The sequence below is a fragment of the Onychostruthus taczanowskii genome, unplaced genomic scaffold (assembly GCF_017590055.1).
Source record: "Onychostruthus taczanowskii isolate IOZ18803 unplaced genomic scaffold, ASM1759005v1 scaffold83, whole genome shotgun sequence".
In the NCBI taxonomy this organism is placed as follows: Eukaryota; Metazoa; Chordata; class Aves; order Passeriformes; family Passeridae; genus Onychostruthus; species Onychostruthus taczanowskii.
The window spans coordinates 2,783,678-2,927,856 of record NW_024506221.1 but is presented as its reverse complement, the minus strand read 5'-3'; the positions used below and the strand labels follow the sequence as shown (position 1 = coordinate 2,927,856).

Here is a 144,179-nt window from a genome sequence, read left to right as displayed (position 1 = left end):
AGTGATAGAAGAAATTACTTAATCAGACATTAAAGCTAATGATGTTTTCAGTACAAGACAAAGAGTCATGGAAATCATAAGCTTATCTTTTCATATACTGTAAAGTTAGTAATTTCTTATTATCTAAACCATTAAATATTGTGTGTTGATTCTTAGGAAACTGCAATAAATTTATTCCTTTAATGTGAAAGTTCTATGCAAGTGAAGACCCATTAAAGTCACTTAATGATATTTAGCTTTTAATTTATCCAAACCTGAGGGATTAAATTATTCCATGTGATGTAAGACCAGCAGTGAGTTATTCAGCAATTTAACTTAGGCAAAAATCTGCCCTGCCATTCCAAAAGCTATTGCTTTATACTGTGCTTTGCTTCTGCAGCTTTAGTCTCAGGTAGACATTTTTTAGACCATCTGCTGTGCAGTTTTTGGTGGATCAACACTATTGCAGACTATAAAGCTTTTCTCCTCACAATTTAGCATATAGTCTCTGGAGATGCATGGTAACTGAATTTGGCAAAGAAATCTTACAAGAAGAGGAAGCAAGTCAAAAAGAAAATATGTTAAAATTTTAATGTGATGAGTTACAGTATGTATTTACATATATTGTGTTAAATATGTTTTCACAGTTTACCATGTTTTGAAAATTAAAAGGTATACTGAATTCTTATTAAAAATATTATGCTTTAAGTTTTAATAATCCTGTGCAGAGGACCTCAAGTATATTGTAAACTGTGATGGGACTAGATGGAAACTTTGGTAAGAGCTGCTGAACTCAGTATAAAAGGGAATAGTATTCGCTTTTATTGAGTTGTTCCCCGTTATTCAGTGGTATGGCTGGTTAGCTTTAGGTAATGGATCACAGTATATGTGCTCACCCAAGCCTGGAAATGCTCCATAAGAAAGGATTGAGCAGTCATTGTTAAATAGTTTTACTTATAAGAGAATGCAGAAATAAAAGAATTTGTTCTCTACAAATGTGTAAGATATTGAAATAAAAAAAACCAAAAAACAAAAACCAACTCTTTTCTTAAATTCATGTGTTTGTGCAACAAGAAAAAGAAATCCTGCAGTCTATAAGGATGGATAAATTCTAGAGCAGATTTTTTTTTTTTAGTTTTACCCTGAGGTCTCCATTACTCAATGTCTTAAAAGGTATGTCCAAATGCATCATCCAGAAATGATAAAGGGAAAACCTTGTTCAGCAGTGGCACGGACTAGAAGTCTCCACCAGGACTTTCAGACTGTATCTGAAGACTTCTATAACAAAGCTGGGAGTTGTGCCCCAGGGTTTGTATCTCAAATCATAAATACTTAATGGAAATATAATTTCATACACAGGTGTAAACACTGCTTATTTCCTACCATTTTCTGAATATTTTTCTCTTTTAAGCTGTGCCATTTCAGGAAATTTATTAGGATGTTTTTCAGTGCATGTTGTAATCTGATTTAAAGTTACATCTTGTCTGGTTTGAACAATGTTCAATGGCAGATTCATGCCTGCCTATAGTATTGACCTAATTTTTAAGATGACAGGCAGATTTTGTAATTCTAATAGATTAGAATTATATTGAAGTATTTTCGTGCCTTATTTAAAACAATGAACCAAGAATTTTTAATTCTAAAAGTAAGAGAATTTTCTATTCCTATAGTTTTTGCTTCAATTTTGAGGCAAATTAAGTGCAACTTCAAATAATTTCCTCAGAAATTTGTTGTTACAATGCTTTTTTATTGCACAAAAATCAACTATGTTTGGTTTTTTTTTTTTCCCATTTCTATGTGGACAGGCCAAATCCTGCAGAAACTCCAACATACACTGAATTGAGTGGTGCCATGGAATGAGGAATAGCCAGAAATATATGGACTCCAATCTTCATTCATGTACATCTCTTTTAGATCAGCTCTGATGGGAGATGATATGCAGACCATGTCTAGGTAGTAGGGGGAAAAAAGCTACTTCATTTTTAAAGCAAAGTATAGGCTGATAATGGGTTGTCTCAGTACACATGCTTTCTTTTTTTGTGGCAAACAATTGCCACAATGGCCTGGTGTAATCTTGATCCACAGTAGTTCAGGAAAGATCTCATCTGATAAGACTGGAGCTTCACTGAGGTGGCTGTGAGGCCACTGCATCTGACAGTGCAGCCACTGCTGTGCAAGAGACTCTGCAAAGGGGAGTAGGTGAGGAGGCAAGCAGTCCAGATTTAATGTGATCGTGGTAAGGACTGAGAGTAAGGTCAAAAAGAAGGAAATGTTTGTGTTTTGTTTTTTTTTTTTTTGTTTTTTTTTGTTTTTTTTTTTGTGGTTTTTGTGTATGTGTAGTTTTGTCTTTTTTGTTGTTTGTTTTTTGTTTTGATTTGTTGTGTTTTGTTGGTTTTTGTGGGTTTTTTTGTTTTGTTTTGTTTTGGTTTTTTTTTGTTTTGTTTTTTTTTGTGTTAGTTTTTTTTTTTTTTTTTTTTTTACATGAAAGTAAAGAAACAAATAATAAGAATAATAATTGGCTGTAATTAAACTCCTGAAATGAAGAAGCAGTAAAGTAGAAAGAGAATAAGGATTGAAGTGAGAGGTTTTATAGGGGTTATTATTGTCAGTCAGTTAGTTCTGCTTGATTCCTGATAGAAGGAGAACCTTCCAACAGGAGCAGGCTAAATCAAAAATGGAAAAGGTACAAAAAGAAAAGAAGAACATGACAAACAGAGTATGACAGAAAAAAATATGACAAACAGAACATTCCATTCTCAAAATGCTGAACAAAACTGCCTTAAAATATGAGAGAAGTACTGAAGGAAATTGCCCCAAAGTGAATGACTCTTTTCAATTCAGATCACAAGAGTTCTCCAAGCAATAATGACATTTTAATATATTTGCCCTCTTGCACACTCAAAGTGCAGAAGCTCTAGGCATGAATGCAACAATGCAAAGCAGAATAGAACTGCTATAAAACCTGAGTAATTGCCTACTCAGTCATAAGACATAAGATATTTGATATCTTTCAGAGAATTATAATGTAGTTGTAAAAATATTTTCCCAGACTGACACTTATGTATTCAATCCAGCGGCACATTTGTTTTCATAAAATTTGAAAAACCTGTTTGGTTCTTTTTCAAATTACAGTAGTGCAAATGAATAAATAGGAATAAAAGTAAAAAGAAAGAAAAAGGGAGTTACTGCTTTCATATGTTCTTCCACACTTCTCTTAACTCAAGCATTACATTGTTTTTTTTAATGTAATTTTGGAAGCCCTTCCAATCCACTCTGTAGTGGTTGTGGATTGGTACTTTTGGCTACTCAGAGAAATAAACATTTTAAAATAACTAAATGCATAATTTTGAAAAAACTGCTCCTGCACATGTTTAGCCACAACATATTCAGTGACAAATGTCAGAAGGTTTAAAAGTGGAACACGTGGATATTGCACTGAGACATATAATAATATGCCACAAGAGGGGTGCACATTAGCAGATTGCTGGTATATTTTTGGATGTCATGTTAGTCTGGAGACCAACATCTGAGAGACTTCATTGTCTTCAGAAGTGAGTTAATAGCCTTCATGATTTAACTCCAGCTGGCAAATAAGCCCCACACAGCCACTCACTGCCCCTACAGGGGAATAGGTGAGAGCACTGGAAAAGTAAAAGTGAGAAAAGTTGTGGGATGAGACAGAGACAGTTTAATAGGGAAAACAAAAGCTGCACACACAAGCAAAACAAAACAAAGAATTCATTCACCACTTCCCATGGGTGGGCAGGTGTTCAGCCATCCCCTGGAAAGCAGCATTCCTCACAAATAACAGTGACTTGAGGAGACAAATGCCATCACTCCCTCCTTTGTCCTTCCACCAGCTTTACATGTTGAGCATGATGCCCTGTGGGATAGAATATCCCTGTAGTCAGCTGGGGTCAGCTGCCCTGGATGTGTCTGCTCCCAGCTTCTGGTGCACACCCAGCCTCCTCACTGGCAGACTGGGGTGAGAAGCAAAAAACACACCTTGACACTGTGTGACTAAAACATGTCTGTTTATTCAACGCTGTTCTCAGCACAAATACAAAACACAGCCCTATACTGGCTACTCTGAAGAAAATTATTCTAGATAAAATCACATTAGAACATTCCTGTACATCATTACTAACTTTTCTTACATGTAGTTTGTAAGTGAACATATTTTATTGTACTCTTTAGAGTTTCACATATTGTATCTTTTCACTTTGAACAATAAAGATCAGGAAAAGACTAATTGAAAATTTATATAATATATAGTGTATAAATGTATATAGGTTTTATAGTGGTTTAAGTAGTTTAAGATGCAACAGCTATTATAAAAAGAACATTTTAAAAGCAGCAACTAATATGGAATATTGAAGGGACCTGCTTTAGCTTTTGCTTATATAAATTTAACTACCTGTTAGTGCTCCCTCCTATTATGGACTTCAAGTTGAATGTCAATAGATGACAGGGATTTAAAATGTCTTAACATACAAAATCTTGTAAGGGGTTTCAAAGGTTTCTGTCTATTTAACTCACTGAAAATGTGCAGTTTGTTCAAATGTGGTGTACCTTTTCATGGACAGAAGAGAACTCCTCTCAAGATCTCCAGTTCTTCATACACTATGTAAGCAGTTTTATGAGCAAGATTTTAGTTTTCAGAATAGATATATGCTTAGAAATGACTTTCACAGGGGTAGCCATAGTGTAATCATATCAAAGGTATTTTGTAATCTCCCTTATCCATTCTGTTTAGTCATGCTCATTCAAAAAACCCATAAATTTCGTGGATGTGTATATTGTTCCTGCAAACTGCTTCGCAAGAGACTGCAGAGTAGTGGTAGTACACATCACTTGATTTTAGTCTTATGTCTGTTTTGGCTTTTTTTTTTCACGGCTACAAAGTGTCATATGTCCAAAGTATGCCTATTGGTACATCTGAAAGTATGTATTTCATTCTTTTGAAAAATAAGGGTGAGCTTTTTCTCACCTATTATCTTAGCCAGAGTGACTATCCCAGATGATCAATGGCAGCAAGTTGTTACCTTTGGAGGTGACTTATACCATCCTAAAATGCCACTGAATAAAGAGTAGTCCCTGTTGCCATTTAGATGGCTGGACACAAATCAGATAAACGTATATTTATAACAGTACCTATAACATCTGAACCAGCAAGTTTGAAAATGTTCTTCAGGAAGGAGTTTTCTATCTAGCACATTTTTTGTTTAAGTAAAATATATGGAAAACAAAGATATATTATCTCTGAAAAAGCAGTGGAAACTGCAAATGTGTCTGCTTAATGAGGTAGAATGATGTTAAAGGAACAAAGTCAGGTTTAATTATTTACATCTTTGTGGTTTCACTGTCCATTGTAATTAAAGTAAGATAAACCCACAGGATTGCAGTATCATTCATACAAAGAATGATAACAGTCTTCCAGATGTCATGAGCAAATCGTAGTCAGTCTAATATCAATTTATATGGTAAGGTGCAACATTTGCATTCTGCTTTTCCAGTGGTGTGAAATTGCACTAAATTATTGCATTGTAACAATACTCCTAACTGTCTGAAAAAATGTATGTTTGTATTCTCAAAGTGCAATTAATTTTTAAGAAGTATAAAAAAATAAAGAATTCAATGACAATTGATGTGTCATAGTCTAGTAAATTAATAAATGGAAAACAGGGATTAATCTTCTGGGCTGTCACCCTAATTGCAAGTTCTTTGTAAAATACCTGTAACTGTGCGTACTATTTACTTAATGAGTACTGGGAATGCCACTTTTTTTTTTTTTTTTTAATATGAGGGAGATTGAAAATGCAAAAAAGTTAATTTTCTTTGAGCCATAGAGATCTCTGAGTACAGGTACACATTGAGAGGTTCCAAGAAGGCTGATACAGGGCAGAATTCCTTTATCTTCCAATTTTTTAGTGCAAGCTTGTCAGACAGGAATTCTCAGTATTTTTCTGGATGACAAATCTAAATATTATAAAAATTGTTTGGTTTATGTGACTTTAAATCTCTTCTGTTTTCCTTCTCTGTGAATTACATTTTGAACTTTGAAAACACCTTCAGGTTTTCAGAGACAGCAGCCATTTCTCCTTGAGTAAAGCTTGGAGGGAAAACACATACCAATTTCTCATATTGCCATGTCTTTTTTGTTTAGTTCATTTTGCAGCTTTCATTTTGGAGAAGAGCTCAACAAAGATTCAGGTTCTACCTTGGAGTTAACACAGACACACTGAAACAGATCCTGAACACGTGTAAGGCAGCAGAGATGCCACAGAAGTGAGTGGAACAGTCTCATGTCAGAGGGGTCTGGTGAAAGGTTTCTCTCTGGTTTCCTGTAGAACTGAGACCAAATGTAAATGTTTTTAAAAATCCAAGCACAACAATAATCTCATAATTTTTTATTTTGCTAGTCAGAATGGATTCAACAGGATTTAAGAGAATGTAGATCCTTGGACATGGCCTTGTGTCATGCACACTCCACATCTCCACATGTACTTACAAATTGCTGACAGCAATTTTGTGGCTATGTGCAGTCCTGGTGGTAATAAGAAAATTTAAAAAATAATGGCAGGAATGGCTGTTTTTCTGAAGATTTTGCAATGAGACAATTGTCAGTATTTTAAAATCAAGGTGACAAAAGTAGAATGTTGTTGATAAAGTCAAAACATGGTAAGAAAAGTGTGTGACTCAAAGTTAACACAATTGAATCCAATAATAATTCAATAGCACTTCTGCCAGAGTAGCAACATTTTTTTTTTTAATGGAGGGAAGTTGTGCTGTATGTTGCACTAAGTGAAAGTAAAAGCAGTATTTCTTAAGATAAGTTCACAGTATTGATAGTACAGCATTGTCAAGTTCTGTGGAATTCACATATTACAGATTTACTTTCCTAATAAAATCCAGTCAAAAAACTAAGTAAATGTCAGTCCACTGTCTACGAAAAAATAAATACTTGTGGATATTTTTTTGTATGTGATAGGCATTTTTAATAAGTATTTCCCAACTATCCCTTTTTACCATTAAGACTTTAAACTGAAAATTTCTCATAAAATATTTTCAGAATTTCCTTCAGAATACTTTGAATCAGATTCTGAACTAGGTTTGTTTTTGTTTTGTTTTGTTTTTTGTGGTGTTTTTTTTTTGTTTTGTTTTGTTTGTGGTTTTTTTTTTTCAGACAGGAGAGATTGCACAGTGTATGTAGTAGTTATATTTTTCAGATAGTGTTTATTGCCCTGAGTATTTTTCAGATATATCTGAATATATTCAGGTGTATCTTTATATTAACATATAAAATTATTCTTGCACAAGCTACTAAATTAGACATTTACTGTCAGGTGTTAAGTTTTGCTGTTTGTTACATTAAGTTAGGAATATGACTGTGCTAAGCCAGCTTAATTTCTTGTTAGAAAATTTTATCAAGATATAAAATAGATGGTTTCTGCATACAAGTTTGGTCAGTATTACCTAGATAAAATAAATCATTGGAATCTGGGTGTATCACTAGGTAGAAAATATGAAGGTTTTATATCAGATAATTTCTTCAATTTTTTTTCACTGTCAACCTCCAACTCAGCATTCCAGCAATTTCATGTTAGGTTGTAGTCTTAGGAGACCACAAACTAAAATATCTTGCTGGTGATATATCTGTAGTCTATCTTTTGTTTTATATGGTTCTTTTCATCTCTGATACTATTTCCAGATCTAGGTATTGTGCAGTGGGGCAGAAAATCCTTTGCACTCCTCTACCTCCAGATCCAGAGTCAACATGGTAAAAATATTAGCATTAAATGTCTGAAATAATTTCTCAGATGTCTCAAATGAAACCACTTTTTATGGAATTATTAATTGGAGATTATTTAAGAGTAAACAAAGAGCAAAAGCAAGACAGTATGATCATATTAGCAAAATTAGAACACGTTGAAATTGTATTCTTATATCTAAAGACTGTATGTCTGTAAAACGTTCCTAAACCCAGCTACAGTAATTAAGTGCTTTGTGCCTTTGTGCTCTTTGTGATACGTTTTAAGAATCCAGGGGTAACATAATTAAGTGCCACTTGCCAATATTTTCCAGTGCTGTGTAAAGTTAACTGCACATATAAAACATATTGTCTCCTGCTGCTGACTTTTTATTGTCCTGTATCTGTATTAAATGCTGGACTGGTATGCTTAAGGATATAATTCTGTGCAGGAAACCACAATAAGGTCTGGGAGTAATTGCAACACAAGACCAAGATCAAAAGATAAAATTTTTCAAAAATCACTTGACATTTTTATCTAAAGGGTTTCTCTATATTCAGTAATTGTGATGATCAGTTCATGGATAGAGGTAAATGTGAGTGAGAGCAACTGATAGTTAATGATAGTTTCCACATACCTAAACCGTTATATAAGGCTTGATCAAGCCATGACACTGCCTTGTCGTCTGGCTCAACACTCAGTTTGAAAACCATTTTGTTATAATGTTTTACAATTCTTCCAGTCATGAACGTTTTGGCTTTAAGACCAGGAGTTTGGCTCAGTTTTCCACTGATGGAAAAGTTGTTCATGAGAACAATTGCCAGCTCTGGAAGTCTATACAAGACATGGTTGAACATGGTCTGCCTTCCATTATAGTTTGTTCCAATGAAGATTTTCTTTCTGATGTATGAGGTCAGGAGAAAAAAAAATGTTAAATAAAAGAGGCCACTTCCTCTTTGTTTCATTCAGCAGGCCCCTTGTCCTTGATACAAAGTGAAAGGTTACCCTAGACCCCTGACTCTTGCCATTTTGCACAAAATCCCCTTTGAAATACTTTTTTATTTCAATTTGAGAGGGAGAAGAATTGATTTATAGTTCAAATGTTTCAGAGACAATTCAAACTGAGTCCACAGCAACAGAACAAGCAACATTGTAATCCATACAGCATGTGCCATCTGTAGAGGATGTAATTGCAATAGCGTTATAAGCTGCTCTCTGTTGGCCAAACATGTGGAACATTTTCTAGATGTTCTATTTGCTGAAAATGTTTAATGCCATGGTATTTTGATTTGGGATGAACATCCAGGAACAATGTTCTGATCCTAAACATTGAATAACAGCATCAAAGAGAGCATTTAAAGATGGGCTTGTAAAACACAAGAACTTATAAAACCGATACAGACCTCCTTGGTGTCAGAATGGAGGAGCTACTTTAGAGCTTCAGTAGTAGATTAACGAAATATGCTTAACTGCCTGTAGACAGATTAATCTCATCTTGGTCTGAGATCTTAATTCATACCAGTGAGTCCAGTTCGACAAAGAAATAACAAGCAACTACTTTCTTTCTGTAGAGGGTAAAGAGAGAAGGTAAACAGAGGGTAAACTGATATAATATATCAGTTATTGTTTTTTGGTCTTAAAACAGATTGCTTAAAATTATGCCTAAACTTGGAGAAGTCATAATTTTTAACGACAACACCTTACTGTCATTATGTCATTACTGTCATAACTGTTGCCTCAGTTATGTGTGCTTCCACAACATAACGACTGGCAGAGTTGTTTTCCTTATCTATCACTCAGAAGTGTGTTCTCAGAACTCTGGCAAGCATGAACCTTTCAGGGATTCATCCACCCCTGTGGGTCCACACTCTGTGTCACATCAAAACTAACATATATATTTTGTTAGTTTTTTTTTGCTGAGGTAAGATTAGCTGTGCAAATCCTCAGCTCCCATGAGCACATCACACAGAAGAAAAGCATCCTTTGGAGGCAGCTTGGAGCTTAGATGGTGGATCACAGTAAGGTGTACAACACATCAAGTATTGTGAATCCTGACCAAAAAGAAAGAAGTGCCTATGGAATTTGGTAGTAACTGAATAAATTGGCAGATTAAAAGTATGGAAGTGTGTGGTGTGTGACCTTAAAGATAAGAAGGCTGAGTAATAAATTTCTTATAAAACCTACCTACTAACTACATGGTGTTTCTGAAAGACAGGTAAATAAAATTAAAATTTTTGTTGCAGTCACCATATCTGCCAAAGACACAATTTTGAATCTTTTTCACAGGCATTTTTATTTATATTTTTCTCTACACATCTTGCCAAGGTCCTATACAGCCACTCTGGCAGCTGAGATTTGAGGTCAGAATTTCAGTCCAGTGCCTTACCCACAAGATTACCTTTATGCTTACACACTAGAGACATCCTTTAAAATGTTTGGTCTGTGTTTAATATTGCAAACAGATTTGCTGTCTTTTACAGTAAACATTTCAAAGAGGGATAGCTTTTGGTTTGAGGTGACAGAGTATCTAGCACTCAAAAGTTGCCCTTCAGAAGTGGAGTGTAAGGCTGCAATAATGCATTTAACATGGGCTTTCCCCCTTTTACCTAGCTTCAGCTACAGAGTTATATTCTGTAAAAGCCAAATAAAATAGCACTTTTATATTTTTTGACCTGCTTTCGTCATTTGAGGTTCCTCAATATTTCAGTGCTCATATCACTCAAAGACAATGCTGAAATGCAGTTTATAAAAGCAATCTTTTTTTGAGGCTCTTAGTTCAGAACAGGTAATTTTGTAATTAAAGGCATAGATTTAAATCGCATCAGGGCACCAGTCTTGACCTCTTAGTTTCAGCATCAAGCAGGTTTCAGTAAGACACTGTTTATATTCAGCAGCTTACTCTCAGCACGTACCATAACATCAGTACCTCTGCAGATTTTTGGTCTAAAGATAAGCTAACCTTCATACTGCTCATTTATCACCTAAACACAACCCAATGTGTTTTATAGATCTTTCTCACTTCCACTCCCTTCTGACCTGTATAAAGAATATTTTTACCTTTTGTTTTACTGGACCAGTGGCATACAGAACATCCCTGACTGCACATAGCAGAAGTGTTGGCAAGTGTATTTACAATGTTTTCTGAAACATGTCGCAAAATTGAATTTTGCAGACCTTGCAGCTGAAGACTTGCTGCTTTTTTTTCCAGTAGGTTAATGGAATCTCCTGAGTACTTTTTAGAGTAAAAAAGGATAGTCTATCACTAAACAGAACAAGTGAAGAAGAAAATTAACACTGCAGGGTGTAGGTGTAGAAGTGCATGGTATGTGATCTTAAAGAAAAGAAAGCCAAATAAAACATTATTTATAAAACCTACCCACTAAATGCACTGCGACAGTTAAGTAAGTGACAGGTAATTAAAGCAATTTCTTGGTACTTGGTCTTGCAAGTACAGTTAAAAACCTGATTAAAGAATATGTGTTCCCTCAAAATTAGGGGGAAGAATTGAAGCGTGCTGGTATTCTTGATGATCTGCACATCAGTGTGATGGGGTTGTAGTCAGGGACAGAGTTCTAGGCTCTGTGCATTGGATTCAGGCATTCTCTACATTAAAAAGCAGTTTGATGTAGCCATTAGAATCACATTATGTGTCTCAAGTTGGACATATCATCACAACAAGAATAAAATAATGAAATTCAAACTTCTTGTCAACCTTCACATCCCTTTTTCAAAGCATATTGATTCTAGTGTTGTTCAGAGTAAGCCGCTATAATATAATTCAACAATAGCGTGTTTGTAATGATGGCTATTGTTTGAACAATATTATTTTCACTTCTGAAATTTGGCTCTTTTGTTTATTAAGTCCAGTAAAAGTTAATCTGCAATTTGAAAAATAATTAGCAGAAAACTTCTGGGTGGCATACAATTATGAAAAATTCTTTCAATGTTTCTCATTTGTTTAGTTCAAGATAAGTATCCTAAAATGTGACATTGATTTTCCTTAAAATATTCCAGACTTGTATAATCGTTTAGCTTAGAAAGTACCTTTTAGGTCATGTAGTCCAACCATAAGCCAAACACTGCCATATCTATCACTAAATCATGTCCCTTGTGCAAGGTGGGGACTCAACCAGTTCCCTGCACATCCTGGTCGAATTTTGAAAACCCTTTCAGTGAAGAATTTGTCCCTATTATCCAATTGGATACGGAGCATTTCAGAGGTGTACTCCATCACTCCTATCATAAGGCAGAGAAATAAAAATCTTAAAGTCTCTCTAAAGCTGAATGCAATTAACTATCTGCTCGTAATGATAAACAATATTCCCGGGTGTTTTTATTATATAGCATTAGAAGTAATGTTCAGAAAATGGCCTGTTACAGCAGACAGGCTAACTGCTTATTGAGATATTGAAAACAATATCTGGGATTTTTAAGATAGCTCTAGATTATTATAGATGCCGTTAGCTGTCTGTTAGACACTGAGGCTTGGCAAGTGTTAGAGTAACATAAACATGTTACATGTGTTACATGTTAGAGTAAACTAACTAAATTAAACAGTTGTCTATATGAGGTTTATATGAAAAGTGAGCCAATTTAGCTTGACTTACTTTCTGGCTCTCAAGAAACAAATGTATTAACTAAATTGTTAGAGCAGGAAAAGGATAGGGCATAGCTACAAGGCTGTAGTGAGTAATGTTGGAGGGCAGAGAGAGGAAATTCTTAGTTCATACAAATTTTGGCACTGCCTCTGGTTTAATATTTATCTGTTCTGGTTATATGCTTTCCCTGAAGTCCTCTGGTCCATGGTCAAGCAAGTTAAGGACTTACGGCTGTCAGTGAAAATGAGTAAGGTCACTGATGGTTGAAAATTCTCTGACCTATTGTTCACTGACTACATGAATAGGAAATGTGCAAGGACTGGCTTGCAAAATGTGGAAAAGAACCTGGGGACACATATGCAACTGAATGTCACTTACAAAAGAGGCAAATGCCATTTCAGAAAGTTATTAAAAGCATGTCTCTCATTACAGTTAAGATGTGTTTATTTTGTGCTACCTTATACCACAAGCACTTTTAGGGGAGGGGACACTTTTGCTGAAAGACACAGAAATTGGAGATAACTTGTCATAAGTAATACAGATGATAAGCAGTTTAGAAAACATGACTTCCAAAGCAGGTATGAAAGAATTTCATTTGTTTAGTCTGGCAAAGAGAAAAATGAAGACGGGCTATGATAACAAGCTTCAAATGCATAAAAGGTTATTGCAAAGAGGATGGTGATCAAGTGTTTTCATCTCTGTAATAGACAGAATGTGAACTGGTTAGATTAATTGGTAGAAGGGACCATCTATATTGGATTTTAAGAAAAACTTTCACATCAAAAGGCCAGTTCAACACACAAGCAAGCTACTTGAAAAAGCAGCAGAATTTCCATAAGTAGATATGTTAAACTGTTGGATGAACTTGTGTCAGACATTACATATAGATTATACCTTGGACAAATTTTCTGGAATAGAAAATTATCAGGTTTATATCTTCAGCTTGCTGATAAAATAACAGCGGTAGTAATAAGTACTAGGCAAATAGAAGATTAACTGTAAATTTCCAAAGAGATTCGGTAGTTGTTTGTTTTACTGGATATTGTCTAATTTCATGTGTGACTCATTAGTAAGGGATTCATAAGAAACAAAACTAGTATAAATTTTCTTGTTTGCTATGTTTCTGCAGCAAACAATTGTCTCAATGGTTAGATGAATAATTTAAATTCATTTGTTTAAATTAAATTAAATAGAAATAAAATAGATTAAATAGAAAGGAGGATGTGAACTAATATTTAATAAATTAGGCATATTGATGCTAGTTTTTTTTTTTCTTATTCCTTTGGACTCTTTGGGAACTATCTACAAAGAGTATATTCAAAATTATTGATTTAAATATTATCCCTAATAAAAAGCATACAAAATTGCAATTATCATCTGAAAGACATGTGGGACAACTCCGTGGTATATAAACCAGCCAGTATTATACAATTTCTGCAACAAGATTTGTGAACCAGAGAATGAAATTATTGTAATAGCTAATAGACCTCAAAGGAAATTTAGACCTTATGAAGTAAATTAGATTTTCTTTAATAAGATAACAAGTTTGACAGATAAAAGTAGTGTGTAGATATACTACATTTAATAAACTTTCCATTAGTCATTGTATCTTATTTCAGTTAAAAAAAAAAATCCAAATTATGAAACAGCAGTAAAACACATTGGCAAAAAGTAGTATTCAGAAAAAAAACCAACTGAACATACAGGAGTTCCATATTAGGCCTGATGTTATTTAGGGTTTTAATCACTGCCCTGGACCCAAATATCAGTTTCTTACTTATCTTTACAAACTAACTTCATGAAAAAAATTCTGTGGAAAAAGCTGAATTAATGTCATGCTCTGATTATAAGTAGGGGTAAAAAACCCAGACATTGTTTATTTTTATCTTTCTGGTAGGATACTGTAGATGCTAGAGATGCTGTAAGAAGAAAAAAAAATAAGAACGAAAGTGAGAATTAAGAGAAATAAACTTTATCAGAAGAGGAAACACATGCCTTAGGAGATGAAAGAAGTTTTACTATTTAGAAATATAAGAAGTGACTTGATTTTGGTCCTTCACAGAGTAAAACACTAGCGATCTCTGCCTTTTAGCTACAGAAAAAAAAAAAAAAGCTGAAGCCAAGATTTGCAATAAACCAGAAAAACACAATTTCAATAAAGCATGTGACTGGGACAAAACTGAACTTTGTCTCTCTTTAAATACTCTTGTCAAGATAAGATCATTTTCAAGTGGATATACTTCAGTCAAGCACAAATTAGGCCATAGTCTCTTACAATCTAGTTGAGAAAATACAGCCATGATAGAGAAATTTGTAAAGACAAAGCAATATTCCATTCTAGTTTCATGTTTTGTGGATGTGTGAAGAAAGATAAGATCTTGTTTGCAAGTGTAATTACTGAAAAGTTCTATAACTGAATATGTATAAAAAACTATTGTTCAAATACTCATGATCAAAGGCGTGACACTTGTAGTAGTGTGGAAGCACTGGTTCATTCAAGCAATGGAAGCAGCATGAAGTGTGTCCAAGGGAGTGATGATCGCTGCAGACAGTAAGTTAAAATACAGATAATTGCACAAGACCAGGTCTGCCAGCCCACTGTGCAGCCAGCTTCTTGTATTTTCTGATTCAACTCTTCTTTTTTGTCTTGACCTCACTCCTTGTTTCTGATTTTTACGCTTCTTTTGCTGCTATTGGTCTTTCTAGGAAGCAATATTTAAAGCAGATCGAGGGCCTTACCTGAACACGTCATACAAAACACTGACTACATCAGATCTATTTGGTCTGTTTGCACCTCATTAATTACTTCCACTATTGGTTAAAGCTGATGTTCTTCCAAAAACTGAAGTCTGATGTTGTGCGGCAACAGCTGCCAAAGTGAAGTACCCCTTCCCTCAGAAAGTCCCTGGATTTTCTAACCACGTTCAGTGGCAGAGCTCTTGTTCAAGTTGCATGCTAAACTGTCTGGTTGCTCCCTGTAGGAGCTCTCAGGTTGTGGTGATAGGCTCTGCCACGTGCCCAGGTAAGCTCAGATTGCTGCAGAGACCCAGTGCTGTGACTTTGCACAGTACTGGCTTGTGTATTTGCAGGGCAGAGTAAGAGTGAGAGTGTGTCTTGTTCAGTTCTACCTAGGTGGCAGGAAATCTGTTGTGGATTTCATGCTCAATAAAAAAAAGACAGGAAATGGCACAAGATTTCTATGTATTGCAATAGTACTCCCAGCAGTTCTCTGTTTAATTAGGGCCATCCTTGTTACATGGTGCTTGTTTAAAATGTAATCTGGCTCAAGTTAAGAAAATTCTCCTTATTTACATAAAACACAATAATGTTACCAGGAAAATGTTTACAATGTGGACAGTCTGTGAGGGCTTGAAACAAACAAAATCACATTTGATGTAATATTTAGATGCCAATAGCAGCTTACTTCTAGGATTGATTTTGAAGAAAATTTCAACTTCTCCCTAAGGCTCAGACATTTCTCAAAACTTAAATTGAAACTTTGCTGTGAGATTCTGCATGTTAATTTAACTCATTCTTCCCAATACTCCTCTCTTCCTGTTGTGTTCCTCATCTAGTCACATTTAAATTTTTATGTTGCTTTCCTGATATGATGCATGTCCTGGCCTAGCTGTTTTTTTTGCAGCGATCTTCTATTCATCAAACTCTATATATCATCTTGCTGCACTCAGTGCATACCTTCTAAGTTAAGAAACACTACAATGTTGTTACAATCCCTTTTATTCTCATATATTATAGTTCTGGGTAAAAATTTGCTTCAATAAGAAGTAACTTGAGGTAAAATATTTTCAGCCAAAGTTTTTTGTGTCTCTAGATGCATCCACTCCCCCCTTTCTGCAACTCTTTGTTGACATAGGTGGTCTTGCCACTTCTCAAAAACACTGAGCATTTATGTTGGTCATTATAGTGCATTGCCAGCGTTCATGTTATGCTTCTCTGGAATACATGTAGTATTTCCTTCCAAAGCACAGCAGACAATTATTATGTTTTTCTCACTAAATTTGTTTACTAAATGAAAACAATGAAGTCTTGTTTGGATACTGTATTCCAAATGGGTAAATATCAACCCTTCTAATTCTTTCCTTAACCTTTTCAGTAAAAAGTGCAGTATTCTGAAATACCATCATGTTGACATACTTCAAGGATTATGCCCTATTGTTATTTGGCTCAGATGCCAGCTGCACTGAGTCCCTTTATTATGAGTATTAAGAACACAGCTGCTCAAATCTTTCTTCTGTCACAGGGCTTGGCACTCAGTAATTGTCTTTCTATCTTCGCCCACCCATAAAGAAGAAGATTCCACCAAGACTTATAGGTTTTGAGATATTAGCTGTGATTGTTGCTTCTGCCTCAGTATGTCTGCAGGGGTTTTGTTCATGTTCCTTCCTTTGGACTGAATAAAATAAAATCCTCTGAATGGAAACCTGTATAATGTTTTTTTAAAAAATAAATCACTCCTTGAATTCTATCTCTTCAGTAAAAAAAACCTTAACATCCTTAAGATGCATCTTAGAAGTATGCATAATAATACTTCAATGATGACACTCATTTATTTATTGTTCACTGTCGTATTCCACCATATCAAAACAGAGATGGATCATTATTGTGTATTAACTTTTGGTTTTGGCATCGAAACAATGGAGTTTTGAAAACAGGAGTAGCTGTAGCTAACATCTGTACTTTCACTATGAACAGCAAACTGCTAGATGCCAAATATACAGAGAAATTGTAAGATGTGCTTTAATGGTTTTGAGGTCCAAGACTTTGTCGGATGGAGTTGTAAGACTTGTGGAGTTTAGAGCTGGACATTATCTTTGAAGGTTGCTGATTAAGCAAACTTCCTACCTGAGTTGTAGAAGCAACAGCAGGGAATAACATGGGTGCTTCTCCAGAGCTAAAGAACGGAAAATAGAATGAGATTAGCAGGAAACCGCCAATGGTGCAAGCCTCTGTGCTTGTGTGTGTTATTTATAGCTGTTGGATGTAAATACTATTACATGTTATATACATAAACATAGAACTAATTTAAGAATATGACATTTAGAATGTGCAGCATACTATATATTTCATGATATATCCATATCTGTTAGTGCTACAATTAACTGGAAGAATAAGTTTTCCCTCTTCTTTCTGTATTTTAATTATGGTGAATCTTTGCCATGCTTGCAGGGTTCAAGTAGTAACACAATAGTCATGAACATTGTGTATTTTCCCTTTTTCACTGTGTATATTAAAATTGTGATACAGACTGTCAAAAGAAGAAACTATAAGTGGCTGAGCTATCCCTAGTATTAATAGAGGGCTCTATGTAATGAAGGGTCAGTCTGCTATTTGATCAATTACCACACTGTGTTTAAAATTAACAGAAGGAGAAAAACATGAAATAAACACTACAAATTATTAAGTTGCAATCAGATAAAAAACTTAATGAAAAATTTGTGGAAGAAATTCCTCATTGTGAGTGTGGTGAGGCACAAACAGGTTACCCAGAGAAGTTGTGGATGACCCATCTCTGGAAGTGATGAGGCCAAGCTGAACAGGGCATTGAGCAATCTGGTTTAGTGGGAGGTATTCACTTTCATTTCTCATTACAGGGAGGATGGGAACTAGCTGATCTTTAAGATCCCTTCCAACTCAAACCATTTTATGATTCTGTGATTCTATTTACAGGTTAATTTATAGTGGTGTTAGTTAAAGCTGAAATAAGTAAATTTTCTTGAATAATATGCAATTCAGACTAGGAGGACATGCATTTTGAGGAGTGGGTTAATGAATGATTTTATTAATTGTGACATCATTCTTGCAAGAACCACTGATAAATATAGTAATTATCTACGAAAATCATCTTTTGCTTTTCATGCAAGTTACAGAGTGCTGGAAGGAGGTGGGTACTGACCTTTTAATTTTGTAGCTGCTTGTGTCAATATTTCCCCCCGCAATCAGTGTGCAATGGAAGCTTGAGTCAGACCCAGATTGCATCTCTCTACAAAGTAAGATGGGACCAAAAATCTTGCCGACGTTTTCCCGTAAGTGTATGCTCTGTCGAAAAAAACTTGTTCTTTGGCTGCTTTTAGTTACTCTGATTTCTTCTTAGAAAGATTTTAAAAACTGATGATTCTCTCCTGTTGCAACACACTTGCATGAAGTAATTGGGTAACTGTATGGCTCTGGGTAATTTTAAGAGGATCTCTACATGTTACTGGCTTAAGTTTGAACTTGTTGGTAGCAACTGAAAGTTATGCCTGCAGCTAATTGTCTTGTGTTTTATAGAGATTCAGTAGATGCTTAGTTGGATCATACAAAATATTGCTATAAATTACTTTGGAAGAGGTCTGCTTCATGCTCGTGTCTATGGCAGAATCAGCAATGTAAACCATTCCTGATAGCTCTTACATGCCTAAAACTCAGTGAGTTGTACAATTAGCCAAATCAGCTTACTTCAGAGCTCTTAGTATTAAGGAGGTTTTTCCAAATAACTTAACTTGAATTTCCCTTAGTTCAGTTTCATAATTTTATTCTTAAATTACCTGTAGCTAAAATAGAGATATTTTACTTATCAACCTACCAAAACTACCAGCTCAACTTGTATCAAAAATGAATGTAACCAGCTATGACTGACTTCATATTTGGAGAAGTAATTTAATCTAATGTTGTTTCTTCAGTAGTTTTGAGGTTCTACTTCAAAATCAGATGATGCTCTATGTGCACAGTGATATGGAAATGCTATTGTATGATGATCATAAGATTGGTGATTTTTGAGATTACCTTATTCTTTAGGATTATACATTTCTTTCTAATATCTTATCTAAACTTATCCTCCTTCAACTTAATTCAACTTTTCACAATTCCTCGTTGTGAAAAATTTCTCTCCAGCCTTTTTGCAAGCCCCTTTCAGGGACTGGAAGGCAGCAATGAGGTCTCCCTGGAGCTTCTTTTTCTCCAGGCTGAACAACCCCAGCTCTCTCATCCTGTCACAAAGATGAATTTCATCTTTGTGGTCAGTTTCGTGGCTATCCTCTGGATTTGTTCCGACACAACCATGTATTTCTTGTGCTGTATACTCCAGATCTGGACAGAGTACTCCAGATCTGGACAGAGTACTCCAGGTGGGGTCTCATGAGATTAATGTAAATGGGGAGAATCACTGTCCTTGAACTGCTGGTTAGGCTTTATGAAACCTTTAGGCATGAAAGATGTGGCTGGCTTTCTGGGCTGCAAGCAGGTGTCCTGTCATGTTAAGCTTTTTGACCACAAACATGCTCAAGTATTTTTCTCCTCGACAAGTCTTGACACATCCTTTGCCCTGTCTGTACTTGTGCTTGGAATTGCCCTGGCCCATGTGAAGAACCTTGCACTTGGCCCTGCTGAACTCCCTGAGGTTTGCTTGCTCCCACCTCTCAAGCCTGTCCAGGTCCCTGTGGATGCCATCCCTTCCCTCCCCTGTGCCCACTGCCCCACCCAGCTCAGTGTCATCAGCAAACTGCTGAGACTGCCCTCGGTCCCACTGTCCATGTCACTGACAAAGGTGTTAAAATGTGGTGGTCCTGATACGGACAACTTCATTCCACAACACTATTAGTGCAACCATGCCACAATTTCTTTTTTTTTTTTTTTTATGCTGAGGAGGCCAGCTCTCAAATCCATGTCTCATCAGTTTACAGACAAAAAAATTTCTTCTAAAATGTTTTGGCTCCAACAGTGAACACAGAATTATAGCCAGAGGAATTAGCAGAAAAATTGAGAAATTTTATAGTATTTCCTTAAAGTACTCTTCCAAAGTCCAGCACTAAGAAGATCAAGTGCTTCTTGGGTCAAAACTGTGTGTCTAGTATTAAACACCATCAGTGGACAAGCTCATATGACTGTCTGAATGTTACTGACATTCTTTATAACAAAATAGATGACAAGTTTGAGGAAAATCTAATACAAGTAAGTCTTAAAACTAAGCATAATGCCTGTCACATTAGTGCTGAGAACTAGTCTGCTGTTATATCCAGTCATGCATGTCACAGGCTGGTTTTCAGCAATGGCTGTGTTTGCAAGGTTCTACCTGAGGGTTTTAATTGGATTTTCTTCACAAATGAATTTTTATTTTTAGTTGGTATAGGTAGGATGTGTTGCTAGAAACCTCATGCAGTATTGCATTTCATCTGCAATGAGGAAAAACTGTGTCAGGCCTCTGACAAAAGTCCAAGGAAAATGTTAAATGTTACAGAGTGGAGAGGAAGAAACAAAAGATTGCTGCAGGTGACTTAAACTCAGTCGCTGTCACTTTCTGACTGTCAGTGGAATTGGCTTCACATTCTACACCTGTACATGTAATCAGATTCAAGTTTGTTATGACTTTGATGTGAAGAACGGTTGAGACACTACACCAGTAAGGGGAGCAAAGGGCCATCCAGAGCTTCTGTATAAATGACTTCCTCAGTCTTGAGGCCCAGGCATTCATCTTCAACTCGATAGTGGCTTTCAGTGTGAACATATACATATGCTGAACCTTGCTGCAGGATTTTGTATTAAAGCGCATTAACAGTTCCGGCACTGTACCTTCCTACTGCATCTCCGAATTACCATAGAAATGTAATAATTATGACTATCAGCAAGACTTTTCTCTCACACTATATCGTTCACTTAATAACATTTAAGAAGCAATCAGTTAAATAAATAAATGGATTAAATCTTATCTGTCTCTGTCAGGCAAAGGATACAGTACTCATTTAACATGATAAACAGAGCCATATCTCTTCTTCCAAAGCTGGAATCTTATAGCTTGAGTTATATTTAAGTGAGCACAAACTGCATGCTAAATCAGTAGCACTCAGTAAGTTGAATTGCCTGACCATAAGGAAGAGAAAGAGACGGATCTTTTTTTTGACAAGATTGCTGATATCTCCATCCTATTTCATCACTGAAGCAAGATTCAGTCGCAGACCAGGAGAGGTCATGTATTGGCTACTAATTAATAGGAGCAATGAAGATTGTTGTAGTAGTAGTAGTAATAGTAGTAATAGTAGCAATAAAAATAACAACAGCAGCAATAGTAGTACTAATGGCATAATATCCTTTCCTCGAGTGCACCATGGAAGGAAAGTGGCAAATATGTTTTCATTTGCAACATATCTTGTGCATAGTTGTTGTTAAAGTCACCAAGTTATCCTCAACATATACTTATATTTTGTGCCTAATTAGTACGTTTACTGGTAAGTGTTTGTGCAGTTTCAGGGGAGACAAGGGTTATCATAACACTACAGGATCACAGGCTCTCTGTGTCATGTCCTACATGGAACAGAAATTAGAGTGGTCTGTTTGTGATTTTGATGACAACATGCTGCAGATGTCAGTACTGTAATTTCCCCCAGTGAACTATTTAGGAATCTTGCTGTTACATGTAAAAGAAGCAAAAAGGAAATTTCCACAACTGGACAAGAAATATACTACACATAGCAGTACAAGAGTGATGCACATTTTTGAAAACATATGAACACAAGAAACTTCAAGAGTATTTCTAATGCAGGAAAATATAAAAATTATCTGGGCATCATGTAAGCAGTGGAAAAAATATATCAATTTTTCATTACACTCACTGACTCACCCACAGCCCACTGCACTCACAGCCCACAAAACCAACAGAACTGGGCTGTATCCAGGGCAGTGTGGCCAGCAGGTTGAGGGAATGGATTCTGCCCCTCTGCTCTGCTCTGAAGTGCTCTGAGGTTGAAACCTCACCTGGAGCACTGTGTCCAGCTGTAGGGATCCCAACATAAGAAGGACACGGAATTGTTGGGGCAAGTCCAGAGGCAGCCACAAAGCTGATAAGAGGACTGGAGCACCTCCCCTACAAACACAGGCTGAGAAAGTCGGGGCTGTTCAGCCTGGAGAAGAGAAGGCTGTGTGGAGACCTCAGGGCAACCTGCCAACATCTGAAGGGGAAATACAGGGAAGATGGAGAGGGACTCTTTGACATGAGCTACAGTGATAGGTCAAGGAACAATGGGTACAAACTGAAAGACGATAAATTTAGGTTAGATGTATGGAAGAAATTCTTTACCATGAGTGTGGTGGAACAAGTTGCCCAGGGAGGCTGTGGACTGCCCCAGTAGTGGAAGAGTTCAAAGCCAGACTGGGTAAAGCCTTGAGCAGCTTGGTCTAGTGGGATGTGTCCCTGCCCATGGCAGAGGTGCTTGGGACTAGATGATTTTTACAGTCCATTGTAAACCTTAACATTCTGTGATTCTATTCTGCATTAATGAAATAGCATACAGTGATGTCACTAAAGGTCCTGGTGAAGAATTTCAGGAGTGGAAATTATTTTCATTTGTACTGCAGTAACTCAGAAATCACTACTCCCTTATCAATTACTTGAGGTTTAGTCATGGTTTGTTTATTTTGCCTTTCACAGGAGCATGTTTTTATAAACTGTTGCAGTACACAAAGGACACAAAACTTTTGTTTTCTGGGATTAAGAAGTGAAAATACATAAATTAGGTGTGACATGCACTATGCTTCATTTGAAAAAATCCTAAACTTATTCCAAGAAATCTTCCATATGGTTAAATGTGGGATTCAAAAAGTTTGGAAGGTAAGGGTAAATATGAATCATAATTTATAGGTTGAAAGCCAATTAATTTTTCATATTCTATTTTTTGCTAACAATGCCATGGGAAACAACTTTGCTTCTGTTACTTGAAGTTGCATTGGAATTGTTTCAGTCAAGGATCTTTTTCTGAAAAATACCATCAGTATCCAGACACTGACTAGCTGGAGCAGAAAGTGTTTGTTGCATGTTACACTTTTCTTTCTCCAATTTATTAGGAAATTAGGAAGATGAATTTGGACCCACAGTCTAACCTAATGATACTTGATACTTCAAAAGAAGGGTTGTTTTCATACATTAGTTTCAAGATCACTCCTTGAAACAGTTATTGTTTGTCTGAATAGAGACAGCCAGTTACAGGAGGGGCATGAACTACAAAGTTGTGCTCCTACTTCTAAAGCTTGCCAACCTTTGGTAAACTTCATAAACTGAAATGTCTTGAATAAAGTCTTATAAAAAATGTCACTGTTTTTCCAAAATTATTAGTACACGCTCTTTTTCCTAAACCTCTTCTATCTTTCATCAATCATACTTCCTCTAAATCCATTGCTTTTTTCCACTGTATAAAACTAGGTGGATTCAAGTACAGGAAGAATCTGGAGCATTTGGTTGTTATTAGTGTGGAGATAATGGTCTCACACATACAAAATATTAAAAATACTGAGAAATGTTAAAATTATTTTTGTTTGGGGAGTATGCACCACAAAATCACAGCCCATAATACAACAGATCTTTTCTTTTTTATTTTTATTGTGCAGTACAATTTTAGGTTAATAAAACAAACAAAGACAATACTTTTATTCTCTAATCCCCACTTTTTATTATTTTTATTTAAATATAACATACTATACATTGTTGCTCAGTGATTTTGGTATCCCTTTTATTTTCTAAACCCCTCCCCCTGTTTTCCTTTTACTCAGGAGACTGTTATGCTCAGGGTGACAGAAAACAGAGCTTATGGTTGAGGACCTGGGATACTCTAATATCTGCAGTTTGCTCCCACTATAGTGGGTGTTACAGTATACCAAACACACAGGAATCATTGATTCCTTCAAGGGTTTTTATTTTGGTTAACTTTCAGAAACCACTCTTCATGTCACAAATGGCTCCTGGCTCACTTTGGAAAAGTGATATTTCCTGATCTTGTCATTTGAGCAGCATGGTGTTTTGAGTACTATGATAATATTTATGCATAATCCTCCCCTGACCAAGTCATCTAGGTAAGTCTGTAAGAAGAGAATTTCATTTGTACCCTAAATGTTCTTAAGTCGTCTTTCAATACTGCATTCATCCAACTCATACTGAAGGTTCAGTATGGGTGGTCCATTATGTCTTGTCAGTTTTAATTAGTGATCACAAATTTAAACAATAGAGACTTGCTTTTATCATGGTAGTTAAATTTTGCTGTGAGCTACAATTACATTTAAAATCTGAAATTCTTATTTCTCTTTCTAGAAAAATGTCATTTGTGAAGAAGACAACTGGAGATAAAGTACCATGAAATACAACATCAGCTATCAACTAAAAATATGTTGTCTCTCAATGAATTCCTAGTTTTAAAACAGCTGACTTTATTTAAGGACAGGAAATATAATCTGACCATTTTGTATTTTATGGGAAAGCTTTTTTTTTTGCTTTTTTTTTTTTTTTTTTTTTTTTTTTTTAAACAGCTAATACTTAAATAACAGATTAAGATTGAAGTGCTGGTTAAACATTGACTTAAATAAGTTATAGAAGATTCCAACAACACCAGCCTTTATAGAGGTTAAACATTCTCAAAAAGACACATTAAGCAAGGCTCTCCTTTGTACCAAAATACAGTCTCCAAACAATAAAAATAAAACCAACTTTTTCACAACGAGAAATATTGAAGATAAACTGCAGCATCAATATAATCTTATAGTTATCAGTTAAAGTATTTAAAACAAAATAATATTATACTACTTTTGTTTCTTACTAAAGACACTGCAAAGGCTTATTTATTTATTTAGTGGAATACAATGTGAAGACAGTGGTACAAATTGTTTGATGCACTGTTTTCTATTTATCTGCTCTAACAAAATGAATCTCAATATGGTTACACTGGTGAGCTATCCAGAGCTCTCTAAAATTACTGAGTAAAGCAAAATATAAAACAAACCTTATGTACCTTTAATTGAACAGACTTCATATTATGCTCAACTTTGTTACACTGCAGTTGCTCAAGTTAAGCCACGGGACGAGTAACACTTCATAAAAATGTGCTGGATATTATGTATTTTGAGCCTTCAGTTACTGTGATGGTTATGAAAGGCATGCTAAAGCTGGAAACCAGCACAGCTTTTCAGTTTGCTCTCGTATATAGTATACACGTGAGTAATAATCTCTGAAAAACGCATGAGCAGGATTTTGGATCACATGAGGATGATTTTGGTCTTGCCCTTAGCTACATACCACTCCCACTATATGCCTGTGGTTCTTCAAGTGGTTACCAAAGGCAAATATGTTGAATAAGAGTATCAATTGAATAAGGTGTGCAGGACCGTGTTGCCTTCTTGCTTACCTTTCAGCAGCCAAATGTTACACTTAGGAATTACACACCACTGTTTTATTTTAACGCTTGCAGTCTCAGTGATTTTAACAGGGCTGACTACATCAGGGCTCCAGCCCAATGTGTGCTGCAGAATAACACACTGATAGCAGTGTGTTAGATCCTAGCTCCAAGCTGAAATCAAAGTCAGGTGAACATACACACAGATGCATTGACACCCAAGTACAGATGTGGCTCCTTCTCTCAATTTTAAAATAGCAGAAAGACCCTTTGAACAAAGTATTTCTTGAAGGTTTTTCTTGAGTGCTGATAAGTACAAAAATTTCTCCAATACAAAGACACTCAATACCATAAATCCAAGCACTGCTTGTTTGGTCTTATGCTTAAGTGCAAGACAGTTTAGGAAAAAATGGAGTATACACTCTAAATTCTGCCTTTAAAGCCTTGTCTAATTCTCTGAGTACTTCTGAGGTTCTGACATTTTAATCTATCAACCTCTCTGTGAAGTACTAAGAAAAAGGGAAAATAAGAAACAAGCAAATGAGGAAACATTTAAAATAAAAAAGATATTTAACATCCTATTAAATAAATAACTTAGAGAGAAATAAAGAGAAATGAATTTAGGACACAAAAGCAAACCATACTATTCATTTTGTTAGAACAGTTATACACTACTTTGCTTATCCTATCCATTCGTCCACAAGGCTTCTCCAGAAATGTCATTATTTGTGCATATGACCCAAGTGCTTCCAGTAAATGCTTGTGTGTCTAACTGTTCATTGTATCATTAGGCTTGAATGAGCAATTAAGGACTTTGATAAGAGTTAGTATTCCATAAATAGCATTCCCCATGAAGATCACGCAACAGATTGTCTTATGTCCATCAAGGTCTGTTGCAGTGATTAAAAAAAAAAAAGTTCACACTGGCAATAAATTCCATCCCCTTTGATCCAGCTTCATTTTGATTATAAGATATGACAACAAACTAAATAAAGGTATTTCATGTGCCAGCAATAAGTACAAAACTTTCAAAGGCTTCCCCTGCTCTCATGTCAAACATGCAGATGTCTGTGCTACTTCTCCGCATCTACCTTTTAAGAGAATTACCAAATATTCTTGACATAACAGCCTTTGGTTCAACTGCATCACAAAAAGTTTGTTCATCTATGACATGACTACCATAGGGAGAAAGTGAGCTGAAGTGTTTTTCCTTCTTGTTTTCTGTCCTCTCTTTGTGGTTCCCCTCCCATTCAGGGCCACAAACATTTGCCTTCCATTGTGCTTCCAATTTAAGGACGCGTATGTGTTATATCCATTTTCTTCTATTCTTTCCTTCAATTTGCAATCGCTATTAAACTCCTTCTGTTAAAAGAAGAAAAAACCCACAGATTCAGAACAAACACAATATTTCAGCATACTGAAGGCAAATACTTTTAAAAAATGTTTCAAAAGATTGTAGTCTTTCATATGTGACACTCTTTTAGGATTCCACAGTGTGCTTAAATAAAAGCCTCACTGTGCTCACAGCATATAAAGCATCATAGGTTAGACTGGAAAAAGTGAAATTAAAAAAAAGATATAATTAATAATTTAATGCATAGATATAGCAGTTAAATTATATAATTCACTAAGAACTGAAAATCAGCTTCTCTGTGTTGGAATATGGCAAGAATATGAAATCAAGTTCTCAGTCATAAACTCAAAAGCATAAGGAAGAAATCTTGGAATCATAAATCACATTTCATTTCTAACAAATATAACTTAAATATCTTGAATGAGATTATTGATACCATACATTAAACAAATATTGATGGAATAGGACTATTTTTTATTTAAAGTAAGAATCTTTAGACCACACTGGTAAAGAAAAAGGGGTTTTTAGGGATAGGTACAAATAATTGTTATGCTGCTATCACAATTGATGTGAGGCCTGTTCACTTGGCTGACCTGAAAAGACGCTTAGCCTAAAAAGGAATAATGTATGATCCCATATCTTATTGACTAAACAAGGTTGGAAGTAATTTTATGTATGGGACCACGGATTAAGATTTTCTATTTTTAATGGAGAATCAGTAGTCAGGCTGTTAGAATGAGTCAAAAATACAAGCCTGTGGAATCATGTAGGGCAGCCTACTTATTTTTTCTACTATTAAATGTAATTTTTTGTAGATGAACTTTTCTATATAGAAGCCAAGAATAGTTCTTTTCATGAACAAATAATTTGTATATATTAAGGCATCCAATTTTCACAAACTGCTTATATTGCATTTAGAAGACTTCTTAAAGTGGGGTATTTGAAACATAATTAAATTAAAATGAAAAATCAGAATTTTGTTGTTCCTGCATTTCAGAAAATAAGATGCTGTTACACAGCGCAGGGAGAAGAAGGTTGGAATCTCAGAGTATGACATGCTAACTGCATGCACTATTTTTAATGTGATCGTGAACAAGACAAGAAATAAGTCTTTCTTGAATAATAAAGCAAGTTTCATGTTAATGGAATCAAGTTAAATATATTTTCCATACCTATTAATTTAAATTAGAATTTTTAAACTAGTTAATGTTAAGGACTTTGATCCAGTGAGAATTTTATGTGAACAGTTTATGTTTCCCTTAGTTGCTTCAAGAACCATTGAAGACCTGCTTGATGGAATTGCATGCAGTCAAATTAAATTTGACTCCCAAAGTGCTCCTTAATTTCAGGATTAGTAGTTATTTGAACAATGATCAGTGGGGAAGACACTACCAAGGCAAGACTCTTTACAAGACCACTATTGTCACTGCCTTCACCACAAAGTCACCACACAGATAATTTACCAGTTATTTTCTGTAATATGTCACCTCTGGCATCAAGGTACTAAAAAGGGAGGTGCTCATCAATCACAGTAAATTCTCCTGTCTTAAAGAAGCTAGTTTTGTTAAAGAAACCTAAGAATGAGTCTTTTCCCCCTCATTTTAACCAAAATTGGTCAAATGGAAAAGTATTTGATTAATGTAGAAAGAGCTTTGCTTGTTTTCCTAGATGCAGAATTGTACTCAAATCCAACTTGTGCTTCTATTCTTAGATAACAGAACAGATGATTTTTTGATGTGCTTAAGAAGTCTTACTGGCAGGGGTCTGAGTGCTACGCAGAACTGCTTTGCTCATTTCAAACAAATTTCAGCATAAGTCTGCACCAATGTCTATTGTGCATGTGCTCAAGGGTGTTTTTACAATTTTTATTGGTTCTGTTTTTGGTATTCATATCCATCTGCAAGCTGCCACACTATAGTAATATGAGGCTAACTGCAAGTTCTGGGATTACGGGAAAAATAGTAACAGAAGCATTCTTGAAATTGCTAAAGTATTATGGAATAGCTTCTGATAAATCATTATGTTGTGATTTTATGATGTGAATATTGAAACATTATCTCAGCTGGAATTAAAAAAAAAGGCTTCCCACATTCGTATCTTCCTGTCAACACTATTTCTAATACACTATGAATTACCGAATCTGATGGCAGCAATTTCCATCTATGGTACATGAAAGCTGCTTCAGTGTCTTTTGTACATATACAGTGTTGGGACAGACTCTAAACAGACACTCACCACACCAGGCAAGGCTGACAACTGGGGTAAGAGAATCTCTCTTGGGCTTTGGGATGGATCATCACAAATGACTGAAGTGCACAACTAAGATGTGTGAACTGAAGGTGGTGATTGATGCTAAAGCCTTCACCTACATATAGAAGCATACCCATGATCCATGACTGTACTGAGTAACTCAGTACACAGTTTTGTCTCTCAATAAGCACTGATCATCCTGTATTTCTGACTATTATAAATCTAGAAATTAAATCTACATTTACAGGAACATAAGAAAAAGTCTTTGTTCTTGTCGCTCCTTAATGTGGTTCTTTGACACTGTCACAGAGAACCAGAAGTATGTTGTTGAACCAGCGACTAGCCACAGTGCAGGTGGGGGAGGACAGTTTTTATAGTTTGTATGAACCAAACACACTCTGTAGAAATGTTTCCTTAAGAAAGAAGGTCCAATGACTAGAGGCCCCTGGAATCTCACTTAAGATTACCATTACTTCATTGCTTTCAGCAAAAATAGGAGGACTAGCTACATTGCTCAACCATAAACTCAGTCCCTATGTGTGACATCCTTTCTGTAAAGCATATGGATGATCTGAACATTAAGCAACCTGCAGAATGGCTCATAACCTTTCCAGGAACTGGAACAACATTGCAAAACTGCAAGCCAAACCAAATGTAATACCAGAACAATCTGGTGTTTGTGTAATCATGGGGATGTGTGAGGATATATTTGAATTTAGTTGTTAGATTTATAGATCGTATTGCTTTCTATTAAAAAATATTTGGATAGTTTCTGAGTTTCCTTGTGTTGGTTTGTTTTTGTTTGGTTGATTACTTTTGGGTTTTGGTGTTTGGATTTTTTTTCCCCTGCAAGTATTGGTAACCCCGAACTTACACTAATACAAATTAAGTATATATGGACAACTTTCAAGTGTTACCTGAATTCTGTTCAGATAAATCTTAGCTGCTGATATTTCAGTTCATGTCTCTCTGTAGTGTCCATAATCTTAATCATTAGTCAGTATAGTCAATTTAAAGCTACTCTAGGTATCTTCTTCAAAGTTTTAATTTAATGATTTGGTGTGTTTGCTCCATCAGCTCAAGTTTCCATGATTTCAGGAACCTTTGTTCCTTCCTCCCCCACCCTCAAATTTCTGATAAGTCTGATTGCACTGTAGGAAAAAACAGGAAAAAAAAAAGCCTTAAATATTACATTTTGTGAGACCCTTACTACTGAACATTCCTTAATAAGCAGTGTGACTGAGGCAGTAAGCATGATAAATCCCAGCAGCTATATTGGTATGACATGAGCTTAGCAAACAGCAGGAAGCTTGTGGAGAGGGGTGAGTCTGGTTTATCAGAGGATGAAATTTTGATGAACAGCTCATTTCAGCTCTAATTAGTAACAATACACAGACAAGCAGTGTTTCAATAGGCAAGACAGGGAACTGTGCTGAGTCCTGAAATCCATTTGGAATGTGAAAAGGTACTTACAGAGCCGTAGACTTTTCCTTTTTTGTTCATGGCTAAATAGTAGTTGCTCTTAATAGACTTAACCGCCACAACTCCAATTTCTACAGATGTTATCTCCAATATGCCTAAAAAATATAAATTGAGCTATTTAATCACTTTGTTACAGGATTTTCTCACTATAGAAAGGACAATAAACCTGAAAAATACAAAACTTATAATATTTAGGACCAACTGACCAAAAAATGCAGCAGAAGTATTCTTTGAACCACTGCAAGAATATACACAAACATTTTTGCAATTAGCATGTTTCCTAACCCTGCATTTTACACCCCAGAGATACCGAAACAACTTCATTCTTCCTAGCATAGATTTTACTACAGTTTATCAGAAGAGACCACAGCATCAGATTAAATATATAGCATATGTCAATAGAATATAGATTTCCCCCAATCTTTAAAACCCTTGGTAAACAATTTATTCATTTAGATAAACTAAATCTCTTGGTTGCACTGAGCTGATAAATTCACTTTTGGCAAGTGTCTTGACAATGTGGGAAATAGTAAGACCGGCACTAATGCCCACACTGTCTTTGTCTTCCAGATATCAGAAATATTTGGTCTGTTTGTAATAAATATTATCCTCCCCTGCTTTAAAACAGTCTCTTTCTGGGTCACTGGATAGTTCAAAGGATCTGTAGTGGGAGATACACATTTTCATCTCTGTTTTCTGCCCAGGAACATACTGATTTGGGAGTAGGAGACTGCATGCTTGGCTCCAACATTTCTCCTGTTCTCCTGACATTTATGTAGCAAGAGCTAGATCAATACCCTGGCTAACTCAGTGTGGTACACTGAGGATGTACTAACAGAGAAATGACAGGAGGGGAAAAACTGTCCTCCTTGATGAGTTGTGTGATCAGGGCCATGCTGTGGATAGAGGCAGATCAGAACCCTGTATTTGCAGGGTTCTAATCTGTATTATTCTTAAAATGTTGCTCATTTTCACAGCAAAGAAAAGCCGAAGTTGCTTTCTTGATCTTCTGAAAGAGCATTGTTATAGAGGACTAAGCTGCTCTCCCGCAGGACATCTGCTAAAGTAATTGTGCTTAAAATCAGAGTAAAGTGGACTGTGGATAGCAAACTAATAGAGGGCAAGAATGTGATGGAAACACTACTGCAACACCACGACTGATGCACTTTTTTTTTTTCTTTTTCTTTTTTTTTTTTTTTTTTTTTTTAATCCCAAAAAGTAATGAGAAGAATTCAGTTAATTCTTTCTACAGAATTGTGTTCTGAACGGTGACTGGGTCCATTTCTAACACCAGTAACAAGATAAATAACCAAACCAAACCAAAACACAAACGTGCAAGAAAAATACCGGCATAACATGTGCCATTACAAATTTTTATGTTGAAAGAAATTAAACAGATTTAGATTTTGCCATACTATCATTGTAACAATAACATCATATCAGGATATTTCCATTAACTATTTCACTAACAGCTGAAGGAGAGCAGTGCCTAAATAAGAAACTTGTACAGAATTAACCCATTTTAAGTGTCTTGCACTTGAATGATGGACATCACTGCTTTTCAGTAAAATGCTTAAATAAAAACAACACAGGTATAATTAATGAAAATATAGTCTGGTTTTTCTGGTAAATTTGTTTGCAATTTCATACCCCATTATATTCCTGGTGGAGCAACTGTAATGACTTCATGAGGAGAAATGTTAAAACATTTATTATATCCACAACAACTAGCTTGCTTTTAGCTAGTTAAGCTATTTAGTTGCAGCCAAATATAGAAGAATTGTTCCAAATTATTGTCAGTTTGATAATATCATCACTAGTCATCCTCTATTTATTCTCACTGTGTGTGTTCTGTGTACTTGAAAGTTGAAAAAGGTATAATTTTTGTTGACAATTTTGCATATTCTATCCTCTACAGTATTTCATTTGGGAGAAGAAGATATTTTAATGGATGTTTTTCTTTCAGATCAATTTAATCTTGATCTGTTAACCCTTGGGCAATAGCAACTTAACTTAATACTTTGATACTTTGCTACTCTGTAGTCCCCCAAGAGATACCTGCTAGTTACAAGCACAGTTACAATCTAGATTTTGTCCAGATTGCAAATTATTCACTGTATTTACAGATGGTCCCAAGAGAAGAATCTCTAATTAGACAGAACTCTTTTGAAGGCAATAGGAATCTTATATTGGTTTCAGTGATGTAGACAAATTTCCAAGATCAGCAATCACCTACTCATCTGACATGAATCTGCAAGAAAGCCTAAGAACTTTCGAGAACTTTGAAATAATTTAATTTGAATAAAAATAAATAAAATGCATTTGATGTAAGTGTGAAAATATGCATTTGATTATTCTTAAAGTGTTATTAAATTTAGAAGGATATATTAAAAAAGGAAATTGAGATATAGAATATGAAGCTTAAAACTACAATGTTTTCCCCTTTCCCCATCCCTTTATTTTTTTTATTTGTTATTCTATTCCCAACAATATTAACTTTTCATTAGAACTCTTTTTTCTCTTCTCTAAGACTGAAACAAAAAAGGTATTTCAATATGCTTCCTTGCAGGCTTCTTGTATTTGAATTTATACCATTGCTTGGGTTTAGGTATTTCCATGACTTAAGACTTAGGTCAAGAAGATCTCTAAGGTAAATAATTTCCATTATATAATGTGACTTGTAATTATTCTTGATAATATGCAGTACAAAAAAATGAATGTTGGGGTAAAAGTCTTAGGAGTTATTTAATCTGGTTTAATGATTCTTAGGAACTTGGAAATGAAAATGAATTAATTTAAAAAAATCAAAATGCTCTCACCTCTATTATTGCTTTAAACCAGATAGCACACCATTATTTTACAGCAATAATTCTGTAAAACCCAACAATTACAACTAATCCCCATTGACCACATCCAGTGTAAAAGCATAGCTTTCAATATGCAAACCATTTCCAATTCATTATAATTAGAAAGATTTCAAATATCTACATGAGATGTGCCCTGTAGCTATGCATGTGTTCTCTTTACAGGTCCCAAAGGTTTTAAACATATTCCCAATAGAACTCAAATGTATTTACCTTAAATAAACTTTTTATAGTTTATAAAAGTGATCATTATACATATTACAAGACAACAGAAACCTGTTTGTCGTCTTGCTTTGTAGAGAGGGTCTGCAAAAACTACAAGTGAAAATTGCACTTCCTTGGTTATATGTTAATTAAAAATGTCCTATCTTTTATAAAAGTGCTGATAATATGAAGCAAAAAACCTACAAAATATCCTAGAAACTGAATGAAATTAAGTCAAGCAATTCTTAGGAAAGGCAGTTTGACAGAATATCAGATCTGTTGTCAAGGCAGAAGCGCAGTGAATGTAGACATGGTCTGCCCCAAGAAACGCTTGATTCTGGGACCAAATTCAACTTCTTTGCAGTGTGAGACAGTGGTAATTTTCCTGTAGTTGTATCATTTGTATAAGGAGTTCTTATAAACACTTTTAGCACATCTCCAACACTAGCTGCAGTCCTATTTATACAGAAGAACGGAACCACCATGCATCTTCCTACACCTTTCAGAAATTACCCCGTATAGGCAGCAAGCCACCACCAAGCCCTCCCCGCTTTGAGTTTTCTTCTGTCTGCAAAAATATTGTAGGTGAAGAGTGAGTTCATCTGGACAGAATGTGACGATGACTGAGAGCTTGTGAAACCTTTTGATTTCCCATTTGGGAAAGCTGTTGGGCCCATGAAGGAGGCTGCAGCTCTTGGCAGGTAGCTGGAGAAGACAGGGCTTGGTGTGACTGCAGGTGAGACTAAACTGACTTTTCAGAACTTTGGCTTTTGTGCCCAACAGGGAGTTTCTCTGAAGAAACTTTGTCTCCCACTGGTTTAAGTCAAAACAAGTTGGTGTTCAGGCATAATGTTGGAGATGTGGTAGTTCAAAAAGCTGTTCTTAGTAGGTGGCTGGAAAAAAAGTGGTTTGAAGCAAACAGATTTGTTGGATGTAGCCATGGCAGAGTGAAGTGCTAAGGTATATTAGGCCACTGCCTCTGTTTCCACTCTGTTTCACCGACTACATCTGTGCAAAGCAAGTTGAAAATATCCCCAAATGACAAATTATACAGATGTTCCTATATTTACCTGTATTTTGTGATAACAGAAAAAAGAATATGATGGATTAATAGATTAAAAAAACATAGAAAACTGAAGATGGCAAGCAAATCTTGCCTTTGAAAGCTTTTTCAATTAACGGTACTAGTTCCACTGAAAGGCAATATTACAGACTTTGTGCTTGACTTTGAAAGGTAGCTTAAGATACAAATCACACAACCCACAGTGCCACAGTTATGGGCAGAAACTTCAAATAATAACCAACCTGAATGATAACCTAAGCTTTGACTTAAAAATTAAAGTTTATTTGAAGTTGAACCAGTTCTTTTTTTATTAACACTTGATTCTGGATTTTATTAACATTTGATTTTTTTTTTGAGACTGCCATCTCAGTCTAAAAGAGAAGTTAATGTACTGAAAGACCACAAAGCAATCTGCTAATGTGTCATATTTAGATCAACCACAGCCAAAATATTAATGGTACATTAACTTTTCTATCCAATGCCCACATCTAATATGTTTGGATAAGCCTGAGATATGTATCTAAACTTATGGAAGATTATGGTAACCAAACCTCTGAGCCTTCCTATATCACCATAGTATCAGCATAAGGCATGACATCTGCACAGTGCATAAAAATCACATTAAAGGCTAATTATTAGAGCCTGTACTCAGATCCAGACAGTCTGTACCAATTTCTTTTTCATCTCTTACTGCTTTTATGGCTTTAATTTCAGAGCAAAGCATAGATGACTCAATCAATGGTTCTCTGTAGACCAAGCAAATAGAAGGGTGGCACTGGGATAAGAGAATCTCTTAGTGATAAATAATGAGAGATGTTGGTTAGCACAGGAAGAGTTTAGGTTTAACTACAAAACTGGCAGGAATCAATTTAGCTAGTATACATCCTGACGTGTAACAGAAACAATTAATTCAGGATCCCCGTTAGCCTACATTTTTCCCTCTGGTCAGTGAAGACAGGCAACTTCAAAGGACAGTTCTAAACACCACTACTCCCTCTATTAAGTTTCCAAAGCTAGATGGGTTAAAGGAAGCAAAGGAAATGCTGAAAGTGACTTTGAGGGCACATCTATCTTGTCAGTTATGATGAGTTCAGATGTTCCCTCAAGGACACCATGTCTGTCACTTTCGTCACTAACACACAAGCATGTAATCAGATTTAGCCAAAGTGCTAGGGAATATAAACATGTTTGCTTCCTTCAGATGGATTTAATTCACACTGTTCAGATGGAATGGCTACACACAGAGCCAACAGTACCTGGTTCTGTTAATCAGAACTCAGATTTCTTGAGCTCTGTTTTTTTGAGCTGAGATGGGAAGACATATAAACAGCTGCATGAATGTTGACAGAAAATGTTGATGTCTGAGCATCTCAGCCTGCTTGACTCCAACACTGCAAGATTTGGTAACTTTTAGATTAGACACAGACAGTGTAGGAATACGTTATCTGATCTGGTTTTGGGACAGAGAAGACATAAGTGACAACTCATACTAACCAAGGAAGAGCACTGATTCACATGCCAAGAGAAAACAAACCACCACAACAGTATAGTACATATGATTAGATGCAGGGTTGCAGTTATCTGATTAGATCTCTCGACAAAGATGCCTTAAGGAGTTTCAGCCCTCCCTGGCTTCTTTTTCTGCCTCTGTGCTGAAGTTCACCAACCCTTCAAATGTAACTGTTTGTGGAGCAGCACTATAAACAAAATCATTGGAATGATCTGGCTTGGAAAAAAGCTCTCAATAGAAAACAAATCAGCTTTAAACCCTAAGGACTAAACAATCCAAGTTTTTGCAGTCAGTTTTAGTAGTATATATTTTCTGGACCTTCTAGTGCTCTCTTTTTGGTCTCTTTCCAGATGACTAATTTTTTTGAACTGAGGTGCCCAAGACTGGACCAATGTTCTAACTAAGGCCTGATGGGTACTGACTTGAGCAGAATGACTACTTCATATGTTTATAAGGAAACTTGGATCCTAATCCAAATCCTAATCGAAACTTGGCAGTCCATGTATGTTTCCATTTTGTAGACAGGACCAGGCACTCAGGATTTCTGCCAAATCTTAAATTTCCATGTCTCCACAGAAACATGCAGGAGAATGGAAAGCTTGTAAGTGAGTAGTACAGATCAGTACATTTTCTGAGGGCTGTATGGATCTGCCTATTTCAACCTGGGTGAAATCCCAGGTTATCTTTTACATTCATGTTTACTTCATTCACCTCCTGCATTTTATCACTTATATAAGATTCAAATTGAATAACTTGAAGAATTAATTAATTTAACTAGATAGAGGTAAGTCTATTCTATTTAATGTCCAGCCCAACAGACTAGTGAGGGATAACAGACAGCTGCACTGGAGAAGAAGCAGCCCAAATGCATAGTGACTGACAGAAGTATCTGTACATCACCTGCAACCTGTCCTTTTCCTCCTGGGGAAGGGAGGATCTTCCAGCTGGGTGGAATGCATTGGCAAGAGAACTAATGGGTGGAAATCTGCTATCAGATACAATACCTGTATTTACAAATGGGGTGCAAATGACGATTAAATGGAGCCAAACACTGACAAATACAAGCAGATGGAAGTAAGCCAGGGTGCTAAAGCAATCAGAGTATATACAAACAGATGAAAAAACTCTCATGAGGCATTGTATAGGTGTTGTGGGACAGGAAACCCAGTGTGGTGAGGACGTCCTCTGCAATTTGTCTACCAACGATCTTTATCCAAATGACAAGTTTGTTGTCTGCTGTTAAGACTGACACATACTGTGGCTGTTGCTCTAGTTAAGGCTGCTAGAACATCAGCTAAAGGGATAATAGTTCTCTTTCATCAGTTTTGTTTAATTTTGGACCTCATTTGTCCTTATGGTGGATCTTGACTCCCCTTTGCGCAAGAAAACAGGACTGGAAAAATAAGGTCTGTTATTTCCCCATCTCAAACACTTATCTTACTGTGGAAGATAGGAGACAGAAGCATAACTACCTGCACAAGTATCACAAAGCTTGGCAGTGTGCACTGAACTGTCTGTGGCAGGTAGGATCTTCTCCAGAATCTCTATGGGCATAATAACTTAGTAATGGGGGAAAATAGAAAAAAATCACAAAATTCTACAGGCTCCTCTTTAAAATGCCATGACTAAGAACAATTTCTAGCAGTATTCTGCTAGTGCTATGTTTCTCTGGGAAAAACCCGATGTTTTAGTGTTTTCCCTGCAAATCAGAAAGTTGCCAAACACACTAATCCACAACATCAATTAGTTGTTGGTTCTAATGGTTTTTGTCTGTCTTTGCCTCACACGGGAAAAAGGAATCCATGGTATTTTAAAATATGGGATCCACATGTTCGTAATGAAAGATTACCCCTGGACAGCTATAATGATCATTATTTTTCACATAATTATATTTGGTGGTAGTTACTCATCAACACTTTCAGCAGTTTTCTTCTGCAATGCCACAAATATTCCTAATGTTACTTGATCATAACAATCACTTTTGAAACAAAACTTTATAAGGACTATGGGAACAGAATTAATATCTAACAAGTGTAGACTAGGGCAGTTGTATGGCATGGGTAATCAGTATTTAGAAAATCAATGCCAACAGTATTTCACTGTATCTAAAAATTCCTTAAAATTCACATCTGTTTTTTGTCCCTCCTGGCTTTTTTTTTTTTCTCCAGAATTTTTTTTCTTAGCTAGTCTGGATATGATCAAATAAAAGACAGGCCTCTGACCTTAATACTTATATAGTTTGGGACAATATTGTATATGATTTGATGGGTGATTTTGAGTAACTCATAACCTGGTTGGTACTTTGCAAACAAGGTACTGTCTAAACTTTTTCAGACAAAGTATTTATTGAAAGAAGCAATTGTTATAAAACTTGTTGTTCAACAGTCTTGGAGTAAAGAAAGAGAAATTTATTGCATGTTGTTACTATATGAGAAGATATTAAGGCCCGCAGTTTAGCAGCTGAAAAAAAACATTTTGACCTCTGATCACCAGTTTACTGTTTTATCCATTAATTGCTTTTCTTTCTCTGACATAAATAATTCTGTGTACATAATTCATCCTAATGACAACCACTCAAAAGACACCACTCAATACATGTATTATTCTTGTTACAATGCTATGTGACCCACTACTCAATATTTAATGCTAGATTTTTTCTTTGTCTTACCTATTACATACATTTCCTTCTTCATCAAAGGTATGCAGTAAAAGCATGCAACAAAGTCTGTATTCTAGCACACATATGTAAACTATGGCCTGCTACAGTGCAACCTGATATATGTCTTTCACAGTGTTTTCATCTTTAATACTTGACTGTCTCTAACCTGGTTAGACCTGGTATCTTCAGACTGCTAGTACAAACATTTCTTTTTAAACTTTGATGAGCACTGATAAGTGCTGTCTTCTTAAGCATTCATTCAACACCTCATAAAAAAGCAGGATTACAAAATCGTCAATCTTGCACAGAAACTTAAAAGGCTGATCTGAAGAGCACAATCACTTCACACCGTTCTGCTTTTATTATCTTCAAGTCTTCTTCTATATTGTTTCCATCTTCCCTGTTGACATCTTCAGATAACAGCTAACAAGCACACAGGATTACGCGATCTAATTGCACATGCTTGCAATTCACATCTTGTCCTTTTATAAAAACTAAGGTTCCCTAGCCTGGATTTCTGAATTTTTTTGGAGTTCCTTCTCCTCGGACTGTGTAAGTGTGTGCACAAATGCTCACTAAACTATGTTTAGGATGCTTAAAAGACAATCCACAATGTTTGATACATTATTTCCAGTTTTTCTGCTCAACATTCTGTAATTTAGCAGCACAAAGCACACTCAGCCAACCAACCCAAATCAGCTGACAGTGAGTGTGATTTGTGCTGTCATACCAGCAGAAGCTGTGCCCGGAAATGTGTAGAGAGCAGCCAAAGAATGTCCCATCCTCTCTGCATATCTCTGTGTCAGGTTCAGAGATACTTTTGCTTACACCACTGCCTAACACTGCAAAGAGAACCTGTCCCTAGGTTATTTGAAGAAAACTGTCCAACAATCATATTCACACCTTATGGGGTTGGTCTGGTGTGTCCCTGAGAGGGCTTGGTTCAATATTCCTCGGAATATTACCTCTGGAGACTTTACCTGTCAGACACACCTGTGGATTTTCTGTTCTGAGTGTCTGACATGTTGTGAAGACTGTGTGGCAGCCCACCACTTTGGTCTTTGTGTAGTCTGATGGCAAGGTCATGTAGGCACTGCTTTGCAAGGTCTGGCATCTAACTGTTAAAAACCAAAGGAACTAAGACTATCTTGGTCTTGCTTAAATGGTCCCTGCAGTGAATTATATTGAAAATTTTATGGAAGTTGATCCCAGTAGAAAACAGTTCATGCCAAATAAAGCTAGGTGTGAGCTAACACGTGCAGTGTAAAACAGGAGTGCTGGATCCAACAGCACTCCTTGGGAAATAAGTTATTTGACAGTGTAGACCTGTAGACAGCTTTGGAGATGAGCAGCTGAAGAACAGAGCAGCCATATAATGGGATTTTGCATGTGAATGCAGAAACACCTGAGAATGTCAGATCAATGGTGAGCATGCTCCTTGTACAGCCTTGAACAGAAATTAAACGTAAAACTATCTACAACTGCTTGTGCATGACCAACTCAATAATTTTACTCCAGGTTTAATCCATTTTTCTATTTTTCTACATGTTGTGTAGCTGGTGTATAGAAGACAATAAATAAACAAGTTATGGGTTAAAAATAGGGTAAAAAGTATTTTTTCTTGGGAAAGTAATCAACAAAGTTCTGGTATTTTCTGTCCTCAGTGTATTCACTAATGATTTACAGTAATGCCATGAAAAACCCTGCAGATCATATGAAATTATTCAGAGTAGTAAATCTGAAGGAATTGGAATAATTGCAAAAGACTCTCAGAACCCAAGCTGATAAGGCAATAAAATTCCAGAAAAAATTCAGTGTAGGTGAATGTTGTAAAAAGTGATGCACACAGGAAAAATAACTTTAGGTTTATAAACATGGGATGTGTTACAGAATGGCTTATGGCCCAGCTGCTAGCTCTTGGTCTTATACTAGGTACTAAAAAAATTTGGAATTTACTGGAGAAGAGTAAGGAATGTTTCGGAAATGAAAAATACAGCCACAAAGTTTAAATCCATCCCTGACTGAATTTAAATGCAAATGCTACCGTTGTCTCTTGTTTCATAAAAAAACAGAAGTGGAAAGGCTACAGGAAAGAGCAACGTCCATGATCAAAAATAATGGTTAACTAATATTTGAGGAATACCTAGACCACTGGCTTTGCAGGGTGGAACAGAAATGGCTTCAATAGCAAAAATCTATAAAACTGTATGCAACTTTGATAAAATGAAGAAGGAGTATGTATTATGCACTGAATATTAAATGAAATTACTGGCCAGAAAACAACACTTTAATGTTTAAAACGAAGTGATTTTTTTCACACTTGTCAGATTACAGCAGTCATTGTTAGGATGTCAGTTTACTGAACTGAGAATCAATCAGAGCAATTATCTCCAAAAATATGTTCCTAAGACAAGTAAATCGATGCCATCATTAGTCTCTGAACTGCATATTGGTGCACACTAGGGAAGCATAGCAGGCAGTTAGCACTGTCTGCCTGTTCTTCTCCTCTTGGGGCTTCTCCTACTGCTACTGGCAGAGACAGGAAACCAGACTGACCTTTAGTCTGGAGCAGTGGAGTCACCCTTTAATTCTTACATATACATTACCCCATATAGAGAAATGAAAAAACCAGAGAAGCAGCCAGCAAAGACCAGTCAAGAGCAAATTCCATTAAATCTAATCTGATTTTATAACAGCGTAACAGGTCACGTCATGACCTGTTACAAGGTTGTTATCCTTTTGACACAACCATATTACATTATCATAAATACCCTAGTTTAATGTAAATTTATTTTAAGTAGGATGAAAAATAGGCTAGAAAACTGTATTTAGGCAATTGTTGCCAATGATTCACTGCAAAAATGGAATGGAGTGTTGAGGAAACACAAATGCAGGAAGAAGAAGATAACTATTTTGCAGAAAAGTTTCTGAGTGGCTACTGGTGAACAATGTGGCCTTGAGGGAAGAACATGAAAAGTGAATAGCTTCCTTGCACAACTAAACATGTTGAAAATGCAAAAGAAAATCTTTCCATATAATCCAGCATTTGTAAGGATTCATCTGAGTTCTTTGCTCATTTCAGGGTAGCCTACGGAGAGCAACCAGCATAGTGATAGGCATAGAAAAACAAGATTTGTAATTAATTGAAAGTTAAATAAAGTTTTCTTAGGAAGAGGAGAGTTGGGAGGAAAAAGTGTAGCATTAACTTTCAAGTACTTCAAAATTTCTGGGAAGAAGAGGAATATTCCATGAAAGAGACAAAAGAAATAATGGGCTCAACTACACAGAAGAGTAAGAGAGGATGTTAAGAATAGTAAGATTTTAATAAGGGTGATAAAACTCTCTTTATTCATTACAGATACTTTGGAGTGTGTGCAGACTTTAAGAGCAGGTGATAAAAGTGTCCAGCTGAGTTAATGATTTAGATAGGTTGTGGGACAAGGGGATGTACCACATGATCTCTCGAGAATGCTTCCAAGCCCATAAAACCCTGTTTTCACACACAGAAAGCCAATCAATTATTTCTGAATATGCTGGAATTACTACACTAAAGAGCAGTATTTTTTATGGTATTTGCACTTCAATGTACTTACCTCGTGCATGGTGTGCTGCTGATTTTTTGCTACAAAGAAACCAGTCATAACTACTGCATGATATTTCTGGTTAGTTCACTGGAATTCCAGAAGTGTAAAGAAACTCTAAAAGACCTAGGCAGCAGCAGAAGGTGGTTCAGATATAGTGGTTGTCCTGGGCAATAGCAGAAGTGTGATCATTCACATGCTCACAAAAAATTCAAGACCATAATTTTTTCACATTGCATTGTCTTTATAGATTATATATGCTTTGGATACTTGCCTCTAAATTGTGAGATTCATGTCCCTCAACCCCATGTTCTTCATTTGCTTATTTTGTGCTTATGATCTGATCAAATCCAACATTAACCATATTTACTTTTTTGCTTTATTAGACAAATAAAACAAACTGTAGACTCAAACACTGAGTCTATACAGTGCTGTTTACACAAGAGGCATTGATTTTTGTAAATAAGTAAAAATTGACAACTGTACTAGTCCTGTTAGACTGAAATGTGAAGGGAATTCCACTTAAAAACAAAATAAAAATGTGTTTGAATACCGGTAAATCCTAGAGAACCTGTGATTCAGTACATGAAAACTGGACTTCCAACAGCAGTTCCCACAAGAATTACTAATTTGTGGGTCCCCTTTCACAAATCAGGCTCACAGACAGCAAGTATCCTACAAGGCAAAGCATGAAGATACCACCTATGAAAATTTGATTCTTAATGGCCATTTTTTTTCTGACCACCTCTATAGAATTACTTCTTGTTTTCTATTCTTCACTTTCCAGTGCCTCTTTTTATCCTCAAGCCCACACTGTAATCTCCTCCCCTTCCCTCGTAGACACTAACAAAAGAACTTGATAGAAAAAGAGTAAGTTGTGCCACTAAGGATCACAGTGGCTTCCTTTAATCTCTCAGTCTATTTATTTATTTTACATATTTTGCTGTTTTAAAAATTTTGTGCCAAGATCATACTTGGGAGCTCCTTGCTGGTTTTAAACTAGCACAATAAGCAACAAATACAATACTGCTGAATCTACTGTCATGCATCTGCTAAATCATAATTCACTTCCATGCAACTACAGAGCAGTTGAACTGCCTGACCCCATTCAGTCCCACCAGTTACATTCTCAGCTGCCTATGAAAAACACAAAAGCCTTCAGAGAGAGCAGAAAATAAAAATCTGGAGGGAAAGATAGAAGAAATTTTTGTATCAGGGTAAAAGAATTATTTTCCAAAGATTTTCTTATAACAATAGTGTAACATAATTTGAAACTATTTGTGGTGATTTTTAATTTCCAGGTCTCATATATTTCACTTACATAGTGAGAAACAGCAAAGGCTCTGTAAAATCTTTAACAGGACAGAGATGATGAAATCCGTGTTGGCAAACCACCTTTCCAGCTCTCTGGTGTCAAAATGGAACAGTTCTGGTGCAAAGGGATCTAGCATGTTGCCTTAGGTATCTCAAAGCTTCCAGTGCCATTGCTAAAATATCAGCTGACAAGATCCAGTGCCCACTGACCTCAGAAATCCCTTCTAGTTGATCTGATGACTTTATATATCAATCTCTGATGTCAAAAGCAAGCATTCCAGTGCTAATGGGGCACATAAAAGGGAGAAGTGTGGCCACATTCAGAAAGAAAGGTAAGCTACACCCAATCAAGAAGATGGTGAATTTCCAAAGGGTGGGGTAAGTTTATGCCAGATATACCCTTCTTCTCAAATTTTATGGCATATCAGACAAAGAGATAAGTGACCAGGCAGGCACTATCCTCAGCTATTTCACCACTGTTTGCTCAAAAACATTTTAAGTCCAAGGCTCAGAAATGGAAAGATTAAGATTTTAATGAAAGTATGCTATGCTTTAGAGAAACTTCAGACAAGCCTTCGCTCTTCTTAAAGGTGTAACACATATAACCAGCAATCAGTACTATCACAAATTATACAGCAATATAATTTGCAGTTCATACTTCAGCAGTTCCTGTGCTACTTCCTGTGATTTCTGTGCTACTTCTAACGAAACATACATAGCTTGGAAAACTATACAAAACACATTCTTGCAAATCTGTAGCCTGTGGTGGATTAAAATCTACCATTTTTCTTAGTGCAGAACTAAAAATTTGTAACTTCTCACATTTCTTGCCTAGTTTCTCATTGGAGCTACATCCTCATTTACATGAAAACTCTGAGTTATTCATTAACAAAAGTGAATGAAAATTTCCAACATAAGTGAAAGTTATTAGGAGAAGCTAACTAATACTTAAACTTCACTTCTTCAAGAAACCTGGCTTATGTCTCAGTAACAAAGGGCTAAGGCAAATCACTGATGGATTTGTTATGGGACTACTCTAAAATGTCTTCCCACTCTACACTCATAAAAAGATTTTTATCATGTACATTAAAAACAGACCATTACCTCTGTAAGTGTTAACAGACATGCCCCTGAATGCCATTCCACTTATTTTTTACATATTAGCATACATATTACCACACCTGGAAAGCGTGTGACCCTCATTGCAGGATCATTAGCAATCAGAGCCAGTAAGATCAGTTTGGGAAGCCAGCAAACAGTTGATTCAGAGGGTTGATTGATTTGATGCAGTGACCTTGCAGAATAATAGCAAAACTTGAAAGAGGACTCTGCTATCTGAGATCTATGTCAGTGTTTTATCTGGTGACACTACAATAATTAAAAACCAGAATTTTCCTAATTATTGCAAATTATTTGAATATCAGTGTCTGAGTCCCAGCATAACAATTTCAGTGTTCTTGGACATAGCAGAGGTTTCTAGATCCCTTTTCAATTCAGACAATGCTACAGGTTGAAAAAGCCTTTGAAGGTCTGCTGGTTAAAACCTCAGGGGCCAAATCCAAACTTTTCATATGTTGTTCTATTTCTTGTTTTTTATTGCTATGTTACATCTGATGTGGCTGTCTTGAAAAAGAGTTAAGTGACTCCTGTAACTGAGGATCACTGGAATCCATCTCTATCAACTACACCTTTCTAAACTGGATCTGTCTTGTGCAAACTGAAACCTCAGTGGATGGCACTGTGTTGAAACTGGCATCAGATTTAGAATCTGGTCCTGATTCCACTATAAATGAATTAGAAGCATTAAGCTCAGAGAAGATCACTGACTTTTGACTAAAAGGTGGCTAATGGGGCACTGTAAAACATATGCAGAAGATAGTGACAGCTGATTCTGATTTCTCTTCCAACATGTGGATTATGTTACACTCACCCAAGCGCTAAGCTTTCATCTCAAGCAGTTGTGAAGGTGAAGGTTTCTAGGGGTCTCATTCTCTAATTATGCCTGACTTAGAATTCACTTAACTTAGACTAACACAGATAGGAAGTCAAGTTCTGTTAGCTGCTCCACCTTTCACCTTACCACACATCTGGGAAATATTCAGATCAAGATCATAACCTTGCATTTTGGCATTAGCTACCTAAAAAAACATTAAGATATCACCAACAATTTGCCTTTGACTGGGAAAATTAGAAGCATATTTGAGATGTAAACACTGTTGTGGCACTAATATTGCTGGTAATGATTAAAGGCTGCTACTTTAACTATAATGGAATAAACCAAAACTGACATTCTTAGTCAATGCCCATTTTCAATTTAAACAAGATAAGGAAATCCCAGTGGTATATCACATTCTGAGCAAGGAGGAAAGCTGGGAATATTTACAGATGAGTATTTTCAATGAGGTCTACAAATGGAAAGAAGTATGTGTGAAGTACTGTAACAAATTTGTGGTTACTAAGCAGAAGTGAGAATAGTACCCAGCTCTTTCTGCTGTAAGAGGCCTCTCTACCACTTGAATTTATAATTGTAAACAGGACCTATGCACATCCTTAGAATTATTGCAGTAGAGGGCAACATTCATTACCCAATTTGTTTTGTATTAATTAGTCGATTTATTAGAATATGCTGACCATAACTATCACTATATCACTATCACTATATTTCAAGAAAAGATATCAGCAATCAGAAGATAATAATATAGGAGCACCAGGAGAAGCATACCTGGGGCATCCTTCCACATGCAGGAATGGGGAGTCTCAAACTCCCTTTCCTCTACAGCTTCCAATTCAAACTACAGAACTGGAACCTAGAGTTGGGTCTGTGTTAGGCAGGATTTGCTCTAACAATCATAGTGGTTAACTCTGCTTACTTTTAGGATTATTTCTGTGCTGAGGTTTATGCTAATTTAAAAAAAAAAAAAAAAAAAGAAAAGAAAAAATAGATTACTGCCCAATGTAAAATATTTAGAGGCTCAGCAGAGATCAAATTGTAGAAGCTGAAGTCAGGGTAACTCATTAAGAAAGAAGCCAGTTAAGTGAAAAATTTGGATTGGGATTTGGTACCACCTAGCAAACAAAAACTTTAGTTTTTTCTAAGAATTGATGTCTAATCCAAGATTAATGCTTGTGTGGTTATATGATTATAACCATAATCATATGCACAGATACTAAATGTGGAACTTACTATTGTCTTTTTAGTGTTAAATGCAATGGGTTGCAATACATGAACTGTCAGACTAGATGCTATTTATCTTTCCATACAATAAATAACCCTAAGATTTGGTTTATACTAATAATTTTTTACCTCCTTATTGCTTTTTAAATTTTTTTCTAACTTTGCATGTTAAAATTATAATTCTTGTAAAAAATCAGAATTTTATAGTGAAACAAGAGGGTTTTACTTTTATCAAATTTTCACATTAATAAGCAGGAAAACAGTGATCATGTGAAATCATGAAACTGTATGTGCTGCTGAAGATTGTGAAATGAGATACAGCAGACATTAACAAAAGCATCTGTCTTGCATGTTTAGTTACTTGAGCCTTTGATGTGTTTCAAATATCAGTAGAGTCTTTTCCTCAGCTTCCCCATTGCAGTGTAAGTTCAAAGAAAAAATATTAAAAAAAAGCTGAATTGTAACAAAAGCTTTCTAGCAGCTTTGAACTGCCACATACAGTTTAACAATATAAGAAATGCCATAATATATAAGTTTATTAAACAGTTGTTTTATTAATTGGTGTTAATTTATTTTCCACACTGTGGTAGAAAGAAAATATAGATGCTTGGGGACACCAGAAATATACAGGCTGTACACTGGCCATAGGATTAATTGTGAAAAATCCAATTCTAGAAAGCAAATGTAATACAAACTTCAGGCAGAAGAAAGTAGAAAATCCTAAGTATGCAAAATTTATTTCAACATAAAAATATCTATTTTATCTGTAACCAAATTTGAATAGCATTGCTTCTCATTAAAGTGGTGCACAAGGCACAAATATGAGGGAACTACTAAATATATAGTACTCTAGAAAGGGTAGAAATATATACAAAAATCTGAGACAGGAGTTCGCCTAAGAGAGAATTTAAAATACCACAGTGTAAACTGAATGCAGATCTTCTGAAACCCTTGGAATTCATCAGTGGTTGTGACTAGAGAAACTTGGGTAACATCACTTACCGGAAAAATTAGAACTACAAAGATTTTGCAACAGTTGAGGCATTAAAGAGAAGAATATTTTAAAAGAAAAGATACTTCTTCTGCTTGTTAAGATATCTCAGTGTCTGAGAGAGCAAACCCACTTGTGCGACAAACTTCCATGCAGGCTAGGAGCTTGCACTACTTAATTTAAATAGTTCAATTTGAATGTAACACTGTACCTGATAAATACCCCTTCTCCCAGTGAAACAAATAATGTGTTTAATTTTATATGTTTTATAAATATGTCCATGCTTTTTTAACTATGTTAAATGTATTCATTATATAATTTCATATATATTTTGTATATATGCAGCACATTTTTATCAGAGCAACAGTTTCCTACTTCGTACTGGTACTGTTTAGCATGGAGGGATTAGCACCATGGGGCATTGGAACTAGATGATCTTTAAACCCTTCCAACCCTGACCATTCAATTACTTCCAAGTGCTCACTACGCCACTGCGTCAGCTCTGCAGAGGGATTCAGCCCAGTGGCTTGATTGCTGTTAATTCTTAGGCTAGCTTGTTTAAAAATAATTTTAAAAGCTTTGTAATATTGTAGTGAACAAATTGTCTCTTCTCTAGACCTTTCTGTCTCAGTAATTTTGATTCTCTGTGCTTCTGGGCCATTGGTCCAGGTGAACAATGATGCTTCTACTTCTGCTCCTACCTTATTTGTCTTAAATGGCAGCATTTTAGACTGGTATCCGGCTGCAAAGGCTAAGTTGCCGCAAAAAGTTTTACATTACTCTTTGCTTAAAAGACAGCAGAAAAAAAAAATTAAGCTCAGCAATAAAACTGAACTGACAGACGTGATATCTTCAGCTACGCACCAGCAAGTGTCTAAATTCACTTGTCGCAGCATTAGACTGCATGCAAGAAAAGGAATTCTTTTCATATATGTGTTTTTGCATGTACTAAACATACTAAACATTGTACATAGATGTACTTCATTATGTTGCTGATGTTAAAATATAGATCAACAATATGAATGCTAGCTACTGATGTAGTGTTTATGAAGACATATATATACATATGTCTTCATGACATATATTTACACACACATATTGAGCGTTTCACATTTAATTTAAATATACTCCTTAACTCTGAAGTTTACTTTTACCTGGATGCAAAATCCCTGGTATATTTCCCACTAGAGGCCAAACAGCTACATAGCTGTCAAATTGTTCATACTCTCAAATTGGATTGAACCTGTATAAAATGAACTAGCCAGTGATATTAATATTTTTGATACAGAAAATGGTGTAGAAAATGAACAGTTAAGGGATTCTACATGCAGGCAAAATGATAGTGACAAACTGCAAATATTACATGTAATCCTAGGGCACAGGGTGAATTTGTTTCCCTTAAAATTTGATATATTTCAGCACAGGCATGAGACATCATTTATCTTCCCTTCTCATATTTCTACCCACAAGACAGATGTCAATGTTGTCTAATGGATAGATCTTGTCTAAGCTATTTCCCATCTGGAAGCAGGCCAAACAAAAGTAATAACAGCTAGAAAGAGAGAATGATATATTTCAGAAAGTATTCCAAGCTTTTCACTAATTATGAGCATATTTTCAGCTTAGCTGTGTTTAGCTGACTTTTACCAAGAATCCATGAAGACCATGGTTTTGTTTTTGTGACATCAGATAATACATGTGATTACACAGACATATCCCTAAGATAATAATAGCCATTACTGATAATGTTTATGAATATTAAGCTCATTAATGTAGGTGCTTGCATCTTTTTCCATACCCCAGAAATTGCCTGCCAGATGTCCCAATGTATGATTTTTCTGTATATTATAAATAAGCAGGAACATCATTAAGTGACATCAAAGCAAATAGATGATGAAAAGTGAAAGTGATGGACTGTATTCCAGTGTGCACCACAGCACAGGGCCGAAGTGTAGTCACACAGGATGCTCACAGACTGACTGCAATTACATCAGCAAAGCGCCATCAAAAAATACATCTGGACAAGGGACTCTTAGTTAATAAAGAGGTGACAAAAAACCTTTGGCTTTGCTATAAAGGAATTGTTATATGCAAATATGAAGTGCAGTATCTGACAATAGGTGCACAAAATGACTGGATTTATTGATTTTCTTCCTGTGAGCTGTCAGCACAGCTGACAAATACAGTGGTGACAGAAGTTTTAGTAGAGATGTGTCAGCTATAGTCAAATCTCTGTTCTCTGACTTCTCCACATAAGATATTGTCACTTGTCTGGAAGTCTTGTTAACCCTGGAAAACCACTTGAAAAAAGCCTGAGGCCCCTGAAAACATCATGAATAATTAAAAGTTTAGTGAATATTGCAGAATTATTACCTAACATAGTACACAAAAACATAGTTCATCGTACAATTTCCAAGGCAACATTATTTTGCCTTGTTTATTGCAGGAATATTTTATTTGTGCCACTGGGGTGGGTATATAAGATAAAGACACAATGAATTTCAAGACTGGCCTAAATCTAAAAACATTAGTTATAAGTCTGCTCCACTAAAATCACAGTGGTATTAATTTCAACCCTGCATCCCTCTATCTCTTTAGAATATTTTGCCTCCTGAGTGTCTAGTGATTGAGCATTTGGCTCATAGGTCCATCAAGAGATACTACGATTGCAGTAGGGTGTGCAAGTCTAAATGCAACACTGGCCTTTTTTGTACTGTTTTTTGGCTGACGTAGAGTTACACTTCTTCATAGTAGCTCAAATGGTGCTGTGTTTTGGGTAAGCAGTGAAAACAGTGCTGATAACATGGAGATGTTTTAGCTACTGCTGACCAGGGCTTACAAAGCCAAGGCCTTTTCTGGCCCTCACTCTGCCCCGCCAGTGAGGAAACAGGAGAGCACAGGAAATTTGGAGGTGACACAGCTGGGGCAGCACTGATGACAGGGATATTCCAGCCCATACAGTGTCATGCACAACAATAAAACTGCGCTGGGAGGGTGTTTGGCCAGGGCTGCCATTGCTCAGGGACTGGCTGGGCACAAGTTGCTTGGTTTTACCCTTCTGATTTTCTCCCCAGTCTCACTGGAGGAGGGAGTGATTGACCAGCTGTGTGGAGCTTTTGAATCACCAAAGTTGCTTAAGTAATTCTATGAAGTAATTCACGGAAGTTGCTCAAGTGGTCCTATGATTCTATTACTTAACAAGTTTAGTTGTATGACAACATATTAAGACTGAAACTAAAATTATGATATTAAAAGGAGTAGTGCATTTGCTAATAAAGTTAGGTGTCAAATACTTAAGTAGTAAAAGATGTGCATGAAATCTTGTGTCAGAGTTTTATAGAGAAAATAACTTCATTATGATTTACTCAATTTATTTGTGTCACCAAGTCATCCATTCAAAATTAAGAAGTGATTTAGATTTTGAAAAATATTGGAATTTGTTACAGGAAAGAAATCAATGACTAACAATAAGAAAAAAGGTGTCAGAAGATGAGTTCTGCTACTTAAGGAAAAAAAAAATAGGAACAGTAACCAGAATCAACTAGTTTAGCAACTAACAGCTTACTTCTCTTCTGCTTAATAAATCAGTTAAATGAAAAGCAATTTTGACAAATTTTTACGCTTCCAACAGAATGTACTTCTTGTGCCTCCAACATAATGTCATTCAATGTAATTTAACTAAAAAAAATGTTAAATTGTTGGGTTTGAATTTTTTAGCTACATGTTGATTTCTTTCCAAATGTGACTTGACAAAAGCCATATGTAAATCATTATCTTGCAAATAACTAACTTATCATCCACCATTTTTCAGCAAAACCAAAAATGAAAAATTATGAATCTGAGTAGCTGTTGTTGAAGTTATATAACTATGCATATAAAAATCTGCAGATACTTTGTGGTTTGTAAAAAGAGTGTTAAACAGTACCAAACACTGAGAACAACAAAAGGACTAAAACCAACAAAAGCAAAATTATTATTTTTAAATTACATGTTCATGTTGGATGCTTTAAATCATATTAGTATAAAGAACTAATGGCAGTAAAGCGTCCAAGTTATAATGAACCATAAAAATTATTGTATGCTTGGGATAGATGACAAAGCATTAAATTTCTTGCTTTGCCTTGGAGACAAGCATGGATCCTCCTGAAAAATTATCTTAGATAGCAATTTGGACATGACTTTGAACTCTTCCTTGCCAGTATCTTAATCTGAACACAGTTTTATCTCAAAGAGTCCTGCTGGACAAATGGCTGTCCTCAAAGATTTTAGTCTCTGACATCTGGAGGAATTGCAGAAATCCTTGTGTATATTAAGTTCAGATGACGCATAATTACAAGATAAGAGGAATAATTTTGTCTCTTTTTTTCTGTTTATATATTCATCTCCTACTCATGCGTTTACATTCACCCTTTGGATTGCATGAAGACAGCAAGGCTGTGATTTGACTTCCATCTGCTGATAGACATGGACAGACTGTGACCCTTTACAGTGCCCATGTGCTTGTGTGGGACATATTGTTTCCCCCCCCACCCCCCACCCCTCCAAGATGAAATTGACCATTTTTTTTTCAGAAAAGCATCACTTGGTGAGGTGCTCCAAGGACACAGGGTCTTAGAGGCAGATTTTGACAAAAAAGTGGCATCCTGAGACTTCTGTCCTGTGGTAGCTGGCCACATCTGTCCATTACACTTTCTTTACAGAGTGGAATAAAAAAATAAATTGAATGCTTTACCACTGGATATTACCAAGAAAAAAAACAAAAAACACCCCAGCAATGTTAGGTTTTACTTCTGATTCAGGAGAAAGAAGACTACTCTTAGTAATTCTGAAATTATATCAAAATCATAGTATAAAGTTTTTTCCTTCCTCTGCATTCACTTAAAATGCATGGAAATAAATGGAAAATAGCATAAAAATTTAACATGTTTTTTCCAAAGACTTTAATGTCAAGGTAATCTGATAACTTTCTTTGATGACTGGTTGGTTTTTTGGGAGAAGGAAGATAAATGGGATGCAATCTATCTGGCTGGACTTCAGGAAAGTTGATACATTTTCTGTGTTTTCACTAGTAACTTGGACAACAATGCCAATTAAATTGGTCGTGAGACATTGCAAAGTCTCAGACATATAAAGCAGTTGTAGTATATAAAATGCATTTTATGAGACTGGTGATTGGAGAGGTGGGATGTAATTTGATTATTTAAAGAGGATACACATTTACACATCTGGGGTACTCTAAAAAACTGTACCTAAAACAGGTATTCTGCCAAGACAACCATGCTAGAAGTTGATTTTTCTGGAGTTCCACTTAAACAGAAATTTAAAGACCCATTTAAAAGTTAAGGTAAAGAGTTGCTCTTGCAGACAAAAGGCTCTAATATCAAACAAAATAAAAATCAGCTGTATGAAATATTTTTCCATCTCCTCACCTCACAAAGAAGTACCTGCTTTTTAATATCACATTATCAATGTAGGAACAAACTTCTCTCATGTAAAATATTGTTTTACACAGGAGAATTGGAACTCAAGTGTTTAAGCTAAATGTTGTTATTGTCCAATTGTGAACTAAAACTACAGGGCAGTATTTCTGAGTAATCTAAGAAAATAAAACAACTTTAATTAGAAATTCATTAGGAATCAGATTTAAATTTCATGGGAGCCAGTGGAAAAGTTTCCATGAACTTTGGTCTGGATCCTTTAGTGGCACATATCTCAGTGAAGTCCATTTCCTTGCAAGTCAAACTCAACTCTCTATTAGATATATATTACTTTATCACAATCTGAAAACACACAAAACACAGAAAATATCTGTGAGATAAAACATAGCAAAATTATGTATTAATGTACATTGATGATCAACTACATCTCTGCCAAATACAACCAACAGTTGTTTTTAATCAATCTACAGTGAAGGACATATTTTTCTTCAAAGGAAAAAATTATAATCACTCTATCAACTGCTCTTAGCAAACATATATGAGGGGACATTTCCTATTTGACCTCTAAAAGGAAAATATTTGAATACCAAAAACAAAACAGCAAAATACTTCCCACTCACAAAGACAAGCAAAAACGGAAGTAACTCAGTAAAATAAAGCCACCAAACCCTCATCTACTTGATATTAAAGCTGCTCCCTTGGAATCAGTGGACATCCTCTTTTATATCATTATGAGGTACTTCACCATTTATTAATGTTCTACGGGTAGTGTAAGAAGTTTTTTGAATATGAAGTTGTTGGGACTCTGATGATGTGTAAACGCATTGGTGGTATGTAACAGCCTAATGAAGTATTTGATTTCTAGAATTTCAGTGATTTAGTGACTTTCAAATGGGGATGCTCAGAGCTTCTGTCACTTTTTGAATATGGTTAGCCATCCACAAAGAACTAATATCCAGAAAATGTTTTCTTTTTTATTTCTGTGACATGATCATATTTAGAGGCTACTTAAAAACACACACACCCAAATAGCCTCAGCAATTTCAACAGAGATAAATAAGCCTGAAACCAATGCATACACAAAGCAGTCTCAGATTTGTCAATCTGCGCACTGCTACATTATTGCAGTAGCTGCTTAAAATAAAATGTCACTGTAAGACAAAAAAGTGAAGGTTTTCCTTATTGCTGATGAAGTAATCTCCACTGGGATCATCTATGCACAAAGACCACCCTTGGAATGCCTCTGTCAGTGACCACTAAGAGTGCTACCTTCTCAACTGATTAGTTTGTATGAGATAAAATCTGCATGACACTCTTAAGACTTGAAGGTTGTGACAGGTAGTTCAAGTGTTGCTTTAGAAGCATCATTCTTCTTCAGAAATCAGTGGTTTACACTAGTGAAATGTAAACTGGCCTCAATCTCAATGAAGCCAATGGCAAAACTACAGCATCTTTGAAGGAGAATGCTATCACGTCCTGCAACTCCAGCTGCTACTTTCTTACTGTGGTGTAATACAGCAAACAGATGCATAAAATTCGCTGAGGACATGATATTGACTTTATCTCTGTCAAAAAAAACTAACTTCTGCCAATTTAGGAAAGAAATTGAAAAGCGAATATTTTGTTACTCTATCAAAGATAAGACATTGCATCAATGTGTCAGGGAAAGACCTTTGATTTACATTACAAAGAAAACATTTGTCTTTGGTTTAAGAAAGAGTTCTCTAGTGCTTTCCACCAAAGAAACACTCAAAATTACGTGTATTGCTTTCTCATTTAAGGTTTATTCTGAACAATTTTTTCTAAATAAAGAGCACTAAAATGAATGAACTGCTGAACTTTCTGCTTCCCTTGCAGTCAGTTGCAATATTTAATATACTGCCACGAAGTTACTCAAGTAAGCAGAGGGTCAAGTGCCCTTTTTTTGGCTTTTCAGTGCTCAGCTCCTTTCATTCAATCTAATTCTCTGAGTATCCATCAAGAACCAGCCTCCTCTAGTTCACCTTTCAACAAATTTGGTAAATGTGTTTGGGGCTCAGCTTACTCAAGAGCAGGTTGCAGTTGTTCTACTCAATCTTCTCTTACACTAAACTTACAACTAGTGAAAGAAACCTTTTATTCCTAAAGCAGAAGCAAAGGCTTCATTTTGTAAGATTAAGGTCCTAATTATGACAAGAAATTCTGAAATCCCCAGTCTGATAAGAGTTCATGACAAGTCCTCTTCCAGCTTTTCTTATTGCTGTTTCTAAAGACATGGGTGAAACACTTCACTTGTACTGAAAATTTGCTTTCTTAGTGCTAGTACAGCACCACAAAAACCAGCCCTTGTGGTGCCAAAATCCAGGTTCTTCATACAAACAAAATTGCCTCAAATCATTAAACAACTAAAAACCATGAAAAAGCAGCCTGACCTCTTTTAAGTATACTTTCAAAAATATTTAGTATTTATTTTAATGAGAAGATTGAATCAGGGTAATGCTACTATAAAGTAGAACATACTTCATGTCTTTGAATTAAAAATCATACAAAATTCAGTTAATTGCAGAAGCAGAAAATCAGATTATTTTGTAAGTTATTTTTCATAAGAAGAATAAGTTGCATGCCTAGCTGCTTAATTACATATTAGGTAGGAGGGCAGGAAGGGTCTGCAGAGAGATCTGGACAGGCTGCATTGATGGACAAATATCAGTGGGGGGAGGTTCAACAAGGTGAGGTGCTGAGTCCTGTACTTTTGTCACAACAGCCCTGGGCAGTGCCACAGGCTTGGGAAAGAGTGGCTCAGTCCATTTACACAGCAGAAAGGGACTTGGGGTGAACCCAGGTGGCCAAGAAGGCCAATGGCATCCTGGCCTGGATCAGCAATGGTGTGGCCAGCAGGGCCAGGGCAGGGATTGTCCCCTGTACTGGGCACTGGTGAGGCCACAGCTCGAATCCTGGGTCCAATTTTGGGGTCTTCATTAGAGTGAAGGGCACTCAAGTGCTGCAGAATGTTCAAAGAGGGCAATAGACTTGGTGAAGAGTTTAGAAAACATGTCCTATGAGGAGCAGCTGATGGAATTGAGGCCGCTTAGTTTGGAGAAGAGGAGACTCTGAGGGGACCTCATCTCACTCTACAACCGCCTGAAAAGTGGCTGTGGCCAGATGAGGGTTGGTCTCTTCTGCCATGTCTCAAGCGAAAGAACCTTCTACAGAACACAAGAATTAACAGCCCCAGGAACAAGGAATCAGGCAAGGAAGGCAGGAGATTGAAATGGCTGAGTAGGGAACTGGTGGTCCGAGTAGAGATAGAAGCAAATGCATAGACAGGTGAAGCAGGGAGATGATGCAGGGAGAAAATGGACACAAAGATTGATTACATAGGGATGGGGTGAGGAGAGCCAAGGACAAGCTGGAATTGAACACAGCAAAAGATGCAAGGAATAACAGGTACATACTTCTACAGGCATGTGACTCACAAAAGGGAGGTGAAAGAAGGTGTAACCCCCTCTGGTGAACAGTGTTGGAAACTGGTAAGAATGGATGAGGTACTCAACAAGATTTTTGCTTTGCAGTAGCACTTGTGAAGTAATCAAACACAGTGAGATGATGATGATGTTCATGCAATTTTAAGCTTTTAGAGGAGAAGAATTATTTGAAAGCAGCCTTAAAAGCAAAAACTCAGACTTGAGCCAGATGATCAGCATTGGTGTACCACATGAGGTTTCTGCATGGACACCAATACCTCCAACAGGTATTTTTATATCAAATTATCATACAATATTGTCAGAAGCTACTGGTTTAAGAAACATTTTGGCCTGTGGGTATGAAACCTCCAATGACCTCCATGAAATGAAGAAAAAGCAAAGCAACACTTATAGTTGGCCACCATGAGTGTGGTAGGAGTGGAATAATAGTAGTCCATGCACCCTGCAAGGCAAGAGGAGGTGGTCACCTGCTATCTCCAGCGAGGGCATCTGCTTTTGGACCAAAACACAATCGAAAGTCACAGTGTGTATTAAAAGGCTTCTTGCATCCCAGGTCTCAGCTGCACCATGCCTTCCTTATTCTTTTGCTTTTCCACCATGATTTAAAAACAGTATTTCCTCAAAATAAGCAAATGAGAAACATTTGCCAGAAAGTTATCATCTAACTGAGCTAAGATCTGTTTGTACTGGACTGGAGCCAAAAAACTTCTCAGCCCCTTGCAACATATTAAAAGCAAAAGTCAGGTACACATCTAAAATTCCTGGATTCAGCTCACAAGTTAACACCGCACAATATGTCCCACTCAGGCTGGCTCTGGCCAATCGTTATACGATGTGAGACATTTTCAAACTGGTATTTATCAATTTCAGGATGACCCCTTTGCTCTACTATTTCCTTGCCATGAATTTCTGAGGAGTGCTGACTTTAGAGCTGACAAAGATGCCAAAATCTGACTGCTCTCTGCCCCCCACTACATACACAGAGCAGCGCAGAGCTCTCATCTGCAGGAGTCAGCCAGAGGACTCTGTTTTTGTTGGTTCCTTGCTTTCTGCATGGCTGAGGTTTTCAACCCTCAGAGTCACCAATTTGCCTCCAGGCTGGAGCTTGTAATTAAAGTCTTGGTGCCAGGATTTTGTACATTCTATTCTGCCTCTAGTCAGGATGAGGAAACTTTCAAAATAATTATCCAATTTTAAAGACAAAAGTAACAAATGGGTATCCAAAGAGATGTAAGGTTCAATATAGGCTATTTCATCATACATTTAATACAAACACCAGGCCTAAGTTTAGCAGTGATTAAGACTGAAGACTCTGCAGAGCTAAAAAGAAATAAATCTGTATTGAGGGAAACTGCTGTGGTGGGAAATCTGCCCTCTACACATTACCACCCACAAAGCCATATGGGGATTCCATGGCTAAATATGTGATTGCTAGTTAGAGCTGGGTGGGAAACCATCTCTCTATCCCAGGAAACATTTCCAGATTTCAAAAATGTTCCCATTCTTCACTATGGAGGCTCACCAAGCTACTGCTAGCACTGAAATTAGATAGGTGGGCATTTGCATCCAAAGTAAAATACATTACAGAGCAAAATAATACATAGTAAAAAGATAGGTTTCAAAATCTAGCGAGATGGGAAGAAAATAATTAAATATCAGGCTTTCTGATCCCTAGAGTCAGGGATCAAAACTTGAATAGGGAACACCTTATTGCAGTCCTGACTGACTGGCAAAAATAGCATACAGGAGGATGAACAAAGCCCAGAAGAACTACAACACACTTCCCCTTTCTCTTTTCAAATACAAGTTCTTTATGGTTTTTAGGATCTGGTCATTGGATTGTTTGGGACTGAACACCACTGAACAAATCCAGACCACCATAATTAAGCTGGTGGCCTATGCCTGCTTTCCTGATGACTCTGGTGATGGTGATGTCAGCTCCTCCAGTGTCTCTCTACTTTTCACTAATGAAAAGTTTTCATCATAGATTACCAACTACATCAGTAGACTACCAGTGGAGTATTAAATACCTCATTTTGCAAATGATAAACAAACTCCATTTCATATTACCTATAAACAGGTGAATTTTCTGCATTTTAAACAGTAAAGATAGTAAAAGTCTGAAATTTGGAAGGCTAAATGGTGGTAAATGATGACCACACTTACCACTATTACTTCAGCTAGTATTCAAGACTATTTCTCATGCAGACATGAGAAAACGGATTATGTTATCCTGCTGCATCATATTCAAAGCACTACAGGATTTTTATTGCTTCCTGTTCTTCCAGAACATTAATTAGCTTGTGCTGCTCTGGCTTTGAAAATCTGAAGTACAATTGCTATGTATTACTCTCTTCAACAGGTTGATGAATATTAAATTTAATTTCATAATTTTTCTATTTCAAGTAATAGACATATACAATTCAGGATAAAGAGGGTTTTTCAACTGGTGTAGTGTGCCTGTTTTGTACTTTTTTGGTACACCTTATATCAGGAGAAAAGCAATACTTTTTCAAAAGCCTCATGATTTATATAGAGAAAGAACAGTCTTCTCTAATGATAAAAGACATTTTGGAAAGCTGTATTTGAATCCAGTGCTGCAGTATCATCTCAACAAAATATTCCTCCTAAATATACAGGAAAAGAGCTATCAAAGCACTTTGATGAACTTGAGTGTCTGTTGCATACAATGCAAATATTTTAGTAGCAGTGAAACATTGTCCAGCTGTCTCTTCTAAGCTTTCAATCTGGTCTAGCAGGAAGCCAAGTGGTCCTAGGCTGCTACATAAATTTGGTGACATCTGAAAGAAGTGGTGTGCTCAGTTGGACAGACAGGTTTTGCATGGGAATATGTCGCATTAGGAAAGTTATAAAGCAGCTGGAGATTTAATACAGAATCTGTGATGGATAAAATCCAGGGCTACTGGCTGTGCTACTGACTGCCCTTACTCACACCATCTCTATTCAACAAACACATGCAACATATTAACAATGCAATAATTAGTACACATTCCTGTCTGCTACTTAAAACTTCACTCCCAGATGCTGCTTTGGTCTGATCTCATTTTTATTACCTTTGATGATTCCCTGCACTTCATAATACCAGGCTCCATTGCTATTCATTAGACTCAAGAGTGGTTAGGCAGACACTAGCTGAAGCCAGGTTTCTAACAGAAATGCCCCTGCTTTTATTTCATGTGGCTAACTTCTGTGAATTACTGTAAATCCTTCCTCCAAATTCCCTGCAATGTATGTTTATGCATATGTGTATCTGGGCAAAACAACTGCAGCCAGGAGAACAAAACCAGGCAGCTAGATAACATAAGTGACTTACATAAAAAAGAAAACCAAATCAAAACAAAACCAAACTGAAATGAAAATCAAACCAATAAAAAAAAAAAAAAACCGAAAAAAAAAAAAAAACCCACCAAAAAAAACCCCTCTCACCCAACCCAGAAAAATAAACACCCCACTTTATTTTGCAATAAATCACCTTGTGTAAAGTATCTTACATCCACTCTACCCTTTTCAATTCTCTTGGTTTCTGTATGCTGGTAACACTACAAGGCACTTAATGCCCTCCTACAGCTGGGCAGTAAGACCTGGTCCTCTATATGAATACTTCTGCTAAGCAAAAGTTCATGATCTATATGGCAGTGATGATATTTTTGTTTAAGGTATTAAGGTATGCACATTAACACTGATAATGACAATGTCACTGATTATTGACACCGACACTGATAATGTCATGTCAGTTGGACATGCCATTACCAGTAGATACCCAAAGGGTTAGTTTCTAGCATCAAAGATTTTAAATTTCATTCAATTTAAAATAAATATGAAGGAAAATGTTTCTTACAAATATAAGCTGTCAAGGTTTGGTTTGGATTGACCAAAAAAATGATATTTTAAAACTTCTTTACCAGCTTCTGCTTATTGCTGCAGCAAAATAGGGGAAAAACTTAATTACCTAGTTTGCAACAACTGGAAATATTCACAGTAAAGCCAGAAATTTTGAGGCTTAGCAGACGCTGACTTTAATGAACATCCTGGGACTGAGTTGTTGCAAGTGTTTATATAAGTCACTCAAAAAGGAACAGGGCTGGAATTTTTGTCTGCATGGAAATATTTTTAACATTTTTTTTTCAGTAAAACCCAAACTAGAAAACAAATGCCCAGAAGAAATAATAGTATACATCTTGACTGACAGCACAAATCCTTTGAAAGTGCTAATGTTGATTTCCAGACAACTTTATTTCAATCTAGCTTAAGTAGATTACATTTTCAAATTTTGACTGACTTTCTTTTTGCCTCAGAAAGTGTCTAAATTCACTTTCAGTTTTTTGTTATACCCCTAACGACATTTGCAATCTTTTCCTGGCTTTTTCCGATATGTATTTTACAAGAGTGTCGTCTCTCACTGCACAATGGACATGAATTTAAGAATGGTGCAATGGTCAAACTTCTGTTACCTATGATGAGAAATTTTTCAACATGAAAGTTTCACATAATTTTCTGTTTCCAAATATGTTTTACACTTCTCTACTTGCTGATGGGATGGAATGGAATAAACAAACAAAACCAACAAGCTACTCAAATTGTTTGGATGAGACAATGACTAATTAAGTGTTAGTGTCCATGAAGTGTGTCAAACCAAACAAGGGACGACCGGAGCCTGTTTGCCACACTCTTAAACCTACTTATGAAACATATAACTGGTCATCTTGATAATGGAAAAATAAACAACAAACAACTCATAAAAGTTGGGGTGTGCAGATTTTGTTCAACTGAAAATGCTTGGGCAACTCACAAAGAAACCAAAGCTGATCCTGCAAACTCCCTCATTCATGTGATATTCAAATTCAAGAAAATTATCCAAGTTACTGCAACAGGGTTTTGAGAAAAAGAACAAGATACTTAAAATTGTACATATACTCAAAAAAATGGAAAAAGCTGTACTCACTTGGAGCATCAAGACCTCATCAGACATAAGATAATAAGGTGTGCAATATCCCATAGGTGATCTTCTAGAACTGAATATTTAATTCTCCTTTTTTGGCTTGCATTATGAGTTGTTTCCTCCAGTATATGGCTGTGGGACCAGCAACATCTAACATGTCCAAAAGGGATGTTATCTACACATGCTCTTGTGGCGAATAAAAACTCCACTTTAGACTGTTTTATTTCAAAGCAAGCACTTTCTGAGTTGTCCTCTTAGAAAAAAACTACTGTCACAATGCAGTTAATTGCTATTTACAGGCATTATTATATGCTTAGTTGGCTTCAATTAATATGAAATAGAATTCACCTTTCCTTCCACCCAATGCCCCAAAAAAATTAAATATAAACTTAATTTAACAACACTCTGCCAAAATTTAATAATTTCATTAACTGGACTACCTAACACTCTTTCATTACACAACATACTAAATTATATAAACATAATTTTTGGCATACACTTATTTTAATTCAAAACCAGAGTTGGACAGCACAATGCAACAATTGGCAAATCACAATCTTATCTTGGCTTTTGTAATAATAGTGTCCAAACAAAAGTAGACATTTACTGGCAACAGCAAACAGCAGAACTCACGTCTTTTTCTTTTCACAATTCACAGTATCATGTTGGCATTTGTTATACATTTCTAAGCACATTTTGACAGCTAAAAATGTCCCACATCATACCTCACCATAATGGCTGTTTTACATTATATTTATGTATCTAATCCACTTAGAAAAATGATGATCCAATTATTTTTGGTACAAAAGAATTCCTCAGAAATTCTGGTAATTAAATCTAGCAACCTGGAGAATTCCTTGAGTGTCCTAGGATTTTTTTGTTTTCTGTGATCTCATATAGGCAAATTCAAGACAGCTCCTATGTAAGCAGAGTCCAAGTTGCTTCAAGCATACGAGCCATATCAAACAGATTTAAAAGATTATTGTGCTGCTGCTCTGAAGAAGCAGGAATGAGGTGAGACAGAAGTGAATTGCCACACTTTGAGCTCACTGGCTGACCTTCCAACCCTTCCTCAACTTGTTCCTGCACACTCCAAAGCATAAAACTGCCTCCTCTCTCTTCAAAAACAGTAAAGAAAATGGTGTTGGAATGTAAGAAAACATTATAACAAGAGATAAAGGGAAGCAGCTACTTGCCCTTTCATTTCTTTGTTTTGCATAGGAGATAACTGATTTAACTGGAGTTTCGTCTGAAATAATCTTAAATGAGACATGATTGTTCTGAGGACTGCATTTGTTTGAAAACCTTATGCTTTCTGATTCTTAACCTAACACCTACATGGACTCCATTAAAAAGAAAGGAAATATTTATCAGGATGTTTGCATCGCACTCTTGATAACACTTCTGTTTAAACAGTTTTAATATTTTCCCCAAAAACTTGGCATTCAGCTCAACAGAGAAAAAAATTCTCAAATTTGAAAAATATGCCTACAGAACCTCAAAAGTTCTTGATAAGTACACTATATGAAGGTGATCTACCAAATTTACTACAAGGTTTTATTGAAAAAAGAGAAAGATTAAGTACTTTGAAATAAAAATGAAGAATTTAAAAAGGACTGTTTGGCTGTTAAATGTTTGTAGGACAGGTAGGAATCTTTTTGCTTATATATATGAAGGAAATATCACACGGAGGCTATGCAGCTGACTTACAAATTTATTTCTATGCATAAATGGGTCATGAAAGATGCACAAGCATGTATGAAAGCTTTGAAATGCAAGTGCAGGGGCTGGGCAAGTGCAGCACTCATGCTTTGCTAATGATAGCTTCTCCCAGATTGTTTATGTAGTGTGCTGAGAGTGTCAACTGATGGGGAGAGTACTGGAAACTTTCAGGCGTAATTAACCTCTGCAGCCTCTTAATGTAGTTTCACCTATAATCCACAGGTCCATATCAGAGAAGAGCAAAGAGTTTGTTCAGGCCCAATTGAAACATTTCACAGAGAAGTGACTGATTAAAGCCAGACATACAGACAACGAAAGAAAAGGAAAACAGAAAAAATAAAAGGTAAAAAAAAAAAAAAAGAAAAAAAAAAAAAAAAAAAAAAAAAAAAAAAAGAAAAAAAAGAAGTCATGTGGTGCCCATTATCTCCATATATCAGCTGCAACAGTCCACACTCCTGTGACATCCTGACACATCAGGGGAGGACTAAGAATAGCTTTGGCTGATATATCCACCTTGGAATGACAGGAACAGGTGAAATTATACCTAAAGGCTTCAGGAAATACAACTTTTTTGCCACAATATGGAAAAAAATCACAATTCTCAAGGTTTTCTTCTGTTCCCTCATCAACACACAAGCAAGAGACCTGTATTATGTCAGATACAAACACACAACCCCACAAAGCACACTGTTTCCTAAAGTGCTTTCATAAACACAAATGTGTTTTTACCATAAAAAATATACAAATTCATGAAAAATTATCCTGGTTGCTCAGCTTGCACTATATCCAGAACAAAAGGTATTTGTCTTGCTTCTGAAAAAATGTCAGGGAAAGCAATGCTTTGCTTGGGGAGGAGAAAACGAGTATATTTCCTAATGTTTATATGAAATCCATTCAGTTAGCAGGAGGAATGAAATAAATGTGGAATGCTGCCTGTTTCCTTCTACATGTGGGACAGAGACAGAATGACCCATAGGGAGGTTTCTGCAAGAAAATCAACAGTTCTGTGTGCAGTGTTAAGCCATAATGGGTATGTGCTGCAAATCTCTAGCATTTCTAATTCAACAGGCCCCAGCGACAGAAGCACCTAAGCACTGGCTGGAAATGCCTCCTACTTCAGCCATACAGGCATCAGTGCCTTGAACCTCAAGTACTGACTTAGACATTTTATAAACTGTGAAACTTCTTGCCTGGACCAAAAACTTGGACACAGGCATGTGCAAAATACAACATAGTAATTCTCTGCCTTTAGCATCATGTCAGCAAAGAGCTTGATTATTTTGGCAAAGAATACTACAACTGTCTTCTGAGCATTTTTTTTTTCCTTCAATTCTTTTCCTTTTTTGAATTAGTACGTTGTACATAGAATTTTTATAACCAAACATTATTTCATTTGAAAATATTACTAAATTAATTTCATTTTCCCATAGAAGTAATGGGCTTCAAACAAATTTGCAGTTCAGCTTTCTAAATATTATGATAAAATCAGTTTTTTATACTTCTAAACGAAACAGAGAAATATATTTTCAAACTTATGATAGTGAAAAAGAAAATTAAATTGGACAGTTTTCATGATATATTTCTAACTAATTCCCAGAAAATGTCATGCTTCATCTAAACTGACATTAATTTGTACTTTGATTTTGTAAGAAAATCTTTCTCAATATTTCCTATTCACTCTATTTGGAAAAAGCTTTGGCATTTCAACATATTTAAGAAAGTAGGGAAAATAAGGGGTTTTTTTTTCCCCAAAACACCCATTAACTAACAAATTTCAAAATTCAAATTTCATGTGGCCTTACATGCAAATCAATGAGATTTACATTTTTGACATTACGCAATCTATATCTTAAATTCACTTTTGTCGACTTCACTCATTTGTCTGCATCACTGCATTCCAACCATCACTCTTGACAGGGTGCTTCAACCTTTTCAACACTTTGCACTGTCAAATTCACTGTGAACCAGGCCTAGGCCGCACTTTGTTTACTAATGGGGGAGGAAGCATCCATTGCCAAGTGGCAGAAATGAGGTCTGTTTCCAGGCTTACTAGTTTTGGTAATCTTGGTCTTATTTTAGGTCTTGGATAGTGCACAGTTCTAGTTTAAGGCACCTAGAAGCAGTTCTTGAGAGACAGGAAATGAAAGCATTACCTCACAAGATGAGAACATGTCCAAACAGATCCAAGCAGAAGATCACCAAGAAATACTTCAAATTAAGCTGCCCCAGAAAAGGTATTAAACCTGGGACTGTAAAACAAGAAATCTATGTTTTTAGGGTGTGACATAGTAATTAAAATCTCCAACAAGACACATAGCTCATTAACCTATGTGAATGTAGCTACCTGGCTTTGCATTCACAACTAATGGAAGATCACAGAATAAAAGAATATTCTGAGTTGGAAGGGACCCACAGGGATCATCAAGTCTCAGTGTTAAGTGAATGACCCATATAGGGATTGAAGACATAACCTAGTGTTATTAGCACCATGCTCTGATCCACTGAGTTAATCTCAGGGGCAAGACAGTGGGCTGTGTCTTAGCACACTGTTCTCTGTCTAGCAATGATATTAGCACATCAAATTTAGCAGAAGAAAACAAAAAGGAGACAATACAACTGCCTCCTACATGTACATTGAGTAGTAATCGGTACAAAATAAAATTTTTTGGTCAGTTAAGCATACTACCTGGCCGAAATAACTTAAAGAGCAGCTCTGATTATGATAATATCATAGAATATTATGACATTGAGATTGGGAAAGATCTCCAAGGTCACTGAGTCCATTATTTGACTGAACACCTTGTCAACTAAACTGTCCAGTCCTGTCTTGAACACTTCCAGGAATGGTGAATCCACCAGCTCCTTGGGCAGCCCATTCCAATGTTTAATCAACTTTTTAAATAAGAAATTCTTCCTGATGTCCTACCTGAACATCTCCCCCTGCCCCCACCCGGTGTGGCTTGAGGGCATTTCCTCTTGTCCTGTGTACAGTATTTTAGTTGAATGTTAGAACTCTTTGTAGCCCTTCTACTGTGGAACAGCCTACCGCCAAAGAGTATGGTGAGCAAACCTATCTGGAGTTGACTGAATTTGTTAAACTTCTGAATGAAGTTCATTATATAATGAACACTGGTGATAACAGGAGCTGTTGTTGAGATTTCCAGGAGGTTTTCTTTGGTCCTCTTTTCTGTAATTTGACACTTTTAATTAACAGACACACACTTATTAAGTACAACAAATGCCTGTGCCAAGGCTGTTCCTGCAACAGAACTCCCCAGTCATCGTAATTCACAGAGCAATGCTCTTCCTTCCTGATCCTGGGACACAAGGCCAGCCTGGCTACTTTGGAGTGATCCACCAAAGGCTGATGTTACAAGAAGTTAGGGAAAGGTAAGCAAACACTGGTTTTCATACGGTAAGTTCACTGGCTGCCTATTACATGGCTTTACAGGACTTCCCTATTCCAGACCAAGAGCCACAAACCACTTCCCACCTACTCACAGCTTCCAAACTGCCACAGGCACATGTTTGTCAGTGGGAGAGGCCATCTGGGAGTGCCCATTTTGTGGATGACACGTTCTGGAAATATGGTAAAGATATCGTTGCTGCCAGGCAGAGGCTGCTGTTCCACAGAAACTGCCTGCTGGGACTATCCAGTAAGAATGGTTCCAATATGGTTTTGCCTTTGAAATTTATGGAGATAATGAGAAGACAGAGTTTCTACAGTAGTTGGAAGGAACAAAAAAATGAGGACTTTATTGTAGGAATTCAGAGTGCTCCTGCCTCCTCATTGCATCTTGCAGCACAATAAATTATTTTTTAATTTCCTTTTCCTTTTTATCCCACAGCTGACCTTTTCCTTTGGCTATTTCAGCCTTCTGCAAAGCTGACATCTGCAACCTCTTCCAGGACTGGCACAGCTCATGAAATCAACTAGTTTACTCCTGGACTAGGTTCTAAGGTGTTGAAAGGATACTCTTGATAGAAATTGAAATCACAGTAGGAATAAATTGACTACTTTACATTGCCAATTTCAGCGATATACTAGAAATACATAACTGAAATTCTGAGATTCTGGACTGGGTGAAAACACCATCCCCTCTTCAGAGAGTAAATGATTTTGGTAATTTTATTTCAAATGTCACTCAATTTTTAATACGACCTTTACTTTTTTTTCCCTTTTAAAACATCTCACATCGCCTTTTGAATCATGCCTAAAGGAAAAAAAATCTATACCAGCCACTCTTTTATACTATCTCATCAGACGGAGCTTAGCTGTTTTCCAAACACTCCAATGTATTTTTGCTTTAGGTAACATAATTCTGAATGGCTGAAATCTTGTATTTTTGCCAGTAAAGCAAAAAAAAAAATCATGTGTGATTTTCCTTGTGGGAAGATTTGAAATGCTAACATGAGTTGGTGAGATTTAGTAACATCCAGCTGAGGAGTAGAACAAGTTGCTAGAGGGCTTCTCCTCTACTCAGTAATGATTCTGGTAATGATTCCCTGATTGCAATAGTTTCTTTTCAGACTTGTTTCTCCTGTCTTTCTGTAAGCAATTGTCCTTGATTCCTGGGTGAATATCTTTTCTTCTATGAAATCTCTCATAAACATTAACTTATCCATACAAGTTTAACAGTATGAAAAGGAGGCAATTAAAACTATGAATTTATACTCCATATGCAAAATCTTCTGGTTTTCAGACTGTGTAATTTCAAAAAGACAGACTCTCTACAGATGGTATCTGTAGTGAATACATTAAAAGCACTTTAAACATTTATCTTTCCTGATAAAACAAACTCAGCTCCCAAACTCTTCCAAGGGATACCTTATGGGTTACAGGCAGCTCCTGACTTTGCTCATTAAGAACACCTCATTATCAAACACTGACAACTTTTTTTACTCCACTGTCTGATGGGCACTTTTACCAAGAGACAACACTTTTTAAAACCACTGTATTTCAACAGAATTGTATATTGTCTCTAGTTAATCACTTTTATAGACTTTTCCTCTATATCTTTAATCAGATTCATTACCATTAAATTTGTCATCTAGTCTGTCATACATGTACTTCTATGTTGGAGAAATTTTCTGCTATAAAAACTGAATACTATTACCCTTTATCCTCCTATTCCCCTATCTATTAAGAATGAGAACATCATCCTTGTATTGTGAACACAAAGTAATGAACAGAGTAGAATCATCAGTCTATGGCTTTACAGCAGAATAAGCTTGAGTAAAGATAAAAGAGTGAAAATCCTAATATTTAAACTCTCTGCCTCAGTTCTTGTCTCCAAAGAAGAGGAAAATATCACAGCCATATTTCAAGTTTGGATTAGGGATGAAAAATTCTAACATTGGATAATGGATCTAGAACATATTACTAGATTTTCTATAACACATGAGAATTTAAGTACTTGTTACAATTGGTTTTGCTGCAACTCAACAAACTTTTGGCTACTACTTACCAAAAGTAAGCATGGAGTTATTGTTCTGAATACCACTACAGTAAAACAGTCTGTTAGCCCAACACAGGACTCTGTAATACTGTCTCTTTCTAAAGAACTCTTACCCAGTTGAAAAGTTCACCTTACCATATCAGTTATTTTTGTTTAGAATATATTAACTTTTTGTTCCTAATGGAAGCCAGTTAGAAAAATGAGGGTGAGAGGTTAAACATACATCTGGTCTCCCTATTTAACATAGAGGTTTATCTTTTGCATGTTGCTGATGATAATTTAGAAGGGAGGGGGGCACAAAGGAAAAGCACATTTGTATATTTTTCTGTTACGAAAACGGCAGCTTCCATTTTTCATTTGACGTATGAAATAGCTCTGCCATAAAAGCTTGTGCTTTTCAGCTTTGTGTTTAATTGTTGGAGCCAAGAAAAGGAGGTGAAGAAACAAGACAGATTTTACTTGTGCTGGTAGGACATAGTCGGCTATAGCAAGCATGGCTCTCATTATGCTTAAATGAATTAGTCTGTTTCCTTTAAAAAAAGGAGGGGGGTAAAAAAGGAGAGATTAACAAGCCACCAAGGACCTGCCGTAAGACTTTGACACTTTTAGTGGCTTGTGACAAATGACTTGTGAGTATTAGCTCTCCTTCAGAATCAGAAAACAAATCTACCATTTGGATAAAAAAAAAAAAAAAAAAAAAAGAAAGAAAGAAAAAGCAACAGCAACAAACTCTGCTACAAGGTCATGCTGACTAGGACTCATTATCAGTGGAAAAAGAGAGCTGAAGAACAGATAAGTTCTTTAACTGACTAAATTCTGAAATTGCTTTTGGATGTCTAGAAATCTCTAACATTTGTTAACCTTTTCTAGGTAAAAAATATGTTACAATCCTTCTGAAGGTATTCATGTGTTCAAATATTGCAACAATGGTACATATTTATACTTATTCTCAAGAGGTGTTTTGGGCCTGGGATCAGCTTAGAGGCTCTCCTCTGGACTCATTCCAAGAGCTAAATATCTTTCTCAAGCTGGGGTAAAATATAAGTGTGCTCTTCAGTTAGGCTTCTACAGATTCCTTGGAAGCTTCATCTTATGTGCTACATTAGCTGCACTGTCCTGCAATGTACCCTTGCATTATCAGTATATCTGAAAAAGGAATTTGCACCTAGAACTTCTGTAGTTTACACATCTATAAATGAAGAGTTTATACATATATAGTGGCTCTTTGGAAAGTGGAAACATTCTGAAAGCTTCACGAAAAAATATTTTGTTGAAAACCCAACATTAAGAGTACTAGAAAATGCCAGACTGCAGTTGACTCAAATACCAAAATTATATTCCCTTCCCCATTATGTGTTTAATGAAATCTCATCTGTAACTTCTAGTATAAAGTACAAGGTAATAGAAAGAATTAATGTTTTTCTCTACTGGTGTTTCTGTCTTATCATTAGATACTTTTTGAATCTGCATTGCTGTGTGAGCACATGTATGTATACCTCACATCTGTGACTCCTGTTTAAAAAAATTTGAACTGTGATTAAGGTTTAAGGTCCCTGGATAAGAGACCTGACTCCACTTCCCCCAGTGGCAACTTATTTTATAACATTATTGAACTTAATAGTTCAGACAGCACTAAAGTTCTTCATGAGTATAAGCATTGTGTTCTTCTTTTTTTTTTTTTTTTTTTTTTTTAAAACATTTTGGGTGAAAGAGTTACTGTAATTCAGTTGGTATTGAAAAGCTGTATCAGTCTTTATTATGTCCTTAGTACAGTTGGAAACAAAAAAGATTGTCTTCCTGACCTTTATGGTCTACTGTGTACATGTATAAAATTAACAAAACCAGAAAAAGGATGAGTTCTACAGAAAAATTAATATAGATATTTTAAAATAATGTTTGTCTCTAAATACTCATCTTTGCAAAATGATTCCTGTTTCATAAGGAGAATCAGCTGTAAGCAGAGTCCACAAATGCATGTGTGGCAGAACTAAAGGAATAAAGCAAGCATGGTGAATTTTGAGCAAATCTGGATAATGCTTTGAGGAATTATTTGGTGTGTGGTCTGAGGCAAGAAGCCACAGAGAGGCGGAAGTTAATCTTATGTACTCCCCAGCTGCAGATATGTCTTCTTGAGGGCTGACTGCAGCAGGAGAAACTGAAGAAATGACCAAGAGACCAGATTAATTCCACATGAGCCAAGTGTCAGCCTCATTATAAGTGTTTTCACTAAAGTTGAAAAGACTTTAACTTGGATGGCTGTCATTTCAAAGCAAAGTTGTGACATGTAGAAGTAATTGTAATAAATTAAACTGAAAGAAAAATGTCTGTGACATTAGCAGGGAAGTATCAATAATTTAAAAAATGGTATAAAATAAATAAAACCCAAACAAATAATTCCAGTAGGTTAACTCCAACAGATTGACAGCATTTCAGGGAAAATGAGGCACTTCCAAAAGTACATAATACATTAATACAATAAATAATAGCAGGATGTTATGCTGAAATTTCATTTACTGATAGGCCTGACAGTAAAGACATGAAATAACAATAATATTTTAACATGGAAATTATACAGATCCTTGAGCTGAAACACCCTAAGGTTCATACCTTCAAAGCAAAAGAAATTTTAACATTGCTTTTGATTATAATGTTCATACAGAAGAACCAGATCCAGTTTTACAGGACAGATCCAATATGTGCCTCTACTCATGCTATTTGGTATGGGGATTTTTGACATTAATTTTTGGTTTATGCTGTGCAAGAAATCTGTGGGTAATCTTGACATAATGCTTGCAAGAGGGGTTGTATTGTAATTTTTTTTTTATACTTCAGAGTTTTTTCTGTTGAAAGACAAAATACCTTAGTCTGACAGAATTAAGAAGCAGCCTGTTCTTCCCTGCTCTACTGGAAGACAAAACTGTCCTTACAATTCCTTATATCTGAGCCTTTCAGTGAAGAGGATGACTACTCTCAGGGTGTTTTTATTTTTTTTCCTGGCACTCGTCCTGGTGTTACTGGTGTATTTCAGAAATAATTGCCTTTCATAACACTCTTGCTTGTGTAGGAAGTATTGCTGACTTCATTTTATAAGCAGCGAAGAGTCAAGGAGAAATTAGACTCAAATATTCTCAGAAATTTTGAGGTGCAAAGGATAACCAACATATAAGACCTAATATTTCCCAATACTTAATGGAATTCCTTATACTCAAATTTTAATTCCTGCAGACTATCCTTATGCCAAATTTTTCAGTCTTCTACCCTCTCTCTTTAAGCAGATTCCTACTCCGTGCTACTTGACAATCACCATGAGGACCATTAGGATTCCCTCATCTTCCCTTATCCCCTCAGTATTTTCTCCGCACATGGTGAAGGATAATAATTCCTGCAATCCCACATCCTTACTCCAGTCCGCATCTGCTTCAGTCTTGTTTTGAGACAAGAATCCACAGTAGTCACTAAGAATCTTTCTAAATACTCTTCTATAAAGTAAGCTGGTATTGGACCTTTTCTTTCCTAGACAAACTGAACTGCATAGCTGCTTTGTGAGGTATTTCATTCAGATGAAAAGTATTTTCTCACATTTTCTCAGGAATTTTATACCCTGCATTTACTGAGAGTAATCTTTCTGTCCACAGAGTGTTCTTAAAATGTTTTTAGTATGTCAGTGCATTCAGTCTTATAATTTCTTAATATACAAAAATCACCAGCTTTTAAGCAATCAGCAGTTGCTCTTCTTGACTGGTTTATGTCATATTAGAAAAGGAAGTACCAAGGAATATCAAATATAGAGTTGCTACATAGTTTAAATGCCATGGCAGGTACGGGCTGGGTTCCAGTTGCCACTCCACAGGTTATTCAGACACAGAAAGCTGTGAATTAAATGGTCTGTTCATAGCACCTGGAACGCTATCTTCTTTTTAGCCTTGTCCCCCTTTCCCTGTCCAGCAGTATTTCCCACACTATGTCATCAACAGGAAACATCATTACTCCAGGGTGGATGGAATCACCAGTCTGCATTATCTAAGCATCTCCCTCCATCATTCTTTGCTCAGGAGTACGGTTGCAGACAAAGCAAAATCCAAGAAAAACAGCAAAACTTCTTATATTGAATCTACCTTTAAGCCTCAGAGAGGGCATAACTTGTAATTGCCTTACTGAATTTTCTATTAGCTGCTTAAATAGTATAAACAACTCGTGGGACTAAGAAGTGAGCCACTGCTTATGTGTGCTCATGGCTGTTTAGAAGCAGAGGTCATGCTGCTTTATGAATAAAAGCCATCATACATGACTTTAAATGACTCTGTTCATAAGAACTGGACTTGCATATGTGCTTTCATCAGCATCCTCACTTCTAGGAAGCTGAAACAATCATAATTTCCTCCCATTTCTTACATTCTACTCACTTTCTAAGCTATTTCTATCAGAACCACATGAAGTAAAAATTTAAAGAGCTTGCAATGGTTTGTAGGTCAGAATGCCCAATGAAACTAGGTTTGTAATAATTTTCTATTCCAGTTTACATATGGTGGTGCCTTAACTCAGCTCTTCAGCCAAAGTATGAACTGTTGACCCCGCTACTAAAACAGTAGCACCAAAACTACACACGTACCTTGTATGGGAGGTTATATTTTCAGCATCTGAAGAACAGAGTAACCAGCCTAGACACAGAAGCAGACTAACAGAAAGCAACCCCACCTTGGGTGATGAGGTTAGCTCTAGTCTCTTCTGTATCTTTTCATGTTACCATTAGTTTTGCAGCTACAGATCCTCAGTGAGCACAGAATTTCTGTGTTGCAGTTATTAGCACTAGTGTTTTGACAAGGGAAAGGTGTCCTGTCATCAGAATGCAAACCACATGCACCACTCTGCTTCCTCTAAGACAGGGTAGAGGGGCAGAGTCATGAGCCCAGGTTACAGTTCAGGGGAAGGTTTTCATTAGCTTGTCTCCAAGGGAAATGTGCCACAGGTACTGAGATAATTCATGAGGATAAGAGAGGTACTTCCAGATCAACTTCCAGATTGCCCTGTGGAGGATCAGAAGTTGGACACAACAGTTGTTGTGAGACCCTTCTGACTTGGGATATTATACAGTTCTACAGCTTTATGACATGGTAATACTTTTGGTGTTTACATTCAGGAAAAAAACAGAGAAAAAATAAATATCTGGGAAATAGATGAGAACAAAATTTGTTCTCTTGAAGTTAAAAGACCGCTTCAGAGAACATTGGAAGCTTTAGCATCTCCTAAAATGTCATAATAAAATTGTGAAAAGAAGACACTAAACAGCAGTCTTATAAAATATTAATTGTGTTAAATGCAGCCATCTCCTATTCCATTCTAGAGCACACATTTTCCGTTTCTCACTGCAGCAACAAACTTGTAACTATGTATCTGCTTCCAATCTTAATAATAAGCTTGCAAAATCTGACATATTTGATAACATACCAGCAACCAAAATGCTCTATTCCACCCTATTCCTCGCTCCAAAAATCCCCTGGAATTCTAGAGTACCTTGATATCCTTCAGGTATATGTTTCTCTTAACAAATACACTTTGTAGTATTAGCATACTGAAAAAAATTAAGAAAAACCAACCAAATAAAACTCCCCCCCCTTTTTTTTTTTTTTTTTCTTTAATGAAGAGCTTGTAACTCTTTCAAATGGTTTATTACTTTCAAGGGTCAATTCATCTACCCTTCTGCTTGCAAGCAGTTAATACTGAATTTGATATTAAGAATAAAGCAGGTTATTAATCCTCTTGAAGAGGACAAAATTAAGAACAAAACTCTAGAGCAGCTACCAAATAGTATCAAATATCTACAGAATAGGGTCAGAGAAGACACAATGAAATTGGGAGTGGAATGTTCATATCCTAACACCAAGCACACACTTTTATAGAAAATCAAAAGGCACCTTAATGTCTTCATAGTTTCAGTCTGTGACAAACAGATGTTACAGTGAGATCAGACAGGACAACTCAACATCACTGGCAGTTCACAGCTGCCAAAAGGGGTAAGCCATGCTCCCCCTCTCCCCACTTCTCTCCCACTCATGACACATGCTGCCCCTATTTCTTTCTTGTCATCCTTTCTAGTACTGATCTGGTACTTGTCACACATCCCACCCACTTCCTCTAATGCGGGCACAATATCATTGATTTATACCCAGTCTCCACTTAGCACTGTGCCTTAATTCCAATTAAATAACATCCTGAACGATTCCAAAATGCTTCAGCATTCCCTCCCCAACTCCCACACATGCTGACTACAGCTGCACAGCTGTGTGTCAGGCACCTAAAAGAAAACTTCCATTTCATTTATTTCTATGCAATGTTTGAAACTCTAATATCAGTGGCCAAAGAAAGAAGAGCAAAGAGACTCATCACAATTCCCCCACCCCCCACAACCCCCTCATTTTCACTTCTGCTCTCCACATAGGAAGATGAGTCAGGAACGGCAAAAAACAACTATGTCCTTCACATATGGTTTCCACCATGAAAGGAGCAGACATCATATTGCTTTCCTAAATCAAGGTTTATGAAAGATATTATATTCTCCTTTGTTTTTATATAACATTCACAATCATTCATATTCCTACTATCCACAACCTTTTCCTCTCCTTGACAACACCAAAAATTATGGAAGAGGGGGAAAAGAAAAGGAATAAAACTTTTTGGTGTAGTTTCAACATTTCCTTTTTTCTTGAAAGTCAGCTTCAATGTGTGTGAAAATTCCTCTTTAACTGTAGAAGATATACACTCTGACAGATTATTTAGAGGTAAATGTGAAAGGGGACAGGCTAATAATTCTTTAGGCTAACTATAAAATAGGGGAATGCTTTACAGCTGACATTGTGAGTATATCAACCCAGTAATTGGATGCACGTGTTAGTAGCAGTAAAAAGGCACTGTCCAGTTGTCCACCTTACATGGGAATCTACTTTGAGCATATTCTTTGATTTACTGTTGCAATTAGAACTGAATGTTCAAAGAAAGAACACAAGCGACCTAATTTAAAAACAGTGCCTTTAAAGCCACTATTTAGTACGAGACTTGGCTTACTTGTAACCATTTTTTTCCCCTGCAACTTCTATTTGTTGCACTGCACTCATGAAGCCCCAAAATCAATTTTAATAATCTGCCCAATTAATGAATTCAGTTTTAATATCCATTCAGTGATTAAAGATTTAGACTTCCTCCTGACTCCTACCCTTGAAGATTTTAAATCTCTTCATAAACACAGAGAGCTTTCCCAGGCTGACTTTTCAAAACTTCATGAAACACTGTTTCCTGTCTCCTTTTTACTATGTTGTAACCAACAGAGATGTTTTACAACAAATTGGCACAAGAACCAGGAGCAATTAGGGGAGCTGGGGAAGGATCCCTCTAGTTAGCAGAACTAATGTTGGAAGCACCATTAACTACTTTTCCCTGCTAAAGCATCTGAGAAATGAAAGGATGCAAGATAGCAAAATATCACATAAAAATAAATTGTCAAAGAAAAAACCACACAGTTAGACTAGTGGCACTAATACACATACCATCTGAGAAACAAACATGTGCTAAGATTAACTAAACAATTTCTTATCTGGTAGTATGGTATACACAACCCAAAGCGATCAAGGGTTACTTTTTCATGCAGCCTCATCAAGCTGACACTGGTTGGCAATGCTGATAAACAAAATATTTGTGATGTTCCAAGTGACAAAGAGGTCATTAAATTATATACCCCAGAATGTGAGGATAAAGTAGTTCAGTGATGTATACAACTGCAAGCAGTAGTAGCAAGTGTTTAAATGAGCAAACTGAAATTTCAACCTGCTGCTACTTGGAGGAAAAAGAGACTGTAAGAGATTGATTCAAAAAGCTCTCCACTGAATAGAAAACAATGTTTTGTCATGGCATATCAATGTCAAGAAGGGAGTATATAAGAAATCCCAAACCGACCATATAATTTCTCTGCTTTGTTGACACTATCAGCCCCAATACTAAGCCTAGAAATAGAAATACAACATTATTTACAATTTTTCCCTGTTTAGAATATTTCTTGTGCAATTACTTTACTTTCTCATAGGAAAAATCAGCAATCCACATCACATGAGTTGTTACTCTGTGTTCATACAGGTACCTGCAATTTTTAACTTATGACACAGTATAACAAGGTTTACACAAAGAAAGGTTTTTCTTTTTTTCTACATGAAAGGCTCTGCAATAAATGAAAACTCCCCTATTGCAGGATCTGATCTGAGTCTCATTTGAAGTGAAAAGGCCCCTATTCACACACACAGTTCAAAGACATCTGAAAGTCATCTTAAAATGCCTTATTTCAAAACAGAGGATCTTATCCTATGAGTGAATGCATCCAAGATGTTTCAGAAGTGTAAGCACATTCTATACTGCTCACTCAGCTAATGCCATCTTCAAGGGAAGTTTTGACTGAGCCACTACCTGTGAACCTCCCATTAAAACAGAAACATAGCATCTATAAACCTGTATGTCCCTTGTTTTCTTTCTTCTGGGGTTTTAGGAAAAAACTTCCCTTTGCTCCTAACTCTTGGGATTTTTTTTTCCCAAGTGGCTATAAGTTAGATTTATGAAGACAAAAAGACTACTTACAACTGTGTATTTTGAAAAGATTTATGACAGGGCTACAGTATCAGCATGGAGGGTCCACAAGGCAGGAATGCAGTAAGGGTAACAGGAGAGTGTCATGTAGACATTAAATAGTACAATTCTTTCCACATTCATAAATCCTAAGTGCCTACGGTTTTATACTGCTGGTTATAAATTGTATAACTGAGTTCTACAGACAAAAAACAAAAACCAAACAAAAAAAACCCAACAACAACAACAACAACAACAACAACAACAAAAACCACAGAACTAAACAAAGCAAAAAAACCAAAAAAACCAAAAAAACAAAAACAAAAAAAACCCAAACAAAGAAAAAAACCCCAAAACCCAAAACCAAAACAAAAAAAACTACCTGAAAGTGAGAAATCATGTCCTTAAGAACATATACATTCCACCGTAAGGAACCCTCTTTTCAAATTACTTCACTTATTATTATTTCCTCTTTTAAGTATTTTGATTGGTTAAGCCATAAAACAGAACTCTTTGGACAGCAAACGAGCAAAACACTAGTCAGTCTAGAAAAACAGTGAAAAGTTCTCACATTAATTTGCAAACACATATAATAAGGATTCAATAATCCCAAACAGTTTTCAAAATGTTTAGTAGCAAAAGAGTCTATTTTGTCAATTATTCTAATCTGCTTGGAGCTTCATAACTGATGTTAAGGTATCTATGGCACTTTATTATTTTTCTGCACCAGAGGTATAGTGAAAAAAGTGAGTATCAAATGAAGTATACCTAATCAAAACACATTTAATGCTATTTTTCTGCGTATAACTCAACCTATAATACAAATACCTATTTAGATGTCATGTATATACACACACACTTAAAATCCTCATTAGTAATGTTCAGCACTTCTAGTAGTTGAGTGGTTGTTTACAATCTTTTGGGCTAAAGAATGAGGGTCAAAACTTTCTTGCTTTCACTCACTATGTTGTTAAGCTTATCCCACGCTAGCCAAAGCAAAATCAAAGACTATCAGGGACTTCAAGGGTTCCTAAAGCTTAATATAAAAGATAATTGAATGCTCAGAAGAAAAGCCCAGAATAGGTTAGCTTGTGGGAAGTAGCTAATTATTTCTTGCTAGCTCCCCTGACATACACTTTCATTCTGCAACACAGTGCCTTTTTCTTGAAATAGTCCACTTGGGTTGGTCAGAAGACAAATTTATAGAATATCTTTGCTTGGAAAGGCTTTGTTTGAACTAAATCAGCTTACACAGTTGAGGATGCAGACCCTTCTTGTCCATCTCTTTGAGCAGAGGTGACACCAGGCAGTGGCTGTGCCGCCATCTACTGTAGGTTTTGCATAGCACTGCTTGGTCCAAAGCCCGCAGGAATCCCTCCAGCAATCCTTCCCCCTCATCTCCAGGCTCAGTGACGCAGACTGCACTCCCTGAACGTGTACCTAAGTAAGATCCCGATCCTGCAATCTTCGCTCAGGCAGAACGCCCTCCACAGACTGCAGGTCAGCTGCTGCTAATGAAGTATTGTGTATTTTGTTATTATTCTTCAACTAATAAGGTCTGTCCCCCAAATTTGAAGTCTGTGTGCCTTACAGTACTGTGAACAGTTGCCTTAGAAGACAATTGCAAATTGTGTAGCACTGAGACATACATTCAAGTTTTCTTGAATCTGGTTATCATATATCCTGTGGCTTTAATGCATGCCAACCATTAATCCCAGAGAGTTTCTCTATCTTAATCAAGAGAACAGTCAGTGTGGGAGTAAAGTTAGAATCCACCACATGCAGCTCCCTCTCAATTTTAATACACGTCTTAAGACTCTCTTGGTGATCCCAGAGCTGAAGCTATAGTGAAAGCTTCTGTAATTGCTCTTTGGAGGATTTTTGGATTTGTTTGTCCCTCATAGTGTGTAAACTTCCAGAAAACACTACAGCTCTATTTATTTGTGCTTGTGAAGGGCTCTGTCAAGAACAGGGGCAAGGGACTTCACAGCTCTGGTGCTGCAGGACAAGGTAGTAGTTGTATTTTGAGAACCAACTTCCAGATGTAAGGAAAAAATAAAAGAAAGCGTCCTACATCTACCTAGTGACAGACACCTCCAGCCACGCCAAAAGTGCTGCAAGTTCTGCCAGTCTTCTGACAGAACAGTCAGGAACCACATGGTACTCCACAGGTAGAGAAAGGATGATGGAATAGTTCCAAGCAATCAAGTCACAATACAGCCGCCAGAGTAAACTTTGATTTAGTGCACTCTACACAATATTTATAGAGCAAATCCATGAGCACTGCTTGAGCCATTTAAAGGCTGGAGACTAAATTCTCTTTTCTGAATGTTTATTCTGAATTTCTCCAACTGTTCTTCTTACTTGACAGTGCTTAATTGGCAGAGAGCCATGAAAGCTGTTGTATAATTGCACAACATATCACGATCTTACAGACCTACTGATAAGGCTTTACTGCAGCATAAACGGATTTTAAACACTAGCATATGAGAAAATTAGCTTCCAAATTACAATATTTCAGTCCTGTGTGTCAATAGTCACTCTTATTTGTTTAGAAAAACATGGTTTCAGAGGGAGAAACTAATTTTAGAGATTAAATAGCCTATAATGTTAAACAGGCAACAATTTAGTGGCCTCTCCGGCTAACTCTATGCACGGCAGAAATCTATTCACATGTAATTACTTATTTCAGACCATGTGAGAGATACCATATCTTTGCATGGAATCAGTCCAGCTGGGGATTATAGCAGTATTATGATAGCACTGCTACACATGATGCTGTGAAAAACAGATTTAGTGAATCCACTTGCAGCATTTTGCTACACAAACAGCCTTGAATAAAGGCACAGTAAATATATTTTTAAATGGTCTCAGACTATGTTTTTACAGAAAAGACAATTTCACACTGAATATTATAATGACTATTAATCAGCAACCCAGAACTCTAACTTCTGTCAACAGGATGGTAATAGTTTTGAGCTGAAGGATGTGCACTAGGTCTGCTATTGTGATGTAAGTACAGTAGGGAAGCTACAAGTTTTAAGACGACGGCAGTCCTTTCTTCACTGCATGTAATCTTCAGTGATAGGATGCAGCTATGTATAATAAAGGCATTCTTTTGCTTTTATATGAAAAAAGTTACATTCTCCTCTCTTTCAGCAGATACTCTACAGATGTGACAGTAACCATGACATCACTGAGAAGGCAATTCTCTTTCTGATGCACTGACTGAAAAACCAGGACACACCATGCACATTCCCTCCCACAGTTGTGGGGGAGTTGTTCTTGCATGTAGCCTGAAAAGGTAGAAGATGTATTTGTGTGTTTCAGTGTATTCTACCTCTTCTTGGCAGGATTTTGCAAAAATTCAAGCATGTGGATAAGTTTACCCACTGAGCAATTCTGCTTAAGTGGGACTGCTCAGATGTGTAGCTACTTCCCAGAGTAAACTGCTGTCAGAGTGGGCACCTTACAGCCCTTTTTGGCAGCAGTGTGCTACACAGAACAGTTTGATGTTCTCATAGATGAATGCAAAGCTTTCAAAATCCCATTTTAGGGCTGCTGTTCTCCTCCAAATCCAAAGGTAATCTAAGAAACGCTGTTCTAGGACCTCATTCCACACAAATTCATCAAAGTTAAGCCTCCTTCACAGCTCTGTTTTTTAAGAATTTGCCTTTCTATGTAATAGAGAAAGGGAGGTGGTAAGCTTCAGCTGCTTTGACATCCAAAGCAGCTAAATGACAAACATTAGAGTGTGTGATAAAGCATGAAGTTGCAAGGTGGAGCAAGTGAAGCAGTGACACACGATACTCCAGCCCTTTTCTCACTGCTTCTAAGGTTATATTATGGGTAGTTACTAGAAGTACAACTGAATTAACAGCAGTGTCTATCATATAGCATGGCAACCTGCTGAAGAACTCCGTATTTTACACATTAGCTAACAAGGGATCTACTTAACTCACTTTCAGTTGTTTTAATTTAACAGCAGATTTATTCCTGGGTTTATCTGGATTTACGTAAAAAAAACCACAAAAACCAAAATGTGGTTTTTTACCAGCGAAGAAACCTTAGAGTTTCCTAGAGTTGCATAACAGAGCTTACTTTCTCAGCATGTTCCTATAGTGGGACATAGTCAATTAAGATTTGTAAGAGAAAGCAATATATTGTGATTTAGTACAGTTCAATTTGAGACTGCACAGGCAGGAAAACCAAGCAAAGGGTACATTTCTAGCAGCAAACAGCCAAAAAATACATTACCAGAAGCATGCTATTACTAAGCATCTAATTAGTCCTAGAGAAAAGCTTGAAACTTCAGCTATGGAGACTGCCATATGACTTCTGTTCTGAAATAATTTATTTAAAAAAAAAAAAAAAAAAAGAAAGAAAAGGACAATGAAACGCGTGTGAGGTCTGTGGGAAGGCAGCCCCAGATGTTTACAATGGAGCGAGTAGCGGTATAGCGGCGCTGCAGCCCGGGACCGGCGGGGCGCAGCGCGGCACCGCCTCCGCGCACCGCGGGCGGCAGCGCGGCCGCGCACCGGCTCCCAGCGCCCCGCTGCGCAGAGCGCGCCCAGGCAGGAGCCCGGCCCGCGGGAATAAACACCCCGGCTCCGCCAGCGGCGAGCAGGGAGCGCGGAGAGCGGGCGGCTCAGGGAGAGGAGCGTGCGGGCAATCGATTAATTGTTCCAACGCAGCGCTCTCGTCAAGGCACTCTAATGACAGGGGATAATGGTTTTCAGATTCAGGAGACAATGTCCCCCACACACTCCCCGCCACTTCCTTGCAAATCTTTCTAATTTGCTCTTCTGCCTGGCGAAGAAACAAACTGTGCTCAGCGAGGCCATTTGCAAAACCAATGTAACCGGAGCGATCCGCAGATACGGGCTGGCCGGGAGCGGCGTCCCTGAGGAGCCGAGCCGAGCCCACCCGGCCCTGCCGTGCGCCCCCTCTCCCTTCCCTCCCCAGCCCGGGCCCGGGGCCGCAGCGGCCCCTGCCCGGCAGAGCCGTACTTACTGAACGGGCAGTTCTCCTTCTTGGTGCCGCTGACCTTGCCGTTCTTCTCGATCTTGAGAAAGTACTTGTTGAAAGAATAGAGCTTCCTCTTGCGCACGTCTCCTTGGAGGTGGTTGTAGCTCCGCACGTGTCTCCCCGCACTGGAAGGAGAGGAGAAGGACGAGGGGAAGGAGGAGGATGATGAAGAAGAGGAGTTGGTGGCCTCCGGGGACAGCATGTCCTGGCCGAGGTCATGGCAGGTGACAGGCACAGAAGACACCAAGAAGAGCAGCAGCAAGCAGCAACAAGGCAGGTGGGAAAAGGCTGAGGCACCATTTGTCAGTATCCATTTGCACATTGTACTGAAACTCTGGGCGCTGGAAAATGTCTTATCAAATGAAACATACTGGAAAGGTAAAACCTGGTAAAAGGCAAGTGGAGAGACGGTGGTTGCTGCTTCTGGTTAGATTCCTCTGAGCTCTGATCTGGCCTGAAGTAAGTGCACCAACATCCATAACTCAGGGGACAAATCGCCTCAGAAGTTGCTGCCTTTTAATCCTTCGAGTCCTCCCTCAGAAAAAAGAGCTGTTGGTTGTTGGTTTGGTTTTTTGGTTTTTGTTTTTTTTTTTTTTTTTTTGGTGGGGGGGGGGTTGCTGTGGTTAATCCTCTTTTCTTTTTCCCTTCCCCACCCCCCCACATGCACACACACTCCCCAACCTGGTTTGAGACTTTCCAGTAGTTATTTTGTTCTCTTCCTCACTCCTTTCTTCACCATCTTAGATGCAGAAAGGTCTGAAAAATAGATGACACCAAAGTCAATGACAACAACAAAAACAACGACTAAGATAAATAATAACCAGCGGAAAGGGGTGCCGTAATGGATTTTTCACACATACACCTTTACACACACCCGCACTCACACTTTGTGGCTTTGCACCTTCTTCTGATCCCCACCCTCTTGCCTTTTTGCAAGTCCCAAACCAGTTGCACAACTCGTCCTTTTCTCACTGACAACCCCAGAGGAGGAAGTTTCTTTGTTTTGCTTTGAATTCTCCAGAACAGTATTAAAAAAAAAAAAAACCGAGAGAAAGAGAGAAGGAGAAATCCCAACTTGTCCCCCCGCCCTTCCTTTCCTTTCCTTTCCCTCCCCCTTTGGTTGTAAACAGGTTGGAAGCTGTAGCCTAAATGTCAGCGATTACAAGTCAGAGGTGGGATGTGCCTCTGGTGGTCAGCCCTTATTTGCAGGGGGTCAGGCAGTGGTGGGACATCTGAAACCTTTTTGCAGCTGGAGCGAGCAGTGCCTGCTGCGGAGGCAGCCCCGGGAGCTGCCCTCGCTTCCTCCCGGGCTGCGGCAGCCGCGGCAGCCGCCGCCTTCGGCTCGCTGCTAATTGCTCCTAAAGCGTCCTTCTCCTCGGAGCGCCGGCCACCAGCATGGCTTAGAGACTCATGCTTTACTAATTTCCCTGTCTTCCAAGTTGAACCAATCCCCTCCAGGGAGGCTTCCCTCCCCCTTCACTCTTCCCCCGCTCTCTCTCTCCCCCCCACCCAGAAAAAAAAAAATCTCAACCAACCAACCTCGTCCCCTAAAAAACCTCCCCAAACTAACAAAAACCAACCCCCAAAACCCCAACTTGTTTTCTAGTGGAGGGTTTTATTTTATTTTTTTTGGCAGTGAAGTGATTGAGAAAGCCACCTGGAGCTTGTTGCCTGCTAGATCTCCCCCTCCCCCCCGCTGGAGGAGGGGTTGGGTGGAGAGGTTGGAAAGGAGTATATACTACAGGCAGACCCTGGAAAAGCAGATTATATGCTGGTCAGAGAGAGTAAAAAGGGAAGAGACATAATTAGCTCCTTTCCCTTCTTCTCTGCCAGCTTGCATGGAGGTCTTTCTCCCTCCTTCAATGAATCACTGATTTCTCGCTTCCGTTGCTGAAATAAAAAGTTCACACTTTAGCTTGCTCTTCCTTTTAAGCCTCTCAAGATTTATTGTGTCTCTTTCCCCACCCTCACTCTCCTTGTCTCAAAAGAAATCAGGGCCCTAAATGACCATTTTCTAATTGCTAACATGAGTCGTTTACTGAATCACGCGTCTGACTTCAAAGCAAAAGGGATTTTATTGGCACTGCAAAGGTTTCCCCATAAAATCTGTCTGAATACTTTGCTGTCTTTTTATTTTTTTTAAACTAATGCAGTTTTTCGTGACAGAAAGAAACAATTTTTCCATTTCCAAGGCTATTTTAAGCAATTTTTCAAGTTATTATTTTCCTGGAGGGGCATATGTTGTTGGTTTTTCCTATGATTCCATCTCTTCTAGTGGATTTATCATTTCACATACTGAGTGTTATGACAGATTCATATTTCTAGCCCATCACTGAACTGTTGGCTTTCCCAGTAATCAACAAGCATCTTCCATATGATGTACTTTCTTTTAACACCAGAATAAAGCATCAAAAACTGACAGGGTATGGGCAGCATGCAAGATATTATATTTTAGTCAGTATTTAGTGTTGTTAAATACCTGTTTTGGAACACGAATGGATGGACCATTTGCTAAGAGAATGGACTATCAGAGAAATAGGTACACAAACACAGTGAGTAGCTCAATAAGTAAACTCAAAACTTTTTTGAAATATAGGCAGTTAAATAATGCAGATCAGTAGAATGCAATGGAAAACCTCCTATGTGATTTCATTTGACATTTGGAGTAAATCTTAGTTTAAACAACAGAAAATGCAGGAAGAACAAACAGTTCTAAAATTAGACAGATTCATTAGATTAGGATGTTAAATATATTGTTAACTTCACAACAGAAATTAGAAATTATTTTCTCCAATTGTGGTGTTTATTCTGGAGAGAGTTGGTTCCTAAATTTATGTGTTCAGCTGCTGGGGGTGACATTTAAACAGCCTTAAAAATGAAACCATTTAATGTTAGAATCAATATGTTTTACGATGTTGTTTATGGTACTTCAGATTATTTATTCTGCATGTATTTGCACTGAGTGCAAAGCATTTCAGAAATCTTTCTTTTTGCAAATCTGATTTAGGCTTTCCTTTTGCCAAAGGCTTTTCCTCTCGGTAATTAATTTTAAAAAAGTAGAGAAACAAGAAAAAATGTAAAGCAAACCACTCCTTTCTGTGAATGCCTGACAGCTTACATGTGTGTCTACAAAGCTTATGTCAATGTTTGAGTGCTGCCTGGGTCATGAAGGATACAAGACATTATTTCTAAATTTGAAGTAATTTTATTCCAACAGCTTAAATTATAAACAATTTCTATAATATCTTAAACTTTTAGATTTGAGGATGTCTTTCTTTTTTGTTTTTCTCTTTTTCCTGTCAAATATTGGAAAACAAAGTGAATTGGCATTTTAGGATCTCTGGCAGGAGTTACAAATAATTTGGGGGTTAAACAACTATAATTAACCCTGAAAAAATAGGTACTGTCTTGAATTTACTCAAGAAGAGTTCTGTTTAAACCAGTTTCTAGCTTATGACTATCTATATGTTGGTTGTAAGATTTTTTGCTTAAGAACAGAAAATTCAACATGCGCAGAATTTCACATAAGATCTGCTTCTGGCAGGTGCAATATTCAGGGTAGTACTTTAAAATACTGCAATGCATAGAGTCCTTTTCTATCCTGTGTGATGACAAGGAGGGCATTTACAAAACAGAGTCCAAATGAAAAGCTGACATAGCTTTTTAGATTATATCTCATTCTTTTTTCTACCTTCTGTATAGCCTTTCTTTTATAGCACAGTTGAATCCCTAAATACCCCACTACTTTGTATTGTCAGGTCACCTCTTAGGTTAGATTGAGAAAGCCTGAGAAAAGTTCCACAGGAAAGATCCACTATTTAACGGAATTCAATCTGTCCCAATAGATTTGAATCACTAACATAAATGTATGAATGTAGATTATATCTCTGTAATGAGGCCTGAATCATTCTCAGTTACTTCAAAGGCCTGAAATTCAACCTTCCTTTTTAGCAGCAACAATCAGACCTTAATGGGTTTCTTTATTAATTGTTCCACTGCTAAGCTTGAAAAGTAGCTACCTTCAGTACAAGTCCTAGACTAGAAATGGTACCTGCTGCTCAAAAACAGTAATTCTGTTTTGCCTTTTGCCATTGCAAAATTCTGCAAAATATTTCCTGAACTGCAGTTTTATAAATGATGAATTACATTGATCCATCCAGAGTGAAATAAAGAAAACATTTTCCAAAAAAAATTTGTAAAAAGTAGAGAATATATTTTAAGTATTTTCGTTTTGAGCTGTTTTCTCTCTGAAGAATATTTAGGGAAATGAGTTGTACAGGTGAATTTTAATGAAAAATAAACTAATTTTTTAAAAAAATACTTATAACAATAGCTTATGCCATGTCTTTGTCTTTTGATAAGCAAGGAGAGATATTTGGAGGTTTTGTGTTGGGTTTTGTTTGTTGTTTTTTTTTTTTCCCTAGCTAAGTAGGTGACTTGGATCAGACAAGGATTATTTTAACGTAATTGGAATAAATTTTGCCTTGCATGATTTTGCTTAGTCAAGGTCTTATCTTTTTTGGTGATGTAAATAAATTCTGTTTGTCTTTGGATGTTAATACAATCAACTTACTCCCAGATGTTACTAGTCCCTCAATTTAGATTGCTAGATTACCATCATGAACATTTGCTGCTTACAGTATGATGAGAGATGCACACACACCTTCTGGTCATGGCACCCAATTCTGTTCTTATTCAAGGTATTGGGAAATTTGCCAGTGATTTCATTGAGAGGGATTTCAGCCAGGATTGTCACTGCCAGAGAGGCAGCTCTGCCAGAAACAAGGTGTAGAACGCCAAATGCCATCAATGGCTCAGATGCCTCTGTACGTCAATTCTAAACTGCAGAACTTGGTATTATTGTAAAACACTGAATCACGGAATCACTGATTCAATTAAGTTGGAAAAGAATTCTGAGATCATCAAGGCCAACCTGTGACTGAACACCACCTTGTCAACCAGACCACGTGCGACATCGAGTCTTTCCTTAAACAGCTCCTGGTGACTCCACCACATCCCTGGGCAGCCCATTCCAATGTTTAATCACCCTTTCTCTGAAGAAATTCTTCCTAAAGACCAAGCTAAACCTCCCCTGGTGCAGCTTGAGGCCATGTATTCTCCTACTGACACTGGTTGCTCCTCTGTGTACACTCCTTTCCAACCAAGTATCCTAAAATGCCAAAGAACTGAAGCTGAGTTTAGCAAAGGTTAATAAAATGCATGTTTTACCATTTCATTTTTATTTCAAAACTACTTGCGTTTCTAGGTCAGACATAAATAGACACGGAAAATGTGTCTGACAACCAAAATGAAGTTCAGCCAGAGCTGGCTCCACCAGCCTAGAGTCAGTGGTGAGAATGGCCAAGTGCCCTTGAGGCAGGCTGAGTCCTCCAGAGATGAGTGATATGCCACTCACTCTCTGACATCTGCTGGAAGAACCAAGTGTTGGCTGGGCTAGCACTACCACAGGTGATAGGTGAAGATTAATTGGAATATACCGTCTCTTGTTTTTCTTTTGAGAAACACAAAGAAAAGTTAAAAGCCCTTAGGACTGCACAGTTCATCGTCTTGTGAATAGACATATAAATTGTGGGACCAGGAGGATTTTGCTGCATTACTTAGATTAATAATATGTATGTCTCTGTCATGGATGCATTGGCAAAACTGTCCGATTGCTGCACTTCAAGCAAACAATTAAGAAAGTGGTTTATTCTTTCTAAAATGCTAATTGTACGTGTTCCCTTGAAATACATTCATGGTTACATTGTGTCTGACAAAAAAAATTACAAAGAGATGTATGACATTGGAAAATATCTGTATGACTTTTGTTTGGTAAATACAGCTATTAAGAGAAGACGAAGAAGTAAGTAAAAAATGCATTCTGTGAAGGTCAGCAAGAGGAAATTACAGACTCACAGACACTGAGCTGTAGTGCCATAAGTAGCTATGTGTGTGGGTTGGACAATGACCATGTTTAGTAATGGTCTGCTGGCAGCCAGTTTTGCTTACTCTGTGGCACAAATATAATCAAAAAGACAGAATTTTCAAGGAGGTACTTTAATCTTAGAGGATTTGTTTTTCTTTTTTCATACTACCATGAATGAGGATCACTTAGATTCTCCTATAAATATGAGCAATTGAGAACAAACCAGCCAGAAAAAGCCAAGAAGAGGCAAATGTCCATTAGGCCTTTGCAAACTATTTTCTCCTCCCACCCAGTGTCATCTAAGCTTACATTTTCCATAGAGAATCCTACTAAAGCTTTGAGGAAATATTTTGTGCATTCTGACATACATTCCATGTGAACCTATATACCTGTGAGTATTCTATGTAATGTGTAATGGCAAACAGTAATTATTCCCCTCCTCCTCTTCCCCACTACTATTTTATCTATTTATACAACTTTTTCTCAAGTTACACTGTAGATATTTTCACTAGTCCAGGATCCAAACAGATGGTTCCAGCTTCAGCTGGAACAAGGTGTCACCTCGTTGGTGACACTGAAGCCTCTATTTTTTTTGTTTTTTTGGGGGGGTGGGGTGGGGTGTGGGGGGGGGTGGATATAACAGATAAAAAAGTTATTTGTGCTTTTTCACACACAGAGATGTGTACTCTAAAAGGTGCTAACTATCCAGTACTCTACCTGGATCCAATCACAATCCCTTTCAGAAAGGCAACAAGGCCATACTAAAACTCCCCAGTTCCATTCTTCTTGAGTGCTACTGAAAGGGAGCGAATAAGTCACTTCCAGGCTTTGCTCGTGGAACTATTTGAAACAGAGCTGACAGCTAGGAACATCAGCCCAACAGCTGAACACGCTTGCCTCACCACAGGCGACCAGGGTAGCCAGCTGGGCTCCCTCTGAGCTGGTTAATAGCTCACACATTGCAGGGGGAGCTCACACATTGCCTCTTCTTTGTCAGTTAATTTGTAGCAGTCACTGGGACAACTTCTGTGAGTAAGCACCTCGCAGCGTGAGGAAGGGCGGTGGGAGTGAGCCCTTGGCTGGCAGAGAAGCCTGGGGCATGGCCGAGAAGGAAGGGACAGCTGCCCACGTCCCGTGCTGCGCAGGCAGGACTGGAGCTGCTGCTAAGCCAGGCTGAGCAGGTGTCAGCCTTCTCCAGTGTGGCATCACCCAGGAGATGTGCAGCAGAGTGTCTGTCATAGGGGACATTCCACCTGCATTTCCACATGATTGCTGTGCAGGGTTGGACACCACCTTTCTGAAGACTGTACCTTTTCACTTATATATGGCAAACGCGTCTCACCAAAGATACCGTGAAGGCAAGAACCAAAAGCAGAGTCAGCTTGAATACAGAGGATTTTTCCCCTAAATGCTTTGCAGCTCATTAGTACACTTAATACTATATGTAAGAACATGATGACTCAGATATAATTGTGCAGCTAGATGCACTCTTATTATTTAGGGCTGGGTTTCAAAAAATAGCCAAACTCTGCTGTTTTCTAGTCTCTGTATCAAAGAGTGAGTCCCCCAATGTCAGCTTATTGCTGAATTGTGATCTTCCAGAAGATGATTTTCGTCTGTTTCATGGTACTCTCCAGCTGCGGATTATGGTTTTGAAAATGCAGCTTAATTAGTTCTATATTTATTAGCAGATTGTTTAACTTTTTATTAAGATCAAACACAGTGAAAAAGGAAAACAATACAGTATCTTCTTTCCAGCATTATTTAAAATGTTTGCAGCATGTTAAAGATTTAAGCAACCCTCTGAAGAGCAGTCATCCATTCTGCAAGGCTTAAGGAGATTATTTTTCTTTATGGCATATGGCTAACAACTGGCCACACAGATCCAAATCATTGCAGACTTTACCATGTTGCCAGTTACTGATGATAATGATTAGATCCTAAATGCCAGATTTGGTAAAATTTACGTCACCTTTCATGTATCCTACATGCTGTTCAAAGCAAGGAACTTTGAAAATGACACACTTTTTTTTTTTTTTTTTTTTTTTTTTTTTTTTTTTCTTTTACATGCCAATAATTGCTAAAATACCTTCCCTGGATATTTCCAAATATGAACAATACTGCTGCAGGTCTTCTTTTCTGGTTAATATCTCTGGTTAATTTCTGGGTTTTTGTTGGGTTTTTTTTGTCTGTTTATGTTGGTTTTTTTGGTTCGTTTGGTTTTGGTTTTGGTAGTTTAATTTGGCTTAGTTTTTGGGTTTTGGGTGGTGTTATTTTTTTTTTTTAATTTTATTTTTTGGGGTTACTTTTGGTTTGTTTGGTTGCTTTTGGTGCAGCTCAGACATATGTGCCCCCTAAAGCAGACTGGATTTGTGATACCAAGAGACAGTAATGATCATAACAAGCAATAGAAGCTTTTATATATGTAAAAGATCATTCTGAGTAGCTTTCAAAACTGTACAAGAACCTCTTGCACCCAGAGACTGGACAAGGCCAAAGAAGGAGGGTTTATATTCATTCTTTCTCATTGACCCTGCTTGTGATGCTGCCTTCCTTCTGATATTCTTTCCAGCTCTGAACCATCAAGTTCTTCTATTCATGTGATTACTGTGCAGAGAATATGATCTTGAGACATTTATATCTATCTAATCAATATAAACAGGAAAGGGCAAGTTATTTAGTTGTGGCAAGTGTTGTCTGTTGACAGCAGAAAGCGCTACTTACATTCAAAATGCTGTCTAAGCAGGGAGAGCATATGGAAGGGCTGAATAGGTAGGCTAACCTATAAAATCTACAGATCAAATGTGGGTAAAAATATTTGCTTAGCTTCTGAGGCATCTAAGACCAGTGTGTTTAATGCCTTCTAAACTTCTGTGAGTCTGTCGGACAAACAGTTCAACATTGATGACCATTGCTTCAGACTTCCCCAGGTCGGCTTTGCTTGTTGGTGCTTTTGACAGATATACATCAAAAGGCAGAAAAGATGTAAACTAATTAACAATTCTATTAGTTAGTTAGTTACTTAGTTTAGTTAATTAGGTTAGTTAGTTAGTTAGTTTAGTTAGTTATGTTAGTTAGTTAGTTAGTTAGTTAGTTACCTAGTAAAGTGGCAGGTTAATGTTTCCTACAAAAAACTCTGGGCATGAGAGAGAGCTAGCTAGATTCATCATTACTGAATGGCAATTAAAAGAATTTATGGCAGCATTTACAGACAATGTATTGATTCAAGCCATACAATTTGACTACTAAACAATCTTTCTATGGTCATGCATATATATTTGTCAAGAAATCATGTCATCAGATAAACCACCATAAGTCTGGTTTCTGAGGAGAGGGAGAAGAGGGAACTAAAGCTCTTAGTTTCTCTATGGTTTGCAGAAATTGTTATCTCCAGAAGTCTAAGAAAGGTAGCTTGTGCGCAGTTGCAGTGGACAAGTTATTCCCTGGTGGCCTTCAGAAAAAATGTCTTGTAATTGTTTAGTATCATCAGATGGGAGCTAGGGAGTAGCCATACATCCTGCAAAATATAAACTTGTCCTTGAAAATCTGTTCAGAAACTACTGTGGGCCCTTAAAACAGCCTATCCTATTTCTGACATTAAACACTGGCAGAGAAATGGAGGCTGGGACGTTGGCTTCCAGCATTTTGATTGATCAGTGACACATACAGATGTCATTTCTGAACTGAATAGAACTGGGAGTAGGGAGTGGCCTGCCACCAAAAATTACTACATCCAGACTGAACTTCTGATGAAAGCAAACCAATCAACACCAACTAATGTATAAAATGTATTATCCTCTACAAGAGAAGTAAATATACAAGTTGTATCTATGAAGAGGTTGCTACTGACACTGATGTCAGAGAAGTAAGTACAAGTCAATTAATGAAATCATGACATAGAAAACACTATCCATAAATAAGTTCCTCTAATCTGTTAGAAAACTTCAGACAAAACTGGGCATGGCTCTGCAGAGCTTTGAGCCCTTTGCCAGCCTTCTAGAAAAATTCTTAGACAATACAAAACTGGGAGGAGTGGCTGATGCCCTGGAGAGCTGTGCAGCCCTTTAGAGGGACCTTCACAAGTTGGAAACAGGGGCAGAGAGCTGTCTGAAGTTCAACAGCAGCAAATACAGAGTCCTGCACCCCATGCCTCAGTACATACTAGGGGGTCCTGCTGGAAAGGTCTGCAGAGAAGGGCTTGGGGGTCCTGGTGGACAGCAAGCAGTGCCTGAGCCAGTAGTGTGCCCTTGTGGCCAAGAAGGCCAGTGGTATCCTGGGCTGCATTAGGAGGAACAGTGCCAGCAGCTCAATAAAGGTGTTCTTGCTCCTCTGCTCTGCCCTTGTGAGGCCGTGCCAGGGCTGTTGTGTCCAGCTCTGGATTCCTCAGGACTAGGGAGTCATGGAACTCCCAGAGTCCAGGGGAGACCTGCAAAGACGATTAAGAGTCTGGAACAACTCTCTTACATGGAAAGGCTGAGGAAGCTGGTTCTGTTCAGCCTTGAGGTGACTGAGAGGGGACCTCATCAATGCCAGTGTCTGCAGGGAGGGGTCAGAAGAGGGACCAGGCTCTGCTTGGCGGAGTCGGAGAGCACAAGGGACAAGAGTCAGGAACTGATGCACAGGAAGCTCCGCCTGAACACGAGGAAGAAATTCTTTACTGTGCAGGTGACCACACACTGGAACAGGTTTCCTGGAGAGCTTCTGGAGTCTCCCTCAGTGGAGATATTCAAGACCCTCTGGACAAAATTGTGAGTAATGTGTTCTAGGTGCAGGAGGGAGGTTGGACCGGGCGATCCACTGTAGTCCCTTCAAACTTTACTCATTTTATGATTTTTGTGGTTCTTACACCTGTGCTTAAGCAGCTGCATATTCCAATAAATTTCAACATGACAGCACCTACGTTCAAAGCTGCAGGTGCAGTTAAGCTCTCTTAGGGCGGATTAATTCACCATTTCCTAGTCATACTTTCAGCTGGCCTGTAAAAAGTTTATCAGATGTTGGATTTTTTTTATAGAATAGTATCAGGAGTGAGATTATAAAACTTTTAAAATATTAAAAAAAATATCCACAATGTAAGACTCAAAAAATTATTTTTAAAAGGCATTTTTTCAATTCTGAAAGACATAAACATTTTCTTAACTGGAAAGAATGGAACCAAAGTAGCCATTATGCTTCCTGTCCTCTCAGGAGAAATTCTTTACTATGGGCTGAGTGCTCAATTCTTTTGCTGAGCATTGCAAAGAACGAGTAGGTTGTTTGATCATTTTCATAAGAGGTTTCAAAAGGCAGTTAGAAAGGAATTTGGTGGCTTGTTCCAGGTTAACCTGATCTGGTGCAAGGACCTGTTTAAATGATTGCTTGATTCTTTATCTATAGGTTTTCTGATTTTGAAGAAAACAAATAGACTTGAACTAAAAGCTTAACAAAATACTTACATTACTAAGTGACAGCTTCTGCAAAACTACAGCCCAAGAAAGAACAGAACAAGCTTTCTCATCCTTTCACAGTAATTTATTTTCCATTTTTTTTATAAGGATCCTCTTTAAAACTCTAATTCTGCTAAACTTGGAGAATAAACAGGACTGAGATTTCAGTTGATTCTGGGTGGATGACTTCAACAGATTCTGTGTGGTTTTCCTGCACTGACCAAGCTGCAGAAGATGCACCAGTGTGTGGCAATTCTAGAAATTCCCTGGAAATTCCCAGCATTAACTAAGGAAGACAGTAATTATTGCTCATTCAATGTATGATGATTTCTTTTTCATTGGACATAAATTTTTGCTAGTGTTTTTAATTGTCATGTGTCCACATCCACTAAGAATTTGATTTAGCATTTTGTTCTACACAGTGCACTGAATACCTGTGAGACAGCATGAGTGTTTGATCACATCTTACTGAAAAAGATCAATACTGTAACAAGAAAAGGCTTCTACTTTAATTTCTAACCCTTGGTGTTTTTTTCCTAGCTAAGTAATAGTTTGTTCTTTGGTTAAAAAAAAAATGCTAACAATCCATTAAATTCTGGGATATGAATTTCCCCTAGATTAAAAATGACATTTTCTTTAAGTACTGATTTTTTTTCCATAATAATTTCTGTCTGATTTTTATTTAGAAAGACAAGTCAACAACATTTAAAGTCTTCAAGACTCACTATTGCATTACTGCGTCATGTGAGTAACTTTGCTTGTTAAGTGAACATTTGTAACCAATTAGTCTGAAGAATGCATCCTTAGAGCTGAGAAAAAGAGGACCTCATCAGACCCTTGTCCTGCTGTCTTGGGCATGGGTCTGCTATGACAGCATAGGTAGGAACTGTGTGTGATGCACCAAGGTTTTTAGCTGGGGATGGTGATAGAAGATAATAACAGGCAATCTGAGTTCCTTTTACTCCTCTAGTACTGAGCGAGCACAGGAATCTTTTGCTGTGATATTATCAGCCTTCATAGAAAGGCTGATAGTTAGTCATAAGATAGTATCTTACTCAGAGCGGGCTTCTTCTGTCATGATGCTGTTTATTTGCCACTCTTACTTAAGGCTATGTTACCAATCCAGGTCCTGTCAGTTTTCCAAGACCAGTTCTGAAGCCTGTTTATTCATAGAACCTCTGCTGTTTTGAATTGTGTCAAAAATTTAACTGTGCTTATGGTATTGAGACAGATTTTGTGCTATTTTCTATAAAGGTAATGGATATGAGAAACAGGGACCAAGAATTGGATCATCAGATATCCAGCATTTAAACAAATAATGCAATAATAAAAACTCAGGAAGCTGTAATTTATACCAAATCAAACTCTTCAGAAGTGTTTGTGCATACACACACCCTCACTTCCTGACCCCTCCTACCAGTTTCTTTTTGCAGCTTTCTAGGAATTAGCTGTAACAAATGTGACAGCAAGTTAACATACTAAGGATCTGAACCCGACATATACAGTGTTTGACTCAGATTTGTTGTGGATTGTAACTTGACTGTCAGAATGTCATTTCTTACTTGTAAATGTAAGATACCTAAACATTCATTTTTATGAGAAAATGTATGAACTACTAAGGTGGAACCTGAGCTGAAACACTGCAAGGACTGCCAAAAATTACTGGGTATCTGGAGGCATCTTCATGTCAAGAGAGAGCTCTGTTTCTGTGCAGCGCAGGTACTACGAGAATCACAGTAAAGGGTTTCAGCACTTGTGATGTTCATCATCACAGTCCCTAAGTATGATGCTTGGTTCCCAACTATAAGAAGCTACAGCTTGATGCATCTAATTTGTTGTCTGTATAGCTAAGAGAGCAACTTCTACCTAGCTACCTGAACACCAACAGAGGTGCTGTTTCTGTACAGGGGCAAGATCCCTTCTTCTCATTTGAATTTATAGGCATTTCAGGTAGATTTTTTTCTCAAATGAAGTAGGAACCAATAATTTGAAACAGATCTGAAAGGAGAAGTGGTGGTCGCTTTTCACCTACAGTGCTTCCTAATGTGATACGACCTCTTGTTTCAAATCCTTCCTGAAGCAGATTTTGGTCTTATCTACAGTAAAAAAAAGGGCTTAAACCATGTTAGGTGAAATCTCTCTTTATCTTCTTAATCAGTTCTAATGTAATTATTCTACTTTGTGTGCCTGTGTCCAGAAAAACACAAGCTGTGGCCTAAGCCTAAACCTCTATTCTAGAAGATCTGGATTCCAGTTATTGTTCATGATACGTTTAGGCATTTTATGACTGCCTAATGAAAAATGAATCAACGGCAGTTCAAACAGGCATTGATAATCAGGTCTGTCTTAATTTTCAATCAATTGATTGTTAACACTCAGTGGATTGAATCCCTCAAGGAAATACGGAGATTTAGTTTCAGAACTCCAGCAGGACATCTGCTGACACCATGATATATACGTTTGTATGATATGTATGTACTAGTATGCTGAGATCTTGGTCCTGTCCAGTTTTAGGTTCTCAGGTGTATTTTAACACAGTAGAAGTTGATCCGTAGGTGCCAGTGCACCTTTGTTGAAGCCTGAAGTTTCTAGGAACATGAAACAGTTTTTGAGCAAAGACTTTCAATTGATGCCTAAGTCTGCCTTAAATCCCATTTTGAATTCTGCAAATAACTCTGGTTTAACATTATTTGCCCAAGGGTAGCAGGGTGGCAACAAATTGTCTCCCACTTGCCCTATTTATATTTTGTCTTTACAAGGAGTAAGATCACATTAAAAGATATAAAACATGCAATTTATGACAGGTTACCAAGATATCAGTAAATGTGATGCTTCTCAGAGGAAATCTATTAAATTTATGAAATTGAGCTACAAGTTGTGCTTGCTGAGGCAACTCAGAAGGTCAGTAACAGAAACAAGAACAAAACCTCCAGAATCTAAGTCTGCTACTTCATCTGTATAGCACATTCTTTCTTCTCATATAGTGTCCACTTGGAATTATAAAATATCTGACTAAATAAAATCTTGCCCATCTGTTTATTTATTAATTTGCTCTTTTGTTTAACTGATGTAGTTTAAAATTTTAAGAAATAAATAATTTATTTTGTTTCTCTATTTCTCAAATATGTCTTTCTTTTTAAATTGCTACCAGACTTGTAGCTCTGTAGCTTTGTACATGGTAGGCTTTCTTTAAAACATGGTAACAAATTTACATCCATTACTGATAAAGCTTCAATGTTTTTCAAAAATATTAGAGTCAAGAGTAACTATCATGTCTATCAGGTCAATCTTGTGTTTTAACATAAGTTAAAATTGCAGAAAGTTCCTCTTTCCTGCATGTATCTTCCACACAATCCCTGCACCTAATAACTTGTGGTTAAAAGGAGCTTTGCAATAGCCTCCAACAGTAGAATCAACACTATAAGGAGGAACATGCTTTGAGTGTGACATCCACTGTCTCCTGGACTAGAAATTTATACATCTGTGGAACAGCCATACCCCCCCCCCCCCAAGATGAATATTTATACACAGAAAATATGTTCCAGTTACTTAAATTGAAGAAATTGGTATCTTTATAAATTATATATTATATATTATATAATATATATTATAAATTATATATTATAAATTTCTGAATTATAAATTCAGAAAATTTATTTTTGGATGAAATGTAGAAACTTTTAAATTTTATTTTCTGCTGCATTTTTGACATTTTAGTCTTCTCCATCAGTTATAAAGAACAAAAAACTTAGTTGAACTTGTGTTCATAATCAACTGATGCATTCAGAAACAGATTTTATCTCTCTTTTCTCTTTGTACCTGGAAAAAGGGTTTTTAACTCTGATGAAAGAAAGATTAGTTTTAATCCTACAGAATGCTCTAGATTTCCTTCAGTGAAGGTAAAGATACCAGAACTGATTCCATTTTAATTTTTGTCTTAGAGTATCAAACCTGTGGAAAATATTAATGTCAGATAAAGAGAGGTCTCACATCTCTACATCACTGTTTTTCATATTAGTTAAAATGTTGCCGAGGATCAGATCTTAAAATGCTGAATTTTTTTATATGCCATTTTCTTTGGGAAAATTTACTTGCTCCAATTTAGTGGGAAAAGAAAGAAAAAGAAAAGAAAAGAAAAGAAAAGAAAAGAAAAGAAAAGAAAAGAAAAGAAAAGAAAAGAAAAGAAAAGAAAAGAAAAGAAAGAAAGAGAGAGAGAAAGGAAAGAAAGAGAAAGAAAGAAAGAAAGAAAGAAAGAAAGAAAGAAAGAAAGAAAGAAAGAAAGAAAGAAAGAAAGAAAGAAAGAAAGAAAGAAAGAAAGAAAGAAAGGAAATAATCATTTCCAGGCTTATTGGTTGCTCTGGAAGCTTGAGATGTTAGGCTTGGGTTTCATTTTCTTCCTATGAAAACTCTAGATAGAAAGTTTCTAAATAGGGAAGACAAGACCAAACAGCCAGTTTGTCTTTTTTTAAAAATTCTTGCTGAAAATTTAAATGTCAGCAAACATTAGAAATAAATCAAATATTTCAAGAAAAAATTACACCTTGTATTACTTCCTTCCTAATGCTTTTGGATGCTGTATGCCAACATGTCCCAGAAAAGTGCTGTTATCATAAACTTCTTAATTTAAGTTCACACACTGAAAGAGATGATACCCTCACAAATGTCTGTTTACAATTCCTGAACCTGCAGTCTGTTACATCAGCCAGAAAAAGGTCTCCATTTTTATCTGTGTTTTCTGAATCAGGCTAACTGTGTTGAGGTTCTGTACAAGCCTTTGCAAGAACAGTGACCAGGTTTTGGTATCCCAGCCTGCTATTTGTGGCAGTAAAGTAACTCTGATGGTGAATTTTGACATCTTTCTGTGCCTGTCTCAAGATTTCAGAGTTTCCAGCTTGCCTGCCATCCAGTTGGCGAAAGTCCCCTGTAGCTGCACTAACAGCACCCACAGAAGAGGCAGTGCCAGGCAATCTGAAAGATTTGGAAGGGAATTTATTGTGAAGAATGTCTATTTTTACACTCCTACTCTCTTGTGGATAGTTGATGACAGATCAACTACCCAGCACTTCAGTAGAGGGAGAGAATCTCTTTCATTCTAGAAGATTGTCCGCCACATTACATTATGCTAAAAGTTGTGTATATATATATATATATGCAACTGTATATAGTTGTGTATATATATATACAACTATATATACACAACAATAATAAATGGCATATACAACAACATATACAACTATAACAAATGACAGGTTTTGCCCTGCTGAGGGACTTTGATTTCCTGGGTGGTTGACAGAAGAAATTATCTTTAAAGTACTCTATTACACATCCATTTATAAAAAACCAAACTGGTAACACAAGCTGTTACAGTCAGATTTACCACTGAACCAATACTGCGGCTGAAGAATTTACTGTGCACATCTTTGATGCAGGACGGTTTTAAAGAAATCTGAGACCCGGCTGATAGGCTGTCATTTTAGGACAGCACCTCCAAATCTTTGGAGAGATTTAACATGGCAGAGGTTGGGTATGCCACAGTGTTTTCTATTTCTCTACTATTTGTTTTGTGCTGAGGCCTCAAATTTTTTTTTTTTTTTTTTTTTTTTGAAACACTGCCCAAATATCTTTGTCTTTCTGGTACGGTTTGGGTCAGAAGAGTCATACAAGCTTTCCTTATGAGAAATTTGCAGAGGTAATAGTGCAACTTTGGCTGTGACATTGGTGTCATTGTTGCCCAAAAGAGCCCCTTAAAATACCTGCTGTAATTGGTGCTTATATGCTTTCTTTTATTGTAGACTTTCATAGAAACTCTTAGAATATGCTGAGTTGGAAGGGACCCATTGGGATCACTGAGTCCAAAATCCTGTTCCTGCACAGAATCCCACCATGTCTGAGAGTGTAGTCTAAAAAATTCTTGAACTCTGTCAAGCTGGTTCTGTGGCCACTTCCCTGGGGAGTCTGTTCTAGTGCCCAACCACTCTCTGAGTGAGGAACCTTTTCCTGATATCCTACTTAAACCACACCTGACACACAATTCACACCATTCCCCTGGGTCCCGTCAGTGACAATCAGAGTGAAGAGACCAGTGGCTGCCCCTCCACTTCCCCTTCTGAGGAAGCTGTTTTTTTCCTTTAAAATCCAGCTTTAACATGAGTGGGGCAATTTGCCTTGTTGTAGCTCAAGTGGGATTTCCTACTTAAAGAGACTGTTTTTTCTTTCCAAACAAACAAATAACTAAATAGTACCAACACAAAAGGCTGTTGAAAAACATCACATGCATGGAGATTACTGAATGACTATAAGACCTTTTTGATCTTTCAGCATGGACCTCTGTACCCAACAAAATAAACAGCCCAGATTACGTCCTAATTGTTCTTTGTGAGCAGAGCTGCAACACCTGGGTGTGTGGTTTCCCTTTATAAATTAAAAGGTCAAGCTTGCCCCTCCTCCCTTTAGGAAAACATCCTGTGCCTATGCTCTCAGTGGCCTTAGGCAGCTAATCAGTTTTGCGCCAGTGGGCTAGTGGTGTGTGTGAGAGTCTAGTTTGAATGTATCATGGCCCCCTCCCCCCACCTCTTTTAATCTCTCCTTTGTAAACGTTCTTACTATTTAATCATTAAAGGGATGAGGCTTGACAAATGGGAGCACACGCATATCAAGCCCTGAGCTCTGCAGGCATATGATGTGAATGAACTGATGTGAGCTGCATAAATAGCTACTCTAGTGTATAGAAGGGACCTTGCCTCCCTAGGTCTGGAAACAGGGACTTACACTGTAGGTATGAATTCCCAATCACACCAGTATGCTGTAACAGAAATAAAATAAGAAGAGAAAATAAAGGTTTCTTAGAAAACGGCCGAAATGGTCCAAGGTTAGGGTGAGTATACTGGAAAACACATAACTGCTGCCACCATTTGTAATTTTTTTTTTTTCTTTAGAGAGGTAAAAGCATCCTTTCAGATTATAGTGTTGACAGTCAGTTGCTTCACTTCTCTACACATGGCATGCTGGTCTTTTTGAAAATACGTTACATTTTAAACATAACTCTTCTTACAGGGAAGATTGTCCTTTGGGAATGAAAAAAAAAAAGTTTTTTGGAAAACAAACAAACAGTCCAAGTGCTACGACAGAAAATGAGAATATCACATATATGTATTTAGTGTTTGAGTCTTTACTTAGCAGAATGCTGACCTGTACCTGAAGCTCACAAAACCTTACATAATATCAGCTGTAACAAGTAGATAGTAGCAACATGTGGCTGAAAAAGATACTTGTTCTTGAAAGGAAATAAACTTAATATATCTTAATATATGTGTGTAGCAGAAGAATTTTTCTACTAGGCTTTCTAAAAGAACTTTTGAGATATTTGGAGGGGAATGACTGCTGAACTGTTACATTGACACAATTTTATTCCTGAAATGTGAGTCAGAATGTATATTAAGCTGTCTTGATTGGGGTTTTTTTGTATGCTTTTCTTCAGAAGGAAAATTTGTTGGTGGTGTCTCATAGACTGGCCTCACTGGTTGTCTGAATTCAGTTACTGGGCTTTTATACTTGATAGGGTTATTTTTGTTCCAAAGATTTTTTTTTTAAATCTTTGCATTGTATTTTTTATTTGTATCCCAACAAAACTTTTTTGGGGTGGGGAGAGAATTTTCCTTCATGAGCAGAATGGTTTGCAAGTTTCATCTTAAATTTACAGTTCTATATCAACAAAACCCTTCTCAGGGAGCATCACCACAAAAATGCACAGGAATAGGGGAAAACAGTGGCAGGTGAAATCTATTTAAAAGTTACCAAGGCATTGTGTTTCACCACGTAATGATTCTTCAAAGGCTTTAATTGAAAGATCCATAATCTCATTACCATTTCTGTAATGCAGTTAATTAATCTGTTTTATGCAATATAGAAATTATCCTTAGCTATCGGGATAAAATGTGTGGTTATATATCTATATCATCTATATCTATATCTATATCTATCTGTATCTGTATATGTATCTATATCATCCATATCTATATCTATATCTATATCTATCTATATCTATATCTATCTATATACCATAGTGCCAATGAGCTAATGTGGTTGAACTTGCAAATATGTCACTTCTCTTTCCCTAAGCTTCATATGCTACAGTGTTCCCATCCTTGTTTGCACTCAAGTTCTTTCTAAAGGCTTGCTACTAACAATGACAATAATTAATGAATGTGTTTCAAGGCTTCCCAGTACATCCTGTCATTTCAGAGCCTGTCCTCTACATTGTAGGCTCTGAGAGGCAGTATTTTTTTCATGTTTTGTCTTATGCAATGCCAAGCAATTCATTCTGTTCAACAAACAATGAAAGTGGGTGAAATTTTGCTTACTGTTACACTTTTGCAAATCTGAAGTCTTTTAACTCCATACAGAAAGGAGAAAATGAATATGCTCCACATGTAATGTTACATGTCAGTATGTACCTGTGCAAAGTAGAAGCCTATCAGATTTCAGAATGAGGAATTAATTAAACCATGAAAAGCACATGTTTCTCTTAACTGGCATGAGTAAATATTTTTTGGATCATCTGAAGCATTCTATGTATTTTATGTTGCTTAAGAAATGGTAGAATATAGAGTAATAGAATTGTTTAGATTAGAAAAGAACTTTAGTATAATTTAGTCTGACTGTAAGCCTAAAAATGCTGAGCCCACCACTAAACTGTGTCCCTGAGTGTCACATCTAGTCCTTCGCCCTACTCTGAACTCACTCCAGCACCTCAGTGTCTTTCTTCCAAAACTGAATACTGGATTCACTGTCCTGTTCTGCTGGCCACAGTATTACTTATCCAAGCCAGGATGCTGTTGGCCTTTTTGGCCACTTGGGCACACTCTGGCTCATGTTCACTACTACTGACCAGCACCCAAGGTCTTTTTCTACTGGGCAGCTTTCCAGCCACTCTGTCCCAGCCTGCAGCACTGCCTGGGGTTGTTGTGACCCAAGGGCAGGACCTGGCACTGCTGAACCTCACCCCACTGGCCTCAGCCCATTAATCCAGCCTGTCCAGATCCCTCTGCAGGGACTTCCTGCCCTCCAGCAGAACAATACTCCCAGCCAGCTTGGATGTCATTGAAAAATGTACTAAGAGTGCACTTGCTCTCTTTATTCAAATCATTGATAAAGTTATATATCCCAGTCTAAATCACCTGACTGGGTTAAACCATGACAGGAATTTCTCTTCTTCCACATGCTTCAGGAACCTTCTAGACTGTTACCTCTCCTTTGTATTATATTTCTAGCAGAACCCAATAAGTTGAAGTCTCTTGTGAGGGCAAGGGCTAGCGATTGTTAGACTCCTCTGAGCAGTTTATAGAATACTTCATCTTTCTCTCTGTCCTGGCAGGGTGCTCCATAACAGATTCCCACCAGGATATCTGCCTCGTTGGCCTTCCTCTGACCCTTGCCCACAAACACTCTACCCTATTGTCACCATCAATAAGCTCTAGACAATCAAAACGCTTCCTAACGTATAGGGCTACCCCACTGTCCCTCCATCATTGCCTATCAAATTTAGATTTCTATTACACCACCCCAGCTGTGCAAATCTTCACACCACTTTTTCAAGGTGTCAGCTGTGTGATAGTTTTCCTGCTGCTCTATGGCTCCTGTTGTTGCCTGTGCTATGAGTACTGGTGTAGCTGCACTTCTCTTGGGCTGTTGATCCCAACACCTTTTTGGGTTTAGAAGCCCTAATTCCTATGTCACCATTTTCAGGTGGTTCCATGGTTTCTAAGAGATCAATAACCCTTGCATCTTTGCTGTTGCATGGATTTCCATCCCTGTCTCTCTCCCCTGAAACAGCAAGACCCAGGACTTCGCTACCACATTGTCCTCTGACATTGGCATGCCACCCTCAGGCCACTCTAGGGAGTCTGATTTTATCCCTTTCACTGTTCAAATCTACTTTAAAGCTCTTCAGTGACCCTACTAACTCTTGCACAAAGATCCTTTTACCCTTTGAGACAGGTGTGCCCCTCCTGTTGCGATCAGGCCTGGTGCCACATGGACAGACCTGGGATCAAAACCCCCAAAATTCTGCTAATTACGTCAGGCTTGTACCCTGGTATTAATCTGCTATGTCTCTGACCCTTCTCTTAACAGTCCCTGAAAATGCAAGGATAGAGGAAAGACCACTTGCTTCTGATCCCTCAATCAGTCATTCCACGGCCCTGAAATCTCTTCTGATTTGCCTCAGATTCCTTGTTGCAAATTCATTGCTTTCAGCCAGAAAAATGGATAGTACTCAGAGAGTACTATCCCACCAGAGTGGGAAGATTTCTTTCACATCTTTAACCTGGGCCCCAGTCAGTCAGTAGTCTTCCCTAAGAAATGGGTACAGTTTGTGTATTTGGCCTCTGTTCCCAAGAGAAAACCTTACTGTTCCTTCTTACCATATTATCACACTTTCACACTATGTTACGCATCCATGTATCATAACCCAAGACTGAATGAGTAAATGCAGCCCCCTTCTCCCCGGTCTCAGCTGAGCTCTTTCAAAGGCTAAAGAATTTTGTCTGACACTTTTATTGTACAGATGGTTTCTGACCTGTACAGATGTTATATTTGGTAATACACTGATTATCAAAACATGTCTTGTTACTCACTTGAGCATTATGACTTGACGCATAGATCTATTACAAAGATTGATAGTCTTAATAAATGCTAATCTACCAATTCTGCGCACAGAGATTTTGCTGTTGTTGGGTTTTTTTAAAAGATGCTAGATGGCAGTGCTAGTCCAGGCTTTATTTCGAACAGCTGGGTTTCATAAAGCTAATTGTGCAGTTATGAAAAGGGTATGTAAAGTATTACTTAAGCTTGACAGCTAGCGCATTCTGAGAAATATACACCATCATGCAAACAATAATGTTTCCACTGTAAGGGTATTCAGGTTGAGGTCTATAAACTCTATTTAACTGCATTAAAACTTGTTTTACAAATATACTTGTGTTTGCATTTTGTCTGCTGCATTTCTTCTTCACATGCCACCTCATTTTGTAGTTGTTGAGTAATGATAGCGTGGAACTTGTTTCATGTTTTATTTTTTTTATTCAAAATGTTGGCTGTGGGACTTTGAATGCTTTTTTTTTAAATTTAAGAGTTAGAAATCCAGCAGTGAAAAAAATATTTTTTTCTTTTTACTGGAATAATTTATTTTATAAATATTATGCTACTCATGCTGAAAGTCATAAAATAATTATTTTTCAGTTCTGCATATTTAAGGATCTTTCTAACCACAGTGTTCTTAATTTTATTAATTTACTGTAACTTCTGTTTAGTCTGTGATTTATCTTTCTCTTTGTGTTAGGGATTTGTTGCCATTATCAGCCAACAGGTGAGGGTTCCATTTTAGAAAAATACATTTTACAACTAAAACATGAGTGTAGAGAACAAAACTCATCCCCAATCTCTGCAGTAAAAGACTCCAGTAACATGCGAAGTTGCTCCGGCTGCATAAAGATTTGTGACTTGAAAAAGTTGATACAACGTTATTGACTATTCATTCTCTGTTTAGTTAGTATCAAATTCCCTTCTTTTGTTAATTGTGCAGTAAGCTTACAAAGAAACTGCAAATTCTCAGCCTTTTGGGCAGACAGTTGGATACCGTGTCTAAGTGTTCGGAGCAACCAAACGGAACCTGCACTGTTCTGACCACTGGCTGGGTCACTGGCTGGGGCTTAAAGACTCACCTGAGTAACTCGAGAAATCCCTTCAATCTCCCCTTTTGATTTGCCTTTCACACGCCAGTACTTTTTATTTCTTCTCATCTGTCTGCTATCATGTTAACAAGCAAAGGAGAATCTCGGCAGTTCGTTGACAGCATAATAAAATGGGATTTAGATTTCAGTATTTGAAGAATGGCCTGCTTTTAGGGTTTTATGCTTTTGTCTTGTACTTGTATTGCCCCAGTGATCAAAAAAACCTCAGACCCCACAACGTACGTCATCAGCCCTATGAATTGCTCACCTGAGCTGTCCGGTCATAACTGGCAGAACATACAGCAAATAATGAACTTTATGCCAAATTTTGCTTATTTCTCTGCAAAACTGTATTATTAAATAATGAATATTCTGTAAGGCTTTTCTCAGGCAATTATTTTGAACTAGAAAAAGCTGGAGATGCAAATGTCACTCAACACATTTGAATGACTGCCCTCTAATAGAGTACCCCAGTTGTGCAATTCTTCCCATCACTTTTCATTATTGCAACTGTCTAATATTTTCCCTTCTGGACAATGAGACCTGCTTCTTTTCCATGCAGTGTGCGCTGGTGTACCTGCATTTCTGTTGGGCTAATGATCCTGCTACATTTTTGGGGTTAGAAGCCCTAATGCCTATGTCAGCATTTTCAGGTGATTGAAAATAGCCCAGTCGTAAATTAAGTGAACTGATGAGGTGAATTTAGCCCTGTGTATCTGCTTAGGAAAACTCATACTTCCTCTTGGAAACCCAATGCAAATGTAACCTTAGATTATTTGCTTTGAAAATCTGTACTAGGTGATGCTCTCAGGTGCTAAATATTTCATTACTGTTGAGAGATGTTGCTTGATAATGATGCATTTAGTTCCTAGATGAAAATAAACACTGCTTTGTAAAAGAAAGGCAAAATGAACGTTGGTAGATGGTTATTTGTTGTTGATGGGACAGCTATAGTGCAATATAGTACTGATATATTTGCAAGTTACTGTAAAATACTGCAAAAAATTTATTTTTACCAGACTGCATTATTCAAGTGATTATTTTGAATATATATTTAAGTTAACTTTAATATATTTTATCTGAAAAAAAAACCAGACTAAGGAGACAGGTATCAATCTGAAAGCCAAATGTTCTGACATTTATGGAGAAACTCCATTTATATACTGAACTTTGTGTTTTACACAAAAGTGAGGTTCACCAGGTATGCTGGCTACAAATACAGTGATGTCTATTAGGATAAACAATTATGTGTATTAGTTTGTCAGCTGTTCCTAATTCTGCATAATTTAGATGCTGTGAACAGGAGAGGTGTGCATTATCTATCAATAATGTATGTGTGGATTAGTTTCATTTGAGAGAAAGCTGAGTAAAGAAAACCACTGTAATGTGCTCTATCTATTATTAATCAGTGCAATAGAATAACACTTAAAATATCTTAGTATGCAATAAGCATCGGTAACAATTTTAGACTCATGACTTATTAGGTACTGTTAGTGATCCTTGTTTAAATAATTGTGATGCTATTTATAATAATCCTGTAATGTAATATTTGACACATTATTTTAAAAAATAAATATTTATTCAGCTGGCTGTTCTTATTTTAATCTGTGCCAGCAAGGGAGAATTTCAAATTCTGGCATCCATTCTTCAGAAGTTCCTATAACACAGCAAAGCACTTGCTGAGAATTTCATAGGCTTCCCATATAGCTACGGGGTGTAAGCAGCAGACTTTCAGTGCAAGGTTAGGTCTAAAACTGGCAAAGGCTAACCACATATTATGGAAACTGCATTCTTCTTATCAAATGAGTGCCTGGAAAATAATCCAGAATTAGTACTGATTCCATGGATGGGTCCCTCCATTGGGTTTGGGTGCTTTATGTATTTCAGTCAGGATTTCAGAAAGAGATCTCAATTTAAAAGGTTTGTGGAATGTCAGATGGGTGGGACACTCAAGCTTGGCTACCTCATGAGGGGTGGGGATGTGGCCTTGTGCTGAGAGGTGAGTTTTCTGCAGAAAAGAAAGGATGCACTTTTTTACTTCTGGTATCTGGTCAGGAGACTAGGAATTTGCACACCAAGCTGCTTTGTTGCTTCTTGCTGTCTTCATCCAGCTTAATAAAATTCCAGTTTAGTTTTGTTTGTTCAGTGGAGAAGCTTCATTAAGAAGGTCTTAAACTGTCAATTCCTTATCTGACATGATCATCACACTAGCCAATACCTGGAGGAGGCACAGACAGAAAACTATTTTTTCATACTCTGCATGTGTGCTCTGATCTATTAGTGTGAAAGACTTATACCACAGTGATACCACACATCTTTCAAATGAAAGGAGTTCCACTGCATTTTGTGAAGGTCCTACTTCCACTGGTGTTCAGTAGACATGCTCAGAGAATTAATGCTTGCTAATAGAGATAGGAAGCGTGACCCCAAATCTAGAGTTCTTTTACCTATCTTTAAGTATCAGTGTCTGAGGTAAATGTCTCATTAACAAAAAGGTGGGTATAGTCTATTCCATAGTTCTGAGCAAACTTTGGGAGAAGTTCAGCTTTGCCTGAACTCTTTTACCTAGAGTGATATGATCTTCCTTGACACAGAAATATTTCTGATGACAATGCCAGAATGGGGCATCTGTATTGTAGACCCTCACAGCTCAGTGGAAGGGTCTTGGCTCCAGTCCCTATCTGGCCACAGGAAAGTGGTAAGTTAAGTGAGGCTTGATATATAACATTTAAGAAAGAAGCTATTTAGTCTTTATAAAGAAGCTATGAGTTACATTTAATAGATAGGTTATTTAGTAAATTATCTGTCTATTTTAGATAGATTTTCATAAGAATAGAGGCACTGCAAAATTTAGGAAGGAACTGAAGAGAGATTTTCAGGGCTATTATTTTGGAATTAAATACTAAATTGTTCTCAAACTAGCATCAGGCACCTAAAGCCTATTTTAAACACCATATAGCTATTCTATTGATTTCAAGATTTAAGTCTAATGCTAAAGACCTGATCGGTCTGCCCTGGAGATGGACTTTTGCCATTACATTCAAGAGAAGCAAACTGGCTTTCATTTCTGTCCACACATAGTAAATCTGAGGTATCAACAAGCCCTTCCTGACACTACAGTACTTTTTAAAAAACTGTTTCATTTTTAACCAAGTTAATTAGTTTCCAAGTGAGTAGGATGCTTTTATACCCTCTTAATATTCTCTTTGCAGTGTGTTGGTTGCCTGGGGTAGAAGTGTTTTTAATTAACTATATGTGATAATGAAAACCATGAGAACGACCTTATGCAGAAGTTCTCTCTTTCTGATGTTGCATATAAAACAGCGGAAGTCTTAACAATATTTAACACACAGCTTTTTCTTTCCTCCTGCTCCTTCCTCAACACCCTCCAAGCCACAGCTCAAGCTAATAATGGAAGTGTTAGACTAGGTTGTATACCAATATTTTAGTGTTTGTAAAGTGTATCCAAGCAGAAGGTTTGACTCTTTTTGCTGGTTAGAAGAGACAGCACAGTCTGAAAAGAGATGAGGCGACTGCAGTGAGAGCTGCTTTGTGTACTGCGCTGTCCTGGGTTGTGATCATGCATGACAGTCAAGCACATGTATGCTTAGGGCTTTTAATGAAACAAGTGGGATGCCCTGCTCCACTTACACATTTGTTATTTATTCAGCTAGCTCTTGTTGCTGTTGGATCTCTCCTACACCCTGAGGCCTGTGAGATGGATTATAACTAGCCTGTTGGGACTTAATAAGATGGCCAAATGCTAGGGGTTGAGCAAGCAGTACTGACTCTCTGCTCTGGAGTCTGTGATACAGGCCTCATTTTTGTGTTAATTCCATTGCAAAAATACATTTGGATATGGATGATTCTCATGTTAAAACACACATCGCAGGGTGTAGTCCCCAGTAAAGATATGAAAGGATCTGATTCTGCTCCTAGGGAAATGGGCAGGAGTTTTGCAATTTCCTTTAATTAGGGAAGGACTGAAAGCCCTGAAAAAAGGACACAGCCTTAAAAGGAAGGCATATTTTGCTCTCTCACATGAATTTAAATTTCTATTAAAAGGTGAATTACAGTCTTTGCAAATATTTTAAGGCTATTAAGTTTGCATGAAATTGAAAACCTCAGCCTCTTTCTCTGTGTCAGTAGTGGGCAGAATTCTGTAGACTCTTGGGGGCTAATGGCAATCTCCCAGCCTGCTCTTTTGTGAGTTCTGAACTCTTGACAGAAATTATTCAAGCTTGCTTTGGTGGTGCAGAGGATGGCCAAAATTCCCTACAATAACACAGAAAGGCTTAAAGAATTAGATGTCTAAAAATAATTGTGGCTCTGCTGCTGAAATATATTCAAGAGTATTAAGCTTGCTGGATATTGTTATACATTGTGTCAAGAGGACACAACACAATGTGGTTTTCTACCCATGAGAATTATGCTGCAGACTATCACTGGAGCAGGAACTTGAACCCATGCATCACTGTTTGGCACATGCTAAAGAATAAGACTTGGGCATATGTTGCACACCCTTGTGATCTAGTTTTTTTCAGGAGAAGAGCTATGCTCAAAATGGAGAAGATGAATCAAGTAAAATTGAGAATTCATTAATTCTCTATCGTGCTAAAAAAACCCCCAATCTTCAAACTGAAGGAAGTGTAGATCAAAACAAAACTTGTTGTAGATCATGGATTTGAGCATTGCAAACTAAAGCTGAAAGTAGTCTAAATATAAGCTATTTTGAAGTGAAAATAACTCTACAGCAGTTGAAACAGGTATGTGTAGTTCTTCTAGGACCATGGTATTAGGGCTTTCTAAAATGCTGCTGTATCAGGCTAAGAATTTCTGTTTGCTTGCTGGCTTGTTAGAGTTAGGGAAACACTTTTGTTAATATATATTTGTTAATTAATTTCCCATCATTTGGCAAATGGGTAACCATTTTAGTGCAGGACTACATGTAACCACTATTCCTGTAGACAGAAAACAAAAAGATATTAAATAAAGCTGAAATAGCCATTGTCAACAACAGAAGGATAGTGGGTAGTACAGTGATGAGATACAACTGGTTCCATTCTATTAAAAAAAAAAAAAAAAGCATTCTCCTTGTCTCATTAAAAACCTTCCTCTGAAACCACATATTTATCTGTTCCTTCACACATGCTTCACTACAAAAGTACTCAATTGCAGTATCAAAAACCCTCCATACATTCAGATTAATGTTTCTCTGAAGTAAATACCACCTAAATGTTCAAAGGAGGAGCAGTTGATTTGAAAAGGTGTTTGGGATAACTGCAATATTATAGTTATTACTGTAATTTACCACAGCAGCATCCTGATGGCAAACAGACACATCACAGCATGTCACCTTTTGGCAAATAGCTTCTGGGCCATAATTTGCATCTCTACTGTGCTTGGGATTCCAGAGTATAAATTGTTGTCAAATTTCTCCAGATCTGTCCAAACACTGAGAATTACTGAGAAATTCAGTAATAATTTTTGCCATTGGAAGAAAAGTAGGAGATCATGCCAAATATGACTCAAAGCCAATTTTCTATTTTTATTTAAATATTAGTACCCTGATACAGCTTAAAACCTCTTATTGCTTTAAAAATCAAAAGTAACACTTTGTCAGATGTGAGAAGTATGAGTCAACTTTCTACTGGCTAATTGTAAATGGCAAAACCCATATTTTAAGAACATTTGTGATTCATTTAATGTTACTTATTTGCTTAATTAGATGACCTTTAAATTCAAGCCCAAATTATTTTATAAATATTTAGCTTTCCAATAAAGCTATATCCAGATAGCAGTCATTTGATAGGAACCATCTGCAACATTTGAACTTTCTGCATTTTAAAATGCTTTTTTAAATTTATTAATTCTGAAGGAAATTTGGTTTTTTTTACCAATGCTGACAACACAGCAACTAAATTAGATCCCTCCTCTATGGCATTATACAGGCACACAAACAGACTAAAGTCAAGGCCAAGCATGGATAGCAGCTCTGAAGCAGACAATGGCTGAAATTTCCTGTAGGCCATGAAGAATTTGGAAATGAGAAAACTGTAGAAGGGAGACAAAAAAATCACATAGACAATATACTGATTTAGAGATAATGGTTCCTCAGCTGGTGTTTTATACAGATAAATCTCTGTAGTACATAAAAATCTCCATTATATTTTGAAACTTGATAATTAATCTTTTCTAAAACGATAGTAAAGCAACCCATGATAAAAGGTACTGGTGATAATAATTTTTTATCTGCTAATAAGCAAATAAACATTTTGCTGGAAGCCACAGGTCTAATGCAGTAACAAATATGTCTTTCAGTCTCTTATGACTTCTGTTCATTTTATCTTTTGCGCCTTCTACTGATATTCCCTTTAACTATAGCAATGCCATCTGAATTTAAGCTATTAACAGAACTATTTCTTACTGTTTCAGCTGTCCAAATTAGATTTAATAAACCAAAATATCCCACTACATGAGATGAAAGGTATGTATTTCCTGACAACAATAAATACAGTTCAAAAGGGTTTTTGTGTTTTCTTTGATGGAGCTTGTGTTGCTGTTAGGTTTTAAGATAAACATCTGCAGAGTTTTCTTAACGGTGTGATGTCAGGTGCACATAATAGGACTTGATCCTGCTCAAAGAAATACCATCAGTGAAAGATGCTTACCCACAAGTCATGATTTTCAGAATCGAATCATCTCTGCTTTTTGAATAGTGAATGTAAATTATTGAGCTCCTGGCATGCAGTCACTTCCTATCTAACTCCTATCATGTGTGAATGACATTTTACAATAAGCAAATTGCTGCCCTTAATGTAATTGCTCATATTAGAAATGGAAGGATTTTGTGTAAAGATAAAGGTAAAAAAGCTAATCAGATATTTTGTTATATCTTTCAGTTGTGATACTGATATTTTGTACAAATACCAAGACATTTTATTAAAAATTGTGGTAATATCTGCATTGGTTCATGAAATACTCATTTTTATTTTAATACAAAACCCTACAGTTTCATGAAGCATGTTTGGAGTTTAATTAATCCTCAGCTTTTTTTTTTTCTTTTCTTTTCCCTGCGTTTTCCACTTCCTTTATCTTGACTTTTTCAAGGGAACCCTTCCTATGTCAGCCTCGTTATGCATATGTTTTTCTTCTCTAGGTTGTGTTACTTGTAAATAGCTTCTAATCTTCTGGTCATAATGAGCATATCTATTTAAAAAGTTGTTGAGTCTGGAGTATCTTTATAGCATTCTGTCAAAGCCTTATCTGCTTAGCAGAGGCTTAAAAATTCTTATTAATGAAAAAATAAGGCACTAATTTCTCCAGTTTTCCCCTTACCCTGGGTGCTTGTGTGGGCAGGGGGAACATTATGAGGATGAAATGCTTTATTTAGCATACTCACCCTGCAGGGCAGAGCATACGACCTCTTGGATCTGGATCTTATTATTGTGTCATCAAGCAGTGAATCCTCTGAAACTACAGGCGGGACTTTTCCTTCCAGGTTAACAGGCCTCAGAATGAACTCAAATTCACCAAACCTTCTGCAGCTAAATAAACTCAGCATTACTCAGAAGTTTTCTACAGAGCCTAAGACAACAACAAACAGGATAGTTGTTGGTACAACAACCCATGGAGCTATTTGATGTCTGCAAACTGATGGCAGGGTGAGTGTGAATCTCTTGGGGCCTGCTCCTCCTCCTGCCCATAACCTTCCCCTCCAGAAGGGAACCCAAGTTGCTCAGGCTGCAGTCCTGTGGAGGGGAGGCACGGATAGTTTTTCTGCTGTCTAAGCCAGGGCAAGTTTTGCCTTTGCTACCTGTCCCATTCTTATCTTTCATGTGAGATGGTCAAAATGGGGACCAGGAAAGAGGAATGCAAAATGCCTTTATGTGGGAACAGAATATATAAGTAAACAGCCAGCCTAGAAATCAGGAGGGTGTGGAAAAAGGACAAAAGAAAATCACTCTGACCTCACCCCTTCCCCCTGCTTTCCTGATTTTGTTTCTTTGTTTCATTTGATGCTTAATAAAGAGGGAGCTAATTTTTATGAAATGCATTAATGATAAATCTGTCAGTTCCCTTTTGTAGTGTATTATATTTGCTGTGAAGACAATGTAAACCTGTGAACGCAGCTTAAACAGATATCCTATTATAATAAGCTGAATATGAAATGCTTGGGAAAATACAGCTTTAATATCTACAGATTTCCATGGCTTTTGTGTCATGAAAACTGGCTGTCTGTTACTAGAAGATTTTTTCAATAACATGCGGTAGTTATGAACGTCATGGTTAATAAGAATAATCACACTGCATGACTAATGCCAATTTTTTTTCAGAATGCCATCAAATTGCTGGTAAGAATAGATGGCAAGAAATAAATGTAAAATAGACTCTCTTTTATTAGAGGTCCTGAGTGCTGCTATTTTAAAAAATATTGGACTATAGTTAACAAGTAGAAAATACAAGAAATAAATAAAAGAGATTAGCAACCCCAGTGTATTCTGTGCTGATATGGGAGTTACAAATTACTACAGATGGAAGTGTCATCTGAAAGTTACACTACATTAAGCAAGAGCAACACCAAGACACTAAAAGAAATTTCCCATGAAAAGGGGTGGAGCCTTTCTCCCTCTCATTGCTGCTTTACATTTTTTTGGAAAGTAGATATGCTTGCCTATAAAAACTCTGTTTATTTGTGAAATGGTTAATAAGAGACAGTTGGATTCCAGAGTTTAATTATGTCAAGATATGCAATTTCTTTTAGATGAAACTGAGGTACACAGATAAAAAAAAGTAAAAATGTATGACTATAGTCCAAGTTTCTGGCTTTCAGTCCCCTAAGGAAACAGGCATCCTGTCTCAGTGAATTCCTGTTCTTGGATCCTAGTAAAGCTGTGATGCCTGGAAAGAAAGGGGAAGAAGGTAAGGGTACTCTGCAAAGAAAGAATCATCCATATAGTTTTGAAGCAGTCAGGATATTAAGGAGTAGGGCAGCATGAGTTTGATGACAGACTGATGACAGAGCAAAGATTTTAAATTGTGTCTCATTAAACAATTCTTCATATAGATCTGGAGCCTTTCTTCTAAAGGACCCATGGGGCTTTTCCAAATGAATCCTCTATTGAATGTTTTCAAAGTTTGCATTAACTTTAATGTGATCCTAATTTGAAAGCAAAAGCATCTTCAAAATATACATGAAGACCTATATCCTCTCTAACAGCACCACTACAAGAAGTTTGATGTATGAACTGAACCAAAACAGAGTGGTTAAAACTACTTTGGGACTAAGGTAGCTCATATCCTGTATTTGCTTAAGAATGGGTTAATGCCACAATTTTGTCAAACAGTACAACGGTATTTGGTGATGAAGAGTTATTTTATTAGGAAAAGAATCTGTTCACAGAATGCTGCCACCTAGCACCATATTAGGACATCAATTTGTATGGCTGAAAGAAAGAATGTGACCTATTCACCAGCCGTACTCGCCACAGAATCCTGGGTTGGAAGCCTTCCACCCAAATTTGGCTAGACTTAGCTCTAACATCTTTGTAAAATGTCAAAGTCAATCTAAGATGGGGGTAGTTTGTGAGTGTCTTTTAATTTCTCCCAGAAAACCTCTCTATTTAAAGTCTGATTTAGCAAAAAGGTGATCAAGGGGAAAAAATCAGTCTTGTAATGTAAAAGCTTGTTCAAGGTTTCAGTGGTGGGCTTTGTGGGATATAGTATTTTGGTAAAGATTGGGTTTTTGAGGCAGAAATTCTCTATGAAAATTAAACAAGATTTGGAAGTCTGAGCTAAGTTCTGGTTTGATATCCCTAAAATCAACTTCAGATATTTCAGTACTTTAGTTTTACTCAGTTGATTTATGATGTTTTTGACTTACAAGTGCTCTTGGCCTTTTCTGGATCATGAACTTGGAAGTCTTTTATCCACTAAGCAAAAATTTTCTCCTGGAACTGAAAGCTGCTTTCCTAGGGGGGCTTACTGGAATTGCAAGCTAGTTTACTACAGTTTTCCAGACATCACATCTGAAAAAAAAAGTGAGAGAGGAAAAAAACCCAAGGTTGTAAACCACGCTTTTAAAAGAACTGTGTTGCCCATCGTTTTATTTGAAAAGTCTTGGTTCTGGGTTGGAGGAGATACTCCTTCTACCAGTTGGAGGGAAAGGGCAAGAAAACTATATCTGCCTCCTACATAAATTTAAAATATTTTCTCAGCAGCAGTTTAAAAAGAAGAAGAATTTAAGTCTGACATCACTGTAACCAGATGAAGCAAGTTTATGTAAATATAACAACATTACATGCTGTTGATTGAGTGGAATCTTTGAAAGATGTATAAATGAATTGTGAGATTTGAACTCTTGTCATCTAGAGTATGGAAAACACTGAATGGCATCTACTCCTAATTAGATTAAAAAATCCCAAATCAAAAGCCTGAATAACAGTAATTCAAAACTGTCAAAACCAGGTTAATGAATTTAGACTTTTATGTTGCTTTTAAGAGAGCTCCTGATAAATTCACAGTCTCCATTGAGTTTGCCATAATTGCTTTATAGTCTGGACACATGACCCAAGTGTTTCTTCTGCTCAGCTTGCAGTGGCAGGGCCTGCTTTGGGTTTGCCTCTGCTTGCTGACTTTGTTCCGAAGAGTTGGGGGGTATGGGATCCACATAGCTGCAAAACAAACACTTCTATGGACGCTGGTTTGAACAGATCAGAGAATGTTGGAAGGAAGAATTAAACTGGTGATAAAAATTGCTAAGAAAGTGAAGGAGAAGGTTGCCAGAAACAAATTATCCTTCTCATTTTCTATGTGAGAAGAGAACAAGTACTACTGCAGATTATTTCTTTGGCTATTCTGTGGTCCTAGGGTATTATCCTTCTGATTTCTTTCAGGAAAGTGTCTTTGTTGACAGTATAGTTTGAAAGAGTACAAATGAGATGAACAAAGAGCAGAACAAAAGTGGTTCTTGTGAAATACCAGAAAAATTAGAAGATTTGCTTTTTTCTCTGTTATATATTCAACTTGTTGGACACCAGTTTCTTACATGTACACATATTCAAAATGAGGAATTTTTCACCAGACTATGTTTCTGTACCTTTTCCCCCTTTTCCTATGGAAGGATTAATCTTTTTTTCTTGCTATCCTAAGACAGAAAAGGTAAGTAAGAAAATGAGCAGTAAGGGGATGTTGATGCTAAGTGGACTCAGTAGCCTCAAAAAGTAGTGGGATGAGTTGCTGAATCTCATGATTCAGGCAGCCTTTTTGTGGGCCATCTAGATTTTTCTTTTGTTACCAATTGTGTAATTATTTTTGCTAAATCAAGATGCATATAGTTCTAAAGGACCTTATTCTTTTATTCTTACTAATTCTGGAAGCTAAAATTTAAATATGAAAATATGAATAGCTAGCAAGTACAGGTATGATAAATTCTAGTCCCATTTATCACTGTCTTCTATAAATTTTCCTTTGGAAAGACCCTCCACAACTTCAGAAGTAAAACATTACACAGACCAGGTGTTAATAACTACAGTAAGACAAATTCAGCTTGAAGTTTTATTAGCAAAAATACAAAGTTATGGAGTTGTCTTTCAGTAGGCAATGCACATCCTCTGAGACTTTCAGAATTATTCAAATTGATGTTGTTGTTCTTGAAACATTAAAGTGAATGATGAAAATGAGGAAGCAAGTGCTGGCCAGAGGTTAGCAAGAGGCAGTGTGCAGCCATGTCCATGCAGCTATGCTGCTTTGCCTCTTCTGCTCATGACCTGCAACGCCCTAAACACTCGAGTCCTGGATCTTTGTGGAAAAGCAGTCACAAGCTGTGCCAAACTCTGTGATGCTTTTGTGCTCTGAATACATGTCCTCCAGGGTCTAGGATGAAACCACCGCATTCATTTGCACTTGAGTAAAAACTACATTGTTTTTGCAGTCATTTGGCATCATGTTCAAAAAATATAAGGTCAAATTCGGCTCTAGTGTTGCAATTCAAATGATTTAAATGGCATTTTGCCCACCTACATCAGAGCTGGATTTGGCCCATCATCTGGATCTACTTAGTGAATACTGTGCTAAATGTTCAATGCCTTGCACAGGGTTTTAGTTATGTGCTTACCATTGAATTAAATGGGAATTGTATTCTTAGGATCTTATCCAAATTATGAGGCTGTAGGACTCTGAAGGGAACTTATTTTTGTTAAAGTTTGTTCAGCACCAACCACACTAGAACTTAAATTACTGTTTGAAATTAATGTATTTTAAAATTTTGCCTAGATTTATTAGTTACTGGATATCTGCAGTTTTGATGATCAAGGCAGCAGCACATCAAGTCAGAAGTCTTTGGGAACAGATTCATTACTTTTCACCATCTGTTGAGCTAAAAGTGATCAAGTAGTTTTGGTCATATTTGTTTTTCATACAAAATAGGGTTTTTCAAATGCATTTCATTTTTCAAGAAAAAGCTTCCTAAAAATCCCAAATGAAAATTCCAAAAATGTTTTTGTTTTTGATGCTCAGAATCCTTTGAAAGAGCACACTCTTATCGGCTCTAATTCACCTAAATCAAGTGTTTGACATGTCTTTCTTCAAGATCTTTATAAAAACAGTACACTGATGAAGTCTTAGAAGGAGAACCTGGTTACTTAAAGCATAAAAGCTTTCTAGAAGAGAAATTAGCAGAAAATTTTGTTTTGGGGAAAAGAATCTAAATTTCATACTGTCCTGCCACTCTTGGCTGATATTGTTTCAGATCTCTATAAATGAAATAAAAGCAATGATGTGAAATTGCCTAGCTAAGGTGATTAGCTTTATATTTATCTAGTGGTTGCTTTCATGTAGATGTAATTAGTCTGTCCTCCCTATTTCTAAATTCATCATTCTTATGATTTGGGGTACTGTTTAATGATCTTGAAGCCTTTCATTAGCTGTAAGTATATGTCAAATATTTGTGCTGAACCTTTCTTTGTCGTGTCTGGAAGATCAGTTCCATTAAGGCTGTGTAAGGAATAAAGGAAAATCTGGAGTGAGATAGGAAGCACATGGTGAAAATGTCAGGGGTGAATTCTGCAGCATTTACACACACAGAATACTGATTAATTATGGAAAAACGATCCTCAAAGTCAGTGGGACAACATATGAAAAAGGCCACCTCTACATGAGCTTTCTAAAACCAAGTTAAATGAAATAAAATTGCAAGTGCACAGAAATAGAGTTTAATTGAGGCAGTGAATGCAGTGATATGAAAGTAAAATCTTTGCTCTATATGGAAAGCTGTACTCCTGAGCAATGTACAATTGACAATACGGAGTTTGACCAAGATGTAGCCAGTCAGAACACAGAGAAAGGATCCTGGGTTCATTGTAGCTTATTCTGCAGATGTAATCACAGAACAAGAGCTGTGAAGCTCATGTGATTCAAAGATCTAGGGGATGTTTTGCAAGTCAAAAGGGCAGGAAGCAGCAATTGAAAACTTGAGATATTTGATCTGGTGCAGCATTAGGACAAGCTACAGCATGTTATGGACAGAAAGTCAGCCTGTAGGATTTTATGGTGTATCACCTAAAGATACAAGAAACTAAATAATAAGCTGATGAGACCTCCTTTACAGAAATAATTTTTTCTAAGTATGACCAAAACTGGAGTATGTGTTAATTCTGATCCCACAGATAACTTAAACTGCTCATAACTTTCTCCTGTAGCAGACAATGTAACACATTGGGAACAAAATATATAATATATATTGTTCTGACTGTAATTAAAGTGAGGAAAAATTCACTGTGGAATGCTCTGGATTCTCCAGAGAGCAGTAAGTCATATATCGTAAGTCTTTGGGAACAGAAGATGTTCTCAAGTACTTAAATTATTTCAACCCTTTATATGGAATAGAGTATAGTTATTTGGTAGGAACTGGAAACATTCTAAAGGTATCCAAATGAGCGCTTTCAATTTAGAGTTCACCCTTTAACACACAGGAAGATGAAGCAAGTTTAAAGTAACGTCATCTGTGCTACTGGATCTCCAATACCAGAACTGACTGTTAAAAAGGACCCAGAAATTTCTTCAAGAGGGGAGGAAATTCACAGTTTTGAGAGAAAAGACTTTTGTACACTCTGCATGCCTGGGCAATGCCATTGTAGTACCAAGTAATTGAGTGACTTTTGACAGAGGAACAGCAAAAAGGATTTGAATTGGTGAAGAAAGGATTTTTATGAACTAGATTGTATTTAAATTTCCAAGTTGATCCCAGTCACTTGCGGCTTCTGTATGGGAAATTACTTTTATGCAATGCTGAAAGTTGCTGTGGGATTTTGCACTTGAATAAATTGAGCTTGATTGGTGTGGAGTTTGGAGGCTGCAAATTAAATGCTTAAAGTCTTGGTGAAGACTATAAATGCTAGAACATAAAAATAACAATTTTTTACTTTTCTAGTGTTCTATTATCCATTGCTTTCACAGATCTTATTTTTACACTTCTGCATTATTTGTTGTTGTTTTTTTTATTTTGGTTTTTTTTTTTTTTTTTTTTTTGTTTTTTTTTTTTTTTTGGTTTTTTTTTTTTTTTGTTTTTGTTTTTTTTTTTTTTTTGCTAATGTAAAAAGCATTGGGAATTATCAGAGTCCTCTCTAGGTAGCTGTTGTGGCAGTATTGTTACATATCTGTCTGCAGCTCTGTATTCCTGAATATAAGGCAGTTCTGAGCTGCAAGTAAAGACAGTAGAAACCCCAAAGAAATGAAAATAATTCTATTCCCAACCAGGGAGAAGAAAATGCTTGGCTCTTGATTAGAAAAAGTAGCCAGAAAAAGAATTCCAAACTTAGACACTTTTGGAGAGAGCCTAGCCCGATAATTAAGAAACTAAACACTTTATTCTTGTTGATTCCAAAAGAAAGAGCTCATTTCTTTGTTGAGGACCTGGTGCAGAAATTTAAGAAACATCCCAGAGGGATCAAGAGGGAATTTGGAATTTTCCCAGTAACTTTTTTGCCTAATAGAAGATGGCTTGTGGAGGAGAAATTGCTCAGAACTTGACAGATTTCCTTGCAGCTGATAGATCTGGTTAAAGTTGCTGATAATTTCAAACAAAGAACAAGCAATGCTCTCTGGCAGAGATTTAGCAGAAAATGAACAAAACTTAGTAAGGAGACATGCTATTTGTATTTCAGGACTTTGGAAAAAGATAAAACTTCTGTCGAAATTTTTATTTAAATTAAAGGGGATGGTGGTAGAGAATGGGCTGTAATCAGAATTCTGGGTAATGAAATCTACCAGTTCCTACACCATTGTCTTTCTTATGTGTTTTTTCTTTTCAAATTGGGAAGAAAAAATCTGCTTGTGCTACTTGGATTCTTTACTTCCAGTGTCCTAATGAATAATTTAATTTCATTACGCAAGCACTGTAATATGGAGGTGTAAGGCAGATGGAGGTTTCAGGCGTGATTTTTGCAGTCAGAATATTCTGAGTTGGACGGGACTCACGGAGATCATCAAGTCCAACACTTAAGTGAATGGCCCATATGGAGCACTCAAACACCTGATTTTGGTATTATTAGCACCATGTTCTAAACAATTAAGCTAAGGCAACTTCTCAGGTTCTGCTAGAGCAGTACAAAGTGCTAGTGCTGTCATCACTGATTTGCACTCAACAGCTGTTTAAATTGAACACCAATAGTGTTCTGAGCACTGCTTCAATAAAGGTCTATTTATATGCCTATCAGATAGACTGTTAATTTAATAATAATGACTGGCTGTTTTATGTTAGTCCCCCAAAAAATGCATCTAAGAAGAACTGAAATCACAATGATCAAGTCCTAAGTGATAATTGGATGGCAGTGTAAACACACAGAAAAATTTACATTAAATGGATGGTGGAATCATATACATTAGGGCACACAGGACTACATTTTCAGAAATCACTTTCAATTTCTGGGTAAATTTCTTCCTGAATTTTTTAGACACTTAATTAGCTAAAAAAGTTTCTTGCACTTATATAGCTTGTAATGACAAATTTAGAATAAAAATTTCTTCTGTGGAAATAAGATTAGCAGATTCTAGGACTCTTTCCTTTCACTTACCTGCTTGACCAGCTCAATACAAGACTGGTTTACGATTTGTTGTGAACAAATAACCTTTCACCTAACACTATATTGGCCTTGCATTTTTCCTTTGACAGGTGGCATTTATTTTTAAATCTGATTGCTTCAGTTTTATGCAGGCTGCATGAAATGGCAGCCTAACATCTCTCTCCTGTTCTTGTCACCTTTCTTCTGACAGTCCCTAAAGCCAGAACACTGCACAGATGTCCTGCCTTCTTTTCATGCACTTCCATTCAGACACAGCTGCCTGGCCAATGCTATTGTGCTCTTAAGCCTATATAAAGCCCCTAGACTCCCTCCATCCTCCAAGCCAGCTGCCTTCCCTTGGCCCTGATCCCACGTGCTGAACCTGAAGAGCAGGTTCCAGCACTGGTTGTATTCTTGCAGCAAAGGCAGCAAATATACAGGCTGCCAAGGGGTGACCCCTGAGGCACACAGCAGTGATGTGGCAGGGATCAGCTGAAACTGCTGGTGCAGGAGTGCTCCAACTCAGGTAACTCATTATTTAGGAAACTCTTTAAGCTCAGCAAACCAGTTTTGAAACATCTGCTCCCAAACCTTTTCCTGTGGTAAGGTTTCAATCATTTCCAGCCCGTATAGAAGAATATCTTTCAATTCAGTTTCTGGTTGGATGGTTCAGTGTACGAAAGAAATATTAAAAGCAAGAACAGTTTTTTATAAGTAATAGATCCATTCATATCAGTAGTGTAGTTTACATGTCTTCTTGAATAATTATTTATTTAATTTTATTATGATAGTCCCAAAACCACTGTGAGGTGTAAATAATAGTTCAAGCCTGTAAGTTATTATTTTAGGTAAAGGAGTAGTTAAAGCATATGTTCTAACAGGTACTACAGTAACTGCTTCGTAACTTTTTAAATTGGGAGTATATTTCTAATACTTTCACTAACACCTATATTTTGTTGTTATAAACACAGTTCTCCTTTTCTTAAGAAGTGTCTCTTCTACCTACTGGTATATGGGATAATATATACACATACTTATTTTCTTTTTTTCTGGCGTGAAATTGAATTAGCCTTTTTGCTTCCCATTTTTGGCAAGAAAATAAGGAAAGTCCTGTTCCTTCCCATGGAGAGTGATTTCAAAGCTAGATATATCACTTAACATTTCTTAAAATTTCTTTCTCTGTTCCAGAGCAACTTAATTTACAGCTTTCTATATTTACAGTGTTTCATAAAAAGAAATTGTGTTTGGCTTTGTTGAATAAAAGCTGAACAGCTTGAAGTGAGCTATCTTCAAAGTAACAAGAATATTGTGCAAATACTTCAGAAAATCAAATAAAATAATCATAATCAAATGTTGCTCAATTGTGTTTGGATCCTACAAGCTAAACTCTGATCAGACGTTACAAGCAAAATGCTGCAAAAGCTGGGATGGGTTTACTAGTGTTCTCTCTTCTGGAGCAAAATTAATAGAGATTTGTGTTCCAGCTAGAATCATTCCAAGAACTTCGTGAACAAATTTAATCAAGTCTGCTTTTGATGCTACTTACAAAAAATATTTATTTAAAGTAAGGTTTTCCTCAGCCCTGGAAAGGTTGACCTGCCTTATTAGTACTCATGGCTATGATCGCTCAGCTTCATGTTGCTACTTTTTATTGGCAGCCCAATATTTAGTGTTGTTTTTCATGATGCACCACTTCATATTGGTAAGAATCTCATCTTTTGAGAAAAATATAGGGGAAAGAGAAGACCGGTATGTGTTCTGAAATATTATAAGCCTTAGAATATTTTGGTATTAGCATTTCTGCTCTGTATTGTTAGAAATATTTTTATTTACTTTTGATTTACATTTCTTTAGGAAAGCTTGGTTTTTTCTACTTCTGTATTGCCTTTCGGACACAGATGTGTTGCTTCCAAAGATCATCTTTTTTCATCTTTATTATTGACTGTCGTAGTTTTGTGTGTGGAGAATCCATAATACGGGATGAGACTTTTCTTCATGTCAGTGTTCTTTATCTTTTTGTTCTTTTTTGCCTAGACTGTCCTGAAGTTTTTTCTATGTGCTGAAGTTTCACCCAAAGGGGACAAGGTATGCCATTTTTGCCAGCATCCTGGACTATACAAACTGATAATATAATCTCATATTTCCTCTGTGTTGCACCAGATGCTCTTGTTAAAAGGGGGGCTTTCAAGAATGAGTGTGCTGTGGATAGTGGTCAAGACCTGCAGCCAGGAAGCAGGGGTTATAAGGGAGGTTTTCACCCTTCCACTAATGCTTCAAAGTCTTCGAGATGTGAGAGGTCAATTTTGATATCTCAGCATGAAGAGAACCACGCACAAATGTACCCTCTCAATGTACCCCAGTGCTTCATTCTCTATGAAGAGCTGGCCAGGTTATATTAATGAATATAACAGCAGAGGTATTTTAATAGTTCTTCTTCTAATCTTTGTTATTCTGTAAAGAAGTTTTGGCATTAAGTGTTTTATTTTGCTTTAGAGGCATTCTATAATTTTGGTTTTTATTATGCCTTGCATAATTAAAATTATAACTTTTACTAAGGATTTAATTTCAATAAACACTTTGACCATTTCATAAAGCATAAGATAAACAGGATAATTTCTTTTGAGTCATCTTGTTAGACTCAGATTTTATACTATTTTTTAATCTTACAAATTGTTCTGTGTGGACCTAGCTTAAGAAACCCATAGCTTTATATTATGTATTTAAAATGACATGATTTTATCTGGTTATAGATGAAGAGAAAGCGTGAATAATGGTGCAATTTGAAAAAAAAAATCCCACAAGCTTCTACAATTTAAAATTTTGTATAATAGGTAAGCTCCTTAAAGTTGTGGGAGTGGAACATAAAGTATTCCTAGTTACTAAATTTGTTTTCTTTTTATTTTTTCAAATCCCATAGTATAGTGTAAACTAGGGTTCACATCTGAATCTTAAAATGTCTTCCTCTACAGTGGGCCATACTAGCCACGTATGGCAACATCTCATTTGGTGAAGTTTAAACACAGCAAAATCCTTTGGAACCCTGATCCTCTCCTGACTGTAAAATGGTATGTGTGACCCTGGAAGGTATTGTTTGAGTCTTGAAGGTATTTGAGTCTTGACTTTACTGTGCAGAGCTGCAGAGAACCAAAAGGATTTTATGACTGTGGTGACGTTGCCATTGGGACTGGTCCGTGCACACACTCCTCTGCTCTGAAGGTCCTGTATCCACCAGGATCAAGCTGTCTTGTTTCCCAATCCTACACTTTACCTGACTTTCCAAATCTTCACTTGGCATGACTGATAGTCCTACCCAGTCAATTTTACCATTCTTGGCCCTACTCCTGCAAATCACCCAATTCAAGAAGGAAGCAGGTTAAGATGAAGTTCTAAATAATTGATGTTGAAAGGATAACTTTCTTGTCTGCACTAAGAGCATGGCATATGCAGGTAAGAGATGTTTTTCTTAATTCTAAGCCCTGCATAAACAAAATTATTCCTCTCCTGGTTGACTGGCTCCTGTGGGGCTACTCATTTGATTTAGGAAAGTAGAGGTTTTGCCCATATGGAATTTGAGTCTTAGGAGTGATCTCCTTCTGATTTAAAATTATTACAGCCCATCTGAGTGTATTTACAGTTCCAACTAATTATTTGCAGATTCTTTAAACTATATTATGTAATGTGTGTTTTTACTTTTATTGCTCTTCCTGAAACTCTAATGTTCTTGTTATTGCTATTCTGAAAATAAAACATCTATGTAACAAGGCTATCATATTTTACATTTTTTGGGACAGCCTCAAATTTAAAAAGCTTGTCAAGGTGATTTGCATAATAGAATGAGGAATGAAGACCTTCCTTATTGTGCTCATGGGAAGACAATAATCGTGATGCCTAACCTGAAGCCAACAGAATTGATTTTGGAAATGGAAGGGGAAGGCTTTCCACCGGCTACAGATCTGTTGTTCTATATCTGAACAGTTTGATAGCTGATTGCTTTCATCAGCATCACTTCAAAATGTTTGTTGAAATCTCAGATCACATCTGGGAATGTAAAGTTTCTTGTAGTATGTCACTAAAGTAATTTCTGAGAAAACACATTTTGATTTTGGAACAGTCTGTCCTGGAGAAAGAAGATCTGGAATCCTTGGAGTTGCTTAGGGAGTTGATTGAGTGAATTTGAGTTAGTACCCCAGGAAGTGCATCAATAATGGCATAGAGTCAAACTCCAGGAACCAACTGAACTTTACATAAGTTAGTTGTGAGTTGCCAAAATGAATCACTACAATGGCCATTCAGTCTTCTATATCTGCCATTTTTATTGGCCTTTTTATAGAAAAGAAAAAAAAAATGGGCTTTTTTCCTGTTTTTCAGGGGCCAGTGATGAAGCTACTACAGAAAAAGAAAATGAAAAAGAGCAGAGTAAGCCAACAATAGATTGCAGGCATACACAAAAGATTTCTCCATGGTCAGGAGGATTCACGATTTCCTTTTATGATTTTTTGGCCAGAAGAAAGAACATGTTTTGATATTTGAAGAAGTGCACAAACTCTATTAAAACTATTGCAATAGTCAGAGAATACAAAATGGCTGCAATTAATTGACAAAATTATCATCAGAGTGTATTACAGTTTTTTTAAAAAAAATCCTGTTGTTAATAATAAATCTATCAAAATTAAGATAAAGTTACTTTGATAAAAACTTCATTGAAAAATCTCATGCTGAGTATTTTGTATAAGTTTGTCCCTCTATTTATCTACAGGGTGAATGTTACAGCTCCTGATCACAAAACTGGGGCTCTCCGTACCCAGTTGCTACAATCTGTAGTTTCGGATTTTGACATCATCGCTTGGTGGGGATGTTGTTGTTGGTTTTTCTTACTTCTTTTAAAGTAGAGGCTATACTTGCACATAATACAGATTATTGAATACTCAGTCTTAATTATGTTTGATCTGTTGTAAAAATGTGGCTTCTCAGGCTTCACTCTTGTTGCTTCTTACAGCATCAATACTTTCCAGAGCACTGTGTATTCATTATACAGTGCCTGTGAAGTCAGACTACAAAAATCTTCTGTCTTTCCAAAGTCCTCTTCCACCATTTTCCCTACCACCTACCATTTTGGAGTGATAGGCTCAAAGAAATATCCATAGGAATCTTTAGTCTAAAAATTAAATTGAAGATGCAATAGAACTCTGTCTTACTTGCAGGCCCACCAGAACAACTAATAAAGCTATTTTTCCAAAATCTGTTTTTGAAAATCTATCTCATTTTTTTTTTCTTTAAGGTTTTTTTTTTCTTCCAGGTCACATTTTATTCTGATTGTGTACAGGGATGACAAAGCAGAAGTAAGACAATAGCATACACTTGACTTTGTGGTTCAGTTAATAATCCTAGCTGGATCTAGTGAGAATGAAGCCACATACATGCAGAAATAGTTGAAGCATAGACAGCCAAGGGAATCTAAATGCATGCTTTGGTTAGCATATGCTGAAATTTACACCGTTATCTCTGCTGTGTGAATAGACATACAAGCTAAATCCCAAAGCCTATTAAAATTCTGGAATCCATTTCACTTTATCAGTATGAACTTTTGGATAACCTTTTTTATTGCTTACACAAAAAAATTCTAATTGACTTAAAGCTTATTTAAATGTATAGAAGTTTTTTTTTTTGCAAGCAAAAAGATACTATAACACCATAGTGGACAACTTCTGCCTTCCTGCTCCAGTTAAAAGACTAACCAACTTTATCAGTACTTTATCTTAATAAAGGTTAAGCAAGTTTTGCTGGAAGTACTGCCAAGTAGATGATACTCAACTTCTTTCTCCTCAACTGAAAAATTTCAAATAACAAAAAAAAAACCAACCAAACAAACAAACAAAAAAAAAAAAACAAAAAACAAACAAAAAAAACCCCAAAAAAACCAAAAAACCAAAAAAACCAACCCAAACCCAAACAAACAAACAACAGACAAAAAAAACAACAAAAAACCCCCACAAAAAAACCCCAAAAACTTTCAATGTAAGTCATTCATTATATGGTGAAGACATCACTATAGTAACACTACACTGAGGAGTTCCTATTTATCTTCTGAATGCAGAGATATGTGTCTGTGTACACCTGCTTGAGAAACCTGCACTAAAATGACCACAAACAAGTGAATAAATTTGAGATGCCTCATGCAATACATACTATTGCTTTTTGCTGTAAAACTAAAGGAAATCTGAGTCATTGCAATCTTAGAATGTAATGCCAGACAAATGAGAACCAGACCACAAACAATGAAGCCAAGTACATCATTATAGGTTGAGTAATGTGAACGACTTACATAAACTATGGCTGAAATTCAAGACTTAGCAAAAGACCATCACCCTTAATTGCATAACAACAATTAAAAACTCATTAGTCTGCAAGCTGTCCATCAGGAATAAGAATCTCATCAATTGAAGTCATAAATATTTAAGGAGGACAATTTTTCATTTTGATTTAATTTTTTGTCTTACCTTTCTTAGGCTATGAATTGCCTGTCATTTATCCTAATGCTTCTCCAAAAAGGGGAAATAATTGCACTTTTTCTTCACCTACGTTTCATTTCCAGCCAGCTTTTCCAGCAAGATCTTCCAGCAAGATTTTCAGCCCAGGATTCTTAATAAAATCCTTCTGTCTCTCTGAAGACCTTTCTTGTTTTACTGACAGTGCTCTGTCATGAGATTAGTTTTAAGTTCCTCATTTGCTGATCCATTGGTTACATATAATAATAGATCAGGTGATCTTAACTTGCTCTTGAAAAAAAAAAAAGTATTATGGCTAGTAGTAAGGTCCACAGGATTTGTGATAATTTTGTTTCTACTCTTCGTTTAATAAAAAGGATAAAAATCACTTATCAACCAGGTCCTGTTAATGCTAGCTAACACCCCTACTAGGCATTTGCTGTCTGCACTGGAAGCCATTCACTAAGAAGCACCATTTATAAGATGCACGCCCACGTGATGAAATAAACCACAGATTATCAAAGGCTTTGGGAGTTTTAGAAGACTTTGGATGAGACTGTGAAGAGACAAGGCATCAAACTGAGAACAAAACTTAAGTCCTGCAAGACAGTGTTGTAACAACTCCAGTGTGCTGTCACACAGCCACATTAAGAAACTCTCACTTCTTAAGTTGCCTCAAAGACCATGGAAATTGTCTGATGGCAGGAGGTACCAGACACTGAAGTCTTACTAAGAGCAAATGCATCAGGGATTTTTCTAATGTACATTTGAAGTGGTTGGCCATGTGATCTAAATGTTTGGAGGCAGACTATCCCATAAGACATTTGAGTGTGGTAAACACTCTTGCTGGAGTCAGCTTAAGGGTTATTAAGATTTTCTAGAGATAATCCTAAAACTGTGAAAAGTCCACTGATTTATGAGCTCATGATATTCCTAACAACAACAGCAAATGGCAGGAGATGATTTACAGGGGTGTAAGTACATTTGAAATGTACTAATTTCAACAACTAATGTCCAGAGAGTTCAAGAAAAGAGAGCTTTTTAAAGAGTCAGCCACACCAAATTAAGTCTGGCAATTGTGTGGTGAAAACATTCCTTGGATTTCATAATCATAGGAGAACTCATCATCAGAATTAATGCAGAGGGGAATTTGTTTGCTGCCATCATGGATAATAAGCAGAACAGAACAAACAGTCTCTAAGCAGTAGCTGTTTCAACTTTTTACAGCTCAAGTTTTCCAGTTCCCATTTTAAATACCTTAAGGAGCAGCAACAAATCTAATCTTACTTCTTAATGGTCTTCCTAAGAAAATTTCTCATACCAAGCACCACAGCATTCGAGTGGGAGACAAGATATGGGGATTTGCTGGCATCTGCTGAAGAGATATCTACTGCAAGTGATGGGACTTTACAGACTTGTTATAGCAGATACTTTCATTTCGTCTCCTTACACCTGCTTTATCATCGATGGACTACTTGATTTCAGAAGAGAATTCAAATCTTGGCTTATTCTCTGATGTAAAGCAGAAGTTCTTACCTAGTTCAGGGGGTCTGGAGTCCTACTAATAGAAAAAGCTCTAGGATTAAAACCATTTTACTTTTTGATGGAAAGAATGAGGATGATCTTAGGGGCTAAAAGTGTATACATGTTTATATTTTTTTGCTACCGAGATATTGCCACTGAGATATTTGGGAAGTTATCTTATCTGATGGTAAGAGGGCTTCCCCAAATAAAATAATCAGATGGATGTTAATACTAACTTGGATGAAGAATACTAAAATACTAAATGAATACTAAAATGTACTCTCATAAGCAACTCTTGCTGGAGCATGCCGTGATAAATCCTGTTGAGTCCTAATTATGCTGCTGAGCAATTCTGCTCTAGTGAATATTGGCATACTGGGCATTTTTTCTTCTTCTGTAACTGGTTCCTGATAATGCTTGGTACAGTATGCTCCATCTGGGTTTCAACAGAAAAAAGATTTGATACTATTGATTAATCTCTCTGAGTTCCAGACATAGCACAAACTGAAATATTAGTAAGTAAAAAACTTAACAAATTATTTTTTTTTTAAATTGAGGTAGCGAGGCATTTTATTTTCTACAATGAGTGTTATTTGATCTACTTGAAGAGGCAGATGCATTTTTAATCTGACAAAAATAAACTTTGAGTTTAAATTGAAATACCAAAATGGATTTCATTATGTCAATTCTGATTTCACTTGTTTTCCAAAAATTACAGATTTATACAATTTTCTGTTTTAATTCCCTGTCACTCTTCCAGGGATGGATGACACTGACCTGTTTTTCCAATTAATGCAGATGAAATACTCAAAACTAATAACATGTCAACTTTATTATCCAATGCCATTAATTTATTTATAAAACTATGTCAACTTTATTATCCAATGCCACTAGTTTTTCTGTATATTCTGTGATGTATGCTTCTAGTCCCTTCTTGTGTTTCTTGGAAGAAGAAGAGCTCCAAAGACCTAAAGAAAATCAAAACACTTTCTGGGGTATTTATGTAGGTTCAATAGAGAGAAAAGGTTTTTGAATTAGAAAAAAATGACTTGACTGTACTGTCTTAGATTTGACAGTCATAGATATAAAAATTTTTCTGAGTTCTTTTTTTTTAGTTTTTGGTTTAATTTGGTTTTCTTCTTTAAATATTATTATTATTATTATTATTATTATTATTATTATTACTACTATTATTTCTCCAGTCTTGCATTGTATCTTCTTTTGATTGTTGTGTATGTGTCTGTCTGCTACACTACAGATTTTAGAGTCCAGTTCTGAGAAATATATATAGGGTAGTGATCAGGTGCTGATCAGCTGAAGCACAAAGCCAAAATGCATGCTGATTCTGGAAAGACAAATAATTTGGCATAAATCCAAACAAGTTAACAGTTTAGTTAAGCAATGTTTTTGGAACGAGCCTGAAATACCATTATAAAATTAGTGCAAGAATACTTGCACTAATGTGACTCATGGCTTCATGATCTTTGATCTAGAGCTAGAAGCCTTCAATATTGAATTGCATTGCATCATTCAACAGCAGTCAAAAGTGTGCTTTCAAATGCCCATTACCATGTAAAGATTATATACTTGTAGATTTACCAGTGCACCTTTTAAGTATACCTTGTCTAGTCTAAAGTATTCACAAAAGATTACATCATGTATCCCAAGTTTATAAATACAACATAAACATCAAAATATGAACACAAATGCAAAGATGTTCTCAAGTGACAGCGGAAAGCATTCAGAATGAGGCTTTCTTAGCACTTAACAACGCTTATTGTTAAAAATATTTGTCACTCAACAAATTCCACTAAGTGTCCCCAAAATGGGAACTAAATTCATACCAAAGACACTTAGTGACTATAAAGAAGGAAATGAAGGAGTGTGAGTATTCTTTATCAGCAAGCCAAAACACTACATAACTCAGTGAATTTCTGAGTTTGCCTATCTGAAACTGACACCCTGCACTGCAGGTCAGCTTTTGTTTGTCCCTCTATTAAAGTAAAGCAACTCTTCTCTCAGGTAACAGGTGACAGGAGAAGACGATGTGGCGTGGAGTGGTGACAGGAAAGGTTTACACTCAGTACTAGGAAAAATTTAATCAGTGAAAATGGCATTGAAACAGGCTGCCCAGGAAGTGATGGAATCACCATCCCTGGAAGTGTTCTGGATGTTGGGAATATGGTATTTGGTGATATGGTTTAGTGGTGACACAGTAGTTCTGGGTTAGAGGTTGGACACAATGATTTTGGAGCACTTCTCCAGTGTTACATGTTCTATGATTCTGTGTCCATATCTTCTTTTGTTCATGGCCAAGTGTTTCAGATTCCTTTTACTACTTTAGTAAACAAAGTCCAACACGCGCTCACCTCCCAGCTCATTGTCAGCTGAGAGCCATCCCATCCAGGGCTGACTAGCACAGCCTTGCTTTTCACCTGTTGGATATCCAATGCTATAGTCTCCCATAATGATGTAAATTTGCAGTAATTTTTGTCTCTACTAAAAATACCAAGATTTTTGTTTATATACAAATCTAATCCTAAGATTTCACAGAGATTTACAACATTAATCCAGAATGCACCATTATTCTTTATCAGAGACTGATTTTTTGACTCAGTTCAACTTGCTTTTATTTATATTTTATTTATATCAGGTTTTTTTTTTTTTTTTTTCACAGTGTCATCACCAGTGTTCAGTTTGGAACCTTCATCCTCATGTTTCTCTGTTCCCCTAAATCCTACACCCATGCTTCAGTTACAATAGTTTGTAACTTCTACCATCTCTGGTTTCATATCCTGGACTAGCAGCTCTTCACCTATTTTTTCTCCCAGGTTCCTTGTGTTCATACAATAAAGGTTTCAGGTGTATTTTATGAAACATGACTAAAATTTCTGGAGAGCAGGTTTTCCACACACATTTGTCATATGCAGACTTGGCTTCTAGTTACATTTTAACAAAAATAGGTCTTTGTTCCTTTCTGTAAATGTCATTAAAATTAAACCTGGATTGAGAAGCAGTGAAATTTTTATTCCAAGTCATAAAACCCCCCAAAAATTCTTATCCTTTATTTTTATTTTTTTTTTTTTTGCAAACTTAAATACAAGAACTGCTCTATACTTGCTGTCTTCCTGCGATACAGCACAATCTGGAAGGCTGAATCTGAAATCCACTCACTGGTAGCAGGCAAGTCCAGGAAGCTTAGCCAAAAGGGGGCTGAAGATGGGACTTTGAGCAAGGGCCTTGCCTTGTTTGGAGGCTGCCAGCCTCCAAGGCTTTCCAGACTCTCAATGCTGGAAGCCTTTCTTTCCTGCCGCTTTCCATAACCTCCCCAGAACAATTTGCAAAGCTGGAAATTACCATTTTCATCTTGAGAACATCAATTTTCTAAAATCAAAACATAAACTTCTCCTAAAAACAAAAACAAAACAACAACAACAAAAAAACCAACCCCCCCCCCAAAAACCCCCCAAAACCAACCAAACAAACAAACAAACAAACCCAAAAAAACCCACCTGAAAGAAAATTCCAAAATAGCCCTAATACAAATTGTATTTAGAAATGTTCCCCTTCTTTTGAAGTCTTTAATCTGTATTTTATTTGGGAGCACTTCAGATCTATCACTTTGACAGATCTATCACATCTTGGGAAATAAGGACTATTCAACCCACATTAATTGAAGGTTTTAATTATGCTAAGGCCTGAAATAATTTCCCCCTGCTGAAACATCTCTCCCTTTACCATTAAATTTCAACAGCAGCAGCATTAAACCACCTGCAGCAGGTGCGAATGCATCTTGCTCAGTTCATCTATGCTATACATTGGAGTACAACTAGACTTTATTTATTCTAATGTTTTCTGAAAAATGATTTCTGAATAGATTTCTAGGTCTGAATAGATTTCTAGGAAGAGGAATATATCTGAATGCTAGCAGAGTTCTCAGCACAGGAAAGAGTTAATCATAATTTGTAATTTCGTTGCTTGTATGAAAGTCTGGCTCTAAATTCTTAGTACAGTGCCCAAAAGCAAAAGCTATGACCTGAATTGAGATTATCTGTCTGTGCAAGAAATTAGTAGTTAGCAAAATGATTGTGAAATTCTGACTACTGGCAATATGTCTCTCATAGGTTTAAGGGCCATGGGTTTAACAGTTGCAGTTTCATAGTTAAATTCATATCAATAATTTAAATAATAATTTTACTGATACAACCACAATGTTATCATGATATCTAAATATTAAGTCACTATTAATTCTTTGGCTGGTGCAAAACAATCCACAAAATATTTTCAATTGGGTTTTAAAACAGTGGATAGATTTTTGATTAGAAGAGATGGAAAAGCAGTTCTCCCCTTCATAACAATGAAAATAATTAATTCATGTTTTAGTATAATTGAATTTTAGCAGCTGCAATTATTGTATATTAATAACATGTTTTAACATCTGTGTTTTTAATGATGTCATATAAGGGTGGCAAAGACTAAAAATATTATGTAATACCTAGTGCAAACTTTTAGCCAGGATCAGAGTATAACTAGAAAATCCCATAAATACCTACCTATGAAACAGCACACATTCATTCCCCTTCCAAATAAATAATTACCAAAAGAAAATTTTTATGTTTTATATATATATATATATATTCTCATAATGTCATTTTTAGAATTTATTATATAATTTTTAAATGCATAAAATAATTTATTTTGCGACATAAATCAGTGAGATATTTATGAACATGACTGTATTTTCTAAAAAAATTATTTTCTAATAAAAGATTATTAAATTATGCTAATTTCCTTTAATCCTGTTAGTCACAAACACAAAAAACACAAACCATAGACAACTGACCAGATGCAAAAAATTTGCTGACACCATTATATATAAAATATACATATTTTATATAAAAATATATAATATATATGTTTTAAAAAAATTTCAAAACTTTCTTATGTATGATCTATTTCTGGTAGACCCTCCTTCTCCTATCAGTCAGCAAATAAGAGCCGCCTTTTTAAGAAAATCACTATGCTCTCACCTGCACCTACTAGAGTTTTAGTAGATGGTCTTTGGGGTCCTTGAGACTGGGCAGATAGTGTCAGCACTGCAGTGATCACATCAGGCTGGGGCATTCCAGATTTAGCAAGGCAGAGTAGAAATGAAGGGCTGCATTGCTCACCTCATGCTCGCTTGTGGGAGAAACAGGTAGAGTGACACTTCAGCAGGGTGACCACTGTAGTTGATGACTGGCAATGATCTGTAGCTCAGAAAGGAAGTTGAGGAGGTGGAGTTGAGGTCCTTCTCCCCACTTCCTGAGTGGGTAGGGGCGTGCTGAGGTCTTTTCTCAGGGACAGCTGATGCTGCAAGTACAGCTCATCCACCACGGGCTGCGTTCAGCCGCCGAGGAGTTCACAAATTACAGGAAACAGCCCTTCCAGAAATGAATGCCTGTTCCTGCAACCATATTTAAAATTAATTTGCTAAAATCTACTCTGAAAAAACCTAAATTATAGCTTTCTATTTGTTCTTGGTCCTACTTCCACTCCTTAGGGACTCCTGATCTAACTTCATGCTGTTCAACCACCAAGGCCAGTAAACACAGCAACGTGTGTCTTTGTCATTTAAACAGGTCAGGATATGGACTTAAGGCTCCAACTTTTTAAAAGTTTCAACAAATGAGGGATTATTTTGCTGACAGCCACTCTGAGTCACCAGCCAGGAATGATGAACCTGGTGGTGAATCTGATATTGATTTGGGCAGCTGTATTTGCCTTCACGGTCAAAACAGGTTTGGACAATATATTAAGGGGGAATTAAAAAGAATTAATCTGTTCCTCGACAGGCATTCCTATGTGTTTAGGTAGACTCACATTAAGGGTTTTGGCACAAATAAATGAAAAAGTGTGCAGAGGAAAATTCAGTTTAATGACTCAGTTCTCTTGGGTAATCATCCAGCAGTTACAAGATATGCCAGGTTTGGCAACAGGACGTAATTCTGCAAACAAGATACTTTAATATAAACTCAGTTATATGCCTTTTTCCTGTTTACTAAGGTTCTGGCCTTAAAATAACTCAAATAATTGTACTTCAGACAATTGCTTATAATGAGCCAACTCTGTTGAAATAAAGAGCTTTTGAAATTTCCTTTCACTTTCCCTAGATATTTCTGTTGTAAAAATGGATTATGATATGACTCTAAGAAAACTTGGTATAGCAGGAGCTTTAAAGCAAAGAAAAATGATGGGTTTTTTGGTAAAACAATAATTTGAGAAGGACTTATCAAAGAGGCAGTTACATTACAAATATTCACTGTACATCTAGGATATCTAATTGAATTATTTTACAATATACATTTAGGTTAGTGATAAAAGCTGTATTCCTGTTGGAATGCAAATTGAGAACTGTCCTAATCCTTTGTTCTCACATGTTTTTTGGTTAAATGTGTTGAAAGGTCCCATGTTAGCATCTCAGCCAAAGGAAATCTAAAGGAGTTTTAAAACTTTTTTTCCCAAAATCCTCCCATTAATAAATTTTACTTTTAGTGAAGTTACCAACCCTTTACTATATAAAATAAGATATGAAATGCCTAAAGATTATAAACCTGCTTGAGTATTTGATCCCAGTTCCTTTGTGATTACTGGAGTGGAAAAATTGTGCTTTGTCACACCCTGTCTGACACCTCTGATGTCTGAATTTTCTGCTACTGTAATAGTGACTGAAACAAAGTTGAGAAATCCTCTCTGGATGTCATGAGCATCCAAGAAAGGTAAAAAAACTGATAATGAAAAACAGTGTTCTTCCTAGCCACAGAAATGGGCCCTTAATAACCCATCTTTTTCTAATTGTGAACTATGTCTATGACAGTTCCAATGATGATCTGTCAGACTGCCTCCAGAGAAAGTACTTTGCGATCTTCGAGACCCTGCGCTCTTTCTTGGCTCCTGAAATTCAGACCCTTGGTCTAACACTGTGGCTGAAATGATTTAACACTCCTTCTTAGTGCTAAACCTCATATATGAACCAACTCCAAACCCATCAAAAATCTCTTTTGGTAGCACAGATCTTTTTATTAGAGGAAGCATAATATTAATTTCATAATTTACCGCTGTCCTGAACTTCATGGTTAGTATTATACTTATGCTATCTATGTTATTTGTTTCCTATCTGGAGATCACTAAAAATTGGTCATTACAATTAACAGTTTCTCTGCAAGACCCCATTCTTGTAATATTTTTCTGTTACTATGGGCATGTTTTTTTATGATAGATGCAAAAATCCACTGACGGAATACTGAGTGTGAAGCTGAGGCTACTGAATCCTCTGTGTCTGTGAGGGGGAAAAAATGAGACACTTCTTTATTAATAACTGCTTAAACTTTTATATAAAGTGGTCTAACAAAGGCATATTTTTCAAAATAAGAGTTTGTAGTTTTGCACTCCTACCATTTTCTTTTTTGGAGAAAGAGACTAATGCAGAATAGGTTTCCAAAACACTGGCAGTATGAAGTCCTGAAACAATTGTATATTTAAAATACTCCTTTTCCTTCTGTCTTCCACTTGCTCTTTTGCTGAACAAGCCAGTTTCAATTTTTCAAGACTTTTCAGAAAGCATTACAAAGAATGTAACTTCATTAGCTGCAACCTCATCAGAAAGCCATAAATAAGTGATTATGGCTCCAAATCAGTTTTCAAAGGGTAATAAAGTACAGCTTCTTCCCTTTTATCTGTTCTGGATAGACTTGACACAAGCAACTTATATCAGGCTGTGCTGGAAAGCTAGATAATGTCTCACATCATAGCTTACTAGTTGAATTAATAAAGTTGGGGATCCCTGTTTTAGTGATCTCTGCTCTCATAGTGCTGCATAGAATATTTGAAGTATATATCAAAAATACACTAAAAAGGAAAAATACTATGAAAATAGAATTTGTAACACAGTTGATAACCTGGTAAGATCATGTAGCAATAGGTGGTGAGGGCCCTTCAGAGAAGCTCTCTTCTGGCCAGAGAAAACTGTGCTGGCAGAAGCAGAAAGCATTGGCTCCCCACTCCAGGTAGGATGTATATCCTTCTTAGAGGGGTCTTTCACATCTGCTCTTGCAATCTGGTCTGGAGTCTCCAGGAAACTCATTCTGTTAGTGTCTGTACTCTGATAATGAGTTTACCAACATATAACCTGAAATTATGTTATGTAGTTTTACTCTGTTGCTTGTTTTGGCTACCAGAAACTGCCTTTTCCTTCTCAATCACATTTTATGTAACTCTTATGTTACTATGCATTAGCCTACTCATTGATTTTTAACTGCAGCTGGAACTATTATTTAGTGGCAGCATGTGAACCCTGCAATGGAACTTGGAAGTTACTTGAATATTGACCAGTCACCTAAATTGGTTTGAAATGGTTCATAGTGAAGCTGGCAGTTAATTTTTTTTTTTTTTTTTTTTTTTTTTAAATGGAGTGTGGAAGCTGTGGTGAAATCTAGGTACTCTAGGTGGTTGCTCCATGTGCAGCTTTGGAAAAACCTCTGGGGGTTCCTGGTGCAGACTCAGCCCCTCCTATCAGACCTATCTTCTGGAAACCACCCTACAAGGTCCAAGGGATAAACCTTCAGAGGCTCCAGAAGAAATAACCCTCCCCCCTGCAGTGCATCTGGAGTCCAGGTGCGAAAGGCCTAGGAAGAAGAAAGATACATTTTCTTCTAATCCACTTCAGTCTGTCTCTCTGGAAAGTCTGATGTGCCAGGGTGGGTGTGATAACATGTCTGAGGCATCACCATAACTAGGCCTACTCTGAATACTGCATATTTTAAAACTGATTCTGACTCTGTTTCAGGCATTCTGCAGCTGTTGAAGACTGTTACCTGCATAGGATGCTTTAGAGTGTACCAAGTGCCGCTTGGTTTTTCTTTTGAAACCATGGGTCTCAAATACAAGCTCCGATTAGTGATCTACACAGAATGCTTGTGTGCACGTACATTTCCTCTCTTTAAATGTGACTGTAGATATTTTCAAATCTCAGAGTTCTCAGCCAAGTGAGAGGTGCACATTCCAGAGACTCCAACTGGGCTCTCAAAAAGATAATGGTATTTCATACAAATAATAGGCGAACTGAAGTTTTCTGCTATGAGTACCAAAAAGGCAAAACAGAGTTTTTATCAAAAAAGTAGGCTCTGGAAAATACAATATTATATTTTAAACGTGAGCAAAGGTATTTAATCACACTTGCTCTTGTGTAAATATGGAACATTTCACATACAACTTACAAGTAGTCCTGGTATAATTTCATGCAAGACAGATCATTATCAGTTGCAATCAACTGCACATTCCTTAAACATGGTTATCTCAAAAACCTTAATTTTATTCAGGATGTGATTTTTTTTCTTACCTTAACCTTCTCACCTGTTTCTCCAGTGTGATACAATATTTAAAATATTGTAAAAATATTAAAATATTTACTTTCTCTGCAGGTATAATTTGCAGTTGTTTCTTTTCAATCTAAAGACAGAAAATTTCCCCAAATTAAAAAAAAAAAATTAGTCTCAAGCCAAACCAAATCCAAACCAGTGCAGTAGAGTTATACTAGTGTAAGAATGAATCTTATGCCACAGTTTCAGAGTTTTATGCCACAGTCTGAGAAGAGCTCAAATCACATCATTTGATCCAGATGTGGGTCTAAACCATCCTCAATCCAGACTCAGGAAACACTAAAATTTAAGACTGCTTCCACAGTGTTTACTTGGCCAAGTTGTACATGTGTTATTTTCTATTCCTGGTTTCCTTATTAAATGGAAAACTTAATGTATCATTTTGTTATTTATGGTCTACCATAAAAACTACAGGATATACAATGTGAAGAGTTAAAACTAAGGAAGTGAAAGCTTAGCATTTGGCTTTCCTGACTTTGCGTGAATGTTGCTTTATTTGTGTTAGGTCGCATGTATTTTCTTACATAAATTTACTTGCTTTATGGAAATTGTAAGAGTTGCATGGCCGCTTTTGGCTCCTTCAAAGCTGTTAGTCTGTTACCTCTTTGCTCTTTAGAAATGATTTCATGTCTGTTTACGGCATGTCCCAGATGTGAATTCTGACCAAATGGTTAAATAAACAGTGATTATTCTATTTGACTAGTATGAAATCTACTATGAGGGCAAAGGGAAAGCAATTATTCAGTTTAAACGACTGGCTGTCTTAAATCCCCATTTTGATTTTGTAATAGATGGGACAGGACTTTTCTCTGCAAACCTGTTCTGCATGTATTGCTCGGTCCCTGAAGTGGACTGGGCAGCACCAGGGTGTGGCCCTGGAGAAGGAGAGCTGGGTGCTCCTGCTGGCATCTGGGACCGGCTTCTCCTGCTGCTCCGGGGAGATCAGCCATGGACACCCCTCCTGCATCTCACCTGCCTACACTTCTCTGTGGGCTCCAGCCCTGGCCTGCACCTCAGCTCTGCTGCTGTCATTTGGAAAGAAAAAAGAGAAAGAGAGAGAAAGATGAAGGGAAGGAAGTGGTGAAAGGAAGGAAGTGGTGGAAGGAAGGAAGTGGGGCAGAAGTGGCGAAGTGGCAGAAGTGGCGGAAGGAAGGAAGTGGGGGAAGGAAGGAAGGAAGGAAGGAAAAGAGAAGAGTAAGGGCAAGGGAAGGAGAGGCAGGGAAGGACATAAGAAATAAAATTGCAAAAGAAATAAAATTGCAAAAAGAAAAGGAGAAAGAAAAAAAAGAGAGAAAATAAAAAGAGAGAGAAAGCCTTGCTAGTGCAAAGTGTGGTGGAGGGTGGAAATAAAAAGCTGGTGGGAGAAAAGAGGAAGCAAGATTGCTTTTTCTGACAGAAGTTTACGGTTAGATAAATATAGTTGAAACATCAAGTTACATCCTTAGATAAGAACGGGACAGTTTAACTCTAACTGCATGTTAAACTTATAAAAAGGGTGAAAAGTTATGTGTCAGAAAGAAAATAACAATGTGTAGGAAAATGCTAATTTCCAGTTACTAACAGAATCACTAGCAGTAATTCAAATATAGATATGAGGTATATACTGGAGAGTGGTAGAACAGAACAGTATCTTCAGTGTCCTTTACTGGAGTTGACTTTTGTGTGACCAAACTGCAAATGAAATGTGTGCTTTAGATATCAAGTAATTTAATTCATTAATTCCTGCTGTAACTCCAAAACATATAATTTATCAGAGAACATCTCCCATTTTCCTATTCTACTGTGTTCCTCTTTTCAAGCACTAATACAATGTGAGTGGAAACAGAAAACCCTAAACTAAGGGGGATAGCAACTGCAAGAAAAAATATCCCTGAAAAAAATATTTGTGCTTCTAAATTATGTTGAGTTTTGGTAGTACTTCTGTTTATGCTTCAGTCTTGATAACCCAGGTTGACATTCTTGGATTATGGGTACAGTTCCAACATGCAGAGTTAACTACATTAGTTGTTCTGCCCTCTCTATGACTCTGTTTCTTTCCTCATCTCTCTCCTTGCTTTTTTTTCTTTGCTTGGGGAAAAAACCAAGAGATTGCCCCTTGTCTGTATCTATTATCTTTTTTTTATTCCCTGGCTCACCTTGTTTCTGCCCCTTGGTGCCTGTCTTTTGCATCTAGCTCATTTTTCTCTCTAGGATAATTGCTAAATGATATTAAAATTACATATGTTCAATGTAATGCAAAACATATTGCTGAAAATGACCTCTTCTGCTGTTATTTCAAGCAGGCCTTGTACTCACTGCTCACAGAGTTACATTTTATACCAGCGCTGCAGAAATGGAAAAAAAGATCTTTTGGCGGAGAGCTCCATTGTAAGCTTTGGTAGATTTTTTTTTTCTGAGACTTTTCTAATTTACATACCTTACAGGTGCACCTGGAAATCAATGTAGTGATCAAGTACCTAAATCATGTACTGGATTAGGTGGCAAAAAATTATGATCAGTCTAGTCAAAACAAGAAAGAAAAAGTTAGGAGGAATTAACCACAGCTAATGCACAAAATATTAATGGATTTGTCCGTTATTTGTGAACTCTTACAGAAATAAAAATGCTTTTATTTATTTTGTATAGGATTAGCTTAAACTGAAATAAAACCACTGTGCTCCTGAATGTGAGTCAAAAGGAAAAAAAGATCTGAACGCACCTGTACATTAAATTATTAACTTTAATTTATTTGCCCTATATTTCTTAAGAATATTTGTCTAGACAAGATCTTTGTGATGCTTAGGGCACATATTTCTAATCCAAATCATTCTCAAATTAGCATGACTTCTGAATTATTAACAAAGCTATAATTAATGTTGCACAGGAATCACTGGAATATGATGTTTGATTCTTTGTGCCAGCTTGTGAAACTATGTAGGAAAATGAGGAAATAAGTGAATATTTTATAATCTAAAATTCTCCTGGCCACTGTCTTATACCCAGTCTGAGTCACAGTAAGCTGACAATGTATTTTATTAGTATCCAACATCTATTGCTCAGTTAACAGTGTTCACCTTCCCAAACAAACTTCCCTGAAGGCCTTAGCTAGCAAGGCTGCTGGCAGTGTTCTCTTCTGTTCTTATTTTGGAGATTCTGTCCTTATTCAAGTTATGCAGTAGTCATGGCAAGCAATAAAAGCCTCTTAAAACTAGAATAGATTCTAATATCTCAAATCTAGTAAATTTAGATGGCTAAGTCCATGTCAGATCTAAAATACTTTTATGAAAATGTATCCGGATTTTATTAGACACAGAAATTAATAATTTTCCTTAAAGCTGTATAAATGTGGGTGCAGATGTACGAGTACACACACATACACACATAAAATATATGTTAGAAGTTGCATAAGGTCTGTTTGCTAAATATTTGTTGATCACTTTTACTTAAGTGATATGAATGAGAATTGCCTTTAACTTTTTATTAAAAATACTAATGACACTAGATCACTTATGGCCAAGTTAAAAGTAACAGAGAACATGAGAGGAGCTGTATTCTCTGAACTCTTGCCTTTATTTGAGTAGGTTTCAACACTTGTCTAGTCTTAATTGTCTCCTTACTCAAAGTTTGCAACACAAGAAGTTACCTCCTCCCTGTAATCTAAACAATGAGCAGTTATGTACCTTGTGCTCTAACCCAAATAAATCAAAGTTTCTTAGAGATTATGTTCTACGAAAATGTGTGCTGATTGCCTCAGAATTTCCTCTCTACTCTCAAATCTATATAAATCTTAACTCTGTGAATGGCTTGGCTTAAGAATGTCTTATTGAAGTGGCGGTTGTTTGTTTGTTTGTATTTCTGGTTTGGTCTGGCTTGGCTTTCTTTTGTTTTGCTCCAGATCAGTCTGGATTAAACTAAAAGAAAAAATTATTCACATGGCTTTTTTTTTTTATTTTTTTTTAGCAACATAATAACTTTGCATCTTCTGCAATACCGAAAATTTAATGAGGATTTAAATTCCTTGATATTGGGTTATTTTCTTTTTGGCTAGCACAACACACAGAAATTATATGAACAAAGATCGTGTGTATAAATTTACTAATGAATAATGCAAGTCTTACAGTAATAATTTAGGTATTGTCTCTGGAGTATTTCGTGCTTAATTGAAAAATCTTCAAAAGCTGACTTTCTGTGACAAGGTGTACTCTGCAATCTTGTTTGCAGGAAGCTACAGCTACATCTGTTTATACCAGACATATGCATTACTCTGGAAACATATAGAGACTTACATGAAGACAAGGTTCTAAGAAACTCAGTTTCATAAATTAAGTGATTAATAGTAAAATAAATTTAAATTGAAGGTTATTGAAATATTTTTCAAAAGTGCACTCAATGACCCTCTTAGATGAGAAAGATTTGGTTTTTTTCAAGAACTAGTAGTTTGACTGTTGACCTACTCCAATTAATTCCATTTTACATTCCAGAAGGTAATGATAAATGTAATTGGAAAATAATTAGAAATTCTTGATTGTTTTTGTGGGATATCTGATCTGCTGCTTAATTTAACCTAAGTTGCATTCAAATGTTTAAAATCTTAATATCTTTTACTCTTTCACATGTAAAGGGGCTGATGCAGCATCCATAAAAATTATCTGCTGCATAGAGATGACAAAGGTAATTTCATACATGCTTGCAGCACTTCTGATGGAGCAGAAGTTTCTTTCTTTTAGAAGACTTAAGAAAGAGACGCATAAGCAGAAATGCATTAACTACTTTTTCATACTGGATTTACTGCAAACAACAGCCACATTATCTCCTGTTTCAAATCTTAGCTTTCATGGGGATATGCAATGTTTCTAATTTATGAAAGTTGCCTTTTGAATGCATCTGGGTTAGGTGTACGCAGGCAAGGAGGGGCCAGAACGATATCCTGTGTAGGATGGCGCTAATGTGTGAGGAAACAAACTACACCAACCTGTCTTCCACAGCCAGCTGATGACCCATCAGGCTAATATTCCACACTTAACTATCCTGCAACTATGATTCAGAA

The 144,179-nt window shown here is 36.8% G+C and overlaps 1 protein-coding gene across 2 annotated transcripts; it reads right to left on the bottom strand.

Moving 5' to 3' along the window:
- Positions 1-23,690: 23,690 nt before the first annotated feature.
- FGF10 (fibroblast growth factor 10) lies at positions 23,691-83,552 on the bottom strand. 2 transcript variants are annotated; one of them, XM_041424642.1, is made up of 5 exons: positions 83,474-83,552; positions 83,271-83,345; positions 82,575-83,138; positions 30,548-30,651; positions 23,691-26,832 (listed from the first exon to the last, which is right to left on the bottom strand). In XM_041424642.1, exons 3-5 carry the CDS (start codon positions 82,909-82,911, stop codon positions 26,635-26,637), a joined length of 639 nt encoding a protein of 212 aa, XP_041280576.1. In that variant the 5' UTR covers positions 82,912-83,138; positions 83,271-83,345; positions 83,474-83,552; the 3' UTR covers positions 23,691-26,634. The 2 variants fall into 2 exon arrangements, with proteins under 2 accessions (XP_041280576.1, XP_041280575.1); XM_041424641.1 differs by lacking the exons at positions 83,271-83,345; positions 83,474-83,552 and having other exon boundaries at positions 82,575-83,197.
- Positions 83,553-144,179: the final 60,627 nt, after the last annotated feature.

Coding starts and splice junctions, on each gene's coding strand:
- FGF10 (XM_041424642.1), bottom strand. CDS start 82,911: ATGTGCAAATGGATACTGACAAATGGTGCCTCAGCCTTTTCCCACCTG. Junction 30,652..82,574: donor GAAGGAGAACTGCCCGTTCA/GTAAGTACGGCT, acceptor TATATTTTTTAG/GCATATTGGAGATAACATCT. Junction 26,833..30,547: donor AAGGAAAAGTCTACGGCTCT/GTAAGTACCTTT, acceptor TTCTTTTAACAG/AAGGAGTTTAATAGCGATTG.